The sequence below is a fragment of the Lycium barbarum genome, chromosome 6 (genome assembly GCF_019175385.1).
Source record: "Lycium barbarum isolate Lr01 chromosome 6, ASM1917538v2, whole genome shotgun sequence".
Classification (NCBI taxonomy): domain Eukaryota; kingdom Viridiplantae; phylum Streptophyta; class Magnoliopsida; order Solanales; family Solanaceae; genus Lycium; species Lycium barbarum.
In genome coordinates, this window is record NC_083342.1 from 2,855,979 (window position 1) to 2,998,097 (window position 142,119).

General features: G+C 34.3%; 12 protein-coding genes, 2 long non-coding RNA genes and 1 other non-coding gene across 29 annotated transcripts in view; 8 read left to right on the top strand and 7 right to left on the bottom strand.

Moving 5' to 3' along the window:
- Nucleotides 1-8,128: 8,128 nt before the first annotated feature.
- On the bottom strand, nucleotides 8,129-15,758 carry LOC132600463 (CRS2-associated factor 2, chloroplastic). 2 transcript variants are annotated; one of them, XM_060313645.1, is made up of 6 exons: nucleotides 14,927-15,758; nucleotides 12,242-12,369; nucleotides 11,659-11,884; nucleotides 10,771-10,898; nucleotides 10,146-10,299; nucleotides 8,129-8,838 (listed from the first exon to the last, which is right to left on the bottom strand). In XM_060313645.1, the coding sequence occupies exons 1-6, from the start codon at nucleotides 15,573-15,575 to the stop codon at nucleotides 8,429-8,431; spliced, it is 1,695 nt and encodes a 564-aa protein (XP_060169628.1). In that variant the 5' UTR covers nucleotides 15,576-15,758; the 3' UTR covers nucleotides 8,129-8,428. The 2 variants fall into 2 exon arrangements, with proteins under 2 accessions (XP_060169628.1, XP_060169627.1); XM_060313644.1 differs by having other exon boundaries at nucleotides 8,129-8,850; nucleotides 14,927-15,750.
- A 7,572-nt stretch (nucleotides 15,759-23,330) lies between these two features.
- On the top strand, nucleotides 23,331-31,625 carry LOC132600464 (disease resistance protein RPV1-like). 10 transcript variants are annotated; one of them, XM_060313648.1, is made up of 9 exons: nucleotides 23,470-23,842; nucleotides 23,945-24,004; nucleotides 26,504-26,713; nucleotides 27,017-27,532; nucleotides 27,620-28,724; nucleotides 28,815-29,201; nucleotides 29,298-30,194; nucleotides 30,360-31,035; nucleotides 31,128-31,625. In XM_060313648.1, the coding sequence occupies exons 4-9, from the start codon at nucleotides 27,051-27,053 to the stop codon at nucleotides 31,229-31,231; spliced, it is 3,651 nt and encodes a 1,216-aa protein (XP_060169631.1). In that variant the 5' UTR covers nucleotides 23,470-23,842; nucleotides 23,945-24,004; nucleotides 26,504-26,713; nucleotides 27,017-27,050; the 3' UTR covers nucleotides 31,232-31,625. The 10 variants fall into 10 exon arrangements, with proteins under 10 accessions (XP_060169632.1, XP_060169630.1, XP_060169639.1 ...); XM_060313651.1 differs by having other exon boundaries at nucleotides 27,024-27,532; XM_060313646.1 differs by having other exon boundaries at nucleotides 26,504-26,645.
- Nucleotides 31,626-34,111: 2,486 nt separating this feature from the next.
- LOC132600465 (probable inactive purple acid phosphatase 29) lies at nucleotides 34,112-39,364 on the top strand. The gene is made up of 4 exons (XM_060313657.1): nucleotides 34,112-34,495; nucleotides 36,434-36,828; nucleotides 36,973-37,408; nucleotides 39,063-39,364. The coding sequence occupies exons 1-4, from the start codon at nucleotides 34,210-34,212 to the stop codon at nucleotides 39,095-39,097; spliced, it is 1,152 nt and encodes a 383-aa protein (XP_060169640.1). The 5' UTR covers nucleotides 34,112-34,209; the 3' UTR covers nucleotides 39,098-39,364.
- A 664-nt stretch (nucleotides 39,365-40,028) lies between these two features.
- On the bottom strand, nucleotides 40,029-44,985 carry LOC132600466 (uncharacterized). Its single transcript, XM_060313658.1, has 11 exons — nucleotides 44,620-44,985; nucleotides 43,391-43,471; nucleotides 43,183-43,278; nucleotides 43,005-43,088; nucleotides 42,805-42,874; nucleotides 42,574-42,656; nucleotides 41,718-41,797; nucleotides 41,404-41,502; nucleotides 41,204-41,303; nucleotides 40,372-40,461; nucleotides 40,029-40,262 (listed from the first exon to the last, which is right to left on the bottom strand). Exons 1-11 carry the CDS (start codon nucleotides 44,857-44,859, stop codon nucleotides 40,224-40,226), a joined length of 1,062 nt encoding a protein of 353 aa, XP_060169641.1. The 5' UTR covers nucleotides 44,860-44,985; the 3' UTR covers nucleotides 40,029-40,223.
- Nucleotides 44,986-46,923: 1,938 nt separating this feature from the next.
- LOC132599463 (uncharacterized) lies at nucleotides 46,924-48,938 on the top strand. The gene is made up of 3 exons (XR_009566828.1): nucleotides 46,924-47,045; nucleotides 47,793-47,867; nucleotides 48,678-48,938. It is a non-coding gene; the product is annotated as an uncharacterized LOC132599463 (long non-coding RNA).
- Nucleotides 48,939-54,747: 5,809 nt separating this feature from the next.
- Nucleotides 54,748-56,738, top strand: LOC132599464 (uncharacterized). The gene is made up of 3 exons (XR_009566829.1): nucleotides 54,748-54,827; nucleotides 55,575-55,649; nucleotides 56,462-56,738. It is a non-coding gene; the product is annotated as an uncharacterized LOC132599464 (long non-coding RNA).
- Nucleotides 56,739-59,447: 2,709 nt separating this feature from the next.
- Nucleotides 59,448-66,781, top strand: LOC132600467 (uncharacterized). Of its 3 annotated transcripts, none has more exons than XM_060313660.1 (10): nucleotides 59,448-59,662; nucleotides 61,036-61,138; nucleotides 61,392-61,737; nucleotides 62,642-62,675; nucleotides 63,280-63,495; nucleotides 64,336-64,425; nucleotides 64,572-64,637; nucleotides 65,207-65,298; nucleotides 65,398-65,445; nucleotides 66,071-66,781. In XM_060313660.1, exons 3-10 carry the CDS (start codon nucleotides 61,412-61,414, stop codon nucleotides 66,186-66,188), a joined length of 990 nt encoding a protein of 329 aa, XP_060169643.1. In that variant the 5' UTR covers nucleotides 59,448-59,662; nucleotides 61,036-61,138; nucleotides 61,392-61,411; the 3' UTR covers nucleotides 66,189-66,781. The 3 variants fall into 3 exon arrangements, with proteins under 3 accessions (XP_060169643.1, XP_060169644.1, XP_060169642.1); XM_060313661.1 differs by having other exon boundaries at nucleotides 61,036-61,134; XM_060313659.1 differs by lacking the exon at nucleotides 61,036-61,138 and having other exon boundaries at nucleotides 59,451-59,662.
- Nucleotides 66,782-67,907: 1,126 nt separating this feature from the next.
- Nucleotides 67,908-74,649, bottom strand: LOC132600468 (uncharacterized). Its single transcript, XM_060313662.1, has 6 exons — nucleotides 74,437-74,649; nucleotides 69,849-69,931; nucleotides 69,679-69,765; nucleotides 69,011-69,159; nucleotides 68,776-68,907; nucleotides 67,908-68,354 (listed from the first exon to the last, which is right to left on the bottom strand). Exons 1-6 carry the CDS (start codon nucleotides 74,579-74,581, stop codon nucleotides 68,165-68,167), a joined length of 786 nt encoding a protein of 261 aa, XP_060169645.1. The 5' UTR covers nucleotides 74,582-74,649; the 3' UTR covers nucleotides 67,908-68,164.
- A 1,244-nt stretch (nucleotides 74,650-75,893) lies between these two features.
- Nucleotides 75,894-75,977, bottom strand: TRNAY-GUA (transfer RNA tyrosine (anticodon GUA)). The gene is given in 2 exon segments: nucleotides 75,894-75,929; nucleotides 75,941-75,977. It is a non-coding gene; the product is annotated as a tRNA-Tyr (tRNA).
- Nucleotides 75,978-78,864: 2,887 nt separating this feature from the next.
- Nucleotides 78,865-82,492, bottom strand: LOC132600470 (probable glucuronoxylan glucuronosyltransferase IRX7). The gene is made up of 4 exons (XM_060313663.1): nucleotides 81,819-82,492; nucleotides 81,369-81,733; nucleotides 80,465-80,715; nucleotides 78,865-79,839 (listed from the first exon to the last, which is right to left on the bottom strand). The coding sequence occupies exons 1-4, from the start codon at nucleotides 82,093-82,095 to the stop codon at nucleotides 79,374-79,376; spliced, it is 1,359 nt and encodes a 452-aa protein (XP_060169646.1). The 5' UTR covers nucleotides 82,096-82,492; the 3' UTR covers nucleotides 78,865-79,373.
- A 16,857-nt stretch (nucleotides 82,493-99,349) lies between these two features.
- On the top strand, nucleotides 99,350-101,649 carry LOC132600471 (protein NUCLEAR FUSION DEFECTIVE 4-like). Its single transcript, XM_060313664.1, has one exon. The coding sequence runs from the start codon at nucleotides 99,694-99,696 to the stop codon at nucleotides 101,437-101,439; it is 1,746 nt and encodes a 581-aa protein (XP_060169647.1). The 5' UTR covers nucleotides 99,350-99,693; the 3' UTR covers nucleotides 101,440-101,649.
- A 2,021-nt stretch (nucleotides 101,650-103,670) lies between these two features.
- On the top strand, nucleotides 103,671-110,222 carry LOC132600472 (uncharacterized). The gene is made up of 12 exons (XM_060313665.1): nucleotides 103,671-103,916; nucleotides 105,886-106,054; nucleotides 106,146-106,208; nucleotides 106,311-106,416; nucleotides 106,911-107,015; nucleotides 107,087-107,163; nucleotides 107,254-107,383; nucleotides 107,973-108,045; nucleotides 108,188-108,379; nucleotides 108,886-109,006; nucleotides 109,478-109,702; nucleotides 109,786-110,222. Exons 1-12 carry the CDS (start codon nucleotides 103,840-103,842, stop codon nucleotides 109,831-109,833), a joined length of 1,386 nt encoding a protein of 461 aa, XP_060169648.1. The 5' UTR covers nucleotides 103,671-103,839; the 3' UTR covers nucleotides 109,834-110,222.
- A 362-nt stretch (nucleotides 110,223-110,584) lies between these two features.
- Nucleotides 110,585-111,727, bottom strand: LOC132600308 (F-box/kelch-repeat protein At1g57790-like). The gene has a single exon (XM_060313374.1). It carries the CDS (start codon nucleotides 111,725-111,727, stop codon nucleotides 110,585-110,587), a length of 1,143 nt encoding a protein of 380 aa, XP_060169357.1.
- A 5,189-nt stretch (nucleotides 111,728-116,916) lies between these two features.
- LOC132600474 (hydroxyproline O-arabinosyltransferase RDN2-like) lies at nucleotides 116,917-132,705 on the bottom strand. Of its 3 annotated transcripts, none has more exons than XM_060313669.1 (9): nucleotides 132,501-132,705; nucleotides 128,710-129,272; nucleotides 127,999-128,066; nucleotides 127,717-127,918; nucleotides 127,033-127,130; nucleotides 126,884-126,953; nucleotides 126,477-126,548; nucleotides 126,283-126,396; nucleotides 116,917-117,175 (listed from the first exon to the last, which is right to left on the bottom strand). In XM_060313669.1, exons 2-9 carry the CDS (start codon nucleotides 129,124-129,126, stop codon nucleotides 117,122-117,124), a joined length of 1,095 nt encoding a protein of 364 aa, XP_060169652.1. In that variant the 5' UTR covers nucleotides 129,127-129,272; nucleotides 132,501-132,705; the 3' UTR covers nucleotides 116,917-117,121. The 3 variants fall into 3 exon arrangements, with proteins under 3 accessions (XP_060169652.1, XP_060169650.1, XP_060169651.1); XM_060313667.1 differs by lacking the exon at nucleotides 132,501-132,705 and adding an exon at nucleotides 129,969-130,132; XM_060313668.1 differs by lacking the exon at nucleotides 132,501-132,705 and adding an exon at nucleotides 129,842-129,921.
- A 7,441-nt stretch (nucleotides 132,706-140,146) lies between these two features.
- Nucleotides 140,147-142,119, top strand: part of LOC132600475 (SHUGOSHIN 2) — a 4,251-nt gene continuing 2,278 nt past the window's right edge. Inside the window, exons 1-5 of the mRNA XM_060313670.1 lie at nucleotides 140,147-140,736; nucleotides 140,848-140,885; nucleotides 141,572-141,680; nucleotides 141,768-141,791; nucleotides 141,879-141,944. Coding sequence (XP_060169653.1) covers nucleotides 140,566-140,736; nucleotides 140,848-140,885; nucleotides 141,572-141,680; nucleotides 141,768-141,791; nucleotides 141,879-141,944 — 408 coding nt within the window. The 5' untranslated portion in view covers nucleotides 140,147-140,565. The remainder of the gene's footprint in view (nucleotides 140,737-140,847; nucleotides 140,886-141,571; nucleotides 141,681-141,767; nucleotides 141,792-141,878; nucleotides 141,945-142,119) is intronic.

A 142,119-nucleotide genomic window follows, 5' to 3' on the forward strand; every position in this document is an offset into this window, starting at 1 on the left:
TATATATATCCGTTCCAATTTAATAAAAAAAAAATTGTGGGCCCCATGTATATTAAACAACAACTAATATTAAAAAAATAGTGCAAATCAATAATGTTAAAAAAAAAAGTGCACCCCATATTAAAAAATCAAACAATATTCATGTAATTTCCCAAGTATCTCATTAAGTCAATAATGATGGATTCATTACCACGTACGTATTCGTAGCAAACACTAATATAATAAAGTTTTAAATACGGAACACAAACTACAATGTTATATTAATCGTGTTTTGAACATAGTATCTCATATTGAAAAAATCAAGCAATATATTAAAAAAAAAAGTGAATCCCATATTAAAAAAACAAACAATGTCAAAAAAAAAAAGTGCAAAAAACAATTGTGGGCCCCATAATTATCATATATATATATATATATATATGCATAAAAATAATGCAAATTAATAATGTCCAAAAAACAAGTGCACCCCATATTATATATATATATATATATATATATAAACACCAACCAGTATTAAAAAAAAAAAAAAAAAGAGGAGAAAAAAAAGTGGACCCCATATTAATAAAATCAAGCAATATTAAAAAAAAAAAAGTGAATCCCATATTAAAAAAACAAACAATGTTAAAAATAGTGAAATTATAATTCTAATATATATATGCATAAAAATAGTGCAAATTAATAATGTCAAAAAAAAAGTGCATCCCGTATTAAAAAATCAAACAATATTCATGTAATTTCCAAAGTATCTCATTAAGTCAATAATGATGGATTCATTGCCACGTGCGTATTCGTAGCAAACACTAATATAATAAAGTTTTAAATACGAAGCACAAACTACAATGTTATATTAATCGTGTTTTGAAAATAGTATCCCATATTGACAAAATCAAGCAATATATTAAAAAAAAAAGTGAATCCCATATTAAAAAAATAAACAATGTCAAAAAAAAAAAGTGCAGACTTTGTATTCGTATCAAACACTAATATAATAAAGTTTTAGATATGGAGCACAAACTACAATGTTATATCAATCGTGTTTTGAACATAGTATATATATATCTATATTATGTGCATAAAAATAGTGCAAACTAACAATGTCCAAAAGGGTGGGCCCCATACTAAACAACACCAAACAATATAAAAAAAATTAAAAAAAATAAAGAAACTATATGAAGCATGGGTACCCATGCTTCGTCGTCCATTGTCCCTTAAAAAAACGGGTGGGCCCCATACTAAATAACACCGAGCAATAAAAAAAAAGGAAGAAAAAAAAGTGGAACTCACCATCTCCAAACTTATGGGGAAAAAAAAAGTGGACCCTATATTATCAAAATCAAGCAATATCAAAAAAAAAAATGTGAACCCCATATTAAAAAAAATATAATGTTAAAAAAAAGGTGCTGACTTTGTATTCGTAGCAAACACTAATATAATAAAATTTTATATACGGAGCATAAACTACAATGTTATATTAATCGTGTTTTGAACATAATATATGTATATATATTATATGCATAAAAATAGTACAAACTGATAATGTCCAAAGAAAAAAAAAGTGCACCCCATAAAGGGTGGACCTCATACTAAATAATATCAAGCAATATATGTTTAAAAAAAAAAAAAAAGTGGAACCCATCATCTCCAAACTCACTGTAAAAAAAAAATGGATCCCATATTAACAAAATCAAGCAATATAAAAAATAAAAAATAAAAAAGTGAACCCCATATTAAAAAACAATAATGTAAAAAAAAAAGTGCATACTTTGTATTCATAGTAAACACTAATATACTAAAGTTTTAGATACGGAGTACAAACTACAATATTATATTAATCGTGTTTTGAACATAGTATATATATATATATATATGCATAAAAATAGTGCAAATTAATAATGTCCAAAAAAAAAAAGTGCACTCCATATTAAAAAATCAAACAATATTCACGTAATTTCCAAAGTATCTCATTAAGTCAATAATGATGGATTCATTGCCACGTGCGTATCAATCCATTAGTGGGAGCAAATGAAATTGCTTTTCTTCAAAAGATTAAGTAGTCAAACCATACATTCTTTTTTTATTTTTTTTATATTAGCCTGAGATCTAATCTAGATATTAAGTTGTTGTATTTGCTATTCCGCCATATCATTTATTTGTTATGTCTACTAAAATAAATATACTTAAAATATTTATATTTTAAAATAAGATAGAATTTAATTACTTTTTTTATTTTTATTCTTACTCTAATAAATGTGAAAAGAGATTAATGTCGTAAAAAAAAAAAATCAAATGGAGATCAAATAATGAATAAGGTAAATTAGTCAAATTATAATTCTAATCGACGTTTTCTTAAAAAATCATGCAAAAGACAACATGACAAGTAAAATGAGCTAAACCGAGAATATTTACCAAAAATAAAAAAATAGTATTTCTTCGTTTAAATAGAAAATCAATTTCTACTTTGTTTCGTTTTAAACATGTAAAATTAATTTAATAATTAGAATTAGAATTATCCAAATCAAAATTTGATAAAAAAATAATAATATAATAAAATTTTAGATACGGATCACAAACTATAATGTTATATTAATCGTGTTTTGAACATAATATATACTCTCTATATATATATAATCACTATTCAAAGACAATTACATACACATAGATGCACTATAATCAAAAGTGTTGGGCCCGTGCGCAGCACGGGCATAGGCCGTCTAGTATTCGTTAGGCATGCGAATGCTGAGACTTTCGTTGAGCCGACTAATTCAAATGGACAGACTTTATAGCAATGGCGGAGGCACAGGCCGGCAAGGGTGTTCGGTTTGAACACCCTTCGCTGAAAAATTATATCGTGTAAACATGTCAATTATTAAGCATTACAGACATATATTATATATTGAACAGCCTTAATATATAGGTTATATGAATTCGAACACTTTTGATAAAATTTTTAGCTCCGCCACTGCTTTATAATAAAGGCCAAAAAGTGTAGATAGCATTTACTGACCATTTTTCGGCTTGCCCTTAAAACATAGTCACTAGTTTGGAGTTTCCACAAGTAAAATTTCAGGACATAATTCTAAAGTCTTGTAGGTTTTGAAACTCGGGGATAGTAGCTATTTTTTCATACAAAGTTAGAAAAGTGGTTTACTTGTGAATTCACATGGCAAAACGCATCCTACATAAAGGTTCCGCATTCACGAACACAAAATCTTTAAAATTATTAGAGATTATAAATCATGATTTACTACCTAAATATACCCCCCAGCACCCAAAATGATAGAAAGATGATAAATTAGCATAGTTACTGTTTTGCAACATCTAGCCATAGGTACTGAATATAGAACGAGTTATGAGATCTAAATAAATTTATTGCTTTCAGCTAAAATTATTTATATATATGCAATAAGAATATTAAATATATACATTATAATCATTTTGCAACGGACTTCAGATTTTGCATTCGCCTCTATTCAAAAAATCTAGAAAAATCTTGCATTTAGTGTATGTTTGCTAGTGATAATTGGATAGAGCAACGTGTAGCCATAGAAATTGTGAAAATGACAATTTATAAAATCAACCCAAATCCAAATGCTGTGAATGGTACATTTCTGTTGTTAGTGCTGCTGTATTAAGGACCTTTATCCCTGAATAGGACTATTTTTTAAACTTTTCTGGAACAAATCAAAAGTGTACAATCGAATAACAAAGTTTTCATAAGTGTTCATAAGTGTTCTTCTTTTATGTTATTTTTTATTGCTCAAGTACACTTGGACCCTGTTCGTACGTTTGTCACTTGAGGGACAATTTGCAGGATTATCCTTCGCTGGGGTGGTCTTAAATTTTTGTCCCTCAAATTAGTGATCTTTAATTTTTGCCTTTTGCTAAAAAAAAATTTGATTTCGGGTTCGAACCCTCTGTCAATCAAAAGATGTTTGGATTCGCAAGGTAGAGTGTGAAAATTTCTTCTTTTCTTTACTGAACTGGGGTTCGAACCCAGAACCTCGAGGTATTAGACGAAGGACAAAAATTAAAGACCCCCAATTTGAAGGGCAAAAATTAAAGACCACCCCAAATGAGGACAATCCGCACAAAAAAAAGTCACATCAGGTTGAGGGGCATGATTTTTCAAATCATATGAACTGAATTCAATGGGCCGATTTAAATTAAATATTTTTGCGATATTTGTAAAGAATTACGTATTTTTCAAAGGCAAATTTCGTTTATAAAAAATAAAGTCAATCATCATTTAATAAGACTGAATGAACAAAATTCACAAATAACCATTATGATGAAACTTTGAATTCTACAAGTAAAACTCCAATGTCATGAAGCTTCAAATTTCACAGGTTATTATGGAATTTCACCTTTGGGATTTGAAACTACATGACAGTGTCTATTTTGAAAGTTGGAACCGAAAAATAGCAAATAGTCGCTAATTTTACGATTTATTCATGCAAAAAAAGCTGGTACCATTTCAGCAGAATCATATAAACTGAATTCAATGAACGATGGATTTAGTTAAATATCTTTGCAATATTTGTAAAGAATTACGTCTTTATTCAAAGGCAACTTTCGTTTATATAAAATAAAATTAATTATCACATAATGAGATTGAATGACTAAAATTCACAAATAACCACTTTTCTACACTGAAAAATAGCCATTGTCATGAAAATTTGAATTCTACATGCAAAACTCCAATGTCATGAAGCTTCAAACTTCACAGATTGTTATGGAATTTCACCTTTGAAATTTGAAACTCTATGATAATAACTATTTTGAAAGATGAAATCGAAAAAAACAAATAAACGCTATTTTTACGATTTATTTATGCAAAGGAAGTCGGTAATATTTCTGCAGCCAAATTAAAAGGTTGAACTACAAAATTGATCAAGAAGAGGTTATGGTTTTGCTTGTTTCTTTGTTAACGCTAATTTACGATTTTCTAATATTTGAGAAAACATTATTTTGTTGTTGATTAAGCTAATTTTACGCCTACTAAACATAAAATGAAGCTAATTTGCGCCTAGTAAACATAAAATGAAGATAATGCGTGCCTACTAAATATGCAATTAAGCTAATTCGCCCCTATTAAAAAGATTACCTATAGTTGATATTTATAATAGCAAATTCTCTAGGGTAACTTGATCTAGCTGTGACCATCAATGGAAGTGGTGCAGTGGATGGAGTTGCTCTTCCCTTAATCAGGTGTCTCGGGTTCAAGCTCTGAGTATGCAAAAATCCTTGATAGGGAGCGGTTCCCTCGAATGGCCCTACGCGATGCGAAGTGAAACAAACGGGTTTCAATGAGGATACTGGACACCAGATGGGAAACCAAACAAAAAAAAAAGTGATTAGCTGTATTACATTTTATGCATCATATTTACTGAAAATACAAAATAGTTTAAAATGAAAAGCACAACTAAATTAAAGCAATATTTTGAAAAGATCTCTGTGATAGGTCTATAATAGTATGAGGCCTTCCAATTCAACTATGAAACGTGGGTCGTAATTAAAACATGAAAGGATGTGTTCTTTTCATTCCATTGTCAATAATACAATAACATAAATATGCATTAAACGATCTATCACATTCAATCTCTTTCGTTTAGTTCCATTTTCTTTTTATTTCTTTCCACTGCCAATCAAATTAACAGAAAGGAACAAAAGCCCATCACTATTAAAACATTATCCTTACGTTTCTATTTGTTTTTAAAGCTCATTTGGTTTAATGGGACAAGTGGCAAAAACATCTTCTACTGAAGTTGCCATTTTATGTCACGTAGCAGAAAAACATGTATGCATAGCACTTTTTAAAAAAATAAAATAAATTATGAATATATACTATAGGGTGATACCTATTGAAAATGATATAGAGTAAATCTATATTTATATATAATATAAAGCTAGACATAGACAAGGTGATGTAGCATTTTTTTATGGCCAAGAAATACAATTATCATGTTTCTCCTTTTTTTGACATTTTATTCATTTTTCCTACTTATGTGCCATGTTTTAAAAAAAAAAAAAAAAAAAAAAAAAAAAAACTCAATAGTCATCTCTTTTAAGTCTTAAAATTTTGTTATATGTTCCACGTTGAACTCTTCATAACATTTTTTTCAGTTTTTTTAATCGCTCTTTGTCTAATTTTATTGATAACAAATCTATATATTTAATTCTCTTAAAATGTTGCATGTGTTATGTTAAGAAACTGAAAAGTCATTTCTTACCTCTATTAATTTTATTAAATGTGTTGTTTAAATGTATTCAACGTTTACAAATTAATATACATATATGAGATAACATGCCGATCCAAAGCCAGATTGAATCGTGCTATTGGAGGCAATATCACTCTTCTCTGGCTGATTTTTAAGATCATCTGAAACAAGTTTATAACATTTTCGAAAAATCAAATGAACGACGAGTTAATACAGTTAGTTGCAAGCTTGTACAATCACATGATTAGTTTGAGAATTTGTGTGTTTATATCGTTAGTTGTCAGGTATTTTGATTATCGATATTTTTTGTTAAAAGTAACTTGTCATATTAAATTTCATTTAGAAGGTTATAGATATTAGGTCGTATGTTTGGGATTTCAGTTATTTGTACAATCAATTATCAAGCAAAGTGTATCTTTTTATCTTGATATTTTTTTTTATAAAACTTCAACTTATTGGGTTTTTGACATTTCAGAATTCCTTACTTTCATATCCTGCTGAAGCTAATTTGGGAGTATGACGAGAATTGTGGGGTGTCAAATTTGAGTCTTTAATCTCTTCATTTTCTTTAATTTGCAAGTGGTGATAGACGTGGAGTAATGTAAATAATGTGGACTAATCCAGATAAAATTATCAATGAGATACAATATAGGGGAATTAACAACTTGTAGGAACTAAACAACATAGATTCTTAAGGAGGGTGAAAATATAAAAGGTATTGTCATTTTTTCTCTTTTGTTCTCTGAGTCTATTTTCTTACTATTTTAAAATGATGATAATTCGATTTTCTGCAATTATAATTAAATAAATATTGATTTATTTTATGTTGTTGAAATTGATACGTTTTTGAACCTTACTTGAAGAGAGGCTGGTATTACAAAAATAAGAGAAAATTTGACGCATATATACTCTTCAACATTATCTTTTCGTCTAGAAAAAAGTTTAATGGAGCATTGCTTAGAAAAATCAAGGGGAATGCATATTTTGTTGAAAATTTGGTTATTTTAAAAATTATTGAATAAAGCAATTGCAAGATAAGAGGATATTGATGTTTGAGTGATGTATAAACATAAAGAAATTATTGGACTATTTCTTAGTTATCGACTCATGAAATTCCTAAGCTCTAATTGTGATAACTTTTTTGGTGATTTATAGAAATTATATTTTGTCTGCATAACATGACAAAAAAGATCTCTTCTATTTCAATTAAATATTCTTTTTATTAATTGCATGATGCCTACGCAGACAAATTTACTAGTTCTACAATAAATTGAAAACACCGTGCAAGAATTCTAGAATTCCATTCATCCCAAATGGGACTATCAAGTCATTACTCATCAGCTAACTAGTTAAGGATTGATCTTAAATGACACGAAGTTAATTTGGAATATTGTTTGAAATCTTGTAAAATAATATTCCATCCTTGCGCATATAGATCTACTGAAAGTCTTGAGAATTCTTTTTTTTTTAACTGAGCGGGGATTTGTGCATAGAACTTCGGGGTCTTTTCGGTCACTTTTTTTAAGCGAAGAGCAAAAATTAAAGACCAGCGCTTGCAAAAAAATGATTACTCGTTCTGGGTTTACCCTAAAATTAATAGATTAGCATTTAAAGGAAATATTATTGGAAATTTAAGCGTTTGCTTATTCAATTTGCTTTTGTAGTCTGAAATTTGACTAATTCTGACCGATAACTAGCGTTTGAACATCTCCCTTCATGGATGAGTTCAAGACCAGGCTAAATAGTCCTGTCCCGTCATTATTTAATTCTTGCATTATAATCTCACACCGTTCACTATGAATTTTCTTTTATCACGGTGATATTTTTGTGTCAGCTTACATACACCTCAATTAACAGATAAAAAGAAATCATCTAACATCTTAATTTTTGCTGAGATTTCAATCTTAATCTCCCATAATATTCATCTATTCCATTGATCGCTAAGCTACAACCTTGAGTACATAACTCACTATTTTACAAGAAAAGAATGTTATTGGACAATTTTCAACTTGTTAATTTCATAGATTATACATGATACAGCTGTACAGACAAATATTAAATAAACAGAAAAAGCAAAAGGCCTTTTATTTTGGATACATTATTTCCTACTTCACATTTGGGGATCCTCCATTCTTCATTTTCTTCCACAAATCCACCTGCTTGTAGCTCTTTACCTATCATTAGAGTTGCTTCATTTTCTTTCAACTTATTTACTCATCATCACTAAACTCCTTTACTATTAAGTCAACTGGTAATAATCCTTTAGGAACTGTTGACTCTAATGCTTCAAACGAGTTGTTCATGTAATATTTATCTTCATGATCATCATCACTGATCTCATCGTCGCTGTCATTGTCATCATCGGAACTGCCTTTCCATATCAGTTTTGACTGTTCAGCAACACGTTTACTGGACAAAACCAGAGCAGGATATGTGTGCTCTATGGCCTGGGAAATGCTTTCGAATTCCTCCACCTTGTTCAAGAGATCATTGGGTTTTAAATCAACGTTGTCTAGCAATAGTGCCTTGCCTGAATCAATTGCATTCTTCCATAGGGACATCATTCTAGGGCTCGAGCTCCCTGTTTTAGTGACCGCTTTGGAAGAATCTTTGGCAGTGCCTGCATTTCGGACTAAAACAAACATATAATCGCTTGCCAAATAGGTTTAGACTGCAAGAAAGAGGACGGTCTAAAGTTCGAAGAAATTGAAGGTAATAAGCGAGTATAGTATACCTATTGAAACATAGACATGTACTAGTTGTTTGACCAAGCTTCTGGGAAGCTAGAAGTGCCCTTTTTTTTTTTTAAAGTGCTTAGTTTTTGTTTTAAAAAAAAAAAGCTTATTTTAGAAAGTTGAGGTGTTTGGCCAAGCTTTTAGGAAAAAAAAAAAAAGAGAGAATGTTTTTAAGTAGTAGAAGTTGTTTTTCATAGTTTTTTTCGCGAAGCACTTTTGTAACCTTGGCCAAACACAATTTTCTGCTCTAATATTAGTCAAAACACATTACTACTCTCTAAAAGTACTTTTTTTCGAAAAGCGCTTCTGACCAAAAAAAAAAAAAAAATTTCAAAATAAACAGATTTTGAAAGCTTGGCCAAACAGGCCATAGTTGCACAATAGGCAACTTAAATATTAGGCGACTTTAGGAAATATAGACAGAGACGAACGTTAGATCCCATGGCCAGAATCTGATGTCTTTTTGCAACTCTTGATGAGACAACAAAAATAGGAAAAAGAAAAAGAATCAGAGTCTGCTTTTGAGATGTATGGCATGTACAATGTCTGTTGTCGTAAATCTGATTAAACAACTACCAGAACACACATGCTGAAGCTGGGATCGGACGAGTTGTTCAAACAACCAGCTACATATATATATATGTTACTCCCTCCAGATCAACCCCACGATGTGGGATTTCACTGGGTTGTTGTTGTTGTACTCCCTCCGGATCAAAAAGAGCATCCACTTAGCCTTTTTTCTTGGGTCAAAAAGAGTGTCCACTTATCAAATCAAGAGAGAATTAACCTTATTTTTACAGATTTACCCCTATTGAGTGTAATGTGATCAAATCCCAACACCTATTTAATTAGGGACAATTTAGTCAAAATGTCAAATTAGCTATTTTTGTCTAGGACTTAGTATTTTCTTAAGGGGTGTGCAAATAGCTAAGTGGACACTCTTTTTGATCCGGAGGGAGTAATTCAAAGTAAGCACACATGTATTGCACAAGCAAAAAAATGCTCTTTGCCCAAACAACCCCATCCTTGTCTACTTTCCTCCCTTATACAGAGCTAGAAAGGAAAATTCCTATTTGTTCACTAAGAGAACAAGAAGTAGCAGAAAACCAAGGAACAAATCAATAAAAGTTCATGCAAGATAAATCTGAAGTGGCCTAGTAGACCTCCTGGATGTGTCAGTATTTATGCGTACCTGAACGTTCTGAAGTATACAATTCATCTGTGGCACCTCCAATTCTGGAAGACACAACCGGAGGGGCATTTCCGTACATAGGTTTCCAGTCTCTTCCTCTCCACATTAATATCTGTTCGTCATCAAATGATAATAGCACACAAGGGACCAGTTCCTGTCATTGAAAGAGGAAATTAAGAATGACAGCACGTAACTTAAGGACGTGTTGTGGAATTCTTTTTAAAAGCACAGAAGTATACATAAAGAGCTGAGCTGTTCGAGTATGCCAAAGATTAATGTAGCTCTTTTCTCTCTTCAAGAATGTGGATATCAAATATTAAATTCCTCTAGTCATATTTGCCACAGGAACAAACCTTATAGATGCTTTGCAAACAAACAAGTCCCTAATCTCTAATTCACAAGAAAATTCTCATCTTAATCAGAGTCTACCAGAGGCTACAAGGTGTTGTTTGATTGGCTACATGTTTCATGAATTGAAAACCAGGAAACTATACTGCTGCATTGCTCAAGATGCATGTGTTTAGACCTAATTCTACAAAAGCCAAAGTCATGCAGGGATCTAGACTGCAATATAAGAATCAAACAATTGTATAATTAAAGAATAAAAATTCGCAATAAATAAAACCTTCAACTTAGCTCCTAGCCTCTTATAATCACTTGCATGCATCCCCCGGCAATCAATCTTCACCAGTGGACAAGCTTCAAATGCACTTCTTACGTCTCTCACTAGCGTAAGGTAGACTCCATTTTTCGCTGCAGACGCAGATACCGAAGTTCATTAAAATGAATGCAAACATAGGAAAGAGCACATGGAACATTCCAACTAAACAGACCGGTTATAGATGAAATTGGAGGACCTTTTTTTTTTTTTTTTTTTTTTTTTTTTTTTTTTTGAGAAACTGGTACTGTTGTATTCCTCAGCATCAAGGGTATGCTGGCGACCTCCAAAAACGGACAGTAAAGAAAAAGATTTTACAGATAAAGATAAACTTACAATGCTCCTAGTAAATCTACAAGGTCATCTACATTCTCTATACATTGTTCTTTACACCAAAAATAGAAAGATACAATACAATTCTCCTTCACTTTCTGAATAGAATTTGATGTATCTTCAAAACATCTCCCATTTCTTTCTTTCCATACTGTCCACCAAATGCATGCGGGGATTACCCTCCACCATTTTTTCTGGCTCTTGCTAATGAAATTGGAGGACCGTGTTTTTACTTTGTTTACAACAACTACTCCTCAGTCCCAAACAAGTTGGGGTCGGCTATATAAATCCTTATTTCTTCATTTAAGCTCATATTATATTAGCATCATAATTTTTTATTTTTTTAAAAAAAGTGAAAAATATGTGTAGATTTATTAGTGACATGTTCAAAATGTTCCACCAACAATATTAAATGTTTGGTGTTGCCTATAACCTCATCTACATGTCATACCTATATGAAATCCAGAGCTCGAATGTCAATTAGCTACAAGCATATATAGGAGTTTTAGGTAGATTTAGTACCCAATTTACAGATAGGTGGTAACTTCTTTCCCTTGATTCGCAATTCATCAGCCTCTTCTTTGGTCAATCCTTCTGGAGCTTCCTGTATAAGCTTCGGGTAAACTGGTGTAGCTGGTTTCCATAACATCAGTGGGTACTTTGGACGTGTACGATTGTCATAGTTCCTTCCCCGAAAAAGATAAACTACACCACCCACTCTATGTATGATCTTTCCACCAGTCTTCTCCTAATAATGTTGAAAATACAAATCAGTAAATGGCAAACCGCAAACCTTTTTAGAATATATTACAAATTTAACCAAAAGAAAATACTCCCTCTATCCCAATTTATGTGAAGTTGTGTGACTGGGCACGGAGTTTAAGAAATAAAGGACACTTTTGAACCTTGTGGTATAAAATAAGCTATAGATATTTATGTGGCAAGAAATCATATCATTAAGGGTAAAATGGGTTTAAAGTTAAATTATTACTAAATATAAAAAGATGTCATTCTTTCTGGGACTGACTAAAAAGGAAAGAGTGTCACATAAATTGGGACATAGAGATTACCAAACAATTCAACAATAGTTCAATTGATGGATAACCTCGAGACATTGGCAAAGGTTGTTCATATCAACAGTGGGAACACCTAAGCATCGAACTTTACAAACAGGATTCCTTCTCCAGTGGGTATGAATTAACTCTAACATGTTATGTACCAATCCATCCCGACCTATAAAATTCAAAGCTTCAATTAAAAATTCCAAAGCGCGACTTGTTGTCAAGCTCAAAAGTTTGAGAAAGAAACAAAGTACAAAATCCTTGGGAAATGAAAAAATATTGTTCTGAACTAATCAGCAGAGCATGCACAAAATCAAGCAATGGATTCAGAAGAAATCAACTTAAATAAAATCAATCGTTCACAAGTTCTCAGCTAAAACAAGATGCCATCAACAATAAATAATCATCTCCACCAGAAGCCCCTTCCTCTCCTCTCCCACCACCCCCAGAAAGAGAAGAAAAAAAAAACACTTTGTCTATTTCTTTCTTTTTTCTTTTTTCCTTTTTTTCTTTCAAAAATTACAGAGTATACATGAGCAAGAATGAAGCTCTGAACGCAAGATACAACATCATTGCAGCATTCAACAACAACAGTCAATCTACTGCCTATGACACCACAATCCCAAATCAGTTTTCGGTCGGTTTACAAATAAACCACTAATTTTCCTTAGGTACTCTATCAAGTCCTTGTAAGGCAGAGAGAACAGACGGACATTTCATAACACTTAACCCCATCATCATTATTCTCCATTTGAGGATTCAACGGCTCAAAAAGCATAATATTTCCCAGCATTACTAACACACCCTATTCAGTACTATTCTTATATGCCCTACCAAATGACACCTTAGTCTTGTGAATTAAACAATTCATTACTAGTCTATGAACTAAACAATTAATCACAAGACTAAGGGTGGTAGGCTATATAAGAAGCTTTATATTTCTCATCATTACTAATACACCTTATTCAGTACTATTCTTAATTCATTGCTTGTCAATTTAACAACAAATACAGGAGCAAGTTCATTACCTCAAACTCCAAAAAGACTTACCAATATTAACCTGTCGATTACTAGCTATACAATGTTTCAATAGCTCACGAATTTCCATTTTAGTGAATGGGGCCCCCAACACCTCCTTTTTTTTGATGAAGTAAGATGTTTCATTAGAAAAGCATCAAGTAGATGCATAATTACAGGGGCGTCATTACAGATAGGCAAAAAAAACAAAAGAATTGCAGGCCCCTATACATTGGTCCCTTCTAAAGTTAGAGTACTAATAAAATCTAAGAAATGTTCAGTATTAGATACTGGGGACAACATTGTCCAGCAAAAAAGATTAACTAAGCATTTGGCTTTAAGAGCTTGAATAGGAATTGAGGTATCATGAAAACATCTCTTGTTCCTCTCAGTCCAAATACACCAAAAAATTGCTACAGGAACCATATTCCAAACCTTCCTGATGGTCTTATCAACTATCCATAAACTCCAAGACATGTGGGCTTCTCTCAAACTTTGTGGCATCACCCAGCTTAACTGAAAAATACATAGGAACATGTTCCAAAGGCCATAAGCTAGTGGGCAATGCAGAAACAGGTGGTTAACTGTCTCCTGAGTGCTCTGGCAGAAATAACATATGTTGTCCAACTGGAAGCATTTTCTATTCAGATTGTCCAGAGTAAGCCTCCTTTGGCTTTACCTCAAACATTCCAAGCTCATACGCCTTCTAACATTTCATAACGCTTATCCCCATTATTATCATAACTCTCCATTAGAGGATTCAACGGCTCAAAAAGCGTAATATTTCTCGGCATTACTAATACACCCTATTCAGTACTATTCTTATAAACCCTACCAAACGACCCCTTAGTCTTGTGAACTAAACAATTCATTAGTCTTTTCTCCTTTATTCAAGTACATTCACCAGCAAATATAGAAGCAAATTCATTACCTAGAACTCCAAACAAACTTACCAATATTAACCTATCGATTACTAGCTATACAATGTTTCGAAAGCTCGCGAATTTTCGTCTTAGTCAATGGGCCCCCAACACCTTCTCCTTTGGTTTTACCTCAAACATCCCCATCTCATACGCCCTCAACATTTCATAATGCTTAACCCCATCATCATTACTATCTATTTGAGGATTCAATAGTTCAAAAGCCTTAATATTTCACAGCATTACCAATACACCCTATTGAGTACTATTCTTATATACCCTACCAAACAACTAAACAATTCATTATTATTTTTTCCTTTATTCAAGTCCATTCAACAACAAATACATAAGCAAGTTCAACAACAAGAAGAACAACATACCCATTGTAATCAATAAACTTACCAATATTAACATGTCGATTACTAGTTATACAATGTTTCAAAAGCTCGCGAATTTCCGTCTTCGTCAATGGGCCCCCAACAATTTCTCCTTTGGCTTTTCCTCAAACATACCAAGCTCATAAGCTTTCAACATTTCATAACGCTTAACCCCATAATCGTCATAACTCTCCGTTTTCGGATTTAACGGTTCGAAAAGCTTAATATTTCACATCATTACTAATACACCATATGCAGTACTATTCTTATAGTTATATAACAACGGAAAACAATACAATCTATCCAAACAGTATATTCATCAAAACAATACAGTATAGTACGACACAATACAACACAATCCAATATAATACGTACGATACATTATGAAATAATAGAGAATTCCAAATAAACTTACCAATATTAACCTGTCGATTACTAGCTATACAATGTTTCAAAAGCTCCCGAATTTCCGTTTTCGTCAATGGGGCTCCCAACACCTTCTCCTTTGGCTTTACCTCAAACATACCCAATTCATAAGCCTTCAACATTTCATAACGCTTATTAACCCCATCATCATCATCATCATAACTCTCCGTTTTCGGATTAAACGGCTCGAAAAGCTTAATATTTCTTTTATTTTTCTTCATTGGTGCTTTACCTGTCCATGGTCTAGGCATAGTAGTTGGTGCAAATGGTAAAAAACCCGGTTCACGAATAGCAACCGGTTTAGCTTTTGGAAGTTCTGAATAACTAAACTGGAAATCAAATGGGGCATTGGGTAAACGATATGAAACTCCGTTATCTTTAACTATAACGGAACGGTTGTCGTTAGTGGTGGTTATGATTTGACCCGGTTTAACCGGTTTGTGGTATTTGGAGTTGTTGTGGTGAATCTTGAAAGGTGGGTCGGGTTTTTTTTGGGTTTTTGAAGGGGGTGGGTATTTGGGTATGGGGATGGGTGGGTGGGGTGGGGGGGTAGAGGTGGGGTTGTGGGTAGGGGGTGGGGTGGTGGGGAGATTGGAGAAAAGGTTGGGTTTTGGAAGTGACATGGTAAGAAGTGGCATTGTATGAGCAAGAAAATAAGCTTTACTTTTCAGAGGAAGATGGGGTGGGGTGGGGTGGGGTAGGGTAGTTGGGGGTGGGGGTTAGTGAAGAAGAAGAAGTAGCAAAGTGTGTCTGGTTTTTTTTGTGTTGCAGATGAGAGGGAAGCAGTTGTTGATGAGATTTTTGAGAAAATGACAAAAATGGTCCATCATGTTTTTAGAGTAGGTTCAAAAATAGTCCTTTAAATTTGGCAAATAATAGGATCTGGTATTGTTTAATATTTTTGGCTTCTTATTTTTCAGTTTTGGTTTTTTATTTTTTATTTTTTAGTTTTCAGTTTTAGTTTCCAATTTTGATTTATTTCAGTTTTGTTATTTGATTGGTTTAAGTGGTATTCTTCACTTGTATAACACAGTAGCACACTTCTTCCTATCTGATGTGCATAATTAAAATAGATGTGGTGTTTTAATTGATTGAATTTTTCATGTAGGATGCGATTGACATTCACGCGCAAGGCTAAAGAAAATGAAACTCACCATATATGTTACTATGTAAGTTGAATTGTATTTGATAGACACACTTAAGGCCAAGTTCAGGGGTTCAATAGGAACAACACTTAGTTGAGGTGCCAAAATGAAAAAAAGAGACAAGTTTAGGGAGCTACATATGCATTAAGCCTATTTTTATTTTTTTTTCATAGATGATGCTTTCAGAGTACCCAAGTCACAGCTAGGAGGGCTAGAGGTGGCGCGATGGGTAGAAACAACTATGGTAGTAGTGGTTGCCAACGGTGATGTGAAGGAGAAATGAGTCGTTAGGGTGGCGATTGCCAATGTGAATTTTTGTGTATAAGAAATGTTGAAAAATATATACCAAGAACACGAAAAATCTATGACGAAGGACACAAAGATAAAGGCTTGAAAATATGAACAACGAACATAGGATTGGAGGCTTAAAACATGTACGAAACGCTTTCCTAAAAGCGATATTTGATCCCTCTCCTCTGTGAGATTGTTATGGGATCGTGTGCAAATAGCTTTAGTGGATATAACAAGCCTTTTGGATGTCTACACCGAGCAAACAGTGGAAAAATCCATCTCGGGAAAGGAAGAACTTTTTTGATTTTCAAGAGCAAGATTTGTAGAAAAGAAAAGAGTTTTTTGGAGGAAGAAAGTTACTTTTCAGAAGGAAGATAAATTTCTTTTCAATGTAATGTTGAATTGGTTTTATATGCAAAATATTTGATAACCAATAGACCACCCTTTTAATAAAAGACATATCCTTTCTCTAAAAGACACCTCTCTATATAAAACTCTTTGTAAATAATTATTTATATTTAAATAAAATCTCAACAATCCCCCACTTATTTAGATATAAGCCAAGACTTAAAAATCAAAATATTTATGCATAGAGTAATGTATCTTTCGATTTGAACATTACCTTAGTATAACATCACAAGAGGAAATCGAAATCCCATGTAGCATAATAGCTTTGAACATGTTATTCCTTGTGATAACATTGGTGACACTATACACATAAATATTTCATTCTTGCTTTCCACTCAACATGCTTAGCACTTTTATGGCCATATGCTATCCAAAATTCATGAACATTTATGAGAGTAACTCCACCTCTCAATCGAAGTGGCACCACTTCTATGTACATATAGGTGAAGTTTTTTCAGTGTCTTTGTTACATTTGAGACACTTGTTCCTTGAACTGAACCTCATTAAGAGTATAAGAACTCAACCCTCTAATCTGTGACAACCAGTACTGGTATATCTCTTACTTAAGTACTGAAACATCCACGTATCAATAACTTGTTGTTACCCTTTGAACCCATAACTATTCATATCATAGTGTTGGGTAGGGTTGCCATTATTGGTGGACCTAATTAAGGAGTTTTAATTTAATTAACTCGAGGTTGGTTTTCACCAACTTCCTTATAAGAGTTTTAGTAATTAAAGGGATCACCAAAATTACTTTTTGACTGCACAAATAAGAGAGAGATGATTCCTTCATGAATTAACTTTCTCACATAATCATGTTGTAGATTTATACGTTTAACTTCACATAATATATTTATATGCTCGAGTTAAAGTGGCTTGACTATCACAAAGCTGAACTCACACTTTGCAAATCGTGGAATTTCTAAAATATACCCTTCAACCACTCAACTCCTTATGCGGCAAATTCTAACTCCATTGTCGAATGTGTCTTTGTTTCTTGAAATTTAAGAAATTAAACCTCCTCCCGAGGTAAACATCTAACCTTTTGTGGATTTGTTTCTCGCGAACTTGATAACCAACTTGTATTGGTATATCCTTATAAAATAGTATGAAGCTTAAAGTTTCTCAAATCTTTAATTTTCTAAATAAAATGAAGAACTCGGTTATTGGGCCTTCCAATAGCGCTTACTTACACAAGTTAAGCCACAATTTTTCCATTAACTCGATCTAGGATCAAATAGAGTATTGACCTCTTTATGTTTAAGTGACTAAATTTATTTAGCACTTTTGCAATGTAATGAGATTAACTCAATACATAACTCTCACTATCTTATTTAGTCTTGATACCCGACATGGTACTAATTTATTTGTGATCGTTCATTTTAAAAGGAAGATAGAGACCTCTTTGTTTCTATTATGTTCTTCGTATCATTGCTTGTAATAACATATTTACAAATTAACTAACATAAAATAATATTTTTCTTAAAAAGTCAGAACCTTTCAATTATTCATGAAAGAACACAATTTTTAAATGACACCCCTTCGTGAAAGAACACAACTTTTCGCTTTTGAAAGCATAAAAGTAATTGTTTAATATTGACTTCTAATCATAAGCCCAATACCCTCACATTTTAACTATTTCATGCACATATGAAACTTAAAGCCGTCAAGATACATTAAATTCATGAAAGGTCATTAACCCTTAAACAATGTTAAAATGTAAATATCATATATTCTCATGATCTCATAATGATATAAATCAACCTACAAGTACTGATATGACTATTCGGGTTTAAAATTACTTCATATCATCTCACAAATTAAAATAAATTTCACATATGATCTTTATGCAAGAATAACGAATCACAATGATCACCATAAGAAAATGTTATTCCGAAAATTAGCAAGCATTAGAAGATCATCACAAGTGTATCATCTGCTCAAACATTTATGAGAATAAATTCACAAAATCACAACGAATAGATATAAATCGATTATAAATAAGTGAAGACGTTGTTTGACTAATAACAATTCTTCTTCCTTTTCGTAACCCCATCACTTCAGAGAAGCCGCCAAATTCCATTCTTCTCCAATATGCAATAAGGATGCAAACGACTTGCAGTAGATCCTTTTTCGTCAGACAATCACCAAATCCATTATTTACCGTCTTTCCCTTACCATTTCTTCTTCGTAACAAAATATCGCTTTTAGATTGTTGGAAAATATATACCAAGAACACGAAAAATATACGACGAAGAACACAAAGATGAAGGCTTGAAAATATGAACAACGAACACAGGCTTGGAGGCTTGAAACACACACGAAACGTTTTCTAAAAGCGATATTTGCTCCCTTTCCTCTGCAAGATTGCTATGGGATTGTGTGCAAATAGCTTTAGTGGTTGTAACAAGCCTTTTGGATATCTACACCAAGCAAACAGTTGAAAAATTCATCTTAGTAAAGCAACAACTTTTCTGATTTTCAAGAGCAAGATTTGTAGAAGAGAAAAAAGTTTTTTGGAGGAAGAAAGTTACTTTTTAGAAAGAAGATAAATTTCTTTTCAACGTAACGTTGAATTGGTTTTCATAATGCAAAATATTTGATAACCAACCCACTCTTTTAATAGAGACATATCCTTTCTCTAAAAGACACCTCTCTCTATAAAACTCTTTGTAAATAATTATTTATATTTAAATAAAATCTCAACAAGAAATTTTGCGTAAAAAGAAGATACTCCCTTGGGATAAAAAAAAAAGTGTTCACTTAGCCTTTTTCTCTTAGGTCAAAAAAAGCGTTCACTTATCAAATTAAGAAAGAATCAACCTTGTTTTTCAGATTTGTCCCTATTAAGTGTTATATGATCAAATCCCAATGCCTATTTAATTAGGAGTAGTTTAGTCAAATTACCTATTTTTATCTAGGAGTTAGTATTTTCTTAAGAGGTGTTCAAATGGCTAAATGAACTCTTTTTTTAATCCGGAGAGAGTACTATATAAAAATAATTTAACTAGCAAATTAGAAGCAAAACTATAAGGGACCAAATCAATCCAGAGAGCATACATTAGGGATTATTTTGATAATTTTCTCCAGTATTAAGCCTAAAAGGGAACCATGCAAAGATATAGCTAATACGGAAAGTTTTATTACCACATGAAGTGACTCATAATAGAGCGCAAAGTAAATGATTTATATCTGAGAAGATAATAATAACCAGTTGTATTAATTAACTACTCCCTCTGTTTCAATTTATTTAAACCTATTTAAATGGACACGATATTTAAGAAAGAGGGAAGACTTTTGAAACTTGTAGTTCAAAATAAGCCTTGAAAATTTATCGTGCCTAGTCAAATGGGCACGACATTCAAAAGTCTTTCCTTTTTCTTAAATGTCGTGCCCAGTCAAATGAGTTCATATTACTACTTATTAGAAGCACGAGTTTGGGGCACTTTCGTCGTCCGTTGATGGGCCCCATAAAAATAAATTATGGGCCCCATATATATTAAACAACAACAAATGTAAAAATAAATAAATTATGGGCCCCATATATATTAAACAACAACTAATATTAAAAAAATAGTGCAAATTAATAATGTAAAAAAAAAAGTGCACCCCATATTAAAAAATCAAACAATATTCATGTAATTTTCAAAGTATCTCATTAAGTCAATAATGATGGATTCATTGCCACGTGCGTATTCGTAGCAAACACTAATATAATAAAGTTTTAAATACGGAGCACAAAAATGTTATATTAGTAGTAATATATATATATATATATATATATATATATATGCATAAAAATAGTGCAAATTAATAATGTCCAAAAAAAAGTGCACCCCGTATTAAAAAATCAAACAATATTCATGTAATTTTTAAAGTATCTCATTAAGTCAATAATGATGGATTAATTGCCACGTGCGTTTGCTACGTGAATCCCATATTAAAAAAAGTGAATCCCATATTAAAAAAATAAATAATGTCAAAAAAAAGTGCAGACTTTATATTCATAGCAAACACTAATATAATAAAGTTTTAGATGCGGAGCATAAATTACAATGTTATATCAATCATGTTTTGAACATAGTATATATATATATATATTATGCATAAAAATAGTGCAAACTAATAATGTCCAAAAGGGTGGGCCCCATACTAAACAACACCAAACAATATAAAAAAAAAAAAAAACTATATAAAGCATGGGTTTAGACCCATGCTTCGTCGTCTGTTGTCCCTTAAAAAAAGGGTGTGCCCCATACTAAATAACACCGAACAATAAAAAAAAAAGGAAGAAAAAAAAGTGGAACTCACCATCTCCGAACTCATGGGAAAAAAAAAGTACACCCTATATTATCAAAATCAAGCAATATCCAAAAAAAAAAAAAGTGAACCTCATATTAAAAAAAAATATAATGTTAAAAAAAAAGTGCTGGCTTTGTATTCGTAGCAAACACTAATATAATAAAGTTTTAGATACGGAGCACAAACTACAATGTTATATTAATCGTATTTTGAACATAATATATGTATATATATTATATGCATAAAAATAGTACAAACTAATAATATCCAACAAAAAAAAAAGGTGCACCCCATAAAGGGTGGACCACATACTAAACAACATCAAGCAATATAATAATAAAAAAAATTGGAACCCACCATCTCCAAACTCACTGTAAAAAAAAAAGTGGACCCCATATTAACAAAATCAAGCAATATAAAAAAAATAGTATTTCTTCGTTTAAATAAAAAATCAATTTCTGTTTTGTTTCGTTTTAAACATGTAAAATTAATTTAATAATTTGAATTAGAATTATCCAAATCAAAATTTGGTAAAAAGGAAAATAGTTTCCTTTTAAACAAGTCTTCTCTTTTAAAAAATATTAATAATTTGGCGATTTTATATTCGTAGCAAACATTAATATAATAAAATTTTAAATACGGAGCACAAACTACAATGTTATATTAATCGTGTTTTGAACATAATATATATATATATATATATATATATATATATAATCACTATTCAAAGATAACTACATATATATAAATGCACTATAATTCGAAGTGTTGGGCCCGTGCGCACGGGAATAAGCCGTCTAGGAAATTGAAACGGGGGAGTATATAATAAGAGTTGGTCATATGGACGACGAAGGGTAAATCAGTAATTACAAGCTTCAAAAGCAAAACAGTTCTCTCTCTTCACTATTCCTTTGCTCTTTCATTTTCTTCCTGTGTTGACTATTGGTCTCTTCTGTTTCTCTGTATTATTATTGTGTTTTTTGATGTTACTTCTTTGCATCCGTAATTTGAGATTTTAACTTAAGGTTTGAGGTTTGAGAAAAGGACCAAAATCATCCATAATGTTTGGGTTTGGATCAAAATCATACATATTCTTTCACATGGTGCACTAATAGTACATTATGTTTGCATAAGTGGTGCACTTTTAGTCACAATCCCAAATAAATTTAACGGAAAAGAACAAAAATGCCCCTGAACTTTTAGAAAAGGTATAAAAATGCCCTTTATTCATCTATTTTGCTAAAACTACCCCTCAATTCAACATTTTGGCTCATTTATTCCCCTTGACTAACGGACAACACTAATTTTTAAAAAAAAAAAAATAAATAAATTGCACATGACATTTTATTACTGAAAAATTGATTTATTCTTTTAAAAAGAAATCTGAAACCTTGGAATTTTTTTAAATTTGGAAAACTTTTTTTTAACGAGTAAAACCTTGACTAACGGACAACACTAATTTTTTTTCTTTTCAAAATGTGAAACATTGGATTTTTATAAAAATCTGAAAAAATTAAATTTTTTATGGAAAAACTGTGTTTAAAAAAAAAACCAGAAAACTATCTTTTTTTAAATCTAGAAGAAAATTATGGAGTATTAGTTTTGCACATTTTACTTAAAAAAACAATCAGTTTTTCAGATTTAAAAATTGAATTTTCTAAAAAAAAAAAATGGGGTTTCCACCCGTTAAATTTTTTTTTCCAAACTTAAAAATTCCACATGTTTAAATGAAAATCCAATTCTGTTTTTTTTTTATATATATATATATAAAAGGCTTACTACATTTGTTTTTTTAAAGAAATGGATGTTGAAAAATTATTTTTCCTTATTCTACAAATAACGATTTTTCAGATTTCTTTTTAAAAGAATAAATCAATTTTTCAGTAATAAAATGTCATGTGCAATTTATTTTATTTATTTTTTAAAAAAAATTAGTGTTGTCCGTTAGTCAAGGGGAATAAATGAGCCAAAAAGTTGAATTGAGGGGTAGTTTTAGCAAAATAGATGAATAAAGGGTATTTTTATACCTTTTCTAAAAGTTCAGGGGCATTTTTGTTCTTTTCCGTTAAATTTATTTGGGATTTTGACTAAAAGTGCACCACTTATGCAAACATAATGTACTATTAGTGCACCATGTGAAAGAATATGTATGATTTTGATCCAAACCCAAACATTAGGGATGATTTTGGTCCTTTTCTCTTTGAGGTTTGTGCTGTAATAATTTAATTAAACTTTCATTTCAGAGCCGAATTCGTGTGTTTCTATAACTCATATTTTGAAGGTTGTTTCTTTTTGGACTTTGCAGGTATGCCTTTTCTACTTAATTCGTCCAACACTTAAAAACTCTGTTGGTAAGCTCATTTACTGTCTAATTGTGCTGATAGACCAACAGTAAAGTGTATTCACTAAATTCATAGCATATAACATATGTATGTAAATTGTTCGGTGATTATGTTAGCACCTCAGCCATTTATTTTTCAAGAGTTGGTTAAATTGCTGACTCAATTATTCCTAATTATCTTCTTTCTGCTTCTCGCTGGAGCAGAAAGAAGGTCAGATGGTATATTTATGCTATGAGAACTTCAGTTGCTCACTAATTGGAGATAAAAAAAAAAAAAAAAAAAGATCTCAAATCGCTGATGGAGTCAGTTTGGCACCTCTTAAATCGGGGTCCAAATTGGACCTAACCCTTTGTCAGGCTATGGTCCACCTGGAACCAGTTGCCACTAAGTTGCTTTGTGATAGTTGAATCACAGGTCGTATAATTATTAAGGCAAACTGAAAAAGATTGTTTTGTTTTCTTTGCTTTAAACAATTTCTGTAAGTTGATTTTAACTCATACAATCTTTGTCTCGTAGGTATTTGGTTCCATTTTCCTTATTACTTGCCAGCAGATTGGTCTCTATCTTGTCAAAAAGGTATATGATAATAGAAGGCGAAGACCTTTATTCATGCTATAGTTTTCATTATGCTTAAGAAACTTTGCACACTTCTCTTCTTAGAAACTCTCTGTTATTGGATTTTAAGTGTTAAGTATTTATCAAGGATGAAGTAGTAATAAAACAAATAAGGTGTAGTGTCAAGGCAGAGGATTTAAGATTCGGAAAAGGGCCAAATATACCCCTGTACTATCAGAAAAGGGTCATATATAACCTTCGTTATACACTTATACTTTGGGTCTAAATATACTCCTACCGTTGTACTATTGGTTTAAATATACCCCTCATCCGTTAAATTTGTCCAAGGTGGCCATTCAATCCCACGTGGCACTGACATTTGATGAGGTGGATGCCACCTCAACTCCCCTGACCCATTTTACCCCTCCCATCTATTTGTTCTTCCACTCCACCACCATTACCGCCACCATGACCACCCTAATTTATTTCATCTTTCAAGCAGACAAACTACTTCAGGCTAATATATATGATTCTATTTTCTGTATCTTTCTTTGTACTGTTTCCCAATTATCCCATATTATAATTTACAGCAGCCATATCTGAAAACCCATTTCATAGAAATATCACAGCTATAAATAGAGGCAATTGAGTCCCAAGATTTCAGCCTGTGTTATAACATGTAAATATTTCATACATAGCAAAGATACTTTGAATTAGCTTCTGGGTTCTTTTTAACGGTAAAGATCCCAACTTTCTTGCAAATTTTTCTCCATCACGAGATAAATTTGGAGTCTCTGTTAATAATTTGGTTTCTGTTGTTGTGAAAAAAAGAAAAGAAAATGGCCTGGAAGAAGATCAGAGAGTATGATTCGAAGAGATTGCTGAAAGAACACTTCAAGAGGTTTTCTGATAGTACAGGGGTATATTTGGCCCTTTTCCGTTTAAGATTCCCGCCTTTCAGAAATTCGATTGGAAAGGCTTACACCTGGATAGTATTTCCGCATTATGCAAATTCTGTAAAATATGATGCTTTTGTAGATACTCCAGCAAGAGGAAAAAGAATATAGCAAAAGTTGTACCTTCCCGTGGTTGTTCCATTTTGTTATGATCAAAGCCAAGAGATCCAGTCTTAATCAGTTAATTGATAAGTTTGTGTTTTAAGATAAATATGGGCACCTCATTTTAGCTATGTGCTTTCTATTTTACCAAACTTCATATATTTTGCAGCGTTTTCCTAATCATTCTTTGGAACTAATACAATTATTTAGTCAATTATTCTTTATACAATGTATATAATCAAATGTTTTCCGAGTGATCCACAAACCAAATATACTTTTAAGCTTTTATTCACTTTGGTCTTTTATGATGACAAAATAACAAGCACTTCCTTGTTTCCTTGTTTCATGTAAATATACTGCAGTTGCATGCACAAGATGAGCATCACTGACTGAAAATTAATGACATGGACTGGTAACTTGGAAATTAAAGTTCATATAGAAGAGCTTAAATTAGTATAAGCAAGTATAAGATGTGCTTGAGAAAAGGACAGTATAAAATTTGGTATCATTTTTAAGACCAGCTTATAAATTTAGACGATTGGTATAGAAAACTTCCATGAGTTGTTGTTTGTTGAGGAAACTAAGAAGTATATAGATCATAGTAAATTCCGGTCGATGTTAGTTAGACTACTTGGGTTGATCATCTTCTCCGTGAGTCTCTTACTGCAACACTTTGAACAACTCCCATGCTTTCTTTGTGTTAGTTTGAATAATAGGAGATAGAGGAAGGTATCATCTGTCTGTCTTGGTCTCCACTCCGCTTCCCAATTATGTTTGGTGAATATTGACAAATTATATAAGGACTTCTTCTTAAGGCAGGACAAGGGAGGAAACATAGGCCAAAAAGGTGGTCATTGTACCTTTAGAATATAGAACCATCATCCAGCCATTCGGCTTTGTTATGATTCTTTTTCGATTAAACAATCATGAAGCTCCTATACATTAGGTTGTCATACGAACATAGTAACTAACAGGTCTAATTGGATGTTATTACTAAACATTTATCTCTGCTTAGTCATTTAGATTTGGCAACAAAGTTCGCAGGGTAAAAGCAAGGAGAAGTTTGTCTAGAAAATAGATACTAAAGGTAAATCGATATTGTTGTTTCTTTTGTTTAGACTTTTTTTTTTTTTTTTTTTAAATTTCGATACAATTTTATGTCACGCGGTGTGCTTTTGGGAACTATGAACACAATACATTTTTATGTATTTTGCTATAATCTCTTGTTTGTAACAACGTAGTCTTTATGCTAAAAATTGATGCTACCGTTCGTTTTCCCCCCAAATCTTTAGGAAAATAGGGATTTGGATGCTAAGACCAATAAGCTACGTGTTTGTGCGTTCTGCGGTTCTAATATTTTGGGAGTTCTACATAGGATAGAGCGTTGAATTAGAACTCGATTAGTATTTGATGGTTTGTCCAATTATAACGTTTTGAATTTGCTTCTTTGATGTTTGCTTAGATTCTGTAACAGCATGTTCTGATATTTTGTCAAATACAATCGCAAAAGAAGATTTGTGGCGCTAGAAGTTTACGGAATACTAGACTTTCAAAAGGGATGCATGAAGCAAGTGAACTATGTGCAAATGCTCGAACTTCACATGGTGGATATTTCATAACCTTTTGGATATCTTGTACAACTTTATTCCTCAAGGCCTGTATATAAATGAAGGTTCAAAACATCTTCTTGGTGTCGAACATCTTTTATAATCTTATAGCTGTATAAATAACAGAAACAATTATTGTCGGGCATAGGCCCCTGCCTTGCATGGGCACCAACCATCTAGTTTTCTAATAGACATCAATCCACCAAGGACGGAAATAAGTCCCACTTGGTTTAACTTAATAGTAGTTATTACAAAAATGGACTAGTTAAAGAAAAAGGACAGACTGGAACTTCAAGACAGAATATTTAACTTGATTAATTTTGACTGTTAAGTAGCTCATGTACTCCATTGCTTTTCTTCACTTCAAGGACATAGTTCAATCAGACTTGATCAAAGAAGAAGATGTCTCAGTTTGTTCATCAAGCATATTTAAGTTTCAGAAGCAAGGAAATAAGCAAGACCTTTGGAGATCATCTTCATACAGCCTTGTTAAATGCTGGTATCCCCTCATTCAGGCCTGATGAAGAGCTTAAGGAAGAAGAGAAAAAGCTGCAGAAAGCAATTCAAGAATCCAGAGTTCTTATAGTTGTCATTTCAAATGACTATGCTTCTTCTCAGAGATGTCTTGATGATCTCATCCATATGCTTGAAAGCAAGAGAGCTTTTGGGCATTTTCTTCTGCCTGTGTTTTATGTTGTGGATCCATCAGATGTGAGGAAGCAGAAAGGGAGCTTTGAAGAAGCTTTCTTTAGGTATGAAGAGAGATATAAAACAGAGAATGATGAAAGGAGAAAGAAATGGACGGAGAAGGTGGAAAAATGGAGGGCTGCTTTAAGAGAAGTTGCTGATTTGGGAGGAATGGTCTTACAGAATCAAGCTGATGGGTAATCTTTTTCACAACTTTTCTGTTTACGCCATTCAATTCTTGTCACTAAATTGTAAGCAGCAACATGTCATCGAATAATTTTCAGGTATGAGTCGAGGTTTATACAAGAAATTGTCAAGGTGGTTGCAGGAAAATTGAGGCGCACTATGTTAAGTGTTGCTCCCCACCCAATTGGAATAGATTCTCGAGTCAAGGACATTGATTTGTGGTTACAAGAGGGATCAACTAGTGTAGATATTCTGGCAATACATGGTATGGGAGGAATTGGCAAAACCACAATAGCCAAAACAGCTTATAACCTGAATTTTGATAGATTTGAAGGCAGCGGCTTCCTTGCAGACGTGAGAAAAGTTTTAGAAAAGTACGATGGTTTAGCTCGTCTGCAAAGACAACTTCTTTCAAATATTCTCGGGAAAAATGTTGAAAAGATATACAATGTCAGTGAAGGGGCCATCAAGATTCAAGAAGTCATCAGCTGCAAAAGAGTCCTCCTTGTTCTTGATGACATAGACAACATAGATCAACTAAATGCTGTACTTGGTATGAGGCAATGGTTTTATCCAGGTAGCAAAATTATCATAACAACAAGAAATGGCCATTTATTAACTTCTACTGAAGCATGTAGATGTAGGATGTATAAGCTAAAGGCTTTGGATGCCAAAGAATCACTTCAATTGTTCTGTTGGCATGCATTTGGTGAAGAAAGCCACCCTTTAGAGTATATGGATCTTACAATAGATGTTGTACATCATTGTAAAGGAATTCCGTTAGCTCTTAAAGTTTTGGGTTCCTCTCTTGGTGATACAAGTATAGAGGTTTGGGAAAGTGCATTAAGGAAATTGAAAGCTATTCCAGACAGTAAAATCCTTGAAAAACTAAGGATAAGTTATGAATGTCTACCAGATGATAATGTTCAGAACCTATTCCTTGATATTGTCTGTTTCTTTGCTGGTAAGGACAAAGATTATGCAGTAACAATACTTGATGGGTGTGGGTTCTTTTCAGTAGTTGGAATTCAGATTCTTGTTGACAGATGCCTATTAGCGATTGACCATAACAAACTGATGGTGCATCAATTACTTCAAGACATGGGAAGAGGAATTATTCGGGAAGAATCCCCTTGGGAGCCTAGGAAACGAAGCAGAATTTGGAAACACAAAGATGCCTTTAACATATTGCTGGGGAAAACAGTAAGAAATCTGACTCTTTGATTTTGAACCCACAATCATCCATATCTATAATCTATGTGCCTCAATGTATGATTTGTCATTTTTCTTCAGGGTACTGAAAGAATCCAAGGTCTAGTTCTTGACATCCGGATGCTGAAGGAAGTGGAATATATCAGACAAAATTTCAATGGAAATAATGTTAATTCACAAAGGCAACAGAGTTTAGCTGCTGTTGAACTGTTCAGAAACGTTTTTTCAGAAACTTCAAATGGTGTGCGGTTTGAAATTGATGCATTTTCAAGAATGCAGAAACTGAGAATTCTACAGCTTACAGAAACAAAATTCACTGGTAGCTACAAATGGTTTCCTAAGAGTTTAAAATTGCTCCATTGGCGTGGATTTTTTTTGAAGTCCATTCCAAAGGATTTTCCTTTGGAGAACCTGGTTGCTCTTGATATGAGGAGGAGCAGATTGCAACAAGCCTGGGAGGGAACTAGGGTAAATATGTTATTTTCAGTTTTAGCATTAACAGTAGGAAAGTTGACTAATATGTTTAATAGACCTGATGTACTTGTAATTTATTGGCTATTGCAGATGCTTAAGTCATTAAAAATTTTCAATCTCAGCCATTCCCATTTCCTAAGAAGAACTCCTGATTTTTCTGGGCTTCCTAATCTGGAAAAACTCATATTGAAGGATTGCGTAAGATTGTTCCATATTCATGAATCGATTGGAGATCTCGAGGAACTTGTTCTCTTGAACCTAAGAGACTGCAAGAATCTGACGAATCTTCCAAGAAGCTTTTGTAAGCTCAAGTCCTTGGAAACACTCATCATTTCTGGTTGTTCTGAACTTGCTCTATCAACAATTGATCTAGGAAAGCTGGAATCTTTGAAAATCCTCCACGCAGATGAAATTAACTACAATCACAAGAAATCATGGGTTGCACTCTGGCAATCTTGGTCATCAAAATTAAAAAAATCCCCAGATTATGATAACTTTTCATTGTATTCTTTATCAAGTTCCCTGGTTAGCTTAAGTCTGGCAAAATGCAAGCTAACAGATGATGCTTTGTCACTTGGTGTTAACAACCTTTTCTCATTACGACACCTAAATCTAAGTGGAAACCTGATTTCTAACCTTCCACAGAGTATCACAAATCTGAGTATGCTTCAGGACCTTTGGCTAGACGCATGCCCAAGCCTCCAATCGCTACCCAATCTTCCTTCAAGGCTCATCAAGCTGAAGGCTACAGAATGCACATCACTAGAAAGAGTTACAAATCTATTGGAGACTCATACACTATTCTTGGATGTTAGAGGCAGTGAGAAACTAACTGAGATTCCTGGACTGTTCAAGCTGGAGCCGATAAGTAATTTCAAAGAGGAAATGGTAAACACTTTGAACCATCTCAACCTGGATGATATACAAAATACAGATGTGGAACTATTTAACAGGCTTACCAACACAAAAAGGATATATTCAGTGCAGGTAAGCTTTGTCTGTCAAATGATTTTTGTCTGTCTTGTAAGCTTTCTTTTCTACTAATACCAGCCCTACAATTAAAAACAAATGTTAAAAAAAAAAAAAAAAAAAAAGGGAAGGAGAATACTCCTATGGCTAATTTTTCATGCTAAATACTTCTTTTTCCCTTAGGGACTCTATGAGTTTGGCATCTTCAGCACTTATTTTCCTGGAAGTGAGATCCCAAGTTGGTACAGAAGGAAGGGTGAAGAAAGCTTATTGACTCTGGAAGTGGATTCTCATACTGATACAAAGATTATAGGACTTAATATATGCGTTGTATATTCACGTTCCAATCACCAGAAATCTCGATGCTGGGGTGAAAACCAACTTGGGAACTGGTATTCCTTCTTCATCAAACTGAATAATGTGTCCAAGGGTGTCAAATGGATTTACGCCCCAACATTCATAGGCATTCCAGGACCTAATGAAAACTTGACATTTTTATGCCACTGGAAATTGGGGAAGTATCTAGAAGCTGGTGATGAGATTAATGTCTCAATAATAGGTTGGAGTTATACTTTTCAGATGAAAGATTTTGGAGTTAACCTTGAGTTTGACACACTAGAAACAGATCTATCCCGAGCACCAAGTGGTGATTCAAACGAGCTAGCAATTAACACTAATGATCCTAGTGCTTATGTATCTGGAGACTGTGTCATGGAAAGTTATATGCCTGTGTATCAGCTAGCATGGAATCATTACTGCTTTTCTCACCCAGACTACTTTTTGTTTAATGGACACCAAAGGAAACAAGCAGCAATGAGGTTGATTTTGTACCAAAAATTATTTGAAGATTTTGTGCAGAGTAAGTATTAAGGTGTAAGGTTTATAAGTTTTCTGTTTCCCATAATCCTACTTATCTTTCTTGTTACTGATCAGCAACCTGATTTCATGAAGATGCAGGAAAAGAAGATGATAGTGACATTGATATCTACCATGAGAAATATGCTGAGGAGGCTGCCTTAGCAGAACTAGAAGACGACGTAGAATGGCCTTGGTAACTGGTAACCAGTGGAGGGTGAGGCAATCTTGAATATTGGTTGATTGATAAACTATTAGGTGATAGAGATTCTGATGCCTATCTTATTTGGTACACAACGTATATCTTCTGGCTAGAGGTTTAGACACCAATTATGTGTGAAAGAGACAATCCTAGCAACAAATTTTCTCAAATATTTGATCGCGCAAGAGAGAGTTTCTAATTGTCTTGAAATATCTTTCTCGCAGTGTAATTATTTCTTCTACTTTATCTTTCGATTTTTTATCTCCAGAAAGTTTATCTTTCATTTGTCGTTCTTTTGAACACTCCATAGATTTTCAGATGATTTCCTGTGTATTTGGTTTTTGCTGTTAATCCAGAAAGGGAAAGGAATGTTCAAGCTTAGTTTCATTACTCCTCTCCGAAGAACAAGAAAAAGAAGGTAAAACATTAACTTCTCAAATGTTCAATAAAGAAGGTAAAACATTAACTTCTCTAGTTCTTCTCTATTGTAACTAGAGAACATTGAAAGGAGGTTGCGTTAAAAAGTATTATGGAGGAGAGTGGACATCTAGTATCTGAGATAATAACGAGTTGAAACTAAGGTTTAGTCGTCATAGCACTTATATTATGGCCGAAATAGAGATTAGTGTGAGACTTGGAGAACTTCTATATATATTTTCTACTAATATTAAGTAGGCGTTTGGCCATAGAAATAAAAAGCTTTTTCACTTTTTTTGAAATTTTGGAGTTGGAGTTGTGTTTGGCTATAGTTTTTGAAATTGTATTTTGTTGTTGAAATGTAGTTGTTTTAGTTGTGAAAAACTTGAAAAACAAGTTTTTCTTCTTTTTCAAATTCCGGAATACAACTTCAAGTTGTATTTGAAATTTTCATGGTCAAATGATGATTCTGGAAAAAAATGAAAAAAAAAATCGGAAAAAAGTGAATAATTCTTGTGGCCAAACGAGTCCAGTGTTCAATAGGATATATAGAGTACTTTTTATTGTAAGTGTTCAAATAAATCTTTTTGAAAACTTCAAATAATTATCTATGTGTTTAACCAATTCTATTGTCACGCCACTCCAAAAGATTTTTAGATACTACTACTTAAAAGAATAAAACTAAATTCAAAGACTTGAATATAAAAATCAAATCATTTTCTAGTTCAGCACGAGTGTACTGACAAGACTGAGAATTTGAGAATGAGGATAAGATAATTCCAAGGAATCCGAAAGATGCCGTGAGTATCTGGTCTTCTCGTGATCAGTTATTTTTTATTAACACGAGTAATGCCCCGTTTGGACATGGTTTGAAATTATGGTTTGAAATCATATTTAGACATGTAATTTGGATATTTTAAGGAGTATTTTCTCTTATAGACATAAAAACCCCACAAGTTGTGAAAACTATCAAAATATTCTCAATTCTTATATAATCTTACCAAATGAGCAAGTCATAGTTCATAATAAAATTAATAAATTAATTCATAACAACCGGCTCAAAATTAATACTAGAAGACCTTTTTAAAAATACAACATCAATTGATCAAATTTTAGTTCAATAAATAAAATTAAACTATGGGTCTTTTTTTACAAAATTAAAAGATTGGTAGACATAAATAAAATTTGGTGGAAGTTAATGAGATTGGTAAATGATTTATGGGGGTAATTGTTAAAAATATCTACCAACTTATGAGTCTTTTTTTACAAAATATAAATTTATGGGTTAAATTTTATATTTAAAAAAGTTAAAACCATGATTTCAAACGCATGTCCAAACGTTAGTTTGAAACCATGGCATGGCCAGACGCTTACTAACTAGGAGTTTGGACATGCGATTTCATATCATGGTTTCAAACCATGGGATGAAATCCCAAATCATTCAAAAAGGCATGATTTGAGTTTCAAACCATGTCCAAACGTAGCATTTCTGATTTTATTGTACCCTCTCTGATTTTACACTTCATTTCATTTCTCCTTCTTCTTGTATTTTCTTTTGAATATTTCTAATGTTACTATAATAAAATTGAGGCGTTTTTTAAAAGCTGAAGTCACATTTTTTTAATATAAGAGTATATGTATATTTAAGTCGGATAAACTATAGTTACCGATTTACTATATCGCAAAACACTAAAATCGAACTTAAAGATATTGAATCATACCGAATATTAGGTATAACAATGATATACTCCCTCCGGATAAAAAAAGAGTTTCCACTTAGTCATTTGCACACGACTTAAGAAAATACTAAGAGCCTATTTGGCTTAGCTTAAAAAAAGTGACTTATAAGTTGGTTTGACCAAAAAACAGCTGGGTTACCCCAACTTATTTTTTTTGTCTTATTCTAAGCACTTTTTTAGCTTATAAGCTGGTTTGCCAAACACCTAAAAAAACAAAAAAAACAGCTAATTTGACCACTTATAAGCCAATCCAAACAGGCTCTAACTCCTAGAGGAAAAAATAGATAAATTTGACTAAATTACGTGTTGTGATTTGATCATTTAACACTCAAAAAGGGCAATTTGAAGAGATAAAGGTTAATTGTTTCTTGATTTGATAAGTGGACAGTGAACAATCTTTTTGAACAAAAACAAAGGTAAGTGGACACTTTTTTTTTTAATTCGGAAAGAGCATTATATTTAAACTAAAATCCAAATTACCGAACCGAAATTTTTTACTCCATCTATTTTAATTTATGTGATCCACTTTTCTTTTTATTCTATCTTAAACAAATAATATATTTCTATATTTAAAAAATAATTTAACTTTAAACCTTCCCTAATAAATAACTTAAAGTCAGTCAACTATCTATAAATTAGCCTAGTTGGTCACGCAGAATCCGACAAGAAAACATCTCGTGATCAAGTATTTATTAACTCGACAAAATGATACTACTATATCCTTATTAATTATAGCTCCATCACAAGAACTATAGTTCATCAATTATTGGACCCTCTCTCTTCACACTTCATTTCATTTCTGTGATTATAGTTTATAGCTATGGAGAATTCTTCCAAGTCAATAAAACTATTCCTAATACTCATAATTCTCAGCTCATTATTACAACTAAGTAAAGCATCTAATCCACTCACAAAGCTGAGATTTGACGTTAAAAATGGTGAGTTTAGGATATTACAGGTTGCAGATATGCACTATGGAGATGGAAAAATGACACCGTGTGAGGATGTGTTACCTGACCAGATGTCCACGTGTTCGGATCTGAATACAACTGATTTTATTATACGTATGATTCACAAAGAGAAACCTCATCTCATTGTTTTTACCGGTATAAATTCTCTCTATTCCTTTGATTTTGTCGTGTCACTGTGTGCACATTTGACGTTGCGTTTCGCACGTCAACGTACTTAATTACGTATCACTTTAGCTAAAAACTCGCATATTAAGAAATCAATAATGCTATGTGAAGTTTACCAAATTATTCCGATATAATAAAATTAAATTATTTTTTTCTCTTAATTAGAGCATGCATAAATAGTAAATCTTTTGACATTGAGAATCTAATAATACCAAGTTACTATGTAGCTTCTCCAATCATCATTCAGATGTTACTTTAACTTGTCATTTCCATCGATAGTTTTTTTTTTGTTTTTGTTTTTAGTAGTGTATTTAGGTATCGCGTAGAGTATTATCCTTATGTGTGTATTACTATGGGTGGCTCCATTTATTTTTTACCTTGATATTTTGCTGCCTTCATTGGCTATGTTTTTAGCCGAGGGTCTATCGGAAATAGTCTCTTTATCCTAGAAAGGTTGAGGTAAGGTCTGCGTACATATTATCCTCCCCAGACCTCACTTTGTGGGATTACACTGGGTTGTTATTGTTGGTAGAATTTGAAAAAACTAGTCAATTTGTGTCTTGATTTCCTAAGGTGATACTTATTATGGGACAAAATCTTTTGGCTAAGGTGACACTTGTTATGGGACAGAGGGAGTGTTACAGTACTACTCTCTCTGTCCCAAAATAAGTGTCATTTTAGCTCATTTCACGCTCATTAAGAAAAACAATAAATACATGGTATAACTTACTAAGTTATCCTTATTTATTAGATGTTTCTAGATGATTGAGCAAGTGGTTCTTTGATATTTTAGATTACAAGTCACTTTTTCCGAGTAATATTTTAGATTTAGGTGTTTTAGTTTGATTGGACACGTATATGGGGAGATTTTTTAATCATGTGGTTTTAAATTACAGATGTGTGCAATGTACTAAAATGTACTTTGAATCTTATGATTTTAAACTTGTCATATATGGTGTCTGAATTGTCAACTTACTAAATACAGAAAAAGACTCTTTTTGAGACAAACCAAAAAGGAAAGTAAGACACTTAAATTGGGATGGTGGGAGTAGTAATTTTCATGATATGTCTAATTTGTACTGCATCCGACATTCTAGCCTGTTTGGCCGATCTTCCAAAATCTATTTATGGTGAAATGTGTTATTTTGTTAGAAGTAATTTCTAAAAAGTACTTTTGGCCGAGCTTCCAAAGGTGCTTATCGGAGAAGCTACTTTTTTCAGCTTCTTAAAATAACTTCTGCTAATACTCAAAAACACTTATTGTTTTCCTAAAAGCTGGGCCAAAATACCTAAATTCTCTAAAATAAGCATCTTTTAAATAATAAAAAAATCCACTTTTGGCTTCCTAGGAGTTTGGCCAAACAGGCTAGAGTGTTGAATGTTGTCAATAAGTATTTCTTAAGCATCATTATTATTGCTCGAGGAATAGGAATGAGTGTGATTTTTTTCACTTCTACGCATTTGCTATTGTTGAGTTTGATTATTGTCAAAAAGTTTATAAATTTCAGAACCAGGTACATTATATTGATTAAAGATTTGTTGCAAGTAAGGGATTAAAGTGCACGTTGAGCTGTTGCGTAGTAAATCCGTAAATGTCATTCAAATTTGAACTCGAAACTCTATGTTATTACTTTTTCCAGACCATATGATTTAGTGCAGGTTTGAGATCACTTATTGAGCAACTAACATTACCTTATGTAGAGAACAAATCATCGTTTTGAATTCTTTCTGAAATCTAAGGACTTCAAAAAGCATATTCTTATCATGTTTTCATGTATATAAACAACCAACGAAAAAGTCTCCTCTTAACGACAGCTTAATAATATTGATTAAAAAAAATTTCCTGTGCTTTGGCCTTTGTTGGCTGTGTCAAGTTAAGTGTTTCTTTAACCAACTTAACCATTGCAGGGGACAACATTTTTGGATTTGATGCCAAGGATGCTGTAAAATCCATGAATGCTGCTTTTGCTCCTGCAATATCTTCAAACATACCATGGACTGCTATATTGGGGAATCATGACCAAGAATCTACACTTTCAAGGGAAGGCGTGATGAAACATATTGTGGGCATGAAAAATACTTTATCTCAGTTGAATCCTCCTGACATTCCTGATATTGATGGTTTTGGGAATTATAATCTGGAAGTCCATGGGATCGAGGGTTCCAAGCTGGCTAATAAGTCCGTTCTCAATCTGTATTTCCTTGACAGTGGAGATTACTCTACTGTTCCGTCCATACCTGGTTATGGTTGGATTAAACCCTCTCAACAGTTCTGGTTTCAACGCACCTCTAAGAAGCTTAAGGTACCGCAACTAGTGTTGCCAACATGTGTGAAATCTTTAATTTGGTGCTGTTATATTGATCACTTATCTCTAATTGTTTAAAAAATATTATATTAGTCACACTTGTGAGCACTAACACTAATTCAATTAGCCTTTCAAATGCAGAGAACTTATTCTAAGAAGGCTCCTGCTCCAGGCCTTGCTTACTTTCATATTCCGTTACCTGAATATGCAAACTTTGACTCATCAAACTTCACTGGGGTTAGACAAGAAGGCATAAGCTCTGCTTCGATAAATTCAGGCTTCTTCACTACTGTGGTGGAAGCTGGTGATGTAAAGGCCGTATTTGCGGGCCATGATCACATAAATGATTTTTGTGGCAAGTTGATGGACATAAATCTTTGCTATGCTGGAGGCTTTGGATATCACGCTTATGGGAAGGCTGGATGGTCAAGGAGGGCAAGGATGGTAGTAGCATCTTTGGAGAAAACAGGAAAAGGAGGGTGGGGAGCTGTCAAATCTATTAAAACATGGAAGCGACTTGATGATGAACATCTTACTACCATCGATACTCAGGTGCTCTGGAGGAAGAGCTCTGCCGGTAAGGTTCTGAGAATGTAACTTCTCATCTCAGGCTTTGGGCTGTCCCGAGTTATATTATAATTCCAATGGTACTTTTTAGTTAATTTAGTTGGATCGATACATGTGAAACTGTTTGGGACTGGTGTTCAGTGGAAGTGTGCTGATGTGTTGCTGATTGTTTATTGCTCTTTCATCTGAGCTACATTCCGATTTCAAAATGAGCATCAGATTTTTTAGTATGCTCCATGGTGTAGTGAAGAAATTGTGTTCATTAGACATCATATATGCTCCTATCACCATCCGTATATCACTTTAAAGACTTGGTCTATGTGTATAACAATGAAAGTAACTAATTACCTGCATATGCTCTTGTCGACTATCTGTATTTAATTTTCCGAACTGATACATAGAGGTATATTAGTCAGTTTGTGTCAAAGGATTAAAGAGTAGAACTTCATTCAAGTATTTAGTTTAAAACTAACCATGCGACCTTTTGGTATTAGGGCATGTCTGTCTTGATTTTTAATGTGAGAAGAGGAGGCAGTGTCTGCATTAAATGGTGTATTCGGTTTTCCGTGGAAAAATTTCTTGTTTTAGAATGAGCTGCTTTTATGTTGTCTATTATCTAAAGTACATGGAAATCCTTATTGGATTTTAATGTTTTCCACAATAAATTTAAAATATTAACTGTTAGATACAGTCTGATTAACCCAAAAGATTGAGATGTTATGCAGAAAACCAAGGCCCCTAATTTGCAAAATGATTTGTTTTATACTGGAAAATTATAAGCCCAGCTTTAGTTCCTCAAGTGAAATGATAAAACTTTTCCATTCTTTCATCAGAGGACTATTATTTTAGCGTCTAGATTAGTCTATAAGCCAAAGTATCTTAACATGTTAATATATTCTGGGGTTGTTTAGTTTGCGAACTAGTTATGTTGGGATTATAATGCAGGAATTGCTTATACTGTGAATAATCATGTAGGAATTGTTACACGATGAAGAATATTGCAGGTATTGTTATGTGGGGCAGGGCTTTTATATCTTTAGTTACTCTTTTGCATGCATTTGCTAATACACATAATGTTATTACACATTTTATCCCGTTGAATACAATACATAGATTCCCTCATATCTTTGTGTTGGTTTTGATGATAGCGGAGTTAATAAGAGCAGTGAACGTTGTATTATGTTATGTGGTGCCTATATTTCTTGTATGACCAGATTTTATGTTGGGACTATTTCTGTTAATGTGGTAAGGTAAACCGAACAACCCCTTACGTGTGTTGGGTAGTAAAAAAGATATGTTCAGTGTGGAAGAGATTTCAAATCACAGAGCATGACTCACAGTGTATATAATGTCAAAGTATTAACTGGGGTTGAGTCGTTTTTTCAAGAGTTTCCTGTTTGATCTCCGTTGTAACGATGTAAATAGACTACTTTTTATGTTCAGCTAATCATCTGTCAAGTGCAATTAAACTTTTTGTGTTTTGTAGAAGATATTCCTCATTTCTTCTTCATGGATTGTTCTCTTGTTTCCCTTCCCTTCATGTTTCAATGTGTATAATATCTCTAGCTCAACTAGCAGTTGTTACTACCTTAGGTAATTTAGTACGTATCTGATCTTTCAAGACCACGTCTCTCTTTTAATATTAATGGATTTTCTTTTAACAGGTGCTCGTAGAAAAAAGCCTATCGGCCACCAGTAAGAAGCCTTATTACTGAAGGATGAGCACATATTGGTAGCAGAGGCTTCTTAAATTTGCTTATACTGGAAAAGTTTGTACGTGTTATCAGGGTTTATTTACTCGGGTCAAAAGTTCTTTAACGTGTAATGTTAAAGGTGATATAGGAGCAATATATGCAGGTCACAGTCAGAGACTCAAATAGCGACCCAATTATGTAGTGAAGAAAGATTAATACAGTTTGTGTTTCAAAGAGATGTACTACTATAAAGATGTTCTGCCTTTCTTCTTCTTCTTCTTCTTTTTTTCATGCAATTATTCTATTTATAAAAATATGGTACCTGAGGGCTGTCGATTCTGTTATTCTCAGTTGCAATTTTCTCTGTTTATTGGGATTAGCTTCCCAGTAGTGATGGGTATTACCGGCAACCTTTTCATCTCATGAAGTTCTTTTAAAATATATTACTATAGTATTGGCTAAAAACCAGAAGGTTTATCAAAAACATTTTTCACTACTCCACAAAGGTAGGGGTAAGGTCTATGTACACCCCACTTGTGAAATCACAAAGAGTATGTCGTATAATTAGCTTTAAACTGTACTGACTGCGACTACATGAGAAATAGGAACCTTGTGACATCGGTTAGTATGGTGCAAAAAGAATACCACTTCCAAAATGGAGCAACTGTTTAATTACGAAATCTCACACGACATGTTTAATTTAAACATCACAAGATTGAACAATCTCCCTTACTTTCTTAAAACTTCGTATCCAATTAAACTAAAACACTTAAATGAAATGAGAAGTGAGAAGTGAGTATTGTTGTCAATGTACTGGGGAAGGGAAGAAAAGTATCATTCAGATGACTTTTCTTCACAAGGATTAAGCTTTCACGTCAATTAACCATCATGTTGCTCAAGGTCACATACAAATTTTGTGATGGTGAAAACCAAGACTAATACCCAACATTTATAATTAATAAATTACTGTAGGATCGTCCATTACAAAAGAGACCCCAGCCAACAAAAATAGTAAAGAAAAGACAGCAAAATTTTCGGAGTTAGCTTCTGCCTCACATAGTTGATATTCTTCTTTTACATGGTTCAGATACAAAGAGCTTGAAATTTCAATAGCAGAAAGATCCAACATTATCACAAGAAAAATCTCCGTCGACTTGTATCCATCTCCGGCTGAAATAGAACAGGATAAACAAGTTCAGAATTCATCAAGTATGGAAAAACACGAGCTCCAGTTAAAAAGTTCATACGAACTACACATCATTTTTTCGACATGGATTACCTTGTGAACCCATTCATATTCCCCACCCTTTGTATCAAAAGTACCATGTTGAAGACTGATTAATTTGAGAGTAAATCGAGGACCACATTCCTGTAAGTTGAAAAACACAAAATCAACGTCAGGCTATATATGTTCATTGCCGAAAGCTGGTATGGAAGAAAAATAGAAGCATGTCACCTATGGTCGACATCAAAATTATATTTATTCATCCAAAATGTTACTGATTGACCACTAAGGACAAACATAATGTCATAGCTCTCATAGGTAGAAGGACAAAACCAAGACCAAATAACAGATGAAATTAGTTCACTCCCTCTCCCTTCACCCCAAATGGAAAAGAAAAACATAAGATTTTGACTTGGGATTCCACTAGTACCTGATCCAAAGTTGTTTCACCAATGCTTTTGTTCAATTATGTTCCTTAGTTAATTAGATGGGGTTGAATCTTTTTCACTTCATTCAGACAGCGACTAGACATCCTTCTTGTTTGGATTTAGGCTTGAATTAGCTACATATAGGTCTTTAGCTGCACAAACTATGAACATATATACTCATGCAGCAACCGAAAAGATTTATGCCAATGCAAATATCTTTTCACAGATATTAAACACCTGCTCTGTTGGTGTTTCCACTCCATTAAGTTCTTTCCTTTAGAGCAGAAATTTTGTCAAGAGTTTCCAGATAGACAAATTCTACCTACACTTGTCTAACTACAGCAGAAATCCAGTATTGATGAAAAGAATTTTTGTTCCTTTCCAATCCAACATCAAGGATTTGTCCTCCTTTAAATCTTTAAAATAACCTTGTACTCCTAAAAATCAGGACCACAAACCTGCAGACGGGCAATTGTCCTTTCTTGTGGCTTCTTCTCATCCTTGCTTTTTTTACCTTTGGTTTCTTTTTGTTTGCTCTCTTTGGTTTCAAAAATGTAGCTTCACAAAAGCAAATAAGTTCATCAGCAGAACATGTTAGTTAGTCTTACTATTCAAATTTAGAAACAGAAGCGGTTACACAGGGTTAATGAGGACATACCGATGATGGCGAAAGAATATGAAATCACGTTGGTTGTGAAAGGTCACAACTCGACGGCCACGAAATTCGGGGTCTTGTGGAAAAAGTGACTGTATCATCCTACACAAACAAAAGCAACAGATATATATTAGCTTAGTTATTCACTTGAAACGTAAGTTTCTCAGACAGGAGCGATAATCTAAAGAAAGTTATTTCTCTCTCTTATCAGCAAAAGGTGTCAAAACTTCATGAATGTTTGAAATATCTCGATACTCAGCCTCTGGAAACAATTATGAGAATTATCAAATAATTATAGAAAATCATAGCGACTCTACCTCCCAACTCGATGCCCCAAGCGTGTCGTGAAGTTGGTCAAAACTAGCTCAGGCTTGTGACTAGTTGGCTTTCCATGATTCTGCAAGCAATAAAGGAGTCGTTAGTTGTACATTCTGCTTCAAATTAACCCCATTCATGGTACATCAAAGTTATTAAGTCAATGAAGTAGGACAACCGCAAACAAACAGGTCACTTTTGCAGAAGAACTAATCACTCTAAACCTTTGCAATAGAATTCTCTGATTCCGGATTACTTATCATGTGCAACGACATACACATGAACTAGTCTCCAAAAATAGGCAAGGGAAAACTGAACTATTTTTAAAGGACATGCCAATTAAGGATAAGGAAAAAGTTCTAACATATGTTACACAAATTTAAAAGGTTCAATAGCACTCAATCTTCTCCTGTATAATACAGTTCCTCAAATCCTGATTGCTTATCACAGTCCAACGACAATAGGACATACACGTGAACCACTTAAAAAAATGCAAAGGAAAACCAAACTAACTGTTACACACTATGGTATGTGGCAATGCAATAGGATGAAATTTCCCCTTGAAAATCAGACACGACATCATCTGTTTGAAAATGTTAGTAATTTCTAAGAGGACCAGATAACGTCGAAATATCAATTACAGACTAGTATCGTCAAGACCGGCTCATGCCATTCGATTCTTCTGTATGAATTTAGTAATAAAATTGTAGCCGTGTAACATGTAGTTTAAAGAAGCAACTTTCCTACAGTAGACAAAAGTATAAGTTTGTAAGTGGCCCTACTTTCCTATTCTTTTCCTTCATTGTTTTCAGGAAAGGTGGGGGAAAAGGGATCCATTTAGAAGGAGAACTATCGAACCTTGATATCCTTACGTAGCATGAGCTTTGAGAGCTTGAAATGAGCAGTAGGTCCATCAGGTAACCCAATGACGAGAAGAGCATCTAAAGAAACAACATAATAAAAATGATCAAGCTGGCAACTCAACAATTTAGAAATGACAAGGGAAGAAACCGAGAAAGGTGGCTGGATGCAGAAAAACAGTCTATGGCTATTATTAGAGGAATAAAAAAAATTGTTGGAGAAAATGACCTGGTTCACGGCGATTGGTGTGGACTACAATAACAGAAGTAAATTCCTTCTCATTTGCATATTGGACAATCTGCAAGAAGTTAGACAAGCATAAAAAATTTAAACTTTTACAAACAGAAATACTCCTTAGATACGAATAGTATGAGGGCACGCCATATCACCACATGAAAGGAATGAGATAAGAGAAGGCAAGTAAGAACCTTTTTTAGGTCATAAGTCCCTCTTTTATAGTAATGAGCATTAGGAATCACAGAAATAAGATCGGAAATAAATGCTGGTCCTCTCTGCAAAATGAACGGGCAACTTATTTGTTCAATCAAGTTCAAAGTCAAAATCAATTATAAAAAGCAATAAGGAAGCATAATAATAAAGGCTTACTGTAGAGTTGTAACGGGATGTTGTAATCAATACTTTCGGAGTACGCTCCTTCCTCAGAACTGCACTAAATTCATCAACATCGTTGCCAGCAAATAGCTTCAAACCAAATCAGGGAGAACACCAAAATATTTAACGAGCAAACTTCCAATGAATAAAACTACGAAATTTTTTCTGTCAACTTGATAATCAAATAAAAATAAGGGAAAACCTCTTCATCATCAGGTAAACAGACAGTCTCATCTGACTCCCTTGTATTCTCAATCGTTCTGGGTACCATCTTTGGTGGAGGCTGTTCAGAAAAATAACATTAACCCGTTCATCAGTTTGAATAAACACAACCCTAAAATGCTCAATGCCTCAACCCGAAAACCAAGAATCCAAAAAACTAAAACCTTAATCCCTAATCCCTAAGAACAAGATATTGGAAATTTAAGCAGCATGTTCACAAAAATATTCACACAATGCTCAACCGCAAAATCAAGAATCAAAACTCTACACCCTAAGGGCCAAAAAAAAATTCAAAAATAACATCTACCCATCAATTAATTCGCATAAATAAATAACCCCAAACTATTCATTCATGAATTCAACACAAAAAAAGAAACTCCAAAACCCTAAGCCCCCAATCAGTAAAAAATTGTAAATTTCAGCAACTTTAACAGAAATAACTTCGACCCACCAATTAAAAAAAAAAGGGCAGCCCGGTGCACTAAGCTCCCGCTATGCGCGGGGTCCGGGGAAGGGCCGGACCACAAGGGTCTATTGTACGCAGTCTTACCTTGCATTTCTGCAAGAGGCTGTTTCCACAGCTCGAACCCGTGACCTCCTGGTCACATGGCAGCAACTTTACCTCGACCCACCAATTAATTAGCATAAATAAACAACCCCAAAATGTCCATTCACAAATTCAACACTAAAACTCCAAAAACCTAATCCCCAACCGCAAAATCAAGAATCAAAACAATACACACTATAGGCCAAATATTGTTGAAATTCACAAAAATAACACCAACCCATCAATTATTTCGCACAAAGAAACAACCCCAAAATGTCAATTCACGAATTCAACACTAATCAAAACCCTAAACCCCCAATCAGTAAAAAAAAAAATTGTAAATTTCACAAAAATAACATTGACCCATCAATTAATTAGCATAAATAAACAACCCCAAAATGCTCATTCACAAATCCAACAGGAAAAAAAGATCCTCCAAAACCATAAACGCCCAAAACAGTAAAAAAAAAAATAAAAAAAAAATAAAAAAACTGTAAATTTCACAAAAATAACATCGACCCATCAATTAATTAGCATAAATAAACAACCCCAAAATGTCAATTCACAAATCCAACAGGGAAAAAAAAAAGAACCTCCAAAACAGTAAAAAGAACTGTAAATTTCAGTAAAAAATGTAAATTTCATCAAAAAAATTTTTTTACCTCTTCACCTAGCTCAAGTGCTTTTTTCTCAGCAGCTTCACGAGCTTTAACTTTCTTCCTCTTATCAACCTTCTTTTGTTGCTTCAACTTAGCATGTACAGCTGATCTTTTTTCCTTATTCTTAATCATTGAAGGACGCATACTTTCCCTTATTTCATTGTTTTCTTTAACCCTTTTAATGGGTTTTTCTTCTTCCTTTTCCCTTTCTCCATCTTCATTATTGCTTCTTTTTCGACCCATTGAAAAGAATGGCGCAAAACTTGGTGTTAGTTTTAATGGAGAAGAGAAAAAAAGGTTTGGGTTTTGGAATGGAGCAAGAACGGCGCTTTTAGTATTACTCTATGAGCCTGTTTGGATGGGCTTATATGCCTTATATATGCTGTTGCTGCAAACACCTTATAAGGTTAAAAGAAAAATATGATGGGGGTAATTATATTTTTTTTTTTTCTTATAAACTGTTTTAGATAAGATAAGTTAAATGAGTCTAATTATTTTTTTGAGTTTATTTTAAGCACAAAATAACTTTAAGCTGATCAGCCAAACACTCAAAAAAGCTGAAAATAGCTTATAAGTCGATCCAAGCGAGCTCTATAAAACTTTTATGAAAGAAAATGACAAAAAGGTTTCTTAAGTTTGAGGTAGGTTCATAATAGTCCCTTAAGTATGTTATTTTATATTTTTGGGTGTTTGTGAAAAGTTAATATTTTTAGTTTTCGTCAAATATTTATTGTTTGGTAAATTTGAAAAAGAAAAGGAAATTAGCAGGAGAGTGCCTTTAGAGGTATATTTTTTTGTAGTTTCTATTATTTTTATATCTTTTTGGTATGGGCAAAGGTGCGAAATATATCCTCTCAAAACTTTGAGATTTAGAGCAGATGTATCCTTTATTATAAAAGTTATGTATATATACTCCTACCGTTATAAAATAATGCAAATATATTTCTGCCGTTACTATATGGTGTAAATATACCCTTTTTTACTGACGGAGTTTTTTTTAAAATCATTTAATTTATTTTTTAATTAAAAAAAAAGTCGCGTGACTTTAGAAAAAGCTTACCTATTTTTTTTAGTAGACATATTTTTCTAAAGCCATGATAATTTTTTTTTTCTGATGTGTCGGGATTGGTTGTTTAAAAAAAAAAAATTATTGCTTCGTTTTCGACCCATTGAAAAGAACAGCGCAAAGGGTCTGTTTGGTGGAGCTTTTGGCTAAAGGGAGGATAGTTCAAAGTGAAGGTTTTGGGTTTTGGGGTGCAAAACTGCGCTTGTAGTATTGCCAGTAGTTATTATGAAAGAAAATGACAAGAATGGTTCCTTATGTTTGAGGGTAGGCTTAAAATAGTACCTTATGTATGTTTTTAATATTTTTGGTCATTTAAGTTTGTTACAAATTTAACATTTTTAGTCTTCATTAAATATTTACTGAATTATGTCTATTAAGAGGGTGTTCGGGTTGACTTATTTACTGAATTATGTCTATTAAGAGGGTGTTCGGGTTGACTTTTTAAAAGTAGCTTATAAGTTAAAAGCTAAAGGCTTAAAAATATTTTTTATCTTTCTCAAACATTACAAAAAGTAAAAAAGAGCTTAAAAACCAATAAGCGCTTGAAATAAGCCAATCCAAACACCCTCTAAATTTAACAAGAATTGTGGAAAAAAATTTAGCGGGAACTGTGCTGAATTATGTCTGTTAAATTTAACACGGATTGTGAAAAAAAGTAAATTATTGGGAACTCATAGTTAAAGGTATAATTTTTGTTATTCTTGATTTATTTCTAGAGTGTTGTGGCTTTTGAAGGTGTTGTTTCTAGTACTGCTATTTTTTATATCTTTTTGTTGTCTGGTACAATTTTTTGTGTTACATATTTTAGAATTTGACAGGAGTTTATTGAAAGTATGCGTCCTTTTTTTCTTCGTCTTTCTTTCCACCATTTTCGCTATGGATAATTCTATTTGGCACAACTCTCTGAGAAGTGTAACGACCCGTTTGGTCGTTTAGCACTTTTGAACTCTTTTCCGTTAAAATACCCTTTTCGTAGTTTTAAAATGGTATTCTTGACTTGCAAGGATAGGTGGGATGGTTATACAATTGACGAGTAAATTTTAGAATTTGTCTATTTAATGTGTGTGAGTATTTTATTCATAAAAATATTATTTGTACACATATAAGGTATGAGTTGGAGAATTAAATAAGTGGTTGGTAAGCCTAATTTATACTTTTACAGGTTAGTTGGGTGATTAAGTAATCTGAATAATTTTATAAAAGAAAACTGGGCTAGGCCCATTTATTCCTAGCCCACATATAAGGATACGAGATATATTAGGGTAAAAGAGCTCTTGGCTATGGGGAAATAACATTTATTCGAAGGGAGTGACTAGGGCTTTGGATGCGCCGACAGTGAAGCACTCTTCAATTTAAGCTTAAGGTAAAAGTGTACTTAGTCTATATATTATTGGTTCTTGTATTCTTGCTAGATAAGGATTTGCTAGAACTCATTATTAAATGTAAAGTCCGAATGGAGTAGATTAAAGAAAATCAACATCTGCAAACAATGGTCACGTTCTTTATTGTTATTTTATTTTCTTCCAACCATGTAAATGCTTTATTGGTCCTTTTGAAAATTCTTTGGATAGTAACAATTGGTAAGGATTAATGATAGTAGTGGGTTCATAAAGTTGAAGTAATGATGATAGGAGTAATGATTAAAGGGTTTCTACAAATTTGCTAACTTGAAGTTATGTAACTTAGGCTACAGTGATCAGAATTTCTTTTTCACACGTTATCATGATTGCACTTTAATTCTAATACATAGGGTATATGTAATTGAATATTTTGGTAGTGAATAATATAAATACCTTCAGAATCATGGTATTTAAATTGTGAAAAGTTAAATTTTTGTCCGAAGTTAAGATATTGGAGTAATTAAAGGTTTCGAGTCCTAGTCCTAAGAAAGGGGAATTAATGATTTGATAGTCTATTTATGGATGAAATTGACCAATTTTAAAATATATGATCCTTAGATAATGGGTGAAATTATTTTTCAATAAAATTCCAATCTTGCCCTTGTGGGCCCAATGCCACTTTTTGGGGTGCGATTTTGGGTTTCGAATATAAATATAGCAATATGGGTGTCCTTAGATTCGTATTCTAACGTAGATCGCATACTTTATAGATTTTGATCGTTCAGAGGCTCTACGCGAAGGGAAGGCATTGGTTTAATTGTTCGTGACACTCGCTCGGCATCGAGGTAGGTTACGGTCTACTTTAGTTAGACTCTGATTAGAGAATCGTATGTAGTTGTAGAAAGTGACGGGGATAGCATGATAGGCCTTCGGGCATGAAGTGGAGGTAAATTCCAATTAGGTTGATTTGTCAGCTGTTATGTGGGCTTGTCGCCAAATGTGTTATTTTTGTGATTATCACTTGTTTGTATTTCCGTCACGTACTAGTTCACTCATCACATGAAAAGGAATGGTAATGTTGATAATTGAACAGTGGACAGTAATATGACTTGTACTTGTTGATCTATATTGGTGATATTGTTGAGACTGATATCATCCATGACATGCTTTCCATATTATTGTTGTGATGATTGGTGAGGGGAGTGATTGAGAGACTCCGAGGTCTTTGCCCGAGATGGAGAGTGACAGAGAGACTCCAAGGTCTTTGCCGGAGATTGAGAGTGATTAATAGCCTCCGAGGTTTCTGTCGGAGAGCACGAGTGGTACATGGACTTCGCGGGTCCTCCATGGGTCATGGCTTTGAGGCACTGCCCTTAGCATGTGTGTACGAGAGTGGAGTGAGAGAGGTGACTATTGCATTGCATTCATCCACTCATATATTTGACTGATCACATAGTGAATTATATCTGTCTTGGTTGATTTCATGATTCCTTTACACTTTACTTGTATATGATACGTGACCATACATGTTTGCTCTATGTGCTACTTGTTGGTTTCAACTTCTTCATGCGTTATCTAATCATTGTCGGCCTATGATGTTTACCGGTACAAGTGTTGTACTGATACTACTCTTGCTGCACTTTTGTTGAGTGCAGAGTACGATCCAGGTTCCAGTTCTACACCCCGTGGCTGATGCGCGAGGGTGATATCTTTCAGTCATTCAGGGTGAGCTACTTGGTCGTCTGTGGCCCCTGAAGGACCTCCTCTATTTATTTCTGTTTTTGTATTCGACAGACAATATGTAGCCTTCGGGTATTTTCAGACTTCTATTCCGTACCATGTTAGCGCTCTTGTACCCTTTGACCACTTTTTCGGGGTTGTCGTGACATTTCTAGTTATGATAAGTATTTAAGACTTGATAACTTATTCTTATTAAATTTTCCGCTTATTTAACCTGTCAATAGTAATGTGGTTTGCTACTCGGAGTGATAGTGTAGGTGCCACCATGACTCGCGAATTGGGTCGTGACAAGTTGGTATCAGAGCCTCTAGGTTAATTGGTCTAATGAGTACAAGAGCAATGTCTAGTAGAGTCTTGCAGATTGGTACGTAGACGTCCGTACCCATCCTCGAGAGGCTATAGGACATCTAGGAAACACTCTACTTCTTTTTCTCTTTTCGTGCTAGTTCAATCCGATTGGTATCTGGTTCATTCTTTTCATGCGAGATTGTTCAGATCGGTATCTTAACCTCATTTCTATGTTCCCTCATAGATGGTGAGGACGCGATCGACCGCTACTGGAGGCCAGGAGCCTGCACCAGCACCTGCATCCATACCCGTTGCCCGAGCAGCTGTCCGTAGGCGAGGCAGGGGACGTGGCAGAGGCCGTGCAGCTAATCCAGATAGGAACCAAGCACCAGCACCTGCTTAGGACCCTGACAGAGATTTGACTCCGGAGCTTGACGACATTCCGGAAGAGGAGATTAGGGCTGCTGAGGCACAGCTTGGGGGCGCTGCTACTCCTGATTTTCAGGAGGCTGTGTTTCGAGTGTTGGGGTACTTTGACAGTTTGGCTCAGGCGAACATGATTCCAGTTGCTCCAGATGGCTCGCAGACTAGAGTGGGAGGTCATACTCCTGATGCTACGGTTGCTCCAGGATTTCGGACATCGAGGGTATTGCCGGTAACAACAGTGGCTCCCCGTATTGATGCTGCTCCAGCGCCTGATTTTGCTCTAAGGCCTATGGATGGGCCAATGTTGACCAGTGAGGAGCGAAAATTGTTCGAGGGATTTACCAAAATGTCTCCTCCTTGGTTCTATGGTACTCCCGGGGAGGATGCATATGAGTTTATTGTTAGTTGTCATGAGGTGCTTCATAAGTTGGGTGTAGTGGAGTCTCACGTGGTCGATTATGTTTCCTTCCAGTTAGTTGGGGATGCCAAGCAGTGGTGGAGGTCATACATGGAGTGCCGACCAGTTGGATCGCCACCTTTGACCTGGACCCTGTTCTACCAGGTGTTCCTGGAGAAGTATGTCCCTTGTACTCTGAGAGACACAAGAAAGGATGAGTTTTCGACATTGGAGCAGCGGGGTAGGTCGGTTGCGGAGTATGAGACCAGATTTCTCGCGTTGTCCCGTTATGCGACGGCATTAGTTCCCACAGAGGCTAAGAGAGTGAGGAGATTTGTGAAGGGTTTGGACCTTCCTCTTCGGCTGGCCACCTTACAGTTGGAGGCTTCTAGGCCTCATTTCAGTCAGTTGTAGAGCATTCCAGGAGGGTCGAGTCAGAGATGGGTCGGGCAGATAGTGGGGGTGGCGACAAGAAAGCTCGTAGATTGGACAGTTTCAGAGGTCCTATTAGAGGTGGGGGACACTATGACAGGGTTCGTCATCATCCCTATAGCCGCCCCATCCAGTCATCACTACAAGATTCGGCAGGTGGTTCTTCAGGTTATAGCGGGCACAATTCTGAGCAGACTTCCCGAGGTTCTTACTCTCGATCTTCAGACCGCGGAGGGTATTCTGGTTCTTCTATGACAGTTCAGCAGCCTATGGCCAGAGGAGCATGTTTTGAGTGTGGCGAGACAGGGCATTACGCGAGAGAGTGTCCTAGATCTAGGCAGGGTTCCAAAGTTCTGACATCTAGGCCTCTAGCATTGCCAGCTAGAGGAGGAGGATATTCTAGTAGAGGGGGTTCACAGTCGGGCAAGGGTGGCCATTAGCCTAGCAGAGGTGGTCATCAGTCTGGTAGGGGCAGCGCTCAGTCAGCGAGAGAAGGATCTCAGGCAGTCCGTGGTGGTCGTGGAGGCACACAGTCCGAGGGTAGACGTGCCCATTTCTATGCTTTTCCAGGTAGACCAGAGGCCGAGGCCTCTGATGCGGTTATCACAGGTATTATTTCGGTTTGTCACCGATCAGCTTCTGTCTTATTTTATCCGGGTTCTACTTTCTCTTATGTGTCCACCTGTTTCTCTACGGGTCTAGATATGCTTTGTGACATGCTTGATGTACCTATTCGTGTCTCTACTCCTGTCGGAGATTCTGTAATAGTAGATCGGGTTTATAGGTCTTGTGGGGTCACGTTTATGGGGTATGATACTTGGGTAGACTTGGTTATTTTGAATATGGTGCACTTTGATATTATTTTGGGCATGGACTGGTTATCTCCTTATCATGTTATTTTAGTCTATCATATCAAGACAGTCACGTTGGCCATGCCAGGTATTCCACGGTTAGAGTGGAAAGGTACTTCTAGTCCAGCACCTAAGAAGATCATATCATTTCTTCGGGCGAAGAAGTTAGTGGATAAGGGATGTTTAACATATTTGGCTCATATTCGGGATACTAGTGTGGATACTCCTTCCGTAGAGTCAGTGCCAATTGTTTGTGAGTTCTCAGAGGTTTTCCCTGCAGATTTGCCTGCTTTGCCGCCTGATCGAGATATTGACTTTTGCATTGACTTGGAGCCAGGCACCCGACCGATTTCTATTCCACCCTATCAGATGGCTCCGGCAGAGTTGAGAGAGTTGAAGGAGCAGTTGCAAGACTTGGTGAGCAAAGGATTTATTAGACCCAATATTTCTCCTTGGGGTGCTCCCGTTTTGTTCATGAAGAAGAAAGATGGTACCATGCGGATGTGTATCAATTATCGGCAATTAAACAAGGTTACAATCAGAAATAAGTATCCAATACCTCGCATTGATGACTTATTTGACCAGCTTCAGGGTGTGTCGATCTTTTCTAAGATTGATTTAAGGTCAGGCTATCATCAGTTGAAGATTCGAGCGGAGGATGTTCCGAAGACCGCTTTCAGGACCCGTTATGGTCATTATGAGTTCTTGGTGATGTCTTTCGGGCTTACTAATGCCCCTGCAGCCTTCATGGAGCTGATGAATGGGATCTTCAAGCCTTACTTAGATTCATTTGTGATCGTGTTTATTGATGACATCCTGGTGTACTCTCGGAGTAAGGAAGATCATGAGAAGCATCTGAGGATCGTGCTTGGCCTGTTGAAGGAGAAGAAATTGTATGCCAAGTTTTCAAAGTGTGAGTTCTGGCTCAGTTCCGTGGCCTTTTTGGGACATGTAGTGTCCAAGGATGAGATTATGGTTAATCCCAAAAGATCGAGGCGGTTAGAGATTGGGCCAGGCCTACTTCAGTGACTGCGATTCGGAGCTTCGTAGGCCTTGCGAGTTATTATCGCCGATTTGTGAAGGGATTTTCATCTATTGCTTCCCATTTGACTAGGTTTACTCAAAATAATATGCCTTTCCAGTGGTTCGATGAGTGTGAGGAGAGCTTTCAAAAGCTTAAGGCTTTATTGACTTCAACCCCGGTTTTGGCTTTACCGGTAGAGGGAAAGGACTTTACTATTTATTGTGATGCTTCACGCATTGGCTTGGGATGTGTGTTGATGCAAGAGGTTAAGGTGATTGCGTATGCTTCGAGACAGTTGAAGGTTCACGAGAAGAACTACCCCACTCATGACTTGGAGTTGGCTGCAGTAGTTTTCGCTTTGAAGATTTGGAGGCATTACTTGTATGGAGTTCATTGTGAGGTCTTCACAGATCATCGTAGCCTTCCGCATGTGTTTAGTCAGAGATATTTGAACTCGAGGCAGCGTAGATGGATGGAGTTGCTCAAGGATTATGATATTACTATTCTTTACCATCTGGGAAAAGCTAATGTAGTAGCTGATGCGTTGAGCCGAAAGGCAGTGAGTATGGGCAGCTTGGCACGTCTGATTGTGGGAGAGCGTCCGTTAGCTATGGAGGTTCAGTGTTTGGCTAATAGTATGGTGAGGCTCGATATTTCAGAACCTGGTAAGGTTCTAGCTTGTGTGGAGGCGAGGTCGTCACTTTTAGAGCAGATTAGGGCCCATCAGTTTGAGGATGTGAAATTGTGCAAGATTCGGGATAAAGTGCTAAGTGGAGAAGCCAAAGAGGCTATTCTTGATGATGAGGGTGTTTTGAGGATTAAGGGGCGCATTTGCGTTCCTAGAGTTGGTGATTTGATTCCGTTGATCTTGAAAGAGGCTCATAGTTCCAGATACTCTATTCATCCAGGAGCAACAAAGATGTATCGTGACTTAAGGCAACACTATTGGTGGGGTAGAATGAAGAGAGACATTGTGGAGTTTGTTGCTCAGTGTTCGAATTGCCAGCAGGTTAAGTATGAGCACCAGAGACCAGGTGGTGTGCTTCAGAGGATGCCCATTCCCAAATGGAAATGGGAAAGGATTGTTATGGATTTCGTGGTTGGTCTTCCGAAGACTTTGGGCAAGTTTGATTCGATTTTGGTTATTGTGGATAGGTTGACTAAATCTGCGCACTTCATTCTGGTTCAGACTACTTATAACGCGGAGAAGTTGGCCAGGATCTACGTCCGAGAGATAGTGCGATTGCACGGGGTTCCTATTTCCATCATTTCCGACAGAGGCACTCAGTTTACTTCCCATTTCTGGAGGACTTTACAGAAAGAATTGGGAACTCAATTAGATATTAGCACCGCGTTCCACCTGCAGATAGATGGTCAGTCCGAGAGGACTATTCAGGTACTTGAGGATATGTTGAGGGCTTGTGTTATTGATTTTGGTGGTCATTGGGACATATTCTTACCCTTGGCAGAGTTTGCGTACAACAATAGCTACCATTCTAGTATTGATATGGCGCCATTCGAGGCCTTATATGGTAGGAGGTGTCGTTCTCCTATTGGGTGGTTTGATGCTTTTGAGGTTCGACCTTGGGGTACAGATTTGCTGAGGGAGTCTTTGGACAAGGTCAAGCTTATTCAGGAAAAGCTTCTGGCAGCTCAGAGTAGGCAGAAAGAGTATGCTGACCGGAAGGTTCGTGATATGGAGTTCATGGTGGGTGAGCAGGTCCTATTGAAGGTTTCACCCATGAAGGGTGTGATGCGATTTGGGAAGAAGGGCAAGTTGAACCCGCGGTTTATTGGCCCTTTTGAGATTCTTCGTCGTGTTGGCGAGGCGGCTTATGAGTTGGCTTTGCCACCAGGTTTGGCAGGTGTTCATCCGGTATTTCATGTTTCCATGTTGAAGAAGTACCATTCAGACGGGTCTTATATCATTCAGTGGGATTCGGTACTATTGGATCAGAATCTATCCTTCGAGGAAGAGCCGGTAGTAATCCTAGATAGGCAAGTGAGAAAGTTAAGGTCCAAGGATATTGCTTCGGTTAAGGTACAGTGGAAGCACCGTCCGATTGAAGAGGCCACTTGGGAGGCCGAGGCGGATATGCGGAGTAGATATCCTCAGTTGTTCGACAGATGAGGTACCCTTTTCTCCATCTTTCCCTTGTCGTTCGAGGACAAGCGATTGTTTGATTGGTATCTGATGTAACGACCCGTTTGGTCGTTTAACACTTTTGAACTCTTTTCCGTTAAAATACCCTTTTCGTAGTTTTAAAATGGTATTCTTGACTTGCAAGGATAGGTGGGATGGTTATACAATTGACGAGTAAATTTTAGAATTTGTCTATTTAATGTGTGTGAGTATTTTATTCATAAAAATATTATTTGTACACATATAAGGTATGAGTTGGAGAATTAAATAAGTGGTTGGTAAGCCTAATTTATACTTTTACAGGTTAGTTGGGTGATTAAGTAATCTGAATAATTTTATAAGAGAAAACTGGGCCAGACCCATTTATTCCTAGCCCACATATAAGGATACGAGATATATTAGGGTAAAAGAGCTCTTGGCTCTAGGGAAATAACATTTATTCGAAGGGAGTGACTGGGGCTTTGGATGCGCCGACAGTGAAGCACTCTTCAATTTAAGCTTAAGGTAAAAGTTTACTTAGTCTATATATTATTGGTTCTTGTATTCTTGCTAGATAAGGATTTGCTAGAACTCATTATTAAATGTAAAGTCCGAATGGAGTAGATTAAAGAAAATCAACATCTGCAAACAATGGTCACGTTCTTTATTGTTATTTTATTTTCTTCCAACCATGTAAATGCTTTGTTGGTCCTTTTGGAAATGCTTTGGATAGTAACAATTGGTAAGGATTAATGATAGTAGTGGGTTCATACGGTTGAAGTAATGATGATAGGAGTAATGATTAAAGGGTTTCTACAAATTTGCTAAGTTGCAGTTATGTAACTTAGGCTACCGTGATCAGAATTTTTTTTTCACACGTTATCATGATTGCACTTTAATTCTAATACATAGGGTATATGTAATTGAATATTTTGGTAGTGAATAATATAAATACCTTCAGAATCATGGTATTTAAATTGTGAAAAGTTAAATTTTTGTCCGAAGTTAAGATATTGGAGTAATTAAAGGTTTCGAGTCCTAGTCCTAAGAAAGGGGAATTAATGATTTGATAGTCTATTTATGGATGAAATTGACCAATTTTAAAATATATGATCCTTAGATAATGGGTGAAATTATTTTTCAATAAAATTCCAATCTTGCCCTTGTGGGCCCAAGGCCACTTTTTGGGGTGCGATTTTGGGTTTCGAATATAAATATAGCAATATGGGTGTCCTTAGATTCGTATTCTAACGTAGATCGCATACTTTATAGATTTTGATCGTTCAGAGGCTCTACGCGAAGGGAAGGCATTGGTTTAATTGTTCGTGACACTCGCTCGGCATCGAGGTAGGTTACGGTCTACTTTAGTTAGACTCTGATTAGAGAATCGTATGTAGTTGTAGAAAGTGACGGGGATAGCATGATAGGCCTTCGGGCATGAAGTGGAGGTAAATTCCAATTAGGTTGATTTGTCAGCTGTTATGTGGGCTTGTCGCCAAATGTGTTATTTTTGTGATTATCACTTGTTTGTATTTCCGTCACGTACTAGTTCACTCATCACATGAAAAGGAATGGTAATGTTGATAATTGAACAGTGGACAGTAATATGACTTGTACTTGTTGATCTATATTGGTGATATTGTTGAGACTGATATCATACATGGCATGCTTTCCATATTATTGTTGTGATGATTGGTGAGGGGGGTGATTGAGAGACTCCGAGGTCTTTGCCGGAGATGGAGAGTGAAAGAGAGACTCCGAGGTCTTTGCCGGAGATTGAGAGTGATTAATAGCCTCCGAGGTTTCTTTCGGAGAGCACGAGTGGTACATGGACTTCGCGGGTCCCCCATGGGTCATGGCTTTGAGGCGCTGCCCTTAGCATGTGTGTACGAGAGTGGAGTGAGAGAGGTGACTATTGCATTGCATTCATCCACTCATATATTTTTGACTGATCACGTAGTGAATTATATCTGTCTTGGTTGATTTCATGATTCCTTTACACTTTACTTGTATATGATACGTGACCATACCTGTTTGCTCTGTGTGCTACTTGTTGGTTTCAACTTCTTCATGCGTTATCTAATCATTGTCGGCCTATGATGCTTACCAGTACAAGTGTTGTACTGATACTACTCTTGCTGCACTTTTGTAGAGTGCAGAGTACGATCCAGGTTCCAGTTCTACACCCCGTGGCTGATGCGCGAGGGTGATATCTTTCAGTCATTCAGGGTGAGCTACTTGGTCGTCTGTGGCCCCTGAAGGACCTCCTCTATTTATTTCTGTTTTTGTATTCGACAGACAATATGTAGCCTTCGGGTATTTTCAGACTTCTATTCCGTACCATGTTAGCGCTCTTGTACCCTTTGACCACTTTTTCGGGGTTGTCGTGACATTTCTAGTTATGATAAGTATTTAAGACTTGATAACTTATTCTTATTAAATTTTCCGCTTATTTAACCTGTCAATAGTAATGTGGTTCGCCTACTCGGAGTGATAGTGTAGGTGCCACCACGACTCGCGAATTGGGTCGTGACAAGAAGCTTTTGGCGCTGATAATCTTTTTTTCACCGTCTCCATAAAATCGAACTCACATAAATTATCAGCACGACGCTTGTTTCCGGGTGGTAAATAAGTAGTAGTATTAGTAGTTTGGCCTCTACTTTTGAGGTTAATTGTCGATCTCCTCTTTGAAATTTACGAAAATTCAGATTTCTCCTTCTTTTCTTTTTATAATTTTCACCACGCTCTCTTTTGTAATACAATTCTTGCGAGAGCTGGAGAAGTATCTACGAGTAAAGCACCGTATTCATATAACGGCTTGCAAGTTCGTTCGAACAAAAAGTTATTTCAAATATATGCTGATATGTCATCAATATAACGTTTGGTTTTGGATATATTATTATTCATGACAAATATAATAGTCCCTCCGTCCCAATTTATGTGATACTTTTCGCTTATCGAGAGTCAATTTGACTAAATTTTGAAGCTAAATTAGATTAGATTAACTCGATATTTTAACATTAAAATTTATATATTTGAAAACTACATAAAAAGTACTATAAATTGCAACTTTTCTCATATCAATTTGGTTAAAAAATACATCTTAAAATGTTGGTTAAAGTTTATACAGTTTAAATCTCGGAAAGCGAAAAGTGTCAAATAAATTGGGACGGAGAGTAATATTTAGTTTTTGATATAAATTTCTATATAACTAAAAATATGCATAGCAGACATATCTGTGACCAAAAAGTCACGTGGTGTCCTTTTCCTTTCTTTTTGTTTGTTAAGTGAGTTGTACGTAAACTAACACAAAAATACCATCATGATAAAAGAAAATTCATAGTGAGCAGCCTGAGGTTATAATACGTTAATTAAATAATGATAGGATTATTTAGTGAATATTCTTTTACTTGATAGATATTTGATTCATTGGACTAAAAATGGTCAATATGTATAAATATGTGTTTGGTTTAAATTGAGATAAACTTTTATTTTTAATTTTATTTGTATCTTTTTTTAAAACGGAAAAGGATTAAATATACCCCTGTACTACTTCAAAAAGGTTTAAATATACGTCTCATTATATTATGGGGCCAAATATATCTCTGCTATTATACTATTAGTTCAAATATACCATTCATCCGTTAAGTTGATCCAAGGTGGACATCTAATCCAACGTGACAATGTCATTTGATGAGGTGGCAGCGCCCCTAACTCATTTTACCCCTCCTCTCTATTTGTTCTTTCACCGTTAAAACTTCCCTCCCCTCCACCACAATTGCCGCCACCATGACCTCCCCTCTACAGATCACTGAAAAAGTTAAACTCTCATGTCATTTCAACGATTTGGTTCATCGCCGTCTTTAGCTCTTTGGAATTTTGCTGCTTTGCATTTTGTGATGAAGTGGCAGAACGAACTTAACAATACTGTTTTTTTTTTTTTCATCATAACAAAAATCAATTTCATTCATAACCATAGCTGGTTGTGTGTATCATCATTTAATAAGTACTGTTTGTTTTCTATTAAATTTGATTCCAACATTCCATTTAAAGGGGGAAAATAAGGTCAATGATTTAATTCTGGAGATAATTGACTCTTGCGATTTGAAGTCATCCTAAAAAATGAACACCTTATTAAGTAACCCTTTTTTACTGTGGTGTTTGTTGGACAATATTGTTGTCATTTGCATTTTTTTTTTTTTTTGCAGAAATCATGTGCCCAACTGTTCGTTCATTTTACGGAATATGATCGATCTCTGCTTTTATCAAGTCTTTTGGGCGGGCGGTGGTAATGGTGGTGGAGAGGCAAGAAGTTTCAGTGGTGAAAGAACAAATAGAAGGGAGAGGTAAAATGAGTTAAGACACTGAGGTGACGTGCCACCTCATCAAATGACAGTGCCACACAGACTAGATGTTCACCTCCAACAAACTTAACAGAGGAAAGATATATTTGAATCAATAGTATAACGACAGGGGTATATTTGGCTCCATAGTATAACGACGGGGTATATTTAAACCTTTTCTCATAATACAAGGGTATATTTGACCCTTTTCCGTTATTATTATCCCACATAGAGTGTGCTATAAAAATACAACAACAACATACATAATGTAATCCCACAAATGAAATCTGAATAGAATATTGTTTGTGCACCCTTGCTCCTACACTGTGACGATAGGGAGGCTGTATTATAAAATAATTCCACCCAAATATCTAATTTAAGAACAAATTCTTTTATCATAAAATAATCCAACAATTTATCCCCAGATTATACTCCTTTCATTCCATAATAAGTGTCACCTTAATTAAAAAAAATTTATCCCATAATAAGTGTCATCTTAGGAAATCAAGACATAAATTAGGTAATTTTTTCCAACTCTGCCCTTAGACAAAAACTACAAGTTAAAGTAACATGTAAAGATGATTGAAAAAGCCACATAGTAATTTAGTATTGCTGGATTCTCATTATCAAAAGGGTCACTACTTGTGCATGCTTTAATTAAGAGAATTTTTTTTAATTATATAGAAGTAATTTAATAAATTTTACATTGCATTTAGTAACTTTATATTGTATTACTAGTTTTTTAACAAGCATGGTCTTGACTAAGGTGACAATGACGGAGGAAGTAATAATCTTTCACCCAACCAAAATCCAATTTTCCATTTCTGTTAAGTGAAATACTTGACTAATACTTATTATAGTTTAATGGTTAAGAGAAAATAAAGGTCCATCACTAGTGTAGAACAACACAAAAAAAGAAACTTTGAATGGCTTTTGGTGTAACAAAGAGGAAGCAACATGGAGACAACTCCCTATCATTTATTCAAACCATTTTTTCCCATCTTCAGGGCCAATAAGGTAACACATATTAATTACCTCAAATCCAGATACTTATTCTTTTTTACACTTTTTCATTGTTCTAGTAATTTGCTTGCAACAAATATCAAGCTTTATGTCCTACATTGTACCAACAATTTTGAACAGAAAAACATAGGGAAAAAATCTTTTTTTTTGGTTGTTTTAGGTTCAAGATTAACTTCTTTTTTGTGGGGTTCTTGTTATTCCTCCAATTTTGATTTCTGTTTTTTTTTTTTTTTTTAATCTTCTTGATCCTAGCCACCTCATGGGTGCAGCTCAGAATAAACAAAAATATTTGGAAAAAATGAGACTTTTTTGATTGATTCTTCAAGAACTTTTCTTGGTATGTTTTATTTTTCTATCAATGTTTGTGTAAATTGTCAATTGTGTATTACCTACAGAGAGGAAAATGTGTTTAAATGTTGTGTTTTTGATACAGCATATAAATATTTACTTGACTTATTTATTAGTTATATTGAAGAAGGGGAAAAAGCCTCTTGCAGAAATGCATGGTAACTGGTAAAGTTGTTACCATGTGACCAGGAGGTTACGGGTTCAAGTCGTGGAAACAACCTCTTGCAGAAATGCTGGGTAAGGCTGCGTACAATAGACCGCCCGCCCTTCTCCGAACCCCGCGCATGGGAGCTTAGTGTGCCGGGTTGTCCTTTTTATATTGAAGAAATTATTTAAGTAATGATTAAAAAGTATAATTTATAATGAAATTTGTCTTTTTTTTTTTTTTGAAAGATTCAAAAATTAAGGTTCCAAAATGTAAAGATTGTTACGTGGGTAAGGGCAAACGGGTTTGTAGGTATTAGCTCACTCGGTGAGCTCCCTGCCTTCCACGGTCGAGGTGGAAGGTTCAAACCCCATCACATTGGGCAATGCTTTTCAATGTATATATTATGCCATGCTTAGCTTGTTTCGGCTCGTGATATTGTTTTCTGATTTGTTTTTAACAGTGTTAATGCCCTTTTTATGATAATGACGGGGGTTCAATTTGTTAGACAATTATACTGTGAAAATAGGGTAAAAATAAACCTTTTTGCAGATATATATGTTTGTGTGTATGTGTATCTTGTTCAGTCTCAAAAAAATATGTGTGTGTTGTTGAATCCTCTTAACATAAGGAAACTTCTAGTTCAGTGGCAAAGTTTGTTAAAAAATTGTTTCAGGGCGCACCTTCAAATCCCACATGTGATATCTCGCTTTTTTTGAATCCCCTTCTTAGTATTTTTGGCTCCTCCATTGAGGATATCATAGTGAGTTGTGACAAACTTCTAATGAAATTCAATTTATACTAAACCACAGACTGTTTTGACTCCTTATTTTGTAAAGCGGTAGGTGATCAAAACTTTCTTCTCGTTCTGCAGGATATGGAAAAGGACAAAATAATCTTCCATGAAAAATACGATTTCTTCAATTTTGAGATATCACGTAGAGTCTGAAGTTCTTGAATTCTAGCTATAGCTGTAGGTAATTCCACCTTTCAGATAAAAGAAATACAGTCAAACCTCTCTATAATAGCATCGTTTGTCCCGATATTTTTTGGCTGCTATTGCGAAATGCTATTGCGAAATGCTGTTGTAGAGAATATATAATATAACATAACATGAAATATCTGTTCCAAAGAAAACATAACCGCTATAGTGAAATGTTGTTTTAGAGGAGTCTGGCTGTATAAACTCAAGGTTTAAACGATTAATAATTACAATGAGCTTCTTAACAGGACATAGTTGGCGGCAAGTCATGATAACAGCCACCCCGAGTTATTGGCTGACCTGGAGGTTCTTAATCTTGGGATCAGGGTTCCTGGTAGTTGCAGGAATTTCAGCCCTCATAATATGGAAGTATGAAGGTTCGCCCAAGTCGGGGAAAAACCAGGAAAGAGATAATAATAAGGAGAAAAAAAAGGTAGGGTTCTTGTACAAAGATGAAGCTTGGACAACATGTCACAAAGCAATCCATCCTGCTGTGCTGCTCGCTTACAGGATAATTGCTTTCATTTTTCTTCTGTCAATGCTCTCCATGGATGCTGTTACAAATAGTACAGATATATTCTTTTTCTATACTCAGTAAGGACATCTCCTTATCACTTCTCCATATTTCTTCTTGGCTTAATTCTGTTTTGGTTCTCTCTCTTGCTAACTGGCACTTTTATTAATATGCATATGTTAAGATCAAGTTTAGGTTTGTCTTAAAAATCGGAATAAATGTGTGCTGGAAATGTTCACTTCCATGGTCATGCCGTTGCTATCTCTTTAGTTTTGCCTTTTATTATTTGATTCCATTCATTATTAGTTAAAATTTAGTTTCTGAGGACCGTCTTATTGATCAAGTTTCCCCTTGATATAGATAGAGCTATGCTAGAAGCCTGATTATCTCTTGCAAACTATAACTTAAAAGCTTTCGAAGTCCTAAGATAGTACTCCCTTCAAACCAAAATAATTGATGTTTTAGCCTCTAAAAGTTGGTCCAAGATAATTGATGTTTCACAAAACCAAGAAGGTGTTTAATTAATTTTCTCAAATTTGCCCTTGACACATTCCCATAACCCCATGATAAATATAACAACAACAACAACCCAGTGAAATCCCACAACGTGGGTTCTGGGGAGGGTAGAGTGTACGCAGACCTTACTCCTACCAAGGTAAGGACGGCTAAAAAGAGGTCAGATAAGGCCAAGAAATTCAAAGCGATATGGAAATGAAAATAACGAAACCCCATGGTAAATGTCACCCTAAAAAGAAAAAGAAAATCATGATTAAAGGGTATTCTAGTCGAAAATCCTCTTAATATTTAGGAGCAAGTGAATTTCTTAATCCATGTGCCCAAGCCTAAAGCATCAATTATTTTGGATTGGAGGGAGTAATGTCTAATGAATTTCATTTTTACACGTCCACATATGATTTTACATGCTCATAACATGATACTTAGTCTTATCTTTTGGTTTTTGATTATTCTTTTTGTGTTGAACAGGTGGACATTCTCTTTGGTCACTATCTATTTTGCGGTATGTTACTCAGCAATTAAACCATCTTTACCATTCATTTCTGGATATGATCTGGAGGATGTGAATGTCTTGATATCTACCTCCTATTTCTTATTTTTCATGTAGATACATACAGAAAACGGAAAGGTTTCTTTCCTCCTGCAAGGCATACTAACAATCTCCCTTGCTAGATAGCTCGGGGGATATTTTGTCATTTATGTTGGTTTTTAACAAAGAAACTTAGGGAAATAACAGCGAAAGGCTAAGAGAAATGCTGGCTATGCAGTCAAAGGGAACTATTTTTATTAATAACTCAGATATACATTTATAGCTTTAAGTCCTAATTGAAAAACAGAAAAATATGTTACTGGCTTATCTGCAAAACCAAGTTACAAAGTAAGAGGAAACTAACTCCTAAATTCAAGCCACAAATGACTTAACAGAAAACAATTTGAAAGTGTAAAAGTTAACTACTGATAAACTGATATTCTGCAAATATTTTAGAGATAATGCAAGTATCTGTTTTATTTCTGTAGTATCCTGAGACATATTGTCAACAATTTACAACTTTATCAAATTTCCCTTGTTTCTTTAACTTGGTTTTGTTCTCAACGAAATTCTGTAGTTAGGGTCTTCACTCTCCATCTATGGGTGTATCCAATATCGAAAGGGTGTTGCCGATGCAAAAGTTTGTTGTATTGATGAAGAGAGAAATGATTCTCCAACTCTTGAGAAAAATGCAAGTTTACCCGGCGTATCCAAGGACTTGAGTTCCAATGAGGAAACTGATGTTAGAGAAGCTGCTGGTTATTTGGGGTATGCCTTTCAAATAATTTTTCAGGTATGTTCTCTCTAATTATTTAGTTTTATTTTTCATTTCTTTCTTCCTTTTCATGGTTGGAGCAAGGACTCTATCTACTCAACCATTACCATACTCATTTATGGCATATGTAACCTATTATTGTCATTTGCTCATTTGTCATAGTCTCATAGATATTGAATAAGTTAGTATTTTTCAATCTAGAGCCTGTTTGGATGGGCTTAAAAAAAGCAGCTTATAAGCTGAAAACAGTTTATAAGCCAAAAAAAAAAAAAGTTAGGGTAGCCCAACTTATTTAGATAAGCTAAGCCAAACGGGCTCAATTATTTTTTTGGGCTTATTTTAAGCACAAAATGGCTTTAAGCTGGCCAGCCAAATACTCAAAAAAGCTGAAAATCAGCAACTTATAAGCCAATCCAAACGGGCTCCTAATTAACTATTCCCTCCGTTCCAATTTATGTTAAGGTGTTTGACTAGGCATGAAGTTTAAGAATGAAAGGAAGACTTCTGAAACTTGTGGTCTAAAATAAGCCATAGATAATTGTGTGGCTTGGGTAAAATGGAAAGCTTAAAGTCAAAGTTGTTACTAAATATAGAAAGGTGTTGTTCTTTCTGGGACTGACTAAAAGGAAAGACTGTCACATAAATTGGGACGGAGGGGGTATATTGTAGCATGTGTTAGGTCTCTAGTAGAAATGCACTTTGTATTTGTTTACTGGTTGATCCGGTTTTATGAGTCGCTTTTACACCACTTATCATGTCTCTTTATGATCCTGTGTTTTCCTAGTTTAAGTTACAATCCATTTACTTGGCTAATTGTCTTTTTGTTCTTTTGTTCTGATTTTGTTCAAAAACTTGTAGGTCTGTGCGGGTGCCGTGGTGCTTACAGATTGTATTTATTGGCTTCTTATCTACCCCTTATTCACGCCCAGTGTTTATAAGTTACGATTTGTGAGTTCTAAGAACTGTAGTTTCCTTAGCTTAGTCTTCTCCTTTATTTGTGGTTTGCACAAAGTTCAACAGATAATTAACACGCGCACTTCTTTCCCATTTTGCGTCACCATTTATATAAGTTGATTTTCTACCTATCTATGCAGCTGGTTGTTGGTATGCATTCTATCAATGCTGTTACCCTGCTTGGCGACGTGATTCTGAATTCTCTAGTAAGTTTGCATTCACACGAGTGGCTTAAGCTATGAACGTGTCCTATGCAAAAATGACAAAAATGGTCCTTTATTATTGCTAGTAGGTTCAAAACAGTCCCTTAAGGATCATTTGAGTGATTTTGCTCTTTAAGTTTGCAAAAAGTGAGCAATTATTGTCTCCATCAAATATGTACACACTTTTATTGTTAAATTAATATGAACTGTGAAAATAGAAAATATTTTAACGGGGACTCACATTTGGAAGTATGAGATTTTGTAGTTTATGTTATTTTTGGTCTATTTTAAGAGTTTGGTACAACTTTGTGGTGTGTATTTTCTGTTATTTTTGGTCTATAGTTTGTGATGGTGTATTGTTGCGGTCTCTGAATTTTGATGAAAATTCTTTGTGTTTCTTGTTAAATTCTTTTTTCTTTCCGGTTAGATTAAACCATCAAAGTTTGGTAAATATTTGATTGAAACCAAAAGGATTCACTTCTGGCAAACTTAAAGGTACTACCAATGATAATGGACCGTTTTGTCATTTTCTCCCCAAACTCTGGCTAACATACTCTCTTGCTTCCTTCCAGCGGTTCCCTTTCTTCAGATTTGCATATTTTGTGCTTTATACATGCACATTTGTCGCATTCCAGTGGCTCGTCCATATGTGTGTCTCAAAGTGGTATGTTTTCTTTCGGCATGCTATGCATCGTCCTTTTTTTGGAAGTAAGAGTCATTTGGCTTATGCTGTTACTAATAGGGTTAACTCTTGCTGCAACAGGTGGCCTTATCCGTTCCTGGATCTTTCATTCAAATATGCTCCCTATTTGTACGTGTGCAATCTTTCTCGTATATGCAAACTTTACATCTATTTGACATGTCTTCTACCGAATAGTTAGTTGTCCAGATTCTTATGCTTTTAGTTATTGCAAATATAACCATTGATGGTACGCGGAAATGAGCTATTGCCTCTTATAGCCTGTTTGACCAAGCTTCCCGGAAGCCAAAAGTGCTTATATTTTTTTCCAAAATAAGCGTTCATTTTAGAAAATTGAGGTGGTTGGCAAGCTTTTTGGAAAAAGTAAGTGTTTTTGAGTAGTAGCAGAAGCTACTTTAGAAGCTGAAAAAATTAGTTTTTCCCCGAAAGCACTTTTGGAACCTTGGTCAAGCACAAATTACTGCTATAATATTGGCAAAAGTGTTTTTCAAACTGATTAGCCAAACACAAACTACTAATCTACAAAAGTAACTTTTCAAAAAGCAACAACATACCCAGTATAATCCCGCCAGGTGAGGTCTGGGGAGGGTAGATAGACCTTACACCTATTTTTTCAAAAAACACTTTTCAAAATAAACAGATTTTTGAAGTTTGGCCAAACATGTTATTAGTATATCCAGAGTTGTTCATAAGCTTATCATGTGCTTCATGCTCTTTGCCAAATGTGCAATTGCAGCTACTTGATGGTTGGTGTGATTCATCTCCCTTGCTATGGTCTCTTTGCCTTGGTGATAGCAATGAAATATTGGTTAGCAAGATTGTTCAAGTGGATGATTAGAAAGCTATCTGGATAAAGTGAATGGGTTCAAACACCATCAACAAGTCAAAACATTATTATACACCAGTATTTCTTAAACCCATTTTTTTTAAACTCTTAGTGCTACTCAAATAAATGAGTAGCACAAGCTATTATATATAATTCTTAATACATCCTGGTTTCGAGATCATCTTGTATATATTATCTTTTCTTTTATATCCTCGAAACCAAAACGAAACTAGAAAGAACATGGGAATTGCTCCTCTCTTCCTTTACTTGCAAAACCAGTTACCCGAGTCCGATTTGGAATGGTGATGTTGTTGCTGCCTTTTCCTCTTTGTACAATTACCCGTTAAAGTGAAATCCGCTTCAGTATCATCAACAAGACTCAGAAGAAATGGAAAAAGATTTTATTCCCACATTCTTGCATCTCCTTGAGTTAATTATATCAACATTGTTTACCATTCTCAACTTTTTATTTTATTTTTTGGCTCTTCTTCTGCTAACTCAAGTTTATTCCAAGGGGAAATATGTTTGGAAATGTTGAGATCTTCAAGTGTTGGAAGCCACTTTTGTCCTTTGTTCCCTTTGGGATTTACATCAATTTAATCCTCTCTTATATTATTCTTGTCTTGTAAAAATGTTAAAATTGTTTCTTTTAGCCATCTTATATTTGATTTCTATGTATATCTTTTCTTTGATTTATACAGTCATGGTTATGCTCAATTTATACCTAATATTTATATGCTCTTATAGTATCTATTTACAGTTAAAACTAAGTCCTGTATGGTCTTACAATGATTACCACTTGTCTCTTCTAGCAAAGAGTTTAAAACTTCATCATGTTTTCCATAATTGTGGTTTACTATTTCGTTCTTTAATATAGTGGCTTTATTTTGTTTCTGATGGATAGAATTCCTCAAATTCCTAAGGGGAGGTTTTTGGTTCGAGGTTTGAAAATGAAAAAAAAAAACAAAAAAAAAACTGACATGAGTGCTTCTTCCTTTAATAGGGCTTTATGCAGTGTAAATTTAGATTAATCGAACCTCAAAACGGATACCTGACAGACTGTATAATCATGTGCTAGTGAATAGGTACACGCTAACGCAATTGTTGACTAAAAAAGATGAGATATGTGTCTTTTGGAAGTTTGCTCTTAAAGTAGAGCTTTTTCAAATACAATTATGATTGACAGGAGGGAAATTGTACAATAGTCAAATGCTAATCGTGGTTAACAATTTTTTTATTATTTTTAAAGTGAAATAGCCTTAGTGACTTTGGTCAGGAAAGGGAGTAGGGCAATAAATAGAGCTTCGGCTCAGAATTAGACCTTCTGTAGACGGAATTTCAGACTACTTCTGGATAGGCCTGAGAAAGCCTATTTCCTAAACAAACAGGCACTTGAATAGTCAAATCTTGGTAAAAGGATCTCATAAGTAACATTAACAAGATATGAGAAGTATGCAATTGTCATTAAATATTATCTTCACAAATTGCTCATCAATACAATATATCGCGGAAGCATAAATGTTTGCAGAGTTGATGCACTATTTTGAGACCCATTATCCACAGAGTTTTGAACTGTGTGTTACTAGTATGCAATGATTTTTCTCGATTATAACAAAAAGTGTGCTATTCGACGCTTTCAACAGTTCACATATCAGAAACATAAGGGTGAAAAACTCTTCAATGTTGACATGTTTGATGCTAACTCTAGCAAAACATGAAGGAAAAGAAATTAAATGAAGAAAAATCATGCACAGGAAAGTCCTTTGTCTTAAAATTAAAATAATCAAATCCAATGATAAGATATTCTAGGCACAACAAACATAATGTTTAGGTGGATTAATATTGAAAGATGAAGAAAACTCTCCAAACTCTTATCCCTACTTTGAATATGTTTTTCCAAGTTGATGTTTCTTCTCCATCTTTTGATAGTATAATGAGCTTCCCGGACCAAAAAAAGAAGATAAAGGGATTTAAAACCGGGCACCAGTTTGCTTGAAACCTATATCAAGGTTTGACATTCTCCCTAATGAACTTCTCCAGCTGCGAAATTTCACCGGTCAAACCAGAAGCTTCAGCAACAATTACTCTGTTATGGCACTGAGAAAAAGCAAATGGTTCTCCAGGTACACCAAGCGTATATTCGTTAGAGATATCTGCATCAGATACTGCAGTTCTTGATGTACGAAGCTTGTCGCTGGATCAATAAGAAAGTCAACAAGTTATAAAACAGAACACCAGAAATAGCACTTCAACCTGTAAGGTTTTGCAGTGGTTATAATTCAGTGACCTAATCAACCGATTCGCAAATAAAGCATGCAACAAAATTTCATATTTCGGAAGATTCTCTATCTACAAGCTTGTTGCTGAATTAATGATATAATATCAACAAAAGAAGAGAAGAATAAAGCAAGCAACAGTATTTTCACGGTGGAAAAATTAGGTTCCAACTCTTCAGAAGGCAGTGGTGCTTTTTTATGTGTTCGGATCAGTGTTATGCTATGCTTCACATGCACATAATATATATAGGCTTTCCGAGGAGATAGTGTTTTCTTCATGTACAAAAGGCAAATTGGTGTTTGTTCCAAAAATAAATGCCATGCATAATGTACTCTTACATTTCTTTTTCCAGCTGTTTTCTGATGAATTCTGCTGTATGTGCGGTTATTTTATCAACCTTGTTGCATAGGAGGAGTACTGGAACTTTTCTCTTGACTACACTTGCCTTTGTCAAGATCTCATATAAGTATCTGCATGCAAGAGGGATGATGAGATATAAAATTCAGTTGTCAAATATCCAATCAAATTAACAACTGCCAATGTGAAGTAATATAAGCAGGAAACAATCAGTACTCTGAAGCAGGACGGCAGTTGGGTAAAAATTCCACAGAATCCACCACAAACACAACACCAGCTGCTTGAGGCAGGAACTCATCTAATTTCGGCCGAAGACGAGAGTGCCCTGGGACATCAACAACGTGAACAGGCTTCAATTTCCCTTTCTGCAGCAAAAACCAAAACAAGTCCAAGTATGAGATGTGAAATCCCATTCACGGATAAAGGACTTCAGTAAATCGATAACCAAAAAAAAAATAGGGAAAAGAGCCAAAAATACTCCTGAACTAATCGAAATAGGTCAGATTTACCCTCTGTTATGATTTGTTTTTGCTAAAAAGGTCCTTGCCGTTACGCTTTTGGCTCCAACTAGCCAAGTAGCTCAAAAATACCCTTCCTACTAACGGTTGCCCCGAAACAAGGGAAAATGAACTATTCGAAATGGGGAAGTTTTGCCCTTGTTCTTTTTGTTTGGTGGTGGTGGTGGTGGTGGGGGGGGGGGGGGGGGGGGGGGCGAATGTGTGAGAAAAATAATACCGACATAAGAAAATAAGCAACATAAACACACTTCCCATTTCAACAAATGAAAGACGATGACATATAGCTTTTTCTTCTGGTTTCTTACGCATTAGGTATGGGTTATAGGGCAGAAAAGGGGAAAAAAAAGAGAAGACAGCATTCATTACCTTGTCTTTCTCAGAGTGTAGTACAAAACTGTCTTCATTTGGTTCCATTGACGTCACGGTACCCTGATGGGCTGAACCATCTTTAAGCTGGATATATGCCAGCACAATGAAATCAGAACAATTAGATGAACTCTGAAAAGATTATGACAGGACTTGTGTCAAAGTGTTACCTGGTAAAAAAGATATGTTTTGCCACTTCCACTAAGCCCAGTGAGTACAATGGTGTTAGATGCTGTACGCTTGAACAAGCGAACTGCAGGTGGAGAAGTAAATAAAGGAAATTCTTCAAATTTCAGCCTTCAAAGAAATTCAAAATGGATGAGCAAACATCTAAAACTAATACATGAAACCATTCACTGAGTCTCATCATAGTAAACAAATGTGTGAAATAGAAATTACAAAAATGTGGCATCAAAGAGGAGAAAACAAGACAAAGAAAGACTAAACTTTGAGTCCCTCCTTGAGAACCTGTCCTGCAACCCGGATTAGCAACACACTCAAAAAATGAGTCTTGAGATAAGTGATAGAAAGAGCCAACTGAGCCTAACACATTTTACTTTGTCCCCCTTGGAAGCAACCGGACTAGGCATAATTATGTTAGGTACAGTCTTTGTCATAACTATCAGGTCGTTTCGATCCCTGCACTCTAGAAATATATTCATTGTGAACTATTCTGAGCAGCAGCTTATAGCCACAAAAGCTGCCACTTTTGGATATTTCATCAAACTAATGCACTCAGCGGCACATCCATAGACGAATGAAATTCACTTGTCAAATAAAAGTTACTAGTCCTTCCGTAGAGAAAATAAGAGAAGAAAGACTCTTATAAAATTTGGTTCTGATTTTTATATAAGAGCTTTGAAATTTCACGAAATATGATTATAGTTAGTTTTTAAGTATTATGACATACTCATTAAGAATACTTCATATAATTTCTTAATGATTTTCTGGACTTTGAACAAAAACATAATCACTAAGAACATTACACATAATTATTCATTTCCTTTGGATTTTAAAACACCCCTAAAACCCAAAGTAGAGAAACAACTTGAGAAAAGTGGAGCATTAAGCAGACAAGTGAATAAAATCAACATAATATTGAAAAATCATCCAGAAGAAAAGTGGGGAGGAATTTGTTTCTGCTGAAAAATCATCCAGCACATACAAAGAAAGTGTTTCTTGCCGCATATATGGAAAAGAATCTGTTTTCAGTCATTCGAAATAGATACACTGATATATATGTCCAGATCATCATCAGCAATAGCTTGAATTGGTTGCTGAAGCATGACATAAAAAGCTTTGGAATTTCAATGAAAAGAAGGATTCTAAGAAGGAGAAATCGGAGAGCCTGAGATGCTGCCCCACTAGTGCTCATGTGGGTCCTTTGGAAGAAAAGAAACAGGAGAACCTTTTATGGGACAGAGAATGTATATGTACATCTGAGGAATATCCTCTCGTTTCTAGCTTCTTTTTGGTGCTCCCATGAAGTTCTAATTTGTAGAGAAGATTGTGTTGCGTCTTTGGTCATATTATGTTGCAGATTCTCTACTTTTGGTATATTGCTTTTATATGAAAGATTTTTCCATTACCTATAAAATTACTGATAAAAAGGAAGTGGGGGAAATACTTTCTTGGACTAAAGGGCAGCCCGGTGCACTAAGCTCCCGCTATGCGCGGGGTCCGGGGAAGGGCCGGACCACAAGGGTCTATTGTACACAGTCTTACCTTGCATTTCTGGACTGATGACCAAAAAAACAATATGCAGAGGACTCAATAATGAGATCCCGATTCTATTATTTTCTCTTGTTTTTTGAGAAAAAAGAAAAGAGAAGAACTTTACTGGAAATTAAATCTTCAAACAAATGACTCCATGCCTAAACTCTGACACTATGAGGAAAAAGAAAAAAAGTGTTTTTGTGTACGGTGACGGAAATTCAATATTTAGAGGAGGGATTCAACTTAGACACTTCATGAAGGGAAAAAATGTTTTTTTTCCTTTTTTTTTTGCTTGGGAACTTCGTAAGAACGATTGGAAATGCGTCCAAAAGATACAGCCAACAGGAATGATCACGAAAAGAAGTGCAGCTGGAGCAATTACGAAAAACAGCATAATGACAACACTAGAATGATCATTAGAAGTAAGACCAGTGCGTCTAGAACAGTCACCGAAAGAGAACAGTAATTTATAATAGTCATACTTTGCTTCATATTTTACTAATGAAAGCAAGAAGAAACTTTAACCAAACAGGCAGCTTAAGGTCACTCACCCGTAGGAAAAGCTGCTTAAAATTCTATCAAAATTGTTGAGACGGTAATATCATAGAGATCTAGAAGAAAAGAAGAATTTTTGGGTAATGTTTGAAAAATTGTCGGAAGAATGCTAGAAAAGATGGTTATCACTTAATTGATCACCAAAAACACACCCTTGAATGATCACCAAAAACAAACAAGAATAATGCACTCGTCAAGAGAAGGAAAATTTTTTTGGCAGACAGACGGCGTAAGGCTGCTCGCTGGTAAGTAATAAACTCTAATACCATGCGTAAAAATGAGAGACGAAACCGCTTATTGAATTATGTTACTAGAGATATAAAAGAGGACTCTTCATGGCGGAGTTTTAAGCTACATGAGATATGGGAAGTTCTATAAACCTTGGGTTTCTGATATTCTCCATTATTATAATATTTGGGTTTCTGATATTCTACTCTTTTTATAATTTTCTTGGGATGTATATGATAGATGAAGATATTACACATATATCCAAAATAGGATGGTTAAAGTAGAAAAGTGCTACCTGAGTATTACGTTATCAGGGTATGTACGGAAATGAAAGCAAAGTTCTAATAAAACAGTTGTGAGACCTTAAATATTATATAGGAGTGAACGCATAGGCCTCTAAAGTCCAACATATTCACAAGACGAGTGTCGCAAAGATCCATATGATAAGATGGATGCATGGTCAAACGAAACTAAACAAGATTAAAAATGACATACTAAGCAGAACGGGCAATTAGCACACGCAAAGGATAACGAGAACACGTCAATTGAGATGGTCCGATTATGTCCTAAATCGACCTCTTAAACACCTGACCATGGGTGTGAAATCTTGGAAAGTGAAGGTGTTAAAAGGGGACGTGTCAACACGAAAATCACATGGAAGGAAGTAGTCTCCAAAAACCTACAATCTTTTGAATCCCTCCAGGCTTAGTGAAAAAATAGGGTGATAAAAGAAAAAGATTAATACTGGTAACAGCAATTATTTACGATTAAGTTTTAATCACGTTACAACGTTTAATTTAGATCCATTGCTTTGTAGGAGCTTTTCAGTCCTGCTAGAGATGTATATGCCAGTAGAAAAAAGAAAACTTCTGATACTCTTTTATTTTTAGTTGTCTTACAGAAAATTGCAATGAAAAGATCTCAAAAGGAGCAACATGAATATTAAGATTTCATATATCAGATCGCAACTTGTTTGGAATCGATACATAGTTATTGTTGTTATTTTAATTAAAATATTCTTATTGATAATTATGACTTCCACCAATAACATAATCAGTAAGATACTCCTTTTTTTTTTCTTTTTTTTTTAAGCCGTGTGTCCTGGCCAGCCTGCGTGCACCTCGACTAATTCCACGGAATACCTGCCACCTCACACCAGCAACAGGAACCAGGTAACTCTGTCCACCAAGGCTAGGATAAATTGGAAGAAATAACCTACTACTTTTTTCTCTGCTGGGATTTGAACCTGAGACCTCATGATTCTCAACCCACTTCATCGACTACTAGGCAATACGCTGAACGATTCAATCAATTACCACTTACTTATATACAGGTAATGAAAAACTAAGTCCTAAATCAGCTATCGAAACCGTTGTTTAGTAAAAGACGAGAGTACGGTAGGATGATGGCTAGCAAAACAAAAGCAAACTATTTTCCGAAAAATAAGGAAGCTATGATGATTCCTCAATGTTAACAGAATATTCATATAACTGATCCAAACGAAATTGGGATTGAGGGGCGATTAACTTACAGAACAAAGCTTTGTTTTTGTACTTGATTAAGATGTGCTGAATGAGTTATGCAATCAACATTTTGCAAGCCAACAAAGAAATGTAAAGTTCTTTAGCAATCCCACTCTCTTCCAATCTAAACAAGTCACAATGCTAAATGAAGAAAGGGGTAATAGCATGTTTGGTCCATCAATTATGGGTAATTTCTGATTTCAATCCTTGTGATATTCGACTAAGCACGTATAACCTTCGATTAACTAAAATGTGTGATTTTAGTCCCTTTACGTAGAAAATATATTATATTTAGATAATTTGTACATTACCCTTAAATATGGAGCAAAAATACAACTTTAATAATAACACATCGGTAATTAAATGGTTGAACAATCAATACTCCATAAACTCTGTGATTATTCACTAGCAAAGGGATCAAAAGTTCACATTTCAAGTAATTAAAGGTTAAATGTGCTTACTCGCAAGGGCGGAGCTAGGTAGGGTTCAAGGGGTCGAACCCCCTTAGGCAAAAAATTACACTGTATATACAAGGTTAAAATTATTTTTTGTGTATATATAATAGACGTTAAACCCCCTTTGGCTTCATCGTAATTTTAGTCAATAATCGAGGGACCAAAAGTGCTATTAACCTATGAAGAAACCTTAGATTTAACAGACACCCATGAGACCCAAGCAAGAAATAATAAAAAAAAATGTAATCTTTAAACCCTAATGGACTATTTCAAGAACTTACTGATTAACAATAAAAGGAGAGTGAATAATACAACTCCAATAGCAGTATAAAGTTGAACAGGAGGTATCTGATTGATGAATTCTTCAGCTGCATGTAACCATTGTTGCATTTCAACCTTCAATTGTTCCAATTTCTCTTTATCCATGGCTTTTCCCCCCAAAATTCTTCACTCTATTCAATCTTTACCCTAAAAAATTAGAACAAGAAAAAAAACGGGTTTATTGAGAGGGAAATTTGGGCTTTAAACTCTGCTCTCAAGTTTTGGGCCTATTTTAACGCAGCCCAGAGTCCTAGAACAGGGCAATTTGCAAGATTGTTCTTATTCGGGGGGGCGGCCGGGGGAGGTGTTTTTTAATTTTTGCCCTTCGCCTAAAATACTCTAAGGTTTTGGGTTCTAATTCCGGCTTAGTAAAAACAAATTTGTCTTGTAAAATTTCACAAGGCAAACTTTTGCCTTAAAACAGAATTTTCGCCAAGCCTTAGCTTGCGAAATTGTTTTTTTTTTTTTTTTTACTGAGCTGTGTCGAACCCAGAACCTCGGGATATCTTCGATAAGGGCGAAAATTAAAGATCATTGCCTTTGAAGGGAAATCTGTGCAAAAAAAAACACTATTATTTCCTCTAAATAGTTATTTGGCCCTTTATAAACATTTTTTTAGTTTTATGACCCTTTTACAAGAGATTTGAAAAGTTATTTTTTTCTATTCAATTTGTAAGAGACCAAGAGATCTTATTTCCTCTAATTTGCAACTGTAGATTGTAATAATCTACAATAATAGGTAATTGTTAGGTCAAATATGTAGTAGGCCATTACAAAATGTTTTTAGTTTTATGACTTTTTTACAAGAAATTTATCTTTAATTTTTACACATAGGAGATCTAGAAAATAACACATAAATGATCTGGAAATGTTATTTTCTTCTATTCAAATTGTAAGAGGATCAGAGATCTCATTTCCTCAAAATAAAGTAACTTACTGTAATTTGTTAGTAAAAATAGATGCGTTCTTATAAAAGTTGTTTATATTGTCAATGCACATAATATTAAATATTACTTCCTCTGTTTAATTTTACGTGGCTTATTAATTTGATTGCGGAAAAGTTAAGAATGTAAAGAAGATTTTTGAATTTTGTGATTATTTAGTTCTGAATAATAAACTGATATTACATATCAATTGTCCCCTATTGAAATTATAAGTATGTTATGAAAACATAAAAAATAGAAGTAACCCAACGAATCTTGTGATTTTAATCATGTCATGTTATTTCTATAAGGGAAGGAATGTCGGACTTAAAACTTACTAAATGTGAAAAGTTATCTTTTTTTTTTTTTTTTTTTTACACAAACTATATAAGAAGATTTTTTTGAGTTCTGACTTTATCCTTTTGAAATCATGTATAAATTGCTATCAAGAAAAAAAAGAGGATTTCTTTTTAAAAAATAAAAAAAAAGTGTAATCCGACCTACCGGATTCGAACCAGTGACCTAAGGATTTCAGCAACAACTACAGTCCTCCGCTCTACCAACTGAGCTAAGGTCGGATGATGCTTGATGACAGTCTACATATCTATATATTACTATTTATATGAAGGGCTCAACCTTTTTTTTTTCCTTTCTTTTTTCAATCTAACTATGCGAAAATAATCCTTATAGAAAAAAGTTCAGTTTCTGTTAAAATATATACTCCTATAAAATTATGCATTTTATACTACGTAAATGGGGAATATTTTGTTTCGGACACTTGATAACATTTGAGATAGAAATGTCCATTTCATCCTATCGGATTACACCACGGGCAAGCAACCAAACTCGGCATATTCAGTTTCACTCTAAACAACTTTTAGTGGTATGATTGAGAGACATAAGACATTAATTTGCTAAATTGACATACATTAACCGTCTAGCCGAAGAATAAAAAATAGTTAGAAAGGAGCTATAACTTCAATGAATGATGGTCCAAAATTCTCGTCCTAGATATCCATTTGAAGCAATTCAGATCATTAGTTTACCAGAAGACTTCGACAATGATACAACCATCATTTTCATCCCAACACTCTTTAAGTTGCGAATGTCTGTTTGAACTTTTTGAAATTGTAAATGCAATCAAATTTTAGCATTATATGAACATTTGAAAACCCCTACCATAGCAAAACGAAATAACCAACGGAACCAAATTGAATGGTATTTAAGTTTTAGGAGTTCAACCTTTAAAGTTTTTAGTAACGAACATATTGTACTTCTAAAATTATGAGTTCAACTACTATTTATTGCACTCTTAATAGATTTTTACACATAATTTTATTTGTGCGTCTAAAATATTGAGTTCAGATGATCGCAGCTATATATTTGCCTCCACCCCTGATAACCAACACTATGCACATTTGCAGAAGTTTAAACGATAATTGAATGACAAATTTTTTACAAAGATAAAGGTCAAGTTATCACAAATGGTTAAATAAAGCAGTCTGGTGTACGAAGCGTTAATTTGCTCATGCACACAAGGTCTGAGAAAGAGTTATCCCGATGCAAGTATATATTAGCGGTTATTCTACGCGGCTCAAAGTCGTGACTATAAGTCACACGGAAACATGAAGCTTTAGTTCGTTACTCAGAAGGTCCCCAACTACTGAGAATTACATTTAATAAAGTCATTTTTTTTTTACTTTGTAACAACACAGTCACTCAATTATGCTCAGTGGCGGAATTAAGATTTTTACTAAAGAGTGTTAAAATATATAAAAAAAATATATGATGAAATTAAGGAAGTTCAACACATAGTATATATCCATAAAAAAAATTTTTTTACGTATTTCGATACCCCTTGAATGCATGTGGCTCCGCCACTGGTTATGCCTATATCACTTCAAAAGTAACCCTACTAATATACAACCAACAAAGTATCAGTAGCTAATTGCGTGCAAATCAAAGCCAGGACTTATAAATTACTAATGTAAAAATAACTTTATCATTACCCTCAAATTCATCTCCTCTTGCAAAGGGCTAATGGTTAAAAGTTCAAACCCTAAAAAAGATGTGGGGTAAATAAAAAAAAGATAGAGTAGGAGACAAATATGGAACCCAAAAGGGTCCAAAAAGAACAGCCTTTTAAAAACAGAGAACTTGGTTGGGACTAAAAATTTACGTTAGGTCAGTGTTATTGTTTGGTTTCAGTCATACAACCCGTGACCACGGCACTCAATAATTGAAATATACAACTTACTGTCTTCCTCTAACGTTTAATTTTCTACCACCATTAAAATACGCAAACATTAAAGTTTCTGACACATCCTTGCTGTCTCCTTGCTGTTATCTCTCTCTCACACACACTTCATGATTTTGGATAAATAATGTATTCCCTTCTCCTTTCTCCCTCCTCCCATCCATGTTCTTCACTAAATTAAATCTCTCATTCATTGTTTCACCCACTTCAACAATTCTTTTTTCCTTCAACTGTCAGTAATTGAATACAAAAATATCTCAAATTTTGAGTAGTCCAGTCCATCCAGCATTTAATCAAATCTCTAGGATTCGAGCAGTGAAGGAAGTTGAAGAAGTTTAATTGAATTCTTTTCGTCGGAAAATAAAATTGTTACACTTTAATAGGCTAGTTTTCATCAAAAAAAAAAAAAGTAGGGTGTAAACAAGTCATAAATAATTTTACAGCTATAAATCATTTCATTAAAAATAAAATAGTTATTTTTACAAAAATTTCTAAATACATAAACATACCATTTCGAAGACAGACAAAAACTGTATCAAATATATTAGAGTAGGTGCCCGAGAGGCTTATAACTTTTGTTTTATTTTTGTTGTTTTAGCTTAAAAATAAGTGCTTAAGAGCACTTTTTTATTTTACACAAATACTCTTCAAAATGCTTAAAATTTATTCTGACCACCTAAAATAAGCCAATCCAAACAGGCGGTAGCGATTTGTTGAATACTCTAGACATAAGAAAATATTCTCGTGCAAAAATGTGATTTAAAATTTGTCTTAAGTCACGAGTTCAAATTTCTAGGCATGACACTCTAGTACTATTTAGAATACCATTATATAATTTTCTGTCTGCATTACAAATTCGGGTATTAGGATTTTAGTCGCCTAAAATAGAAAGCATTCTGCTCTCAAAGTGAGATTGTTTTAGTAGGAAGCATTTTACTTATCAAAGTGAACTTCTAACGTGAATTAAAATTAATCAAACTCTATAGCAAATACACAATATCAATAACAACATGACCGATGTGGTCCCTCGAGTGGACTATGGTGATCGGAGGACAAGATGTAGGCAATCTTACCCCTACCTTTACCTTCTACCCGTAACTGTTTTCGGTATACTCTCAGCTCAAAAGAAAAAAATAGTGACGTGACAGCAAACCAAGGAAAAAAGCATGGTATCAAGAGAAATATGACAGCAAATACACAATATCAAATGAAAAAAAATAAAAAAATCAACCCATTAAATTTGAACATTAACGTATTTTACAGTATTATCTTCTTTTTTGCTTCCTTCCTTTTGTATGTTGAGTAACATTTCTACAATGAAAAAAAAAAATCAAAGAAAATAATGAAGGAATTTTACAGCAAAACAAGAAGCATCCACAACTCAGACCATGCGCATATTTTCTCCTGTCTCTTCATATTTCCCCCATTACCAATTAAAAAATTAATATTCCTTTCTCACATGTACAACATAAGCTCTTGTCCACCCCCAAGCCGCTTCCTCCTCCAATCACATCCTGCCACCTCAGCAAACAACTCTAGTAGACCCCACTTTCCCTAACTCTATATACATTTTTAGAGTAACATAATAAACAGAGTTGTCTTGTCAAAAGAACAGTCCAATACATCCACAGCTGTCTCCCACATTTACACATTTCCACGTCGCTTAAAGAAGCCTTTTTCTTAGCTGGCAAATATATCCCATCCACGTGGCCGCTTCTCATTCGCTTGAAACTCTTGACCTTCGATACGACCTATTTAACTTCTTTGTCAAAGCATGTAACACTTGCCACGTGGCATCACCTTCCACCGTCCGATCATGAAACAAAAGGGCCCTTGTAATTCTAGGGTCCCATAACTTCTGTTGTATGATGCTTAAGTTGGTCGATGTCACGTGTTCAAGAACAGAATCTAGTTTTCCGACGTCTTTCTCCGCCACCGTGATCGATATCTCCGACCATGGTACGGCGGAGGAAAACGGGAGGTCAATTTTATCAGCAATTATAACCGGTATGCAACCTAAAACGACCGATTCCACGAGTCGTGGACTCCATGGGGCCCACCCTAATGGACATAAACAAAAGGTAGAACGTAATATCTCTGATTGGTAACCGGCAAAACGGTGACGTTTCAGGTAGAATCTCCGATCATTTCCGTATTTTTTTAATATAACAGTACGGACTTTCCTGAAAATGAAAGGAGAAGAAAAAATGGGTAAAGGGTCATTTTCGACCTTTCAATATAAATGAGAACAAAAAAATGACGTTGACAATTTCTTAAATTTGTCTTCAAATTACTGATTGTTTCAGTCGAACGCCTAAATAAATGATAAAATATTCCTGTAAGACATTTAACTTTTGAGTGTCTTCTCAAATGTTTATTAGATACTTCAATATGTCATCTTCGTACATTCAGTCTCAATTAGAAAATGCGTGGCTAATTGAGGCGTATGAGTATAATCAACAGAGATAATTTATTTTAAATGATTAACTTAGGTGATTAATGATCTAGGATGAGAATTTATAAAAAATAATCTTTGTATCTCCCAAAACAAGTGTAAAGTTTACTTAAACTCTAGCCTCCTCAAACCACTCGTGGAATCATACCAGGTATGTTTGTTTTGTTGTAGAGCACTTGAAAAAAGACAACAAAATTTCTAAAACTAAAATCAAAAGTGTCTAACCGGAATAATTTATTATATGTTCAGATGATCAATCAAACAAATTTTAATTCGAATTTCTAAATGAAACTTCATTTAATATTAGCAAAATTTAAAGACCTGTCAACGTATGAAGCCAAGAAACTACTTACTTGCTGTAATAACGCCCGCTGACATTTTTAGGGTGGACTTCCATTTTACCCCTAAAGAATGCATAAATATCACGCCGACCATTAACATCTGACGTGGCAAGCGTTTTCCGTACACTTTCCGGTGAAACATACGGTGGAATCACAATATGTTCAGCTCTTTGACATGGATGATCATATTTAACACCAAATGTTTGTAATATAATTGAATTTCTCAATATTTCAGGTATTCCATCTGCCATAGCCACATCCTCCTACAAAAAACAAAAACAAAAAAAGAAAAAACCATAAAAATCAAAACTTTATCCAAAAAACAAAAATCTTAACAGAACATTCAATGAAAAATTTACTCCTGTCCCAATTTATATATTACCGTTCGGATTTCGAAAATCAAACTCTGTTATTTTGACAGTAAATTCAGATATACAAACTTTAGGACCTGTTTGGCCATGAGAACTTCACTTTTTTCCAAAAAAAAATTTCACTTCATTTGAAAATCAGCTTTTGATCATGAAAATTCCAAATGAAACTTGAAATTTTTATTAGAATTTGAAAAACAGCAAAAGACGTGTTCACATTATTTTTACATTCAAACAAACAAATACTTTTTGAAAAAAAAATATAACCAAACACAACTCCATCTTCCGACTTCAAAAATTTCAAATAAAGTGAAATATATTTGATTTTCATGGCCAATCGTTTCTTAAATTTTTTAAAAAATAATTTACATATTAAAAACTTCATTGAAAGTACAAAGTCTCAATAACTAACAATTTAAAAAACATTCGAATACCGCGGTCAAAAGATTTTCTTATTTAACTTGTAAAATTCGAACTGTATCACGTAAATTGGAACAGAGGAGTACTTCATTGGGAAAAAAGAAAAAAAAATCAAATATTGAACTTACCAATGTGTGAAAACAAGACCCAAAATCATGAGAAGCAACAAAGACATGATCTTCACCTAAGCTTCGATTCCAAAAAGGAAATTCCATAGAAATAAGCTCAATAGCTGAAGAAATTAATTTACGAGCATGGCCAATAGCTGGAAATCCATTAACTTTGCTAAAATTGCAAGAAACATAAACTGGTACAAAGAAAAAATCAGCTTCATATGGATCAAATGTTCTAACATCATCATTTTTCAATAAAGCTTGATGTATTGCCACCTCAGATGCAAATAAATGGTTACTACATCTGTCATTTGATAGCCAATCTGTATTGTACCTCGTTGGTAATTCATAAACGTAAATCTTTAAACCATTCAACAAATCTGCACCAACAAAAAAAAAAAATGTCAGCAAAAAAATAGAAGATTAATTAAAAAAATAACATTAATGTGAGCAAATTAAATGTACCTTGATGGTGATTTTGTTTGATAGATGATTCAATAAGGGCACGTGAAGCTTTTTTAGAATATTGATGAACGGTTGTTTTAGAAATATTAGAAATGAAAGAAGAAGTATTAGGTTTATGATTGAATAGAAATGAAGCAAAAAAATAAAAAGAAAGTGAAAACCAAAGTAACCATTTGAAATATCTGTAACAAAAATTTGTTCTACCATATCTGTTGTTATTTAACAACTTCATTCTAACATAAAAACCTCTGTTTTTTCTTGGTTTTTTTGGTTCCATTTTTTTTGTTCTATATAAACCCTTAAATAAAAGGGTTGTTTTAGAAATTTGGTAAAATGGGGTTGTCGAATTTGGTGATGATATGATGTGGAAATGAAGAAAAACAAGGTATTGAAGAAGACTGGTTTGTTAAGAGTTCGTTTTAACTTAAAGAAATGAAAGAATAAATTTTGACACCTAATTAATAAATTAGTGATGGTTCAAGAAAATAGTAATTTAGTATTGGGGTTTGGTTCAGTTTTTTGTTTCCCAAGGAAAAAAAAAATCATGAAGGTCATGAAGTTGCAGAGAAGAGAGAGAGAGAGAGGGAGAGGGAAAATGAAGAGAGAGAAAGAGTTGCAGAAAGGTCACATTGTGTTGTAAATGGAGTAGAATGAATAGCGGCATTGTTCAAGGTTTCTAAGGTGGCATTTAATATGTTTAAAGTTTAATTATGAATATGTTTAATTAATTATAATGTTGTGTGGAAAAATAAGTTTACAAGTTGGAACCAATAAATATGGGTGGGGGGAGGGGGATTTTTAATGTGAGATATCTCGTTCAAATTTTGAGAATAGAATTATCTTCAATAAGGAGCGATTTGCCCGTTAAGTTGGATTTTTACAGCGCGGATCTGAATTGGTCGAAGGCTCGAGGCTAAAAGCGAATACCAGGTGACAAACAAAAATCGAATTCCAGGAATAGAGTTATCTTTGATAAGGAGCAGCTTATCACCAAATTTGAATTTTCTGGCTAAAATCTAAATTAGTCAAGGCCTAAAGCGGATAGCAAATAATGGGTGAAACACAAAAATCAATCTCTGATAATAAAGTTGTGTTTGATGGGGAGCGATTTATCCGTTAAAGTGAGATTTTGATGCGAATCTGAATTAATTGACTACAAAAACAAATAGAAAAAGATAATGAGTAATCGACGAGATGGAAGGTCAAACACTCTGTTTAGTTGATAATATTAATGAAGGGAGTTATTTATTATCTCATTTATTAACATTTATTATCTCATTTATTAACCACTTTCACATAGTTTGGTGTTAATGCTAAATTCTTGATAGAACGCTGGACGGTAAGATCTAGATTTGTGCAAGTGTGATATTTTGACAATGGATTTAGTCCATGAACTTTAGTACTTTCTAATTTGGTCAAATGTTTCAACTTGTTTCTTCATGTACTTCACATAAAGTGTATGAAATGTTATGTAACTCGTGTTATTCTTGTTCAAAGTCTAAATTCAAGGGCTTTGCAAACTACTAAATTCGTTGTATTTTCTTTAACTATTTTAATGACATTTCTTCTAGATAGAATAAGAGCAAATTTTCTTCTAAAATGTGCTTAGTTTTGTACCAACAATCGACATGAATAACTCGTTACACATGAGAGTGATCTATTCAAACTAAAAAGTGAAAAGTGTGTACGATGTTGTCATCAATTCAAGAAATTTATTTAATTGTGATCAAATCATCTAGACATATTATGGGATTAGCATTATAATACATAATTTTTACCCAACAAAAAATAAAAAAGCATATGAAGTTTGGAGATATGTTTCTCAATCTCAAAGTGGAAATAAATGAGTATTGCTCCCTCCGTACCAATTTATACGAGGGATGGTCTATTCGAGAGTCAAATAAATTTTTTTGACTCAATTTCAAATATAGATTCTTCGAGTATTTTATAATAAAATTTACATATTTGAAAATTACATAAAAATTACTATATGTCTGCATAATTAATAATTCACGATATATGAAAAGAATTAAAGAAAATTGTAATGAAAAAAAAGAACTGTTTAACTCCTCAAATATGTTAACCCTCATATAAATTGGGACGGAGGGAGTATTTGATATCTTTGTTACTTATTTTTTAAGGCCTGGAGCATTAAGTACTACTCTCGTCACCTAATCTAGACAAATATTTATGTGGTTAGGTTTGAGATAGTTACTTGTAGTTAGTGTTTATAGCTTGAACGAGGTTTTTCTTTCAACCAATTGAATGAGGTTGACTTTAATGGCGGCACTAAGTGTGTTGAAGGGTTCATCGAGTTCCTCTCGTTAAAAAAACTATACGGTACAAATAATATTTAAAAAAATGTATATATGAAAATTATTGAATCCCCCTTGATTGTTACGTGTAGTAATGTATTGTGCAAGTTTACATTTTTTAAAATCCTTATTAAAAGGTAAAGTAGTAATTTAGGAAACGATGCAAAATCTAGAAAAATATTTTGAGAAAGGGTGTATCTGAAAAGTGACTTTGGGAGACAAACAAGCCAGTTCAACTTTTTCTTTCTCTTTTTTAATTTTCTATTTTAGGAGTTGTACTTAAAAGTTCATATAATTCCATACCCTGAGACAGTGCACATGAGAGGAAAGGGGCAGCTATAATAAATTAAATTGACTGGCAAATTTTATTCCTTTGCACTACTACTGTATCTAATTTTTAGTATTTGTTGTTGTCTTATAGGTTGTCCAAACATAGAAAAAAAAATTCCTTTAATTGTCTGCATGCTCTGTTACTTAGTTGGTTAAAAATCAAACTTCAATGATTTTCATAATTACAATAAAATTATACATAAATTAATATGCAAATATAATTGTTGTCTATTAGTTAAACTATGTGGTGTGTGGAAGAGCATTAAGTTTTGATGGACTAAATTCTGACACTTTGCTCCTTTGTTAAAGTAGTATATTCACTATTAAAAAAATTGGAATTTTCAATAAAGAGTCGGTTGAAAACGTTTTGGAAAACGAATTTTCGAGGAAAACTCGGTTGGAGTTTTATTATGTTTTAGTAGCAATTATTACTTTGATGCATGCATCAGACACTTATTGATAGAAAAATAATTTTCATAAGAAAGTTGTTCAATTATATTTGATAGGAAGAAAGTCATTTTTCATGACAAATATTCTTAATCAAAAGAGGAAAATGACTTTCTATTTATGAACATAAGTCATTTTCATTATACCTAGCTATCTTAACATTTAACTTCATGTTTTACTCGCTTCAATTAAAATTTATAATTTCTAGTATACTCAAAAGTTTCACAAGAGCACATTTTAATTTGCTGACATTATTATATCTTTTTCTAGAGTATATTTTCATTCACCAACTAAATACTAGAAATACACCCCAAGTGCTAGCAAGGGACTCATTTTTCATGCTTATCTCGAATGTGACAAGCCAAATTAGGACAGGCAAATGACACTTCATACATCGTATTAAACTTGTTGAGTCAACGAATTAAGGCCACTAATCCACGATACCATATACTGGTATTTCATTGATGATCTAAAAAAATATTAGAAAACTAAACAAACCATAATTGACTAACTCACACTAACATATTAACAGAATTATTATCACCCAATATTTAACAGATCGGCACCTGAAGTTGTTTTGCTTATAGTTTAGGCTAACAACATTCTAGAACACTTTTTGTACTCACATTTTACACTTCATAAATTAAAGATAGAAAGTTTGCGACCAAAAAGGAAAAAGTCCAACTTACTCCGTCTCACCAGAAAATTGAAAAATTAGGTTGAAAAAAAAAAAACAGAAAGTTCAAGCAATGGAGCTAACGTTCTTTTCTAAAGGAGAATAAAGAAAAAAAAAATCTACTAGTTAGACGGTTGGTTAGTAAATGATTTTTTATTTTATTTTCTTGCAATTTATGTATCTTTTAGATGGCGATCTAAATATCTCTTTTGAAAAAATTGAAAATCATATGAAAAAACATAAAATCGTGATAAAAAAATTTTTTGTTACTTATTACAAACATTAGACGATAATTTAATATTTTATTTGTAAGGCTGAAATATATAAACAAATATCAGCCTCAGTCTAACGTTGACTGACAAGGTGTTTTTTTAAGGATTATATTTGCACAATTTTTAAAAATATGAACCGAACGATTTGCATATATCGGCCGTGTTATAATTGTGAAACATTACATAATAATAACTCAGACTAGCCGTTTTTCTGTTATGTAATTAAAACTCATGACAATATTTTTTTTCTTCTTCTTAATCCAAGATAGTATTCACTTATAGAATTCAACCTCTAGGACAATGACTAATTTACAGGGATTAAAAAGTGGTTATTTTTTCCCGAAAATTACACCACCGGAAGCCCATAATATAAATTAAATAAGTCATTAGGAAAGATAAATATTCTTGTAAACTTTTGAGTGCCAATGAATTAACGACTTAGTGGTGATGCTAAAGAAAATATTCGTATCTTTTTTTCTTCTTTTTTTTTTCCTTTTACTCCCCTTTCTTTTTTGGCTTCCATTTTTCCTTTGCAGCATCAATTAATTCACACGTAACAACAACTTTCAGCAAATTAATTAAAAAGTTCAGCCTAATTAAAGTGTGAAAGTGTTAGTGGTGTCACGAATAATATAAGGACCTAAAGCCTTAAAAGCAGAACATTAAAGATGAAAAGCCACTTCATTATATAAGCAATTAAGCATCATTCAATCCAATTACTTTCGTGCTTAAAACATGAGAATTGGCAAACTTATCAGTAGCGTACTAATTCTTGGGTCGAACAAAAACTTTATACCTCGATAAAGAGAAACAATAATTATGCTTTAGAAATACTCCACTTTGAGTACTATTTATATTTTTTAAAAAGATTCTTTACCTTGAGAATTTTGAATTTGTAATTTTACATTTGTTCCTAGAATATGTAAATTTTGTTTTCTCAAGCTTCATATTAATACCATGTCAATATATCCCAAGGTGGATGCGGTGTTGCACGACTGGCTTTATCGAAATCCAAGCCTATTATAATATACAACTTATATTTATTACAATTGCAACAAATTATAGATCTTAATCCATAATTTTATAAATATATTGAGTTCAATATCGTGACTCTTCAAATTTCAAACTCATAAAACTTAATCCTTATTTTGCATCTGAATATGGCCCTGAGCTCATCTTTGCATCCATTTACACAAGAGTTCGGTCAGTAGTAGGAATGACTTTGTCTTCCTCGGAAATAAGAATAGACCCGATTTCTAGCCGATTGCTCCCGTTAGTTAGATAACTGAGAAGAAACTGTTAATGTTAGAGGTGAAAAAGAGAGATCAATGAGCAGTATGACGTGATTGATGAGATCCGTTTATTCTTAATCAAAACGTTTCAAACTTAAGCTGTGAAAATAGCAAAAAATCCTTATATGGGCCATTTTCTTCTTTATTAAATTTTATACATCGCAAATACAAATTGATCGTATTAATAAACTTCGAATAATAGTTGCATAATGCATAAATTGGGGATAGAGATGAAAACAAAGAGAAGTCTACCTGCTCCCATCTTATTCCAAATCTGACTGATTATAGTACAAAATATATTGATTAAATATTGGGAAAAGTCTGAATTATGTTATGGATATGCATTATCCTTTAAAACTAAATTACGTCTAATGCACTAAATCGAATGAACTGAAAGTAGACAACGTCATTGTCCCTTGTCTCCATATTATATATTAGATTATCATCAAGCCCAACTAATTATGGAGCCTTACAGATACAATAAACAACTCGAATAGGTAACTATAATTGATGCATTTATCTTATACGTAACGTAACTAAACACCAAATTAATAAACCACGTAGTAGTTATTCAGACTAGTATTATCAATAGCAATCTTAGTGGAAGTCTCTTTCAGGCATTCACTTAGAGATTAAGGAATTTTCTAAAGTAGATTTGGTCCACAACTTCTAGTATTTAATTAATTTAATGGGGTGATAGTAGTAGCCTAAATAAGTTACAATATGTTTAAGGATAAGTTACAATATGTTTAAGGATCAAAGCTAGTGTTAACAAATTTTAATAAAATCAGTCGTGAGTCATGTCCACTCCAAGTCATTCATGAATTACTTCGTGCATCGAGCTGCCTTATTAGTCATGAACACACTAATTGCTCAAGGAATGTTAATATCAATACAGGATGGTGTAGCAAATAGCAAATTAATAATACAAAAGCCTGATATATATATATATATATATATATATATATATATATATATATATATATATATATATATATATATATATATATATATATATATATTGTGTGTGTGTGTCTTTCCAGGTGAAAGTAAAGAAATCTATTCATTAATAAGTAAAAGAAGAAAAAAAAATGTGAACGCTGATTGAATTTCACTGGGTATGTTGTGCTGTTATTGTTGTTGCTGAATAGTGATTGAATTGATGATAAAAAAGAATCACAGGTCAACGAATAGTGATTCAATTAATGATCAAGAAATAAATCTATTTATTAGTTTTCCACCTTAGTGACAACAAATATAAATGATCAAATTCTATTGATTCTAATATAACTCGTAGTAATCATTTATCAGAAAATAAACATGTAAATAACGAAAATAGAAAGTTGAAATCCTACGTCTGAATTTTGCATAACTATTAGTTATAATTATCATTAGATTGCAACTCCGATCCCGTTATATTATTTGTTACTACATGTTTTTTGAAAATAATTGGAATAGGAATATAATTTTGTAGGAACAAGCTACATATCCTATAAAACAGGAAAGTAAGATGCTCATCATGTACGACTGAAAAAGTAGGATGCTCATCAATATAAGAGTGAAAGTTCACAAAACATTAGGTAGCTGTCAATTTAATAAATTCAATAGCATTGTAGGACGCAGTAAAGTTTATTAATAGCGTGTGGACAAGTCAATTTTCAACTTGTCCAACGTAAAGAGCTAATACAATCTCTTAAACTCTTTTTCAACTTGTGTCTTAAAATTGATCAACAAATGTGATATTTAACATAAACCATCCAAGGAGGCACTTGTTAACTAAAATTGATGTACACTATCAAATTATTTAATTTTGTTACACAAAATAATTTATTAAGAAAAAGTTCAAGATTAGTCTCTTTTTTTTTTTAAAGGTTAGTCTTTTAAATTTAACCTCCAAAATTATAAAACAATTGATTGGAAACACATTAATACAAATAAGTAGAGTGATCAATTTCTAAAGCCTTGTTGCAACCAGGGGTGAAGCTATATAGGGGCTACGTACAATGAGTTTATCTGACACCTCTTTGTTGAAAAATTACGTTGCATGTACAAGTAAATGTTGAATCTTTCTTACTTCTTTGTGCGTTTGCTGCTTTATATTTTAATTTTTTAATGAGAATTCTTGTTGTGCCATTAATTTTAGGCATTTGTCCACATTATATTCAAGGCTTTTCTTGGAAACTAAGAAAGTGAAGAGAAAAGACATAAATGATACAAGATATTTCCCTCCTTTTAAAGAATAAAAAAGATGAAATAAAGTTTATTTTCACCAATCTTTTCCTTCCTTCTTTTTCCATCACTTTTTTTTAGTGTCTAATCTAAAATAACTCTCTAATAATTTACCAAATCAATGAAGATGATGGACGAGGTTGCTTCTAAGCATAAAAAAGACTTAAAGAGAGGGTCCACATATATGTCAATTTAAACTATATACATATAATATACCAAAGTCCAAAACGTATACCCCACAAACACAATAACCTAAAAACATTGATGTGCCCTATTCATTTCAACTCACAACTTGCCCTTTTTCGGATTGTTGGACCATATTGTGTACACTTTTAAGTTCAAATCACAATCATGAATCCATCAAGGCCCCAGGTTATGTGGTACATAATTACTCTTATCATATTAGTAATCATATTACTTTGCTTATTGAGTATTAATCACCTTGTAGATTATTACTCATGGGAAAGAGCTTTGTAACACAATTGGTGGATTTAATGAGAGTACAATTTTATTGGTTTGGCTTATCAAGAAAGAAAGAAACATGAGAACCCCATAATTGTAATGGGACCTTTATGTACCCATAAACTCAAAAAAGTCATCATAAAGCCGGATAACAATTGACAGGTTTGTAGGTTCCCTTCCCTGCATGTTAAGTCACAGAGTATATCACCTCAGTCTATAATGAGATGGATCTGATTTCTCCGTTCATAACCAGATATCTCGGATTTGGATTTGAACTCTGGGAATTAAAAAATTATAATAGAGAGTATTTTTTCTTTCATGAATTTTTGCTCGGTACGAATCTAAATTAACCGGTGCTTCAAAACGAATAAGAGACGGTGAATCGGAAACCAAAAAATAATAATAGTACTAATCCTTTAGCATTGAGGCATATGATTGAGCAAATACCAATAGTAAAAGAGACCCTACTGAGACAATGAATTGGAAACCAAAAAATAATAATAATACTAATACTTTAGCTTTGAGGCATATGATTGAGCAAATACCAGTAGTAAAACAGACCCTACAGAATGTGGAGTGTGAGCTGTGTTAGCACATGTATATGCTAGCTCTACATTTACATTTTGGATACATAACAAAAGAAAACTCTAAACTTAAGAGGAAAGCCATGTGATGAATTATTAGCACAGAATATTTTTGCATTTACTCTTGTCTTCTTGAAGGGAAACCACTAATGATAATGTTTGAATTGTGTGATCACAAAGTTACCTAATATTTTATGATAATTATATTAAATTATTCACTTAATGGCGTGTCTTTAATATGTCCTCATGTGAAAGCATACTTTCTTTACGATATTATTGTTGAATTATTTGATTACTTACACTTAATTTAAACAGCAAAATTTATAAGAAAAAATATTTTTATTTACTTAATTATGTCTTTAAAATATAATTGTATTTTGATGTGCTTGTACATACAGTCTAGATATTAGCACATTAAAAAGAGGAATTATAAAAAAACTTTTTGAAGGTTTTCTTTTCATTATCTATATTTAGAATAATTTTATTGAATCATATACAAGAGGTAAGTTAGTAAAGGTTCTTACATATTGCTTCTTTGCTACGTACATCGTATGAGTAAAAAGTTCTTGTTGTTCCTCCTCTGAAGGAGGGGGGATAGATAATAAGATAGCAATGACATCTCTTTGAGTGATTGTTGTAAGTATAAAATTTTGACTTTAAGAAAATTACTAGAATGTTCTTTTCAACCCGATGGCTTAGGGGACAAAAGCTCTTGTTACCCATAACAAAAAACAAAATAAAAAACTTACAATAGGAAAGTGAAGCAAATTAAGAAAGAAAGTGAAACAAGAATGGAAAGAAAAATTGAACAAAAAAAAAAAGAGTATTGAAGAAATCCTTGGACAGAACTCATTTGTTGCTATAACAAAATACTATTAAAAAAAACTAAAAACAAAACACATTCAAATGTTGCTTCCAACGGTGTAGTTATCTATTTTAGTTGGCAATCATGGATGCAAATACAACCTTTAAATCCTTGGCTAACAAGATTGAGAAAAATGCAAGTGTTTCATATAGTGATTATCATTTTTTTTGGTAAACTTTGTCTTTTTTACCTTTTTGGTGGAAGGAATTGATTAATATATTGATATAACCGAATCCATCATATTCACATCAAATTCTAGCTCAATGTTATAGAGAGCAGATTTTTTTTTACTGGAATTGCTTATTAAAGGGAAAGCAATAGAAGGAAAGTGCAATCAATAAGTTATAGGGAACTTATCCATGTAACTATTTGATCCTTCAACCATGGTTGATGTACCCTGTGTGAAGGATAAGGAAAAATAGTTCTGGAATAAAATTTTAGTGCCTCCTTATTCCATGCTTGGTTGGAATAAAAATCCGAGATAACTAATTCCAGTATTGTAGCCTTATTTTATCTCACCTTGAGGGTGGAATAACTAATCCCGGGAGGATAAGTTGTTTCCCAACCAAACGTTTGGTTAGTGTGTACACTCTAGTTTGATGGCTCATATCTTCCTATTAGTAGCTACGTGATCATCGTTTCCTTTGAGATTTCCTTTTTAATTTCCATATTTTTCTTTTACTAAATAAATATAAGTTTCACATTTTGACAAAAGACATTTCACATCAAATCAACTGGAGTAAAAATTGTATGCATAAATATGTCTTGATGTGATATTTTTATAAATAGAAAAATATTATGGAAGTTCCATATTTTGATGTTTGTAACAATTATTTCACGTTACCTGCAAGGGTTGGGTGAGTGGTTTCTCACATGGGAGATTTGATATCGATTCCCCTCACCCTCAGTCTTCTCAGTTAGAGCTCGTCACACCGGGCTTGTCTAGTGCGGTTTACATCTCCTGTGTGGTGTGGTTTGCGAGCTATTACATACTGAGCAGGTTACCCAGTGCGCACCCGAAGGGTAGCGACTGCAGGTTTTCTGGATTTCCCAAAAAAAAAAAAAAATCACGTCAGATCAACTTCTCTAAATTATACTATTACTATATAAGGATCTCGAAGTTTTGTAGTCCTCACATGATTTTTTTTATTCATTTTACCCCAATTGAAGCTTTAAGTACCTTGCAAATTCTCACCCATTTGGTAAATTTGAATAACTATATGGGCTAATTAAATGGTAGAAGGAGTGATGATGTGGAATGGTGATAGTGACACCTCAAAAAGTTTACTATTAATTCAATCAAATTTAAAATTGATCCAAAAGTTTACTTTCTTTCTTTTACGTGGAAATGATTATTAAACTTGTTTCAAATTATCTTTTTCCTATAAAATTTATTAAAGATAAGTAAATAAGTTATCGTGACATATTCTACCTTATACATTCTTAATTATTATTTTTATATATAGCTAAAATTGTTTAGAAAAAGTAATTAAAGAAATATTGTTAGCTCTCCAAATAATAATAAATAATTGAAAATGAGTGCGATCATCTTTCACATTTTTGGATATTCAAATATTTTACAAAAGATGGGATAATCAACATTTTATATAATTAAGGACAAATGGTTAGATAAACAAGAAATACTAAAACTACATACACGTTTAAAAAATTACAATATTGATTTCTTAAAAAAAAAACATGTCTTAACATGCTTTTTTTAACGAAAAGGAAAGATTAAAGTAAGAAAAATAAATAATTTCATTAACTTTCCAGTTCCTTTTTGTATGGTTTAATTTGAAGAAACATCTAAAGTATTTCGTTGTATCAAGGCTTTTAATTATTTAATTTTAAATGCTATCTTTATTTATAAGTTAACTTCATTGACGTCGTCATACACCAATTTGTAGCATCAAATATTTTTTATATAACTTGAATATCGTAATTATTTCTTTCTCCAAAAAATGGGTTAATATAAGTTTAATTGAGAAAAAGATAATTAAGTTAAAATCTAAGGTAAGATAAAACTCAATTTGGATCATTAAAGACTTAATATCAAAAAATTTAGTAAAATTAAAAGGATGTCTAAATATACTCCAAATTTTTTTATTTTTTTTTACTTATAAATTTTTTTATATGATTTAATCTTTTAGAAATATTGAAAAATTGTCGAACTACCTTTATAATTGATATGATGTTACAAAAACAACACAAAAAGCAAGAATAGCAGAAAAAAAAAAGAGCTGCAAATATAAATTTTAATGTAGCTTGGGCCCGGGCTTAGCATGGGTCAAATCACTAGTTATAAAATTTGTTTTAATGCAGATCATTTCTTGAATCAAAAAACGCAATTTGCACGATAGTCCTTATTCGGGGGTGGTCTTTTATTTTTGCCCCTCAAATTGCTGGTCTTTAATTTTTGCCTTTCGCATAAAACTCCTCAGTTCCGGATTCAAACTCTCGCTTAATCAAAAATTTTAAAAAAATCGCAGGACAGAGTTTGGGATTCGCAAGTCAGAGTTTGACTACAAACTCTACCTTATTTGACAGAGTTTCAAACTTTACCTCAAGGCAGAGTTTACTCCAAACTCTACCAGTCTACCTTTATAGTTTGATTGCAAACTCTACCTTAAGGTAGAGATTTGCATTGAGAAATTTTTTTTTTGTTTTTTCACTCAGCTGAAATTTTGCAAAACTCTGCCTTAAGGCCTAACTTTTGCCGAATATGCCTAATTTTGCTACGAAACTCTGCTTTGCGTTTTTTTTTATTGAGCCGGGGTTCGAACCTTAAACCTCGGGGTATTTGATGAAGGACAAAAATGGAAGACCAGCAATTTGAGGGACAAAAATTAAAGACCGGCCTTCGAAGGACAATCCGCGCAAAAAAATGACCAAAAAACATTCGAAAGCCTTTTGAAAGAATGGGCTTTAACCAAACCCAAATTTCTTCTTATGGGTTAGATGGACTAGTTTCTCTTCGTCTCTTTTTGTAAAAACCTCATCAAGTTATCCTTATTTTTTCTAACAAAATCACATTGTATAGGGTGTTTGAATTGACTTATTTTAAGTGTTTATTGACTTTTAAGCTTCTTTCTACTTTTTGTGTCGTTTGAGAATGATAAAAAGTGCTTTTAAGCACTTACTTGTAGGCTAAAAAGTACAAAAATAAGCCAAAAAATCAAAAGTACAAACACCCTCATAGTGTAATTATTTTTCTCTAACTGCCTCCATTTATCATATGTTATTCCTTTTATCTGTTTCTAATTAAACTATAAAACTTATATTTTTGGCAACGACAATTATCAATAAAACTCTGATTTTTGTGGATTGGACCTTCGAGTTATGTTTGTTTCCATTACTTAAAATAGAAAAAACAAAAAAACTCACAGCTCTAAATCTAGAGAATTGGACTATTGCTTTAGAAAATCTCAAATCCAATATCATCATATCGTTTCTGGTTCTTACAACATAGCATACATTATTTTCTTGCTTGTCTTGTATTAGTGGGTCATTCGTACTTATGCCCCTATTTTGTGCTGTTCTTTAATATTTCCCACTAACAACTGTTTTTGCGGCACTAAGTTTATATTTTCGCATAATTATCCTACAAGTTATGCCCCGAATGACTTGTGGCTTTTGCCTCGTTAGGCATAAGTTCGATTGCTAAAGGACAAAAATTAAAAACCAGGCCATTTGAAAGGCAATATCATTTCTCAACTATAACATATTAAAGCCTTTCATGACAAATGTTGTTAAAGAAGAAAACAAAAAGAGTACCAAACCAATTAAGGCCCAAACAGAAAATGAAAAGCCCAAATATAACTCTAAACTATTTCGACGGCCCAATAAGCAAAATTTGTCCATTTAAGAGTAATCTCGCAGACTAATTATTAAGAAATAAGAAGATTAATCAATACTATATAAAGTTACAGATTTCTATCACTGTACTGAAAATTAAGATTTAGTTTCTGTTTACGTTTGTTGAAAAAATATTAGGAAATATATATATACTATAAGATTCCATCATTTGACATTAGTTTTTTAGTTTGCCTTGAGATTTACGTAACAGCGCATGGATAACCGCTCTTGGTACGACCAATCATTTTACTATTTTATTAGTAATATCTTTTCTATTTCTAAAAAATACGTATCCCATAATATAGCTCCTGCCTCCTAAGATCTTCTCCTTTCCATTTTTTTCTTTATTCTCCTTATACATATACTTTTTAATTTATATGGAAAAGGATCAAAATTGGCCCTCTAATATTCACCGAGGAGCACTTTTGCCCGCCGTTAGAAAAGTGGCAGTTTTATGACCTCGTTGTGACAAAAAATGGGGCATTTATGCCCTTAATGGACCAACCTGTCATTAGTCCCTACTAAACCCGATTCAACCCTACCAGTTTACAGTTAAAACCCAATTAAAATTTTAAACCGTAGACTTTTTCGACTACTTTGAATGAAATGCTGGGAGAAGGGGGTTAGCATTAGGGCTGTGCATATTAACGGTTAAACCAATAACCCGAACTAATTATTGGGTTATTGGGTTAATGGTTCGGGTTAATGGATTACTGGTTCGGGTATCGGGTGGTGCCCTGTGGTTATTGGCTTATTGGGTCGGGTCACGGTTTGGCCATTTTTGTTAACGGGTGAACCGATAACCCGATAACCATTTATTTAATTATAATTCTACCATTCCATATATAAAGTCACTTGACTAGATTTAGGGTTCACTTGATTTCCACTTCATAAACTCAGTCTCTCAAGCGGCGTATCACAACAGAAACCCTTCTCCTCCAACTCGCAAGACGCAAGCCCGACTTGAAAACGTAAACTTACTAAACTATTTTTTACTTCTTCTACATTGCTTTCAATTCTCACTCTTGTTTATGTGTTTTTGTATTTCTCTGTTTTGGGGTGTTTGTTGGGGTTGGGAAATTAGGGAAATCACTTCCTAGCAGAAAAAGTTCTTCGTAATTGAATTTTTTTTGTTCGGCATAGTCTTAGGAGATGAAGCGATTTTCAGTTTTGAAGATGGGTTCCTTGTTCTTGAAATTTTTTTATGTGAAATCTTAACGGTTAAACCGATAACCGAACCGATAACAAACAATAACCGATTAACCGATAACCCATTAACCGATATCTTAACGGTTCTTTAATGGTTTAACATGTCTACAAACCGATAACTGATAAGTTGAACCGATAACTTTGAAACCCGAACCGAACCGACCGATATGCAACCCTAGTTAGCATAACTATAAGAACAAGCAGATTTCCATTTAGCCACTTGTTAATGGGCTTAAAAAAGAAACTTCCAATAAATCTCAAAGAAGATTGAATCCTCTAGGTGCAAGTTAAACATCAATATAAAAAAGATTGTTTCCTCTAGGTGCAAGTTAAACATCAACTGACAAGAGGGGGTTGCTCAGATGGTAAGCGTTCTCCACTTTCAATCCGAAGGTTGGGGGAGGGGTTTAAAAAAAAAAAGGTTAAACATCAACTCAAAAAAATGATTGGTGAATGAGGATAGGCCCGTAAAAGGGATTTCCTTAACACATTTTCATAAAATCAGTTCTGCTCAAAAAGATTTTTTAAACTATTGGTTAAAAGGTCTATAAATTATAGGCGAAATACATATATAATCGCCCCTTTAAGTTATCCACAACGATCACATAAACATCTTAACTTTATCAATGACCTGATAGACACCTCTACTTGACACAAGTGTGTCTCGTGAGTACACGAATCCATTAAACCTTGCGTGTGAAGAACAAATATCTTATCATATCAGCGTGAGGTGTTGCGAGACACCTGTTTCAAGTAAAAGTGTTTATCTGGTCATTACAAAGCTAAGATGTTTATTTGATCGTTATGGACAAATTTAAAAGGCCATTGATGTATTTCACCTAAATCATATTAAAAAAGAAAAGAAAAGAGAGAGACATAATACATAGATAGACTTCTAAACGTGATCTTTATTGACAACTAAACACTCCAACTTTGAGAATGCACATCTAGACACCTCAACTCGTTCCTGCTGTGTATCGTGTACACATAAATTTTGAAAGTGTCTAAATGATCATTTTGTAAGTTGCAGGGTTCAACTGACACAATGGAGACAAGTTGAGGTTTCTAGATGATCATTTTATAAGTTGGAGTGTCCAACTGACAGTAAAGACAAATTTAAGTGTCTATCTATATATTATGTTCAAAAAAATTACTAAACAATTTTTTTAAAAAGGGACGACCAGCGAAAATTCTTCCGAGCTCCAGTGTATTTCCCCTTTGGCACTTTTAAGTTTTAGGAAGTGTGCTATTTGTTTGGCGGAAATAATGGTCACGAAAAGGGCGTTACCTATACTATAGTCGATTTTACTTTCTCTGGCTCTGTCCCACACTATCACATGAATGTTTCTGGCAAGTCGGCTTTGATATTTTGTGGGCTTTGATATTTCAACAACTCTCATTATTGCCTTTCATATTCACATTGAGATTTGGATGTATCTCGTGACCTCTTTCACATGCAACTTTTGACCATTGCCAAACCAAATACAGGATAATGTACCACACTTTGAAATAAAGTACTATTTCTAAGTGTCAATTATAGACCCAAGACATATAGTGGTATATTAAGATGACATGATACATACCAATATTTCTTGACCTTGACACAACTACCATTTTGCATGCTATGTTACTCGGATTTTTCAAAAGTAGAGTTGCACTTGTAACGGATCTTTCAAAAAAACATAGATTTTGAAGGATCCATCACATATCCGAAGACATTTTTAAAGAGTCTGAATAACATAATAGCATGCGCCTTTCGTGCGATTCCTTGTAAAATTTCAAGAATCGTGACCCTTTGAGATCTGGGATTCACTATGGGGGGTTTTTTTTAACTTGACTTGAGAATTTTTGTAATGCGCTAACAAATTTCTTGTGTTATTGAGAATTTTGAATGGGAAACAAATATGATCATTGGTCATTATAAATAGTCAACTTCTAACTTATTTGAAATTGAGATGTAGTAATTGTTGTTGTTACGCATTCTTTGTGTGGTAGTTTACGCATCCAAGCTTACCTTTTAGTGTAGTCCAACGTGCACTAATCACAAAGACAAACAATTCTTTCCCCTTGTCATATTAGCAAAAGCCATATTTTGGATGTGTGGATAAGTGTTGTTACTTGAGTCTATTAATTACTAGTTGAAGAAAATCGCTTAATATGATCAATAAGTTATATTGTTCAGACTTTTCAAAAATATAGTCGAATTTGTGTTAGATTATGCAAAAATACATTATTTTCGAAAAATCCAATACATACCTAACAATATTTTTAGAGAGTATGAGCAACATGTGCTATTAGGACAGTCTGAATCATGATAACGTGCAATGGATTTGAGCCAGAATCCAGTTGTATAGCAAATCCAATATTTAAGGCACACCTCTCGGAACTTCAACGTTTTTCCATAAAAAAAGACAGTAATTTTGGAACAAAAAGTTAACTTCTTTTCTATTATTATAAAACTAAAAAGAGAAACTCAATTAATAACACAAGAAGTTCATGCCAAAGGACCATTTAAATCTCCCAATTTGGTTAGTTATTAATGTCCTTGCATTTAGTATGAGCATGAAATAATCTGAATTACAGAAGATTTATACAACCAGAAAATCCCTATCTTGTCATTTTCACCATCTAATATATAGAAAGTAGAGACCTTTTTTTCCTTAAAGGATAAGTACAATTATTCTAACTCTTTTTTGTTGAGTATAGCCAGCCATAAAAGGCTCCTAGATTTTTGGCTGATTGAGTATTTTAATCATTCTTTGGTCTTAGTCTTTGTTTATATTAGTATTTTCTTTCACATTTATCAACCATCTTTCTTTTGACCTCTAAAGTGGTCCTTGATTAGTTTGATTTCTCCATCAACTCTCAGCTCCCCTCACTTACCACATGAGCTAATTGCATTTTATCCCCGAGTCAGATTTAGAATTTTAAGTTTATTAGTTCTGAATTTTAGGACAATACAATTTACTATGGTCGAGATATTTGATTTCTTAACACAAATACAGAATTTGTCTCAAAGCTAATATTAGTTTGACAGAACAACAAACTATATTGTAGATCCGTCCCACTCACTTACCAACATGAGCTAATTGCATTTAATACAAAGAGTCGGATTCAAGATTTTAAGTTTATAGGTTATAAATTCCACGCAAGATAACTTACTAAATTCGAGATTGATATCTTCAACACAAATACAAAATCTGTATCAAAGCTACTGAGTTCGACTGGATCCGATTATAAAATACACAAAAACCAAGACAAGTGCAAGCTGTAGTACTTAAGAGATTATTCTCTCTTCATTTTGTTGTTTACTTCACATATTTTTTCATCAGGAGAGATATGGGAGAGGTGCCAATGGGAAAAGGCCATGAAATTTTGCAATTCACCAATCATGTTGTTCAAGGTAGGTGGTTCTCTCTTTTTGCCTCTTTTCTCATCATGGCTGGAGCAGGTGCTACTTATCTGTTTGGAACTTACTCTAAAGAAATAAAAGCTTCACTTGGATATGACCAAACAACACTTAATCTCTTAGGATTCTTTAAAGATCTTGGTGCTAATGTTGGAGTATTTTCTGGTTTACTAGCTGAAATAACTCCAACATGGTTTGTTTTGCTAGTTGGTGCAGCCATGAATTTCACTGGCTATTTCATGATATGGCTCTCTGTTGTTGGCAAAGTCCCAAAACCAAAAGTTTGGCTTATGTGTATGTACATATGTTTAGGGGCCAATTCACAGAATTTCGCGAATACGGGGGCTCTTGTTACATCTGTTAGAAACTTCCCTGAAAGTAGGGGAAATATGATAGGTTTATTGAAAGGGTTCACTGGTCTAAGTGGTGCTATAATGACACAATTATACTTAGCTGTATATGGAAATGATGCTAAATCACTCATTTTGCTTATAGCTTGGCTACCAGCTGCAATATCTGTGATTTTCGTGTACGTGATTCGTGAAATGAGAGTCGTTAAGCAGCCGAATCAGCTTAGAGTTTTCTACTATTGCTTGGCTATAACAATTTTGCTAGCATTATTTCTTATGGTCATGACATTGTTGGAAAAAGCAATTCATTTTACTCATGCTGCTTATGTTGTAATTGCCACTATTGCTTGTGCTTTGTTGTTTCTCCCTCTTTTAGTTTTCGTTCGAGAAGAGTTAGGTGTCTTTCGTCGAAAGAATTTGCCTATTGATCCTCCACAAGTAGTAGTAGTACTAGAGAAAGAAGATAAATCTATAGCCTTGGAAACCAAGAAAGAAGATAGTCAAGATACTAATAATTCTAAGTGTTTTTGGTTCAATGATATTTTCTTCAATAAACCAGCAAGAGGTGAAGATTATAGCATATTACAAGCATTGTTAAGTACCGATATGTTGATTTTGTTCGTTGCTACGTTCTGTGGACTTGGAACGAGCCTGACAGCTGTCGATAACTTGGGACAAATCGGAGAGTCTTTAGGATATCCAACAACAACAATTAAGTCCTTTGTGTCACTTCTTAGCATATGGAACTTTTTTGGGAGAATTTTCGCAGGATTTGTATCCGAGACCTTACTTGTTAAGTACAAATTCCCTAGGACACTTATGATGACATTAGTCCTTTTGTTATCTTGCATTGGACTTCTACTCATCGCATTCCCATTTCCGGGAGCAGTCTACATGGCATCAGTGATAATCGGGTTCTCATTTGGAGCGCAATTGCCTTTGTTGTATTCGATCATTTCTGAGCTTTTCGGATTAAAGTATTACTCCACATTGTTCAATTGTGGCCAACTGGCTAGTCCTCTTGGCTCATACATATTGAATGTGAAGGTTACTGGACCGCTTTACGATAGGCAGGCATTGAAGGATCTTGCGAAAAAGGGGTTAACTAGATCATCTGTTAAAGAATTGACATGTGTCGGGAACCAATGTTATCGACAGGCTTTTGTTATCTTGGCAAGTGTCGTGTTTTTTGGCGCGCTAGCCTCGTTGATTTTGGTTGCAAGGACTAGGAATTTTTATAAAGGTGATATATACAAGAAGTTCAGAGAGCAAGCTGAGGCAACTGAGGCAGAAATGGCTTCAACAAACAGCAATAGGATACACTAAGAACATTTTGAAGAGACAAAAATTTTTAGGATGTACTAAGTAGGGCAAAATATTTGGCCTATGTAATACGTAGTTTTTTCTTGATAATTTATGTATCAATGATTTGAAAGGAAAATGGTCTTTGTCTATCTGTTTGTGTATGCATTCATAGAAATATAGTATATTGTTGACCAGTTGAGCAGAAAGTGAACATTAAAAATTGTGAGATTTTCTGCAACTTGGTATTACAAATTAGGGAGTTGGCTGGAAATTTCATGACAGGCCAGGTTTGTCTGTTTTTTTTGGTGGCACACAGGTTAAAATAATCAGGCTAAAAGACAGTATTAGTAGATCATATCCTTGGCATGTTTTTGTTTTTGTTTCTAACGTCCGATAGTTATTGTGGGGCTCTGACTAATTTATATTCACGCCCCGTAAAACTCATTAAAGGAAAGCATTCCCTATCATGATTTTTTCTAGGACTTGAACCCGAAAAGTAAACACTTATCTATCATACCACAATAAAGATCTCATCTATCATACATTCATACCACAATCTTTGGTGGTCCTTGATAGGTATTAATTAGTGCAGATAATCAGTTCCAACGAGCAAAAGTTCAATTAATAGGACTAGTTTTGATCTGGACATAATTGAACGAGAGTTTGATGAGCAAATGAGCCAATCAATATGAGTCATTCAAATGATTAATTATCAAACTTGAACTGAGCCAAATATAAACTTATAATTCAAGATAGTTTAGATTCAATTTCTTTCGTATAACACTCACTACTTAAACATGTGCTATTATCAGGCTGTGGGATTCCTTTTTTCAAAAGTCAGTGAAAGATATTAACAATATTTCAGGAAAGTACATAAATAGATAAGTCACCCTCCAGTTTCAAAATTGGAGTTCTTAATAGTTGTACCAAGAAGAGATGTAATAACAAAAATGATGTACTACGTTTGGGGTTAGGTTCGCAGGTCTCTTAAATATATTCTTCAACAGTTTTGATCGTCTAAACTTATCAAAAGTGGGCATTTTTTATTTGTATCAAATGTCAAATAACTTTTTTTTTTTTTTTTACAAAAACTCACAAGTATAATTTTTGTAGTTTCTACTACTATTTGGGGTTAGGTTCACAGGTCTCTTAAATATATTCTTCAATAGTTTTGGTCGTTTAAACTTATCAAAAGTGAGCATTTTTCCTTTCTATCAAATATCAAATAACTTTTTTTTGCAAAAACTCACAAGTATAATTTTTTTTAGTTTCTACTACTATTTTGGCTTATTTTCTAGAGTTTGGTGTACCTCTTCAATGTGCAACTTCTGCTATTTTTAGTGTATATTGCAATTTTTTGTGTTGCAATTTCGCAGTTCCCTCAAATCTAACAAATAAAAATAGTTATTCCCTCTGTTTCAAAATAATTATCTGGTTTTGACTTAGCACGAGCTTTAAGAAAGTAAAGAAGATTTTTTTAATCTTGTGATCTAAAACTAAAACTATGTAGAATATATCAAAATTCCCTTTAATTTGGTGGTTTTGAACATGTCATGTGGAGAATTGTAATTAAAAAGTTGTCAATTAAGGAAAGAGACATTCTTTCTGAAATGAATTAAAATGAAAAGTAAGACAAACATTTTGAATTTGACGGAAACCAAAATTACTCTTTTTTGGCAAACTTAAAGGACCAAAAGCTACCCAATAATATATTGAGCGACTATCTAAACCTATCCCCAAACATAAGAGACCATTTTTATCATTTCCTCGTTCCAAAAATAGTTGATACAAGATGGAAAAGTTGCAGGTCAAAATGCAATTCATCCAAAAAGAAATGAAAAGGAAACAAGGTTTTATTTTTCCCGGGCAAAGCCGAGGCTATAAAATAAAATCTAAGACCATTTGTCTTTTTTTTTTTTTCCTCCATTCAAAATCTTCATAGTTTACCTATGCAAGAGTTTAAGAAAAAAAAGAAGACTTTTGAAACTTCTGATCTAAAACAAGTCATAGATATTTATATGGTTATAAATCATTTCATTAAATGTAAAAATATAAGTTTTAAGTTAAATTATTTCAAAGTATATAAATGTATCATCCTTATTGGGACAGATTTAAAAGAAAAGTATATCACATAAATTATAACAGAGAAAGTAATATTTTTTTTGCATATTTATCAAACACCAAAAAATAAGTAAAAACCCATTTATTTCCTAGGAAAATGTTTTCACCAAACACGGTTTTATTTTTCCCGGGCAAAGCTGAGGTTATAAAAGAAATCTAAGACCATTTGTCTCCTTTTTATTATTCAAAATCTTCATAAGCACAGAAACAAAAAATACTACCATATATTATACACAGATTAATAGTTTTTTTTTTCTTGGTGGATTTGTGCTTAGTTCTTTGTATTTGAAGAAATTAAAGATGACTGAAATGGATGAACCTTTGGATTTTGAATTTGAAGAACCTTCACATATTAGCCCTATTGTTACCAAGAAAAAGTAAGTTCTTTTTTCCCTTAGAAAACAATTTTTATTTGTTTTTCATGTTTGTCATGTAATATTAGATGGTGGGTATCTAGGGTTTGAGTTATAGGTGGTTTAATCAAGTAAATAGAGAGTCTTTTCTAACATTTTTGTGTAAATTTTAAGTGATACACACTGACCCCTTAGCTGTTTCATAATATGTTGTATTATATACCCAGTGTAATCTCACAAAGTGGGGGTCTGGGGAGGGTAGAGTGTCCGCAGACCTTACCCTTACCGTGAAGGTAGAGAGGCTGTTTCCGATAGACCCTCAGCTCAAAGAAAAGCAAAAAGCACAGCAGTCCCCCCACAAAAAAAGAAAAAAAAAAAGAAATAGCAGAAGTAAACGGAGCCAAGGCAAGAATGCTAAATAAAGCATGACAAAGCAGTCTGGAAAAGAAACAATAACCTTCTTTTTTAATTTGTTCGTCTAGTTTTGACTTGACATGGAGTTTAAGAAAGTGAAGAAGACTTTTGAATCTCGTTGTCTTACATAAAAGATATGTAGAATGTACCTAAATGCCCTTTATTTTTTTTGTGATCTTAAACGTGTCAGTTGCCAAAAAAGGAAAGTGGCAATCTTTTTAAAACAAACTAAAAAGGAATGTAAGACAAACAAATTGAAACAGAGGGAGTATAAATTTTTTGTTATAAGCACTGACTAAAATTTGTGAAGTAGCAGCATAGTTTAATTCGTTGTTGCGAGTTCTTTGTTACTCCCTCCATCCCAAAAATATTGTCTTAGTTTGACTTGCCACAAAGTTTAAGAAATAAAGGAAGACTTTTGAAATGTGTGGTCCAAAACTAGCCTTAGATATTTGTATGGTTGTAAATCATCTCATAAAGTTAAATTGTTGCTAAATATAGAAAGGTGCCAATCTTTTTGGGACAGGATAAAAGGAAAGGAAGACAATCTTTTTGGGACGGAGGGAGTATTATTTAGGTTATGAATCCATGCTTACTAGTTACTACAGTTACATGCATTAACTTTTAAGTAAGCTGGTAGTGTTAAATTCCGCGGTGTAAGATAATTGAACTGTTCTTTTATGTATTATGTATTTATTGGAAAAGTTTCACTTGGACTGAGTCTTAGATTCTAATTCTAATTGAATTAACCTCTAGGCTGTTTGTTATATAAGTCGGTGAGAGGAAAGGTGTAAGAATTAATGTTATGACCGTGGGAGAGATTAGGCGTGGTATAGAAGCACAATCTTGAGTTAGGGCTGAGATAGGCCTACCATTATTCTTTCACCTCCATGATGAGTGAGATTAATCGTACACCTCTATGATTGCAATTGTAATCGTAGTTGGTGTTTATATCTGAGACAAACTTGCAAAACCATCAGTTACAACATTCTCTTAACGCTGGAAGAACTGCTTTAGATGGCTGAAGGATTTCCTACTGGTAATGAAGTTTACCTTTAGATTTGCAACTTAAGTAGGCATTCGGTGCTAGATGCAATCATACTAGAGGTTTTTCGGTTTAGCCTACTGTTTAGTCTATTACTCCTTCCCAAAGTTGCGTCACATGACTCGTAAGTTCAAATCCAAGGTAGGTTCTTGAACTTTTGGATATCTCCTTGTTCTTATATATCAAAATCAAGGTGCTTTTCTTTACTTGCTTGACATCTTTCCATTCCTTAACATTATATATTGAACAGTTGGTAAGCCATGTTGCTCCAACTTCTCCAGAACGCTTCCATACCTCTATAGGGATATCATGTGGACCGCATGCTTTGATGACCTCATATTTTTTCTTTTCTTATTTCCCCTCTAAAATAGTGAATACATAGTGAGTATACATATTTTACCTGGTTGAGAAAGTAACACTGGATACAGGCTAGTTTCTATTCATCTCTTCCATTGTTCTTTATTCAGCCAATTGAATGGTCTTAATGCTGTGTTACTGCCTTATGTTTTTTTTTGTTTCAACTAATATTTCTAGAAAGAAGGTAATCGGCTTAGATGATCTTCTGAGTGATTTCTACCAAGTGAAGAACAACACACCTAAGAAGGAATCTAAACGCGCAAAGATCCAGAAGTCTGATGAGTCAGATGATGATGATACCAGAGAAGCAGAGCTTTATGACTATGTTAACAAATGCCAACAACAGGTATGAATCTTTATTTCCTTTCTTCCAGTTGGGTATGGTTCTCAATTTGATCCTAATGTTTGGCAACATTGAATTTTCTTTTATTTTGTAGATGAATGAAATAAGCACTGATGATCTGATGCCATTATGGGGTCTTCAAGTTTTTGGGGGCCAGGTTTTATCTATGAACTAAGATGAGCCTAGCATTCATTTTTTTCTGATGGCATCTTGGGTTTGAATGAATTGTAATATATAACCTTTCCTGTCTGACCTGCAGAAATCTATACCCCCACTGACATTTCCCGAGCTTAGGAGTTGTGTCCTTTTGCAATCTTTCATAGCGCATGAAGTTAATTCACTGGTTGAACTCAAAACAGAAGAAGGTGTTGTCTCCTTCCCTCCCCTCCCCACCTTTTTTTTTTAAAAATAAAATAAAAAAATCTAGTGGTATCGATCACAATTATGCTTTCTTAATGAATCTCTATCTTCAGAACGATTCACTTTCTAGATCATTCTGCAACACGTTTTGAACAAAATAAAATTTGAAATTCCATTGGACTCGACTGGAGTAATGTATTATAGGAATCATCTTCTTTCAATCAAAGAGCTATTTCAACAATTCCCATGTTTGTAGTTCGAAAGGAAGAGGATCCTAGGAAATTTATTCGAACCTAATTCTTCCGAAATTTTCTATTCCAATAAACGGCCTCTTACTAGGTGATACTGAGGAGGGTCGGACCCTTTTTTTATTTATTTCTCTCTTTATGTTGAATTCATCCTAGGTATAGCTAAAGAACAAGTTAGAAGATTCAAATCAGTTATTTAATTAATTTAATCGGATCAACTGTTGGGTTCAATACCCATGATGCTATTGTAGGAGAAGCATTTCTGGAGGGATTGCTTGTGAACGGTTGGCTTTTGAAATTGGTCACTAATGATGGTCGAGTTGAAAAATGCATAGGAGCATGGGCATTTAGTCTCAGTGAGTAGCAATTCTTTCCAATTACCGACACTGAGAAATTATGTAGTTACAATTGACTTATGCCTTCTCAGTGTCATATTCACCAAAAGAAGAGTTGAGGGTGGCAGCATGTGAATTTTGGTGTTCTATTCTGTTACCTAAAAATCAGGTTTTCATCTCTGCACCATGGTGAATAAAATATCATCTGTTTATCAATGCAGATTTCTTAATTTATTTTTCTCTCCTCATGCTTTGTAAGGTTGATCAAGTAATGTTTGAGATGGAATGGTTGCCGAATCATTCAGAACTGATGCGAGCACTTGAAGTATATGGCTTTCTGTTGGATTCCCCTTTCAAATCTTCAGCCAGCATGGAAATTGTGGATGGAGGTAGACAAATTTTCCACCTTAGCCTGATTTTTCCTGTGAGCAATAATTGTCCTCTGCAAATCAAGCTTCTAGTCAGTGTATATCTTATTTGCTTCAATCTATACTTTTATGTAGTAACCATAAATTCTTGGCTTGCTAGAGAGTTCTACCAAGAACTATGGGCAGAAGAGTAGTGGGGATAGGGCATATCAGTGGCGGTCTCTCTCATCTATAGGGTACTAAATATTGTGGCGCAAAATGTGTGTGCATATTTTTTCAAATAAGGTTTAAGTTATTCACTTCACATATTGGTTGCTAAATTTATGTATTATAAATTTCCAAAATCTCTGGATTGAACTGGAAATGCGATAATGCGAGCTAGGGCTTGTAAAATGGGCAAGGGTATGCAAGGTACCAAGGTAATTTAAGAATCTAGCAGGAGTCTTTATGTTAGTCTCTTAGAGTTGGCAAATTTGGCTTTAGACCTTAAAGAAGGACGAACATAGTTTCTTAGGATCTTGGGATTTCATTACTAGTATAGTGTTATTTAGTATTTACAAAGGCCAATTATCAATTATAAATTCTCACAACTTTATATGCTGTGACTTAGAGTCTGATTCTGCTGGACCGCCTCAAAATATCAAAACCTGGATAAAGTATGTTTCTGTTTGCTGCCAAGCAAGGTATTTCTAATACTTGATGTAGAGCCATGTTCAATACGAAGTACTTTGGTTCCTACTTTTGATCAGAAACATTTAAGGTTATGTCCATCCTGAATCCTGGCATTACCTTAAATCTCAATCTTGCTTTTTCATTTTTCTGTAGGACTACACGTTCAGTTTTCTCAACTTTGGAGGTAGAAGATCTGATTACCTCAGTGATCTGTCTCTTCTTAGACCGGCAACTTCTTGGCCTATCTTTAGCGTTGAAGGATTGCTTGCACTCGCTTATTAGTTTCTTTAGTGACGATGTATTCCATTCTAGCTGTCAGAAAATAGCAAAATCCCTCACCTGCAGGTTCGTTGTAATATACATTTCAATAATCTTACTATTTGTTTGATTGCGTTCTAAATTATTTTAGTAGCTCCAGTATTCAATTGTTTCTGCCCATGGAGGGATCTTATCCCTTTTTTTTGGTAAAGAATGGAGGGATCTTATCCCTTCTCCACTTAACTAGAAAGAGAGAAGTGGAAAGAGGAGATAGATTTGGTGGAAGAACCCGACAAGTTGCATATGAATACAAACTTGGAATATACACCTTTCAGCTGGAAAAAAATGCATTTTGAATCTCATTTTATCATTGCTGTAGAGGGTGAAAAACATTATATGGATTACTTGTCCCTGTGGCTGATTTGCAAAGCATGTTAAAAGTTGAAATTGTTCTATTCTGATGCTTTTGCATCTTAAGTATTAGTAATTGTTATTCATTTACCTGCTTTGGTGGATCTGTAGATTTAGAAATTTCATATTCTTTTAATACTCAATGCATCCGAGTTATATGATGGTACAAGTTATTACTTCAGAGTTCCTACTGATGTCAACTGCTTGAGATCTGTGGAGAGCGTAGCTGGAGAGGCTACTCGTTCCAAGCATCTAAGGAGTGTGCTGGCCTTTCATTTTCTTGTAGCATGTTTTGATAACGAGGTAGCTTTGATGTGCTTTTACTATAATCTAAGTTACTCGGACTCTCCAAAATGGCTGCCGCACCCGTGTCGGATCCTCCAAAAATGCAGGATCCGACACGTACCCGTCGACATTTTTTTTAAGAGTCCTCCGGATCAAAAAGAGTGTCCACTTAGCCATTTGCACACCCCTTAAGAAAATACTAACTCCTAGACAAAAAGAGGTAATTTGACTAAACTGCCCCTAATCAAATATGTATTGAGATTTGATCACATAGCACTTAATAGGCGCAAATCTGAAAAAATAAGGTAAATTCTTTCTTGATTTGATAAGTGGACACTCTTTTTGATCCGGAGGGAGTACCATTTAAATATTCTTTCGGTGCTTCATCATGCTTGTCATCGTCATATATTTGTCATGCCGGGTGTTGAAATGTGTTTACTTCTTGAAGCTAACAATTTTTGGGTATACGTTACCTTAATTCTCATGCAGCTACATGACGAAGAACAGATTTTGAGATCTCTAACCTCCATTAATCTGAAGGATAAGAATTGTGATCTTTTCAAAATGTATATTCATCTGGTTCTGGCAGAGAACTGGCTGTTTTGCAACCCATTGTTAAAAGATAAACCAATAATCAGTGAGATGTGGAGTGCGTGCCTTAGAAACTGTTCTTGTCAAATCACTAGTACAGATTTGAGGTCTTATGCTTCTAAGGTAACAATAAGATAATTCGCCTTCAACTTTTAATCATCTTAGCTGTTTTTCGGACTTCTGCTGACATTTGTTGCTTTTGTTAGGTTCGTAGTAAAGCATCATATCTTCTTCAAGGCAGGACCACAACATGACTTATTAAAGGTTTATACTTGTAGATTTTGTACTTGTATCTGTCCTAGCGCAGAAATTCCCTACAGCGAATCAGGGACGACAAAGTAACTAACTCTTAGCATAAGATATCGATATGTTTGATGTATAATCTACAGACGTGGGATGCTTCGGCGATTCTTGAAGGAACCAGAAGACTCATTCTAGTAGCTGATACTGTTTCTCATTAGGTGTCCATCTTCTACTGATAAATTTTTGGTATTGATCTGCCTGTTTTTTTGTCATTCTGGCCCCTCACTAGATGGAACATGTACTCATATGCAGCTTTGCACTGTACAGTATTACAATTTCTTACCTTTATTGTGGAGAGAATATTAAGACAGATATGGTTTAGTGATGCTCTCTTTTGAAATCTGGTATTCTTCTCTGGTGCTTGTTTATCATCATGCATGAACAAGTTATTTAAATCCTTTCTGCTCAACTGTATCATTTTTATCAAGTTGCTGCTTTATAATAAATATGTGATGTGCCATGTTGATTGAAATACAATTACATAATTTTCTACAAGAACGCGCATTTTCTTACTATGATTATCGTCTGAATAGTATTCTTCGCAGTAATGCCAAAAAATTAAGACATTATCATTATGACCATCTAATTATAATATCATATGCCATGCATATATAGCAAATGCTAATTAAGTGCACGGAGATGGATAGCTTCATCTTAGCAATTAACGACGAACAATCTATGATCATACATTTGAAAAGCCAATCAACCATGTCTTAAGGAAGTACTAGTAAATTTTGGGGTAGGAATTATCCATAACACTGGTGGCATGTTAAGATCATCAAATAAATTTGCCGTCTCGAAAGAAAAAAGGTTGTGGAAGTTGCCATCTTCAAAGTGTATAAGGTCCATCACAAATATTCCTATTGACTTCACCATAACATCTATATAGTATACAGAACTGGCTTTACATCCTGAAAATTTGGAAGCCGAAACAGACATAGAACCGTGTTTACACAAGAACAAGGCTTCATCACCCAAGTCATCCAACTCTGCAAACATGTACTCTTGGGTCGTTTGGCTTACTACCAACTTGGAAATCATAACACTTGTTGGCTCATCACTTAGTATTTCACATCGATTAGATATTTGAACCATTAGAAACTCGTTAGTTGTGGTCTTTACTAGATAAAATTTCGTGGGAATATCAGAATACATAGCTAATGTTTCTCCATTAATCACCTTAAAATCCAAAGTTGTTTTGTCCAAGGATAAAACACTACCTCTATAAGTGACAACATAGTATCTGTCGTCATAGTATATCACATCGTGAATATGATCTGGTGATATATCGAGATGAGGAGTGAAAACCCAGGCATTACTACCGGGTTTTAGGATAGCCAATCGATGAGGCCAGACCCCAGACTTAAACGTCGCAACAACCTCAAAATCATATGGATTGGTTGAAGGATTCTTGGATAGAATAACTTTATCGACAGGATCATGAGGACTAGGAAGACCAATTGTCTCACTGGAGAAAGGGTTGATAAGATGGATAGCAAGAGAATCAGACTGTTGAAAAGCCAACCAACCATGAGAAGAACCGCAACATATCTTAGTGGAAGGCAATGGTAGCTCAAGGTCTGAGACTATTTTACCTTTGGTCACACTGTATAAGTTACCGCTATTTGTACTTATAAAGATCATTAGCATAGGCATTTCTTCGATGGAACTTGAATTGATTCGTTGTTGTAGGGCATCGTAATTATTGGATACAAAGAAAAACCATGGCTTGCACACAGCACTAAAGCATAAGCAATCAGAAACAGAAGACAACTTTCGAAAAATCAAGTCGAGTGTCAAATCCGAAAGCTTTGACCAGTCTCTTAATGTTAATTGAGTATCCATGTGTGCACTTTATTTTTGATATCCACGTTAAACTCAGAATATATATACAGAAACGATACTCTTTTTCAAAGAACTTTGGTAGATTAAAGGACCTGTGCTTACACGGGAAAACTCAAATCTTTCTTTGTTTTTCTCCATCTTCCTTTAAAGTTTGCTTTGGAATTCACGTTTTTAGTTGCAATCTCTTGATAACAACGTTTACAATTTTTCAGATTTATTATCTTAATGTTTTGCGTTTCCCTGGCTTTTCAGATTTCTATATTCTCATACACTTCCAACATCATAAGTTACTAATATGACTTTAAACACCCGATGTTTACACTAAATCAGGTAAATTTACTACAGTAAAGTTAAGTGATTTAATGAGTTGAGACACATGTTAACTAACCATAATTAATTGTTAAAGATTATGTACAAATATATGTCATGCATTTATTCGCTGCCTGAAGTGATGAAAACACCCCTAAACTTGACACATTTTCATACTTTAGTCCCTGAACTATTGTCACACTTAAAAACACCCCTAGACTTGGCTAACTACATTTTAATTCACCTCGCGTTGACATGCCACAGCAAGTGGAATGCACTCGCTTTCCACTTGGCATTTTCGTCTTATGTGTCCTCCACGTAGATAAATTGTTTTAAAAAAATTGGTAAAACTAATTTTTTAATAAAAAAATTGGAACAATGGTTTTTTTTTTAAATCTGGAAATTTTGATTTAAAAAAAAAAAAAAACTGGAAAACTAGAATTTTTTTAAAAATGTGGAAAACCCATTTTATAAAAACAAAATCCCGTCCAAATTTTTTAATAAACAATACAGTCCAGATTTTTTTTTTAAATAATCTGGGGAAATTAGATTATTTTTTAAATCTAGAAAAAAATTATCTGTTTTCCACTTTATTCTTAAAAAAAATCAGTATTCCAGATTTTAAAAAAGTCCAGGTTTTTTAATAAAAAATTCATTTTTTTTAAAAATAAATAAATTATTTTTCCAAATTTTTTTAATAAAAAATCCAGTCCAGATTTATATTAAAAAAAATGGGTTTTCCACATTTAAAAAAAAAATAGTTTTTTCTAATTTTAAAAAAGTCCACTTTTTAATGGAGGGAGGGGACAATTTAGATGTTGGAATAGGAAAAAAAATTAAAGGGAAATGTAAAAAAAAAAATTGTTTTTTCTTGAAAACAAAAAAACAAAACTGATGTGGTTGCGACTCACGCGCCTGTTGGAGTTTGAGCACACTTGTTGTGCCATGTGTCAACGTGGGGGTGAATTCAAATGTAGTTAGCCAAGTCTAGGGGTGTTTTTAAGTGTGACAATAGTTCAGGGACACGAAAACGTGTCAAGTTTAGGGGTGTTTTCATCACTTCAGCCTAAAAATATTGACCTTCTGTAACGACCCCTAAGGCCGTTATCGACTTTCCTCAAGTCGTGTCCTAATCATCATTGGTTAGTTGTGCCCTGTTAGTTGTACGCGGGGTTTTTTAGCTAAAATTTGATTTTTAGTCGAGTTAAAAGGAAATTAAAGATCGAGTTAGGGCCACCCGAGCTTAGTGCATAGACCCAACGAGGGGTGGACCACGCCTGTGGGTCCTCCCCAGCGTGCCGATCTTTGTCGTAGCGAAATATTAAAAGGATTAGACGTTCTGCCCCAGCGATTTCTCCTACGCCACGGCGGAAGAATCGAATCTCCTTGATGAGCGCCCCCGTGGTCGAATATGCGCTGCAACGGTTGTCCGCCACAGCGACCCGTGCTCGCCACAAAGAGGTTGCTGGGCAGACTTGGTATTTAATGCTCATTTCGGGATTTGACCTCATTTTTCACCCAACTCTTATTCCAAGCCACCTTTGTGGACACTTTCAGAGAAAATCCCATGAAACCTTGGGAAGGGTAAGCTCTAAACCTTAACCATTCCATCTTTCTTTGATTTATTCATTTTTATTATTAAGGTTTGATTCTAGGACTTAATAAAATGGGAACCTCCTAACTTGTAAAACCATAGTTGGGTAAAATGGTTTCCTTAACTTAGAATCATGGCATTGTTGAAAGAACTTCTTGGTTCCTAACCTAAGCTAGTTACCTAACTTCAAATTCTATTTCTTTTATTATTTCGCAAAATGGGTTAAGTCTTGAGTTTTCTTGAAATTGTGGATTTTAAGAAAGAATGCAATTGATGACTTGTTTGGATTTAAATGACTATAAAATCTAGATTATTAACCATTGGAGACCTAGAAAACCTATTTTGGAGAAATGTTCTAGTTTTACCTTTGTGGGCCGGAGTTGTATAATAGATTCTCTAGATTCTCATTGGGTGAGTATACCCTGTTCCTCGACACTTTGCTTACTTGGATTTCTTACTATTCTTAGACCTTTCCGTTTCGGTTTCCTTTCCGAAAATGGAAGATGAAGATCAAGTAGATGTTCGTGGTACCTGCTCGGCCTTGAGGTAGGTTACGACTTACTTGAGTTAGACTCTGATTGGGATTTCATATATGCGCAGTAGAGATTGACGGAGAAAGAATGTTTAAGTCTTCGGACACGGTGTTAGGATGGATAATTCTAGGTTGGTACTGTTATGTGTGGCTTGTCTCCTTGTGATTCGAGCATGGTATTTCCTTGGCTGTGTGTGCTAGTGACTAGTTGGTATGATTAGGCTTGCGCCAAGTGACTTGAGTTATATTGTTGTCCTAGTTTACCTTTTGGTTAGATTTCGATTAGCGAAGCATTTGTAAAGTTAGTTACTGTCGGAGAAAGCATGTTACGCCTTCAGGTATGGAGTTGGGATGGATTACTTGGGATTGATATTGTCTACTGATTTGTGGGCTTGTTGTCTTTTATGATTTATTGGCTGGTTGCCCAGTGTGTGATATTGGATTTGTACTTAGTTGCCATATTGTGATTGCGATACAGTTGTCTCTCATTTATCTTGTATTATCATAGATAGAGGAAAAAACTTGACTTAATCTTGATATTGTGATATGTGTCCATGTGTGGTACGATTGATATTGATATGATTTCACTTGATATTGATATTATGCATGACACTCATCCTCATTTTACATGATACATTGATATGACCTGTGACGTGGTTCTGATGATCATAAGTGAGACAAAGGAACATACGACGTCTTTGCCGGATTGTATATGAAAGAGATGAGTGTCCGATGCTCGAGGTCTTTACCGGGATCGGGAGGATGGTACATGGACTTCACGGGTCCCCCATGGGTCATGACTATAGAGGCGTGGAGGTATTCCGTCCGTAGCATATGTGTACGTAGATTGACATTTAGCCATCACATATCATTGCATTACATACTAACTCATTACTTCATTCATACATTTTATGGATTCTGATTTGATATTCTATCCTTTGAGTTGTTGTTCTTGGACTGTCTTAGTGATTGTATTCGGTCAAGCATGTGCATTGCCCTTTATATCCTGCGTTCCCATGTTGTCTATTCTCTTACTCTTTGAGTTGTTCTCGATACATTGTTTGTGAGGCGGTAGAGTTCCCTATCATGAGGAGAGCGTATTTTAAGGATTGAATGTAAAACTTGGAATGCAACTGAATAAAGTAAGGTTACTTAACTTGAGGATTAGAGTAGTTCTTGTGAAATAAGGCATGTGTTATGTGGTGAATGAATTGAGGATTAGAAGTGTATATTTATGCCTGGATACTGATTTATATGTGGAATATCTCTCTCTTGATAGACCCCTCCCCTTGTACTGATTCTGCTGATTAATTGAGTTGTTACCTATCATTCTTACCTGCTGATTTCTATTGTTCTTTATGTTCTCCTAATCGTTGTCGGCCTATGATACTTACCAATATGAGTGTCGTACTGATACTGCTCTTGCTACACCCTATTCGGGGTGTAGAGTTGTTACAAGTTGTGTTCGTGGATTTATTAGCTTTCGAAGATATTCCGGTGTCCATTCCAAAAGATTCTGTTAATTTCATTCCAACAACAGAGGTTGTATTTGTTGTAATGTATTTCGACAAGTTGTAAATCTTAGAAGCTTTTGTACTAGTCTAGACCTCGTTTTGGGAAATGGTTAATGTATGAGTACCTTTGTTCATTTTTGGTTTTAGATGATGTCGGAATTAATATGTGTTGTATTATTATTATTATTTCAATTATATAACTTGAGTTGTGTTTTGGAAAAAGGGTTCGCCTACTAGGTGGGATTGGGTAGGTGCCCACACGATCCACGATTTGGGTCGTGACACCTTTACACCAACAAGTGTAGAGATTGGAATGCTCTTTTAAAAGAATTTTCCCTCGCCATATCCACTGGTGCTGATTATGCACCCCTAGTTATTTTTTTTTTCTTCCCATCAACTCAATCAAACAATATACAAAAACAAACAGCTTTTGCTAAAATTGGGTTTTCGCTAAACGTTGTTTTTGCTAAAATTGGGTTTTCGCTAAACGTCAAGCTCCACTTCTGTTTCTTTGCTTCGCAGGAGATCGCCATGTACAAGTGTTGGATGCCCCATACATACAACATACACTTTACATACCCTTCACATACAATTGGCCTCCCATACAGATACAGTTGGTCAATGTTATGCACATATAATTTGAAAACACATACATTGATTCTAGTTGGTCACACATACAGTTTATGTTTTCACATACACACACATATATCTAGCTTCTACCCAGAAAACACATGTATACATATGCAGTTGGCCACACATACATTTAGCTTCTGCTTTGAAAAACATACATAGGCAGTTAGCGACACATACATACACGTCCAGTTTATAATCATATATTGTATCCGTGCGATTTCAGTTAGGAGAGATATTGTATGCGCACAGATACCATGTATTCCGCTACGTTTTGAAGTCAAAATAATACTAATGTTTTGTAATATAGCAAAATCTCGTTATATTTTGTAAAATGGGCGCTAATAACTTGTGAAATTTTCCGTCAAAATTGTAAACAATAACCTGACTTAGCCGTTGGGGCCGAGCTTAGAAAGGGTATTACGCCACTAGTATATCAATAAAAGTGAAAACACATTTAAGTAGTGTAATTTAATGGTATCTAATGTCTATCAGATTTTTAAAGAAATATTCTTTGCAGGCCAATTTTATAATGACTAACACGAAATACAATGTGAAATACTCGAACATGATTAACTCTTCTTTACGGTGAACAAAAGAACTAAAAACGTAAAATTTAACCTCCTGTATTTCATTTATCAAAAAAATCTCAACTAGATAAACAATTGTATATACAGGTATAACTATTGTGAACCTTCTTTTGTCCATGTTCTGTGGACAACATTTTTCAAAGGTTTTTCCCGTCAAAAAAGAAAAATCGTTTGATTTCTGTGGTTTAGGCTTCAATATTAGAAAATTGTATACTGTCATCCTGCTCACCAATTTGGAATGTTGGCAGTTGCTTCGTTTATCATCTTCACCAGAGTTACCTGCAAAGGTATCAATTATTATATACCTCAAAAAAATAAAATCACCACAAAGCAAAAATGTTCTCCATTATCAAAACTGTTCAATCTCTCATTCTCTTTCGTTAACATGTTCAAAACATTTAAAAACAACCACCAAAGGATCTCTTCAAAAGCTATATATATAAGTTGGTCTTTCAGAATGTTCAAGAAAAAGTATATAATATGAAGACGGAGAAGAAGTAACATACATTCATTTGACATACACAAAAGTGAAGGGATAGACATTAAACATGTGATACCAATGCATATCCGTTATTTAGAGTCCACTCACCACCACCACCCCAGGAAAAGGTTCAAAAGTAAAGGAAAAAAATTCTAGAAACCAAAAAAAAAAGGGAAGAGAGGAGACAAGAGAAGGAAGCAACGTTACAATAGAAAATAAAGAAATTGATGACTTCTAAATCAGATATAAGGAAGTAAGACAATAGGTGTCATATGAAAATATAAACCTGCGAAGAATTGCAATATTCTCAAATTAAATGTTCAACATTTTCTTAGGTTTATGTTGAAAGATGATCAAATCACCGATCAGGTGATCCTAGATAGACCTGAGCCAAAAAGCAAAGAGATGACTTTGCAACAAGTAATTCGACAATGACACTAAAGACAGAAACCAAATTAGCATTTAAGGACAAGATCTTGAAAGAGGGAGCGTGAGTATAGAAACTTAGACAAATACCGCAGAAGAAAACGACAAGTTGCATTAAAGAAGTAACAAGTGAAGTTCTATTATCTGTCGACAGAACCAGGAACTCGACCACTAGAGTAGTAGTGGTAGAATGAATATGTGCAAAAATGTACTAAAACAAAATAAAGAAATGGTGGTATAAGTTATAATAGAATAATAATTTGGAGAAGCCCTAAAAGAGTACAAGAAGTGAACAGAGAAGATAAGAAGATGACACCCAACTCAAGGTAAATCTTTGATGACTTGCATCAATAGTTAGGGATACGAGAAAATCATGTCTAAGCTAGATAAGAAAAGGGTAAAGCATGAGGACGGGGATGAACTTTGATAAACTATTAGCACAAATTACGAGGATAACATTGCATATCTTCATTCATTCCTGACCTGTACAAAATTAGCTACACACCTAGAATTAGATTTAATACTCAAGGACTGACGATATCTTATAGAAAGGATCTCCAGGTGACATTCATTGACATAGAGAAAGCTTATGCTAGAGCACACCAATTTGAGCACTTTAGAAGAATGAATTCGTACCAGATATATAAATGCGATAAATGAAATGTAAGAAGTGCGGTTTACAAGTGTAAGAACAATAAGAGGAATACAAAGAGTTTTCAATAACTGTAGGTTTACTCCATGCACCAAGGATTCTGAGTATGTACTTATATATCTAATCAAAAATAGAGTTAACCAAAACAATAGAAATTAGGGTTTCATGGTGCATGCTATCTGTAAACAATATCGTGATTATTGACAAAATTAATAAGGGAGTCCACCAAAAGCTGGTATTATAGAGATGAATTCTAGAGATTGTATTTTTGAGGATAAGTAGAAATAAGACGGAATATGCACTACAAGTTTAGTTTTATAAGAACAATAAGGAAAAGTGAGACCAAACGATGTTATGCTGCCTAAAGCAGGAAATTCAAGTATTTAGTTCTAATTCTTCATAAGCAAGGCATAACAGATAAAGATGAAATACATATTCAACATAGGATGGATGAAACAGAGGAATGTTATGGGAGTGCAATGCAACAGGGAATACGTGACAAAGTGATTGGCAAGTTTAAATATGGTTGTGAGACTTATAAGATCTTATATATCCATAAGATGAATGTCGTAGAAATGCAAAAATCGAAGATAGATGTTCGATCATACACGATTAGAAATGATCATAGTAGCTGGAAGTAGTATGAGAGGTCATATGAGATGATTTGACCATGCCCTATGTAGACCTTCATACACACTAGTCCATACTCGTAAATGAGTCTATACAACATTAGCTAAAGTCACATAAATGGAAATCATCTCAAAGAACCTACAACCTCTCTTATTAAGTCGGGATCTTAGCTAAGAACAAAACATAATGAAAGCAAAGGATCCATAGAAGCAGTACCCACTAATTGTGGTAAGGCATAATTTTAATATTGAAATGAAATTGACCTGAAAAAAGAATAATTAGTATTGCCTTAAAAGATAAGCTCTTAATTGATTTGTTATTGGAAAGGGAATCATTAAGAATATTTTATATAACATCTGAATGTTATGTTATAATAGTTAGAATTTGGGATTGAGGAAACTGCTCATTTTTCCTGTGACTAAGAACTCTTATCCAAGGCCAAGTTGCTTACGGATTACGACATTACTATCTTGTATCATCCTGGCAAGGCAAATGTAGTGGCAGTCTGGCAGATGCCTTGAGCAGAAAATCAGCTAGCATGGGCATTTTGGCTTGGTTGATTGCGTCAGAGCGTCCGTTGGCCAGGGAGGTCCAGACTCTAGCTAACAGTTTCATAAGGCTTGAGGTGTCTAATTCAGGTAGGGTGTTGGCTTGTGTTAAGGCGAGATCATCATTTCCGGAGTAGATTAAGGCTAGACAGTTTGATGATGCGAGTTTGAATAAGTTTCGTAATAAAGTCTTGCGTGGTGAGGCCAAGGAGGACTTGATTGATGATGAGGGTGTTTTGAGAATCAAGGGGCGTGTTTGTGTTCCCCGTGTTGATGACTTGATTAAGACAATTTAGCGGAGGCTTACAGTTCTAGATATTCCAGTAATCCTGATGCTACCAAGATGTACCGTGACTTGAGGTAGCACTATTGGTGGTCTAGGATGAAGTGTGATATTATGGAGTTCGTTGCACAGTGTTTGAATTGCTAGCAGGTGAAGTACGAGCGCCAGCGACCCGGGGGTACACTTCAGAGGATGCTCATTTCAAAGTGGAAGTGAGAGAGGATAGCGATGAACTTTGTGGTTGATCTTCCGAAGACCTTGGGTAAGTTTGATTCGATTTGGGTCATTGTTGATAGATTGACCAAGTCTACTGTAACACCTCAGACCTTTAACTTAAACTTTGACCATGATTCTAGACTTAGAAAAAAAAATCAGACAGAAGTGTTGGAGCTAGAATTGGAATTTGCAGGTAAAGTGCGGGCCGTACTTCAAAGTACGGGATCCAAGTGCGGGACGCACTTAGAAGGACGGGACGCACTTGGAAGGACGGGACGTACTTCTATCCTGTACTTTTCCAGGAAAATTAGATACTCACTGGAATTTGACATTCCAGGTACGAGCCACAAGGTGCGGCCTGTACTTCAAAGTACGAGCCGTACTTGGCACCCGTACTTCGTTCGCTTCAGTAAACAATATAAATATGCAGACTCAGCTTTATTTTCTTATTTTCAAGTTCCTGAACACTAGGACAACCTGCTCTCTTCCCTCATCACCAAGAACACAAAGGTAAGCAATCCTAACCTATTCCAAATGGATTCTGAGATGTATCTATGAACATTAAGCAAGAATTCATTGTTCTTAACCTAGGGTTTTCAAGAAAACCCATCTAAAAGGTTCAAGACTTAGGCTTTTAGGATTCTTCTCAAAGTTCAGACCTTTCTTGCAAATTTTGGAGCATATACAGGTATGCCGGGCTAACTATCTACGTTAGGGAATGTCCATGATTCTTCCTATGCCTCATTCTACATGCTTATCGGTAATTTGACTCAGAATATAGTTTAGCCCTAGTTTTTTGAATGGTTGTAGAACTGTTATCTTCTAGGGTTATAGTTTCATAATTCGTTCATGCTTATCAATTTGAATCTCATGAATTCAGTACGTAATCATTATAGACTTGTGTATTAACATCACATGAGTCTCAGTCAGTGTATAATCAGTTATTGGCTTAAGTTTCATAATCAGAAACAGTTATCATGCTATCAGTTATAGCTCAGTCTCAGTATCATAAATTGCTTAATGTTGATCACATGTAACTGTATTTTTAGGCCCTAGGCCACAGTTTTTGTGCACATTTATTTGGGCCTTAGGCCACAGTTTATATTTACAGTTATATGGGTGATTCTTCATTCAGAATAGGGAGTACTTCAGATCCTTGCCTTCCTATTTATTTCAGTTTTAGTACTTATATTCCTTCTTTCAGTTGCTTTACATACCAGTACAATTCAAATATGTTGATGTCCCTTTTATTTGCTTAGGGGCCCGCATCGATATACAGGTTGACGATCCAGCTAACTAGGACGTGCCCGTATCAGCTATTGGTGAGCCCCAATTCCTCCGGGGCGTTATCCTGTTTTTAGTCTTTCCAGTTTTTAGACAATTATCTTTTTAGTATTCTTTAGAGGCTTCATAGACATAGTCCAGCCAGTCAAACATTAGCAAACTTTGATGTGTTAGCCTTGATGGCATTTATTTCAGATGTTTTAGACTTCAACAGTATTTCACAATTAATATATTTCAGCCAGACTTTTTAGTAGATCGGCATGTGTTAGTCTTAGTTACTTATTTTAGCATGTTTTGATATCACATGTTGATTCAGCCAGCCTATGGCCTTACTCGGTCACATGCAGTTAGGTACCGCGTGCCGTGTTATGTCCAGGCCATGGTTCGGGGCCTGAAATCTACCTATTTTATACCGGTTTAGATTACCCATACTGCTCAGAAGTTGGCCTAGATTTATATTCGGGAGATTGTTCGCCTGCATGGGGTTCCGATTTTCATTATATCTGATATAGGCACGACGTTCACATCCCTATTCTGAAAAACTTTGCATTTAGAATTGGGTACTAGGTTGGACCTTAGTACAACTTTCGACCCTCAGACGTATGGCCAGTCTGAGAGGACTATTGATGTCCTAGAGGATATGCTCCGAGCATGTGTTATTGACTATGGTGGCCATTAGGATCAGTTCTTACCATTGGCTGAGTTGGCTTATAATAACAGTTTCCACTCGAGCATTAACATGGCCCCGTTTGAGGCTCTCTATCGGAGGAGATATAGGTCTCCTATCGGGTGGTTTAATGCTTTCGAGGTAAGGCCATGGGGTACAGATCTCTTGAGGGAGTCCTTAGATAAAGTTAAGAGGATTCAGGAAAAACTTTTGGCTGCTCAGAGTTAGCAAAAAGATTATGCGGATCGAAAGGTCCTAGATCTTGAGTTCATGATTGGAGAACAAGTCTTGTTGAGGGTTTCACCCATGAAGGGTGTGATGAGGTTTGGGAAGAAAGGTAAGCTTAGTCCCAGATTTATTGGTCCATTTGAGATTCTCAATCGTGTGGGGGATGTAGCCTATGAGTTGGCTTTGCCCCCAGGTTTGTCAGGTGTCCATCCAGTGTTCCACGACTCTCTGTTGAAGAGATATCATGACGATGATTCTTTTATCATTCGTTGGGATTCTGTCTTGTTGGATGCGAATCTATCTTATGAGGAGGAGCCTATTGCTATTCTAGATAGAAAGGTTTGTAAGTTGAGGTCGAAAGAAATAGTGTCAGTGAAGGTTCGTGGAAGATCGCCCCGTTAAGGAAGCTACTTGGGAGACAAAATCCGATATGTGAAAGAATTATCCCCAGCTTTTCACTGAGTCAGGTACCTTCCCCTTGTTTCTTCTCTTTGTCCATTCGAGGACGAACAATTATTTAATTGGTATCTGATGTAACGACCCACTAGGTCGTTATGGGAGAAACTAAGAAAACTAGACCTCTGTTGGGAATTCTGTGGCCGTGAGTGAGTCTGTAGCGTGTTTTTATGTATCTGTGCATGTTTTGTTTGCGTCTGTAGGGCCTTGGATTGGTGTTGGGATTTTTGGTTGGAAACTGGTGCAAAAACTCAAGCTACTAGTCAAAATGGACCGTTGCAGCGGGTGTAGGACTGCAGCAGCGGGTCCGTCGTAGCAGGTAGGGGGTCTCCGCCGCGGGGAAACGGGACTTTAATGGGGTCCGCCATAGCGGGAGCTTTCCCGCTATAGAGAGACCGCTGCAGCGGTCGACGCGAGGCTGAACTCGAGTTTTATATGTTTTATTCCGAACCCATTCCCCACACAACTCCAAAACAGTTTTCAAGAACTGCTGTGGCGAAATTCTAAGGCTTGAGCTAAAGTACCTTGAAAGGTAAGTATCCACCCTTGACTTTGTTAATTCCATCATCATGTTAGATTCCAAGATTAGTTAAAGGTCCGTTAATGGTGAATGAAAGGGCTAAAACCCTAGAACTTAAGAAACCCTTGATTAATTAATGGGTTGTTGATTTTATTGTTATTTAATCATCTAGAGTATCGATTATCACTTCCTAGGATGAGAACTTGTCTATTAATGGTGGAACTTATTGAATGAGACCTAGGGTTTCCTAAGGATGATAACTTTGACATAAAAACTGCTTGTGAAAGGGTTAGGACGATTAGAAAACCCATGAACGGATAGAATATAATTATTGGGGTTGATATTATGATGAATTCACGCTTAGTAATAGTTCACCCATTTGAAAAGGGTAGAAGTAGTTGGGTTCTTTTCCCCAAATTGTTGTATTATTGGAGTAGATAATTGAATACTCATGTAGCTCTATATTTCTAAACTTTGAACGTTCGGAAGCTTTGCGAAAGGGGAAAGGTATCACGGAGTGATTACATTGCTCCAGTTCTACTTTGAGGAAGGTTACGGTCTACTTGAGTTAGACTTTGATTAGTTGATTGCATATGTTATGAAATTGATAGGAGAAGCATGATTAGGACTTCAGACATAAAGTGTGGTTGAAAATTCCTTAATTGATTGTGGTTGGAAATTCCTTAATTGATATTGGTTGACTTAATTATGTGATGAACTGTTATAAAACGATAAAGAAGGAGTTCATAAGTACTCTTCTTGTTGACTTGGAGTAGTCCCTTATTCATGTTATTGATGAATTGATTCTTGAGTCTTGATATGACTTGTGACATGGTGACTTGTGTTCCTTGATATTGATTTATTAATTGTTCACATTCCTTATTGATTGTGGAACGAAAATACATTGTGATGAGAAATATATTATAAATATGAAAAGACACATTTAACGGGGGGTGGGGATGTGGCCTAATTATGGGCTCGTGGTCCGAGGTCAGTTCCGGAGCGAGTGTTACATGACATCATGGGTCTCCTGCAGGTCAAGGCTAATGGATCAAACACTACCATTTAGCATGTGTGTACGGATATGTAACAGAGTTGGGATAATGTGTGATTTGTGATTGTGTTTGGTGATTACATGGGTTGAGTTACTCTTATTGATTTCTACTTGTGTGGATTTACCTTATCCCTATGTTGGATGATATTTCGGAGTTGGATGATTTCTGTTGATAGTTTCTTGAGGTTATGTGCAGTTGTGCCTATCTGTCTATTTTATTGATTTTGTGATTTTATGCATGATACTAATCTTAGTCGGTCTATGATATCTACCGGTACATAGTGTTTGTACTGATACTACTTGCTGCATTCTTTTGAGTGCAGATTGTGATCCAGAGACATCTACAAGACCTCATATTTAGCGTGAGGCCAGTTTCCTCCAGATTCGAGGGTGAGCTCTTATCCATGCCAGGCCGCCTGAAGATCTATTCCATTTCAGACATTTATGTTATTTTTAGACTTATTCATTCTTTAGACGGTTATATTTTAGAGTCCTTGTACGATGACTTTCGGATTTTGGGGTTGTAATAGTTAGACTTCCGCAGATTTTATTTATTTATGGCATGACTAAACATTTGGAGATTTTTATATCTATTATATCCTTGAATGTTTTAAAATTAGTTAAGAAATTTGGTAATCATTTCGATAGTTGGTTAAGTAGATGGTCCACCCACTAGGGGATTTGTGTGGGTGCCACTCACGGCTGTTTAGGACGTGACAGTATGTCATGAGTTCGAACTCTGCCAAGGACTAAAGTCTGGTTTTCAAGAGGGAGGGTAGAGGGGCAGACACATACTCCTCCAAGTTTTGAACCTATGTGAAAACTAGGACGGTATTAGCTATCCTACCTCAATTATTAAAAAAAAAAAAAAAAAAAAAAAAAAAAAAAAAACAAATACTACACTAGATATACTCAGTTTCTAGATTAGTTGGAAAATACTGAGCTAGATCCAAATTCCAATCGGGATAAATATACCCTTTTTTTTTATAAGATATGAACAAATACTACACATGGTTTACTCTGTTTCGGATTACTTGGAATGAATAGCACGGCTAGATTCAATCTGGATAAATCTACTCTATGTTTGGATAAGATAAGAATAAATACTACACTTGATCTTAGCAAAATGACCGAGAAAGGTTAAATATTATTTTTGCGCAAGAGAAAAGCGGCTTACGGTTTCTGATTGCTACAAAAAATCAAATCAAGTTTGTTGGGACTCACACGTCACAAGGAAACTCTCCCATCTGGATGACTCAACTCTGGCCTAACAAAGTATTTAAAAGAAATGATGGAAAGGCTGCAAAATCTTGTCCTGCCAAACGTTAAATTTGAGGCAGGGAGTAAAGAGGTGAATCTAAAGATAGACCGGTTAGTCATCCTTATTCTTCAGTTGTAGCTTAAACTTAAAGAACCAGTGGATTCTCCTTGAATGAATATTGCTTATTTAAGAGCATAGCACATTAGTAGTCAGTGAACAGGCAAAGAATTCTGTCATCTAACAAGGCCAAACAATTCTGTCATCTAACTAATATTAGAATGTTTTAAGACAGCAATAATGATAAGATAAAAAAGAAACAAAGTTTATCAGCTCACAGTTCTTCAGGTAGCAAACCTTATGTAATAAGAAAACATACAATAAGCCATCTGAAGATGAGTAGGACATTTTCAAGCATGCCTTAGCTTTTTTCTTTCTGTTATGTAAATAACTATTCAACTACATTTGAATAGAAGACAATTTAGTTTGCCAGAATTAACACATGTTAAATCAAAATGAATAATATCAAACAAATAGATAACCTTGCTGAATCTAATATCAGACTAAGAAGATGCAACTGATTTTTCCAAAGAATTGTACCAACATACCACACTAACCATTTTGAATATGATATTTTAATTGAGGAGTGCAACTGATTTCTTCAGATAGTTGTATAAACATACCACACTTTCAGGGACATTAGGTGGAGGCAGGGATAGATTTTTAGGTGGAGGTCCTCGGCGATAGGACCTCTTATCAAATCGCCATTCTCCAATTTTTCCGTAAGTTAGCTCACCCTGAGCAATAAGATTATAAGAATTTCTTATTAAGAGCATAATAGAAAGGTTGAAACTTAATTACACAACAATAATTCTACCTTCAAGTTGTAGTCACACCCATAAGTGTAATGGATGATGAACTTCTTTCCAGTTTCCAAATCCCAGGGTGGCTAAAATGTTAAAATTGAAGAATTTATAACTTATGAAAAGTATTAAAAAAAATAAATCAAAAAGCTAAAATGATACAAAGACTACACACTGCAGTGTAGTACTCCCTCCGTCCCAAAAAGATTGTTTTAGTTTAACTTGGCACGGAGTTTAAGAAATAAGGAAGACTTTTGAAATGTGTGGTCCAAAATAAGCCTTAGATAATTGTGTGGCTGTAAATCATCTCATAAAGTAAAATTGTTTCTAAATATATAAATGTGCCAATCTTTTTTGGGACAAACTAATAAGGAAAGGAGAACAATCTTTTTGGGACGGAAGGAGTAATTAAGATCAAAACCTGTAGCATAAAGTCTCTCCTAAGGATATGCTGCACACCATGCAAAGAAGAAGCTACAGCATAACCATACCTTAATTCAAAAAATAGGAAAGTCAAAAACACAGTTATGACAAGACCAACGTCTTTCAGCTCATTAGCAGTTATCTCACATTTCTAAGACCCAGCCAAAAGTTTTATCTGTTTCTTCGTCATGTTTCATTCTTAGTGAAATATTCATCCATGTAGGTGCTACTTGCTTCAACAAATCCTGTATAAACCAAAGAAAATATTCCTTGAAATCACAAGACAGACAGGATTGAAAATCCAAGTACAGAATAACCAAAAAGTGCTGATCAAAGAATTGATGTAGCAGTAATAAATAGATCACAGTTGGGAGATTGGTATCTAATAACAGTCTAGTGGTATACAAACAGACACGGGACAAAGATCTAACATGGAAAATTTAGAAATGAGAGAATGACATGGTAGGGACACGTCAATGATTTTAGGTCTACATGCCTTTTTAACACCTTCAATCACCGTAGTTTTACACCTATTGGCCGGTGCATCTGCAGGTCGACGCAAGATATGACTAAACCATCTCAAGCAACCTTCTCATTTTACCCTTAATGCATGCTACTAGCACCTTCTGGCGAATGGCCGCACATCTATCTTGGCATTCACGACACTCATCTTATGAATATGGTGGTCTTTAGTGGTCCGACATTCACTACCATATAATATTATTGGTCTACTGTTTTGTAGAACTTCAATTTCACTTTGGACATGAATACCTAAATAAAGGGTCTTGCTTCATATATCACAATGGACCATTAAATGCAAGTAAAATTTACCTTCTTTATAATAACCGGGGAATTGCCAATGGGATCAACATTTGTTACAGGACCATTTTCTTTGGGAAAGAATTTCCTTATGATCTCTTCGTGCTCGGCAGGTTTAATATAGAAAAAAGGGAAAGCAGCAGGGTAATCTCCATAAGCTAAATTGGGCAGCGGGTTCACAAAAATGTGATCAGGCTCTGCCATTAGTATGTATCTGTCATAATTAAAGGGAACAGCGAACAGGCTAAGATTGTTGCTCAGTCAAGAAAATTCATATAAACATTGAGAACTCACTCCTCTTCAATTGTAGCCTTCTCCAGCCACTGGACGAACGCCCAAGGTCTATTGAGGACAACATAACCCTGTAAGCAGCAATGAACCATGACAAGTGAGTCTAAAATAACATATAGAGTATATGACGACAGAAACAAGCAGATAAGTGAATAGAGACTATATTCTACAACAACAACATACCCAGTGTAATCCCACAAGTGGGGTCTGGGAAGTAAAGGAGAGACTGTGTTCTAAACTCTATAAATATAATAGTTAAAAGGACCAGGAATGACATGAACCACGACTACAGACAAAGAAACGATATGAATAAATAGAAAGCTGAAGTTAGTATTTTTTTCAAAATTCGAAGTTGTTTTTTTCTGGAATGAAAATAACATTAAACATTCAATGATTTTTGGTTTTCCTGAAAGATATTCCATTGCTTTAGATGCAGTAGACAACTTTAAGTTTTCGAAAGAGGAAAGAAAACCAAACTATATAGACATCTTAAAACTAAGTTAAGTAGTGATGCAACTCAACCATGATACAATGATTTAATCATACTTAAACAAATTTTGCACTTCCTGAAATAAATTAAATGTTGTTAATCAAATAATGATTGCAGTTGCAACAACTTGTCCTCTACAAGTTAGACAAAAGACATGTCAAGCAAACATGGTTCGTTCTATTGCAAAAGAGAGCAAAGATGGGAAACACAGTCCTCTTTCTCACCAGATCCAAACCTTCTGGAAGAGGATCAACCACAAATGTCGGAATTTCATCCATCAGATTGTCGGGGCTTCCTGAATGGAGGATTCGAGTGAATTTTCCCATCTCTGAACCTGGTAAATCCTTCTTTTTCATATACCAGTAGTACATGATGCGGCATTGCCACTTGCTATAAGGATCATCAGTTGCGGTTACCGCAATATGGAATAACAACTTTTCAGATTTTGGTTTTCTCAGATTCTCAGGCATTTGAATAATTGGATCAGGAAATAGTTGAGTGTTCGAGGACACAAAACCACCAGCCTTCCATTTCCCAGAGCCAACGGTTCTATACTGTATAATCATGGTAATCAGATTATATGTTGCAAAGAAAGAAACAAGGGACAGATGAAAAAGAGACAGTGGTGTCACTCTTCCCATGATCACGAGAAATATTACAAGACAGAGTGATAGCCCAATACAATGAATAACACCTAGTTTCCTACTTTATGAAGGTACATAAATAACCACACACGCAATGTTAATGCCCCAAGAGTATAGGTGTTCAATATAGTGTGTCCTTCGCCCTGCAAGAACAGAGGCAGAAATTAAGCTTAAAAAGATATCTTTTCTGCAGAAAGCCAATTGAGACAAATTCGTGTATTATGCCAACTTATCAGATGTCAGAGCATCTAATTAGACTAAACGAGGGAAGCACTAAAAAGTAAAAACCTCAACATTACAACAAGAACAACACACCCCGTGTGATCCCACAATTAGGTCTGAGAAGAGTGGTATGTACACAGCCTTACCCCTACCTTGTGAAGGCAGAGAGGTTGTTTCTGATAGACCCTCGGCTCAAGCAAAACATATAAAAAAATCAAGTATGTAAATAAAATATAGCAGCGAAGAAGCCATGCTGAAAACAATGAAGAAGAGAACAATAGCAGCAACAAATAATACGATAACCGAAGCATTATGATCCCCAAGTAAGGAAACTAAAAAAAGATGGGGGAGATTTTAGGCATTCTGCAGAATAACAATGTAGAACCTCAACATTCATGATAACTCAACATACAAAATCATGTCATCCCTTGTTAGCTTCTATATAACACAAAGCAGAGTGAATCACTAATCTAAGGAAAAGAAAAATCACCACAAGCAGATAATCAAGTTATGGGGGATCAATGTATATACAGGGGAAAAACTTTCACTAAAATCAAACAACTACTACTATGGATGATGCGCAAATATAAATAATAAGAAATTCTGAAGAGACAAACCAGAAACTAAATTCCAAGAGAAAAGATAGCGAAGAGAGCAACACAGAAGGGCAGCAACTTATGAAAAGGAGATGACACAGAAGCAAAATCAGAATCAGAATCTGAATGACAGATTCTGTTTTTATTATGGATAATTTTGGAGAAACATTAACAAGTTTACCATAATATTGCTTACCTACCATATTTGGATATCTTGGTAATAAAAAAAAATTCAAGATATTTATTATTTATATAAAAATTACAAATTTGACTAAAGTACCCTTATTAGTACACTCTTTTTGATTGTTAGTAATTTTGTAAATAGGTGATTCATCTAGATTCTTTGTAACTCTCAAAGCAGAGAGCCGATAAATTTTAAGCTACACTTCACATAAAGTTTGAGCTTCACTTATCTGGCATCTTCTTAGATGTAATGTGTTTACCCGCAAAACGGTATAGTTAAATTTTGTACACGTAATTTATGGACACGTAGATTGTAATGACCAAATTAATAGGATAAAGAGCAAGATATAGCAATAATTATTAGGAAAAGTAATCGATTAATCAAAGATCAAGGTAGCCTGAGTTCGGCGTCGCACTGAGCTATGGTCACCGGAGAAGACTCCTGAATTGAGCTTGTAAGCATTGTTACGGTTCACTTTTACGCAGGCGCAAAAGCTACTATCATAACTTGGCTACTATGCTGGATTTATAGAGTCGTCACCTAATTAATTATGAGAAATTAGGAAATCATTTGTGTAAGGTTATCTATGAAAAACCTTTGGCTTAACTGGTTAAAACATCCCTAAACTTGGTGCGGATTATTACTTTAGTCCCTAAACTATGGGTAGCCTTAAAAATACCCTTAAGCTTGGCTAAGTGGATTTTAATACACCGTCGGACTCGTGCACCTTAGTGAGTGTAGTCACTCGTGGTCCAGCTGTAATTTCTAGCTGATGTGTCCTCCGTGTGGATAATTTAGAAGGCCAATAATAAAGGAAAAAGACTAACTTGTTAAAACACCTGACCCAGTAATCCACCTGATCAAATAAATCACCCAACCCATTAAAACCCTCTAGAAATCACTCTTTCAAAACTCTCTCAAATTGCAAAATCCGTCTCCTTTGTTTTCCATAAAGATCTTAGTGTTTCAACCTAGAAATCTCGATAAACATTGGTTGTAAGGGTAGTATCCTATTGGTTCTTGGGCTTATTAGGTGTGGATGGGTTCAAGTTCGTGGATTAATTAGTCATTTTAGTTGTTCTCTTCAAATACCCAATTCAATTTTTTTTCTTCTTAACTGTATCACTTGCAGAAATTTTGAAGTTCTTGCAATACCATTCAATGGCTGTAGTTTTAATCAGCTCTTGGACACATTTACCTTACCCTTTTCAATTGGACCGATTTTTTTTTTAATAGCAACTTCAATACCCACCTCTTTTTTCCTTCTATCTTAAACTTTAGTACTTATGAAGATAATTGAGAGAAAAACCTACAAATATAACTAAGAACTTTAGCAATTAGAAAAGAAGGTCAAGAAAAATAATTGAGTTCAACTTGGGGTGTGTTTTAATGGTGGAACATTTAAATAAAGACGAAAGAACCTTTTTAGCTTTTGGGTTGGGATTAAAGATAAAGGGAAATGTAAAAAAAAATGATTTTTTTGTCGTTTTGGCTGCGTATGTGGCATGTTTTTTACGCTCTCACGCGCATAGAAGAGACTGAGACCACTTGCTATGCCATGTGGCAGCTCGGGGGTAATTTTAAACTCACTTAGCCAAGTTTAGGGGTGTTTTTAATACTAGGCATAGTTCAGGGACTAAAATAATAATCCGCGCCAAGATTTGGAGTATTTTAATCACTTCAGCCTTTATTCGCTTGGTGTAAACATACAAATTTTTACCCTTTGTTTGTTAGTCGTATACGTAGAATCATTAGAGTGGCTTTATTTTTACTTACCGATTACAAATTTCAACTATCTTATATATGTTGTGTCTCTTAGATTCTGATTTTTCTTGACCGTTTCAAGATATTAAATTCCACACAAGGACTTAATCTTTTTCTCTATCGCACTGTTTTTGCCTATTAAACTGTTTTCTAAACCTTGTGCTTTCGAAATTAAATCCTAAACCCATAATTTATTTCAAAAATACAAACTTCTCATCTAAGTACAAACGCCAAAGCTAATAAGTAACAACACAAAGGGGCTTAGGCAAGATGGTATCAATAAATTTTAGTACCTTACAAATAATTGTTAGTTACGAAAGAAAACTTTGAGTTGCACACAATGTCGAAGCATAAATTTTAGACCACAAGCTTCAAATTAAAAGTCTATAACTTGTTTGACACCACAAGTTTCAAGAGTTTTTCTTTTTTTTTTTCTAAAACTTTATGCTTAGTCAAGCATCATCACATAAAATGGACGGAGATGTTACGGAGGGAGTACATATTATTAGATCCTACTATCTGCTCGTGTACAGTGAAGAAATGGAATCAAGATTAAAGGATTTCATAGAACTTGAGCAATCCAAAACAGACCTGAGGGAACTTACCTCTGATCTGGAAATGCTTAGCAAATTAGAATATCAGGATCAGACACTTCCCAGACCAGTTACTAGTAATTATGGCTTTAGACCTTGAACTTTGTTAGTAGTATATCGTCATTAGCATGGCTATATAGTATACAGAATTGGCTTTACATCCCGGAAATTTGGAAGCCGAAAAACACATGGAACTGTGTGGAGATAAGAACAAGTCATCATCTCCCATTACGTTCAACTCTGCAAACATGGATTCTTGGGTCATAATAGGGCTTACTACCAACTTGGAAATCTTAACACTTGATGACTTATCCCTTGATAGTAGATCACATGGATGAGACATTTGGACCACTATATGCTCTTTAGTTGTTCTCTTTATGAGATAAAATTCTATGGTAAGAAAGGGAAACATAACTGACGTTGGTCCACTAACCTCCTTAAAACTCAAAAGTAGTTTTATCTATAGATAAAACGCTTCCGTTAGAAGTCACAACATAGTATCTGTCGTCAATAGTATATTACATCACAAATAGCATATGTTGATCTATAATCAATAATGGAAATCTACGCGTTACTACCAGATTTTAGGATAGCCAACTCAAAATCATATGGATTGGTTGAAGGATTCTTGGATAGAGTAACTTTTTCGACATGACCATGAGGCCTAGGAAGATCGATTGTCTCACTGGAGAAAGGGTTGAAAAGATGGATAGTTAGAGAACCAGAATGTTGAAAAACCAACCAACCATGAGAAAAACCGCAACAAATATTTAAAAGTTGAAAAGATGGATAGTTAGAGAACCAGAATGTTGAAAAGCCAACCAACCATGAGAAAAACCGCAACAAATATTTACAGTTTTCGTATTTATTATCTCAATATTTTTATTTCTCAAACCTGACTTTTCAGTTTTCTATATACAACAACATATTCAGTGTATTCCCACAAGTAGGGGTCTGTAGAGTGCGCGTGGACCTTATTCCTACCTTGGTAGGTAGAAAGGTTGTTTCTAATAGACCCCCGGTTCAAGTAAAGCAGATTTCAATATGATATATTAATCCATTTAAGTACTAGGAAGAACCTAAATAAGTCTAATAAATAGTTAATCGTAGAGTAAGAATTATCTACCTTACGACAAATCATTAGTTTCGAAATAATACTAGAAATCATGAACAGAAAACAAGTTTTGAAATATCAAGTCAGAGTACCAAATTCGAAAGCCAAATCACAAAACAATCTATAAGTTAAGCATTAAACTTTGGGCAAAGTCATATATTTGGTCGGTAAGACAAAAGTATAATTACATACGCTAGCTAAACATACATAAATTGAAACAAACTAGAAATTCAACACACAAATAGAAATCAACTGATTGTAATAAACCCAATTCACTGAATTACAAAGCTTAAAAGTGACTTGCAACTTGCAAATAGTAACGGAATATATAGAAATATAGAAGAAACAGGGGGATGAGATTAGAGATATTGAAGAGATGAGAAATAGAAACTTGCTTAACAATTCCCTACCCTAATACAACTGTTGTTAACTATTTATAATATATTCTGCTGCACTACACCCACGTTTCCATCACTTTGTTCCCACAACAAAATCAGTTAATCTTGTGGATGGAATTCTCACGCGCTTGCTACGTCTCTTAATTTCAATCACCTGCTGAGTGTGTGTGTCCCCATCAGCGGTTGAGGTGTCCTCCACGTCAACGACATGGGTCACAACATAAATTATACACAAATTAGGTATAATTTATGTATATTATAAGTATATTATACATATGCAGGCTATTATTTCAGGTAACGGCTATATAATGTTAAAATCCCTTAAACTTTGGGGTAGGAATGATCCATAATGCTTGGCACTGGACATCGTCACCATCAATTGATTTCTCGATAGAAAAATCGATCCCGAAACTATTTTTTTTGAGGTCAATAATTCCCATATAATATTGATATACTCCTCCTGGCACTCCTGACTTCTCAAACGGTGCACCATATTGTTCCATATAGTATATGGAATTTCCTTTACACCCCGGAAATTTGGAAGCCAAAAAAGACATTGACTGACTATCACTCAAGAACAAAGCTTCATCTCCCAAGTAATTGTCCACATCAACGAACATGGATTCGTTCGTTGATGGGTTCGAAACCAACTTGGAAATCTTAACGGCTAATCCAGATTTGTGAATTCTTAAAAGATCGTTACTTGTGGATTTTACGAGATAATACCTTCCGGAAATTACACAAGAATAATTCATTGGTGGTACGATTTCCTTAGACTTAAAAGTAGTGGTGTCCCTAGATATAACCGCGCCTCTAATGGATACAATGTAGACGCTATCGTTGTAACATATCATGTCGTAGCTTCACAATCCGTTGATGTATAAATCCAGGTTCTACCACCAGCTTTTAGGATAGCCAGTTGACGCCCTTTCCCATTCTTCAATGCCACTACCTCAATATAATTAAATTGATCACTAGTTGAAGGATTTTGGGATAGAAAAATTTTCTTGATAGCAAACATGAGAGAAGGGAGGTGTCTAGTTTCACTGGAGAAAGGATTGAGAAGTGTCACACTGTAGCAATACGTTTGAGAGAAGGTAGACGATTTATAGTCAGGTGTTTGAAAAACCAACCAACTATAAGAAGAACCGCAACATCTCCAAGTCGAAGGTATTATTGGTAGGTTAAGGTACGAGGTGAGACCGTTGATCACATTGTATGAGCTTGTGATTGTGTTAAAGCCGCCTTTATCTTCCAAGATCATTAGCCGAGGAAGCTCTTCAATAGAATTTGAATTGATGTAAACATCGTAATTTTTGGATACGTAGGAAAACCAGGGTTTGCACACCGCGCTAAAGCGTACGCAGTTAGAGGTGGAAGACAACTTTTGAAAAATCAAATCGAGTATCAAATCAGTGAGTTCTGCCCAATCTCTTATTCTTAACTTTGAATCCATTCTTTCACTTATTTCAACGGGCATATAGGTTTCAACAAGAGATGAAGAAATATAAGAATCTCCTAATCCAGGTAAAAAAGAGGACTGTACAAGCCAATGCTCATAATTTAGATCTCCTAAATCAAGTATAACTCCTAAACTTGACAAATATATTTACATCTAATGTGCAATACTTTATTCTTTATTAGAGTCGGTTGAGGAAAAATAGCACTTCCCAAAGTTTATTTGGACTTGGACTGTATTCGAACTTACACAGCCCTAAATATGTACTTTTAATCTGAAAAGAAATTATATGATGAATATTGACTCATACTTGCCTAGAGAAATTATAATTTAACATTTTTCAATTTGAAGAAAACGGTATCACTAGGGTTGTTCACGGTTTTGGTTTTAACCAAAATCAAACCGAAAATTTAACCAAACCGAATAAAAAAACCGACATTTGGTTTGGTTTGGTTTGATTTGGTTTTAAATTTTAAAAACCGATAATATTTGGTTTAGTTATGGTTATATTAAAAAATAACCGAACCAAACCGATAAATTATATACATAAATTTTATAATTATTTATATATATAATATTAGTTTTTCATAAATAATTATAAATATTTTATACCTTTTAATCATTAATTTGATTTCTGGTCTACTTATTTCACATGATTGTTTAAGGCCCGTGTTTTTAAGAATATGTCCAAGCCCATGTCTTTAAGTCTTTTAACTCTTTAAGTGTTAAGTGTAAATCTACTAACAGAAGCTTACGTTAGAGTCTAATGTCTTTAACTTAAATTTTTAGCCTTTCTTTGTCAGCCATTTGATTTTAGGTTGTTTTTTTTTCTTTTTTTTTTTTCGAATTTATACCTTTCTTTTTTTCTTGTCTGAATGGGTCCTAAACTTCTAATATTTTTCATATGAAAAGTACAGAGGTTGTAGATTTGGAGGTTCCTATAGAAGATACTTCAGTAACATCAGCATTTGCTGCAACTCAAGCACATGGTAATGTTCTAATACTTCTTCCGTGGATAATCCTCCTAAAAAGCATAAAAGAACAACTCCTTGTAGTCTAGACCCTAGCCTTGGGGATAATGATAGAAAAACATATGAAGTTTGGGATCATTACAGAAAGTTTTTTTAATAAAATGGGAGAATTGAGGGCAAAATGCAAGTACTGCCCCAAAGTTTGGGATCATTACACAAAGTTTTTTTATTTCATATATTTTCATTTTAATTTTAGGTAGTCTTTATGTTTAATTAATAAGTATGTTTGTAACAACAACTAAAAGCTCCTATGCTCTACTTTATTTCTAGGTATGTATATTAAGATGACAAAAATGGTGCAGCCACTACTTAGTTAGTTTTTAGCTTTATATGTAATAGTTTAGTAACTTTAGGTAACTTGAGTATGACACTATCATTAATAGTGAAAATGTTTCTATGATGTATGTTCCACCTTAAACTATAAATAAAAGATATTGTTTGAACAAAAAAAAAAAAAGACATGTCTTTTTCAACTTTTTAATGTTTTACTGATAAGTCTCATAGCTGCTAGTCATAAACCGAAAAATCCAACCAAACCGAACCAAACCGACGATAACCAAACCGGTGGTTATTATTTTATTTGGTTTGGTTATGGTTTTAGACATTTAAAAACCGACTAAATTGGTTTGGTTATGGTTTTAATCAATAACCGATCCAAACCGAACCATGAACATCCCTAGGTATCACTAATTATATGATGAAATTTGACTCATACTTGCCTAGAGTTTTGTCATAATTTTAATGGCTATGGAGTTGATTATATTAAATTTTTGACAATTAATTTCAAAAGTGAGATGAAATAATCTTTTTGGCCTAGTTATCAGAATAAAGAAACATTGTTGATACTTTTATTCTCCATCTCTAAAATCTGGAAATAAACTTTAATATATCAAGAGTTTCTACATGTAGTGTAGCTTGGGAATAGTTCAATGGTGTATATATGTAGTTCATTGCTTCAATGATGTTGAAGAAATAAAATATCTATAACAGAGGAATGATTAAATCAAGAAAACGGGAATCCTTTGTATTTTTATAAACAAGCTCATAATTTGGGTAGAATAATAAATGTAGATTGTAGAGTGTAAGTAAACTTCTACTACTATTAACCTTATTTGTAATTGAAAAATTAAAAATATTTTAGAGTTTACCTTTAATAGACTTTAAAATTACCTAACAGTGTAAGAAAAAACTTACACCATCAGTGTATATTAGTTAAACTCTTACTAATTATTTAATGTTACTCGACCGTGTAAAAAAACTTACATCATCGGTGTATATTAGTTAAATTTTAAAGCAAATAAAAGTTAAAAGATACATTCCTTAAATTTCCAACGGAAATAAAAGAGGGAAATATTTTTTTTAACAAGGAATTAAATCATCTGCAACTAAATTTTTTTTGTCAGCAACTTCTAAAATCTAACGTAAATAAAAGGGATAAGTAATTTTGCGAGAAGGTATTAAATTGCCTTCTATTCCTAAGAACAAACCTAATGGTAAAATAAAAAAAGTATTTTTTTTCTTCGAGAAAGAATGAAATTGTCTCCAGAGTTTGAAGTTCGATTTCGACTGAATTTAAATACCTTGTAACTTTTGATTATTTTAGATAACGGTTTCAAAAGCTGCTGCTATTTGGGCACTTCGCCAGGTCAATTGGTTTTGTAGTTCATTACAATTTTGTTTTTAGTTTTTTGTCATTTTTATAAGAGATCTTTATTTTTATACACTAACAAATCTTTATATAGTTTTTTTCTATGTTTAGGAAAGAAATTACATAATATATTGAGAAATGTTTGGATATTGTACCTCCAACATGTAAATAATCAAGAATTTATTTGATGTCTGCAATTTAAATCATTATTTCTCTAAAATTTTAGTTCTGGATGCAATTAACCTCAAGTCAATTTAAAAGATATGTTTTAGTCATAAAGAAAAAACTTGCATTGCAGACAATACCATGACCATCGTTAAGTCTTTCTATACAAGTAAAAGAATCATTAACAACTTTTATTACAATAACGAATCATTAAAACGAGTATTCTTTGAAGATAAGTGTTTTTCGGTAAAAATGGACGAAACCGAACTCCAGTTAGAGATTTATTTTGGTAGGATTTAAAAATAAGTGAGTTGTATCCGATTTCGAAACTCCTTTAAAAGCTAGGATTTATAATAAATAAAGGATATATTATCAATAATCAGTAAGAGTTCGAATCTTCAACATATATCTTCTTTTTCCACATTATCGATAATCAGTAAGAGTTCGAATCTTCAGCATATATCTTCTTTTTCCACAGATTTTTTTTTACACATAAGGCTTGGTAGAAAGAAAATATGCCAGGGTTACCAGTATGAATCCCTTCCCCCCCCCCCCCCCCCCCCCAAATTTATCCTTATGTAAGTCAAAACCAGACTTTTCCACCCTAAAGTACGGGTGACGTGACATATCTACAACACTAACGTTCATTCGTGTTGTGGCGCTCCGATCAAGGCCGATTAATGTGACGTGAGTTGTTGGGAATGAAAAATAGCTATGAAGATTCCCGGACGCCTTGGTGTCGGTCGTTAAAGAATACCCGAGTGTGCATTTTTCCCAATATAATAAGAATTACTAATATTTAAAGACCAATTGCAAGTGAAAATATGAAATTGAACTATAAAAGTTAAGCTCATTGGAGAAAGAAAACAAGTGATCTCTACTGGGCATCCCATAAAATTAAGAAATTTTTACATGGTGTAGCTAACATATAAGAGGTAGTAGGTATAAGGTATTTGTAATTGCAATTCATAGCTATGTTTTACCTGTTTCGCGTGTATTCGGATAACCCGAATACACTTGAAACAGGTAAAACATAGCTACGAACTGTAATTACAAAAACAGTAGCTATGGGTTAGTTAGAACCCTAGAAACTATAGATGTTTATATAAGTTACTCTAAAATTAACTAATTGCCATGAGTTAAGAGAAAAAATAGTTGTTCAATTACTGACAATAATAACTATGCACCAATCCCAAATAAATTTGACTCGGCTATATAGATTATCACGTTTCCATTTAACCTCAAGTCATGTCATCATTATACCATATAATCATTTTTAACTACTAACAGTAAAATAAAAAGTTCACTCGGGATAATTTCAATATCAACTATTAAAACTAAATTCAAACACTCCCTTTTTTTTTTTTTCAAAAAAAGGTTTGAGTCGGCTACATAAATTATCACGTCTCCTTTAATCTCAACTCATGTCATCATCATACCATATAATTAGTTTTAACTACTGACAGTAAAAAAAAACAAAGGTCACTTCGGATAATTTCAAAAATCAACTATTAAAACTAAATCGAAACACTCCCTTTTTTTTTTTTGTTCTCGTCCAAACAAAACAAAACGAAGTGCTTAAAATTTTCATATGAATTTCAAAATTCAAATATATACTTTTTCCACATTTTTTTAACAAAAAAGAGAAGGAATATGAAAAAGAAAAAAAGAAAAGAAAAGGAAATGTTGGAATAAAGAATAAAGATCTGGTTAAATTTGAAAATTAGGCTCGGACTCTTCCCAAAGCCTGTTAATATTAGCTTCGGAAAGCCGTTGATCCGAACCTAAATATTAGTTCTCATTTCTTCTTTCTTATCTTCTTTACATTCAAATCAAAAACCCTTTTCTGAGAAAAAAAAAAGAAAAAAAATTAAAGGTTTTACTGAGAATTAAATCTTCTTTAGTCACAGTACTTTAGAAACTTCTTTACTTTAAAAATATAAAGTTTTAAACTTTATGTTGAATTTGAGTATATGAGAGTTAGTTTCATAGAAAAAAATTGTGGGGTTTGAGTTTTGAAGTCATTTCTTGATTACTCAATTTGGGTTTCTTGGATCTTGGTTAAAAAAATCAAAGATCAAATTTTTCAGTAACTACTATTAGTATTATATATGATAAAGTTTTCATCTTTATATTGAATTTGGGTTTATTAGAGTTTGTTTCATTGAAAAAAATTTGTGGGGTTTGAGTTTTGAAGCCATTTCTTGAATCTTGATTTTTAAAAAATTTCAAGATCAAATTTTTATTGATTATCCATAAGAAATGAAAGGTGATAAAATGGTAAAAAGATCATCTTTGGGAAGCATTGTGAGGAAGAGGTTATCAGATATAACAAATTCACTTCCACAAACACAAAACAAATCACCTATTGATGTCGATAAGGTTTCGCCTGATGTTACTTCAATGAAGGATTATATTAATCATCTTGCCAAAGTATGAATCTTTTTTGTTTTTTTCCCTTAATGGGGTTTTTATGAATTTGTTCTTTGTGACTTTTGTGTAATTTTCTGATTGTTATGTTGTTTTTTTGGGTGGTTGGAACAGGAAAATGTTGCGTTGGTGAAAATTGTTCAAGAAAAGAAGTGAGTTACATTTTTGTGTAATTTTCTGATTGTTGTGTTGTTTTTTTGGGTGGTTGGAACAGGAAAATGTTGCATTAGTGTCCATTTTTATTTTAGATAGGAGGTTGTGGAGGACACAGATTAGGGTAGAAGGTTAGTAGGCAGTGGCTCCACGTATAGCCGAGGGGTTCATCTGAACCCCCTCGGCGGGAAAAAACACTGTTTTTACAAGGTTAACATTATTTTTTATGTATATATAGTAGATGTTGAACCCCCTTAGGCTTCTTCATATGTTTATTTTTTTATATTTTGAACCTCCTCGGTGGAAATCCTGGCTCCGCCGCTGTTAGTAGGTAGTAGAGCGCTGTCTCGCTTTCCTTCCTTACTAGTAGTCGTAGTAGTTCTCAGGTAGTTTCTTATCCTTTGATTTCTGTTACTTATCTACTGTAGTCTTTTGTTATTCGCTTAGCGTACTGCTTTGCTGCAGTTACTTTTCTTTTTGACCTGCTTTGTTTTTGCTTTATCCTGAGCTGAGGGTCTATCAGAAACAACCTCTCTACATCCTAAGGTAGGGGTAAGGTCCGTGTACACTCTACCCTCCCCATACCCCACTTGTGGGATTATACTGGATATGTTGTTGTTGTATTGTTAGTGTCCATTTGTTTGATTTTTTTTTTTTTTTTTTTATGTTTTGATCGTGTCAACAGCAAAATTATAGAATTAAGTGGGAATGAGCTTCAAAAAATGAGGATTCATCTTCAAAAAATGCAGTTACAAAACTGGAATCTTGCTCAATCGAATAGTCATATGTTGGCGGTTAGTTCTCTTTATTTTCTCTTCACTGATGTAAGTGGTGCTGTTGCATTCATGAAAAAACTAATGAATCATCTATTAATTTTGCAGGAACTCAATTTGAACAGAGAAAAGGTAATTTTTTTAATTAAGAAGGTTGAACTTGTAAAGGGAAATTAGGTTTTTTTGTTGAAAAGGAGTTAGTAATTTGATTTGTAACAGATGAAGATGCTACAACACGAGCTGGTTTGCAAAGAAGTATTACTTAAATCGCGGAATTTCGAAGAGGTACATCTTGCTGAAAGAAACATTGATGTGTAGTAAAATTTTAGGTGCATACAAACTTAGTCATGCCTAAGTTCATCTTGGCAATAGCATGAAGTTTCATCAATTTGTGTTTGAGTAGAATAAGTTGACCTTTTTTTATGTTCAATTTGAGTTCATTTTGGCAATAGCATAAAGT

Bases quoted from the DNA above. Each gene is read 5' to 3' on its own strand.
- LOC132600468 (XM_060313662.1), bottom strand. From the start codon at position 74,581: ATGGATAAAGAGAAATTGGAACAATTGAAGGTTGAAATGCAACAATGG. The intron at 69,932-74,436 runs GTAAGTTCTTGA...CTCCACCTGCAG, and splicing joins TCTCCTTTTATTGTTAATCA to TTCGCTTGTTCAAGCGTACA. The intron at 69,766-69,848 runs GTAACACTTTGA...GCATATATCCAG, and splicing joins AAACATATCTTTTTTACCAG to CTTAAAGATGGTTCAGCCCA.
- LOC132600467 (XM_060313660.1), top strand. From the start codon at position 61,412: ATGATAACAGCCACCCCGAGTTATTGGCTGACCTGGAGGTTCTTAATC. The intron at 63,496-64,335 runs GTATGTTCTCTC...AAAAACTTGTAG, and splicing joins CCTTTCAAATAATTTTTCAG to GTCTGTGCGGGTGCCGTGGT. The intron at 64,638-65,206 runs GTAAGTTTGCAT...GCTTCCTTCCAG, and splicing joins ACGTGATTCTGAATTCTCTA to CGGTTCCCTTTCTTCAGATT.
- LOC132600474 (XM_060313669.1), bottom strand. From the start codon at position 129,126: ATGGGAAGAGTGACACCACTGTCTCTTTTTCATCTGTCCCTTGTTTCT. The intron at 128,067-128,709 runs GTGAGAAAGAGG...TGCTGCTTACAG, and splicing joins TTCCAGAAGGTTTGGATCTG to GGTTATGTTGTCCTCAATAG. The intron at 126,954-127,032 runs GTGAGATAACTG...TTTTGAATTAAG, and splicing joins TTTGGCTGGGTCTTAGAAAT to GTATGGTTATGCTGTAGCTT.
- LOC132600308 (XM_060313374.1), bottom strand. From the start codon at position 111,727: ATGGATACTCAATTAACATTAAGAGACTGGTCAAAGCTTTCGGATTTG.
- LOC132600471 (XM_060313664.1), top strand. From the start codon at position 99,694: ATGGGAGAGGTGCCAATGGGAAAAGGCCATGAAATTTTGCAATTCACC.
- LOC132600466 (XM_060313658.1), bottom strand. From the start codon at position 44,859: ATGGGTCGAAAAAGAAGCAATAATGAAGATGGAGAAAGGGAAAAGGAA. The intron at 43,089-43,182 runs GTAAGCCTTTAT...TTCATTTTGCAG, and splicing joins CATCCCGTTACAACTCTACA to AGAGGACCAGCATTTATTTC. The intron at 41,798-42,573 runs GTTCGATAGTTC...TATTGCTTGCAG, and splicing joins TGCTACGTAAGGATATCAAG to AATCATGGAAAGCCAACTAG.
- LOC132600464 (XM_060313649.1), top strand. From the start codon at position 27,051: ATGTCTCAGTTTGTTCATCAAGCATATTTAAGTTTCAGAAGCAAGGAA. The intron at 27,533-27,619 runs GTAATCTTTTTC...AATAATTTTCAG, and splicing joins TTACAGAATCAAGCTGATGG to GTATGAGTCGAGGTTTATAC. The intron at 31,036-31,127 runs GTAAGTATTAAG...GATTTCATGAAG, and splicing joins ATTTGAAGATTTTGTGCAGA to ATGCAGGAAAAGAAGATGAT.
- LOC132600472 (XM_060313665.1), top strand. From the start codon at position 103,840: ATGACTGAAATGGATGAACCTTTGGATTTTGAATTTGAAGAACCTTCA. The intron at 106,055-106,145 runs GTATGAATCTTT...TTTATTTTGTAG, and splicing joins TTAACAAATGCCAACAACAG to ATGAATGAAATAAGCACTGA. The intron at 107,016-107,086 runs GTGAGTAGCAAT...ATGCCTTCTCAG, and splicing joins AGCATGGGCATTTAGTCTCA to TGTCATATTCACCAAAAGAA.
- LOC132600465 (XM_060313657.1), top strand. From the start codon at position 34,210: ATGGAGAATTCTTCCAAGTCAATAAAACTATTCCTAATACTCATAATT. The intron at 34,496-36,433 runs GTATAAATTCTC...TAACCATTGCAG, and splicing joins TCATCTCATTGTTTTTACCG to GGGACAACATTTTTGGATTT. The intron at 36,829-36,972 runs GTACCGCAACTA...TTTCAAATGCAG, and splicing joins GCACCTCTAAGAAGCTTAAG to AGAACTTATTCTAAGAAGGC.
- LOC132600463 (XM_060313644.1), bottom strand. From the start codon at position 15,575: ATGCCACTTCTTACCATGTCACTTCCAAAACCCAACCTTTTCTCCAAT. The intron at 11,885-12,241 runs GTTATCCATCAA...CAACATTATTAG, and splicing joins ACCTTTGCCAATGTCTCGAG to GAGAAGACTGGTGGAAAGAT. The intron at 10,300-10,770 runs GTTTTATTTATT...TTTCAATGACAG, and splicing joins GGCTAGGAGCTAAGTTGAAG to GAACTGGTCCCTTGTGTGCT.
- LOC132600470 (XM_060313663.1), bottom strand. From the start codon at position 82,095: ATGGAACCAAAAAAACCAAGAAAAAACAGAGGTTTTTATGTTAGAATG. The intron at 80,716-81,368 runs GTAAGTTCAATA...TGTTTTTTGTAG, and splicing joins GGTCTTGTTTTCACACATTG to GAGGATGTGGCTATGGCAGA. The intron at 79,840-80,464 runs GTAAGTAGTTTC...TTTCATTTTCAG, and splicing joins AGCGGGCGTTATTACAGCAA to GAAAGTCCGTACTGTTATAT.